At 47.4% G+C, this 143,805-nt stretch overlaps 7 protein-coding genes across 7 annotated transcripts in view; all 7 read left to right on the top strand.

Moving 5' to 3' along the window:
* The window catches only part of LOC119431675 (uncharacterized), a 49,416-nt gene extending 28,896 nt beyond the window's left edge, over positions 1 to 20,520 (top strand). Inside the window, exons 8-9 of the mRNA XM_049657749.1 lie at positions 17,987 to 18,147; positions 20,080 to 20,520. Of these exons, the coding sequence (XP_049513706.1) occupies positions 17,987 to 18,147; positions 20,080 to 20,505 (587 nt within the window). The 3' untranslated portion in view covers positions 20,506 to 20,520. The remainder of the gene's footprint in view (positions 1 to 17,986; positions 18,148 to 20,079) is intronic.
* A 2,627-nt stretch (positions 20,521 to 23,147) lies between these two features.
* On the top strand, positions 23,148 to 35,466 carry LOC119431330 (uncharacterized). The gene is made up of 2 exons (XM_037698816.2): positions 23,148 to 23,521; positions 34,335 to 35,466. Exons 1-2 carry the CDS (start codon positions 23,255 to 23,257, stop codon positions 34,656 to 34,658), a joined length of 591 nt encoding a protein of 196 aa, XP_037554744.1. The 5' UTR covers positions 23,148 to 23,254; the 3' UTR covers positions 34,659 to 35,466.
* A 10,701-nt stretch (positions 35,467 to 46,167) lies between these two features.
* Positions 46,168 to 64,587, top strand: LOC125940958 (uncharacterized). Its single transcript, XM_049657750.1, has 7 exons — positions 46,168 to 46,330; positions 49,109 to 49,336; positions 51,166 to 51,457; positions 53,000 to 53,135; positions 55,981 to 56,148; positions 61,614 to 61,766; positions 64,321 to 64,587. The coding sequence occupies exons 2-7, from the start codon at positions 49,111 to 49,113 to the stop codon at positions 64,531 to 64,533; spliced, it is 1,188 nt and encodes a 395-aa protein (XP_049513707.1). The 5' UTR covers positions 46,168 to 46,330; positions 49,109 to 49,110; the 3' UTR covers positions 64,534 to 64,587.
* A 2,484-nt stretch (positions 64,588 to 67,071) lies between these two features.
* LOC125941060 (uncharacterized) lies at positions 67,072 to 71,525 on the top strand. Its single transcript, XM_049657980.1, has 2 exons — positions 67,072 to 67,224; positions 71,067 to 71,525. Exons 1-2 carry the CDS (start codon positions 67,207 to 67,209, stop codon positions 71,523 to 71,525), a joined length of 477 nt encoding a protein of 158 aa, XP_049513937.1. The 5' UTR covers positions 67,072 to 67,206.
* Positions 71,526 to 74,513: 2,988 nt separating this feature from the next.
* LOC125940959 (uncharacterized) lies at positions 74,514 to 91,027 on the top strand. Its single transcript, XM_049657751.1, has 2 exons — positions 74,514 to 74,861; positions 90,006 to 91,027. Exons 1-2 carry the CDS (start codon positions 74,595 to 74,597, stop codon positions 90,327 to 90,329), a joined length of 591 nt encoding a protein of 196 aa, XP_049513708.1. The 5' UTR covers positions 74,514 to 74,594; the 3' UTR covers positions 90,330 to 91,027.
* An 8,248-nt stretch (positions 91,028 to 99,275) lies between these two features.
* On the top strand, positions 99,276 to 132,932 carry LOC125941059 (uncharacterized). The gene is made up of 8 exons (XM_049657979.1): positions 99,276 to 99,610; positions 101,360 to 101,615; positions 108,949 to 109,084; positions 112,598 to 112,765; positions 123,101 to 123,253; positions 124,759 to 125,038; positions 126,038 to 126,198; positions 132,525 to 132,932. Exons 1-8 carry the CDS (start codon positions 99,394 to 99,396, stop codon positions 132,930 to 132,932), a joined length of 1,779 nt encoding a protein of 592 aa, XP_049513936.1. The 5' UTR covers positions 99,276 to 99,393.
* Positions 132,933 to 135,710: 2,778 nt separating this feature from the next.
* Positions 135,711 to 139,484, top strand: LOC125940960 (uncharacterized). Its single transcript, XM_049657752.1, has 2 exons — positions 135,711 to 136,014; positions 139,152 to 139,484. Exons 1-2 carry the CDS (start codon positions 135,793 to 135,795, stop codon positions 139,473 to 139,475), a joined length of 546 nt encoding a protein of 181 aa, XP_049513709.1. The 5' UTR covers positions 135,711 to 135,792; the 3' UTR covers positions 139,476 to 139,484.
* Positions 139,485 to 143,805: the final 4,321 nt, after the last annotated feature.

The raw sequence follows: 143,805 nt of genomic DNA, 5'->3' as shown, positions 1-143,805 counted from the left end.
TTGGTTATAGCAATATTAGCTATTTCTTTGGCTGTTTAGGTTCTGCGCAACCAGGTGGCTGAACCATGCAGACCGATAAGGTCGCTCACGTACGTCTGCACTGAAGCTCCTTCATCACAGCAATAGTAGTATGAAGGAGCTTTAGTTTACACCTCCACCCATCCGACAAAATGCCCAGCTCGACTGCAGTTACCGGTATACTAGACACTCTCGGCGCTGGGACAGAATGCTCGCAACGCACGCTATTTCGAAGCTCTCGCTTGGAATCGACTGCCAGGCGGCTGGCGGAGAGGTTAGAGAGGCTTCGCGTGCTGGCTCCAAGACAACGGGAAGTAGACCGCACGATGTCACATCATGACGCAGTGCCAGCGAAGGCGGAGCTTAGTCCTGATCGCTCGGCGAACAATTTGAGGAGAAAAAGCATGGCTATGGAGGAAGGTAACTTGTAATCGTCCGTAGCTTTCTTAATGTGAGACGCTTCAAACAAATTTTGATGCGAATGTTTCACTGTGGCTGTAACCAACGCGTCTAAAAAATTTGTCCGGACTGTTTCAGGGACCCTTTAAAACAAAGTTTCTGTTTCAGCAAAAAAGCGAAGCACTCGTGTAGATGGGAAAGTATTAGGTTACACGATGTAAGGCTTGCAGTTCGATCGGCTGCTCAAATTAGCCTAAACCTACGCCTACTGATTAAACTAACAAGCATGGTGACATGTGCGCACAGGTCAAGCATAGTTACAACAAGCTCACTCGATAACATCGCATTGCCGATGTCACGACGTTACCGTGATGAGCAGCGCCGACATCCGGGAGTGAGTGGCGCGTCTGACACTTAAGATTACGCGACCTATAACACTATGATTAGTATGCAGAAGACAAAGATAATGTTAGTCTGGCAAGGGAACAAGAATTCAGGATCGCCAGTCATCTTTAAAGGAGTCTTTAAAGACTCCTTTAAAAGAGTCTTTAAAGGAGTACGTTTAACTATGCCAATTTCTCACAGGCGACCCAGATCATGAGAAGGAAATTTGCAGAAGAATAAAATTGGGTTGGAGTTCATACGGCAGGTACTACCAAATCCTGACTGAGAGCTTACCACTGTCGTTGAAAATAAAAGTGTACAATCATTGCATTCTACCGGTACTAACACAGGGCAGAAACTTGGAGGTTAACAAAGAAGCTCGAGAACAAGTTAAGGCCGGACCACACAAAGAACGATAGAACGAAAAATGTTAGACCTAACGTTAAGAGACGGGAAGAGAAGAGAGCAGTGTGCATCAGAGAGCAAGCGAGGATAGACGATATCCTAATTGGCATTAAGAGAAAAATGGAGCTGGGCAGGCCATGTAATGTGTAGGATGGATAACGGGTGGACCATTAGGGTTACGGGAGGGATACCAAGAGGAGGGAAGCGCAGTCGAGGACGACAGAAAACTAGGTGGGCTGAAAAGTTAGCAAATTTGCAGGGGCAAGTTGGAATCACCTACCGCAAGACAGGGGTAATTGGAGGTCGCAGGGAGAGGCCTTCGTCATGCAGTGGACATAAATATAGGCTGATGATGATGAACACTAGGCGAGCATGAAGACAGTGCACGTGAAGCTAGCAGCCACCGTTTTCTCCTTTGCACCTGTCGCAGATTACGACAAAGAAACGGTGCGCGGCTAGCCTGGGTAGAAGAGACGCGCGCTCACGTGCCGCCCCCCCCCCCCCGCCCTCTCGCCTTAGCGTCCGCTTGACCATGATACCTCCAACAATGGGTGATGATGATTTATTGGCAGCCCTTTTGAAATGGAGTTGTGACAAATAGACGTCTAGTTACTCAGGTATGCTATACATGCTTCTCGTTCTAGCCTTTTTGAATACATTTAATATTTTTATTGCGATAGCAATTGTATGGATACTCCAGGCGGATTTCTGCCGTCGTCGTGATGCTCTCGCCCAGGCGGATGTCGGCGCCGACTAGGCGGTGACTTCTATTCGGGCGCCGACTAGGCGGCGGGCGGGGGTGCTGTATGTGCGAATGAAAGCGTGCGAGGGTGAGCCAACGATCGCGGCTCAATCTCGCGCACGCGAGGGAGGGGAGCGGGAAGGAAGCGTGCCCGAGCGGCACGTGCGGCCGCGTACGCCTGCCCGTGCCGGTAGGCTCCGGGGGAAGGGTAGGGAGCGTGTTATACGCCACGCGCTCCCGCTTGGCCCGCTGTTTCTTAAGAGCCATTCGCCGTGTTTTGGCGGCTTAGTTCGCGTTGGTGCGAGCGGAAGCGCGAAGGTCAATTTTCTCGCTGCTGCTACCGCGATTACTCACTCCAGCGTTTTGACAGCGAGTTCCCGCGGTCATCGAGTGAAATGCGTTCATGTTTGCTTGTGCGCGCGTGACACCATGCTTGTTAATTTAGTTAGTATGCCTATGTTTACACGTTTATACGACCGATAAAATTACTATCCTTACTTGGTATAGCTGTCCACTAATTTGCTATCGCAATCGATGCTTCGCATTTCGGGCGAAACTGCGACGTTTTTCTCTTCTTGAAAACTTCTCTATCTGCCTTGGGCACGCATGATAACAGCGCGCATCGTGCCAACATCGGTGCCTGCTCACCCTCGCACGCTTTACATCGCACCCACAGCAAATGGCGCGCGGGGTGTGACCTTATTTTATACGGAACCTCATGGCGACGCCGACTGGGACACGAAACTTCGCCTTCAGTTTCTATATAAATTCAATATTGTCACGCCTCACTGGAGACAAGAGCGAAGAGCGGTATTTAATTGAAACAATTAGGACAAAGCGCTCAGTTCAAACTGATTCTTCTCTAGCACCTCGCTTTCACGCTCAAGGTCATCGTCTTCGTCGTCAGCGTGGTTGGGCACAGATAGCATCGCGGCATTTGCCCCCTCCATAAGGAGCATCGTCCCCATGCTCGGCGGGTAGCACCCCGTGATCAACAAACCAAAGAGTACCCATGTGATTCAGAAAAATAAGGTTTCATGCGCACCACGTGCACAGTCTCAGGCAGGTTCATACGGCGCCTTGAGCAGGATGGACTGTCAGGAACAACTTCATAGCTGACGTCGCTAAGACGTCGTAGAACCTTGTATGGTCCGAAGTATCGCCGTAGAAGTTTCTCCGCGAGGCCTCGGCGGCGTACTGGAGTCCAAACCCAGACTTGTTGGCCGGGATGGTAGACGACGTATCGATGGTGTTGATTGTAACGTCGGGCATCTCGGTCTTGCTGGCTAGTTATGCGAACGCGCGCGAGCTGTGTTGCTTCTTCGGCGCGCGCTGTAAAATCTGCGGCGTCAGTCTCGGAATCGCTGGAATCATGAGGCAGCATAGCATCCAGCATTGTAGTCACTTCTCTACCGTGGAGGAGACTGAATGGTGTCATTCTTGTTGTTTCTTGTCGAGCCGTATGGTAAGCAAACGTCACGTAGGGTAATATTTGGTCCCAGTTCTTGTGGTCCACATCGACATACATGCACAGCATGTCTGCGAGAGTCTTGTTGAGGCGCTCCGTAAGTACATTGCTTTGCGGGTGATAGGCTGTCGTCCTTCTGTGCGCCGTGCCACTGAGCGTTAGTACAGTTCGCAAAAGTTCAGCCGTGAACGTGGTTCCCCTGTCGGTTACGATGACCGCTGGAGCACCGTGCCTCAGGACGACGTTTTCAAATAAGAACTGTGCGGCCTCGGCTGCTGTGCTGCGCGGAGGTGCCTTGGCTTCTGCATATCGTGTGAGGTAGTCTGCCGCAACTATGATCCACTTATTTCCGGCGGCAGATATTGGGAATGGGCCCAAAAAGTCCATTCCAATTTGTGCAAACGGCGTTTCCGGCACTGGAACAGGATGAAATAGACCGGCAGGTTTCGCAGGTGGCGCTTTTCGTCGTTGGCAGTCAAGGCACGTTCGAACGTAGTGCTTCACCTGTGCTGCGAGTCGTGGCCAGTAGTACTTCTCTTTAATCCGCGCTAATGTTCTTGTGTACCGTAGGTGGCCTGAGGTAGCTTCATCGTGACAGGCCTGCAATATTTCATTGCGGAGAGTTTTAGGGACGACTAGTAGGGATCTCATGCCCGTTGAAGAGAAGTTCTTTCTAAAAGAACACCGTTGCGTATGCAGAATGACGACAGGTCCCTTGAGAACAATCCAGGCTTGTTTGTGGTGCCGCCTTCTAATAAATAAATTAGAGAAGCGAGCTCCTGGTCCTCTTGTTGTTGTTGAGAGATGGAGGCCGCCTCAAGAACTCCTAAAAAGCCTGTGGATTCGTCATCTCCGCCTGACGACTCGATCGGCGATCTGGAAAGGCAGTCAGCATCTAAGTGCTGCCTTCCCGATTTATAGACCACTGTCATGTCGTACTCTTGAAGCCGTAGGCTCCAGCGTGCCAAACGTGCAGATGGATCTTTCATGTTGGTCAACCAACAGAGAGAGTGGTGGTCACTTATGACTTGAAATGGGCGACCGTATGTGTACGGGCGGAACTTGGTAACTGCCCATACTACAGCCAAGCATTCCTTCTCTGTGGTGGAGTAGTTCGATCCGGCACGTGACAGTGTTCTACTCGCGTAAGCGAGGACTCGCTCAGCGCCGTCTTGCCGCTGAACAAGGATGGCGCCTAGACCCACGTTGCTGGCATTGGTGTGGATCAATGTGGGCGCATCCACGTCAAAGTGGGCAAGAGCAGGTGGAGTTTGTAGACGATGCTGCAACTCATTAAATGCCGCCTCCTGCTCCTCGCCCCACGCAAACGCGACATCTTCTCTGGTTGGGCAGGTGAGTGGTGAGGCGATGCGTGCAAAACCCGCAATAAATCGCCGGTAATATGCGCATAGGCCCAGGTAGCATCTGACTGCCTTCTTGTCCGCAGGCCTTTAAAACTTTGCGACAGCTGCGATTTTCTCAGGATCAGGTCTGACACCTGTGTGGCTTACAACGTGCCCCAAAATCTGTAGTTCTTCATAGCCAAAGTGACACTTTTCAGGTTTTAAAGTAAGCCCAGTGGACCGTATGGCTTGTAGAACTAACCGTAGCCGTCTGAGATGTTCATCAAATGTGGCAGAATAAACAATCACATCGTCTAGGTACACTAAGCAAGCCTTCCACTTAAGGTCTGAGAGAACGGTATCCATTAGCCTTTGAAACGTGGCTGGGGTGGAGCACAAACCAAAAGGGAGAACTCTGAATTCATAGTGCCCATCAGGCGTCACAAAAGCAGTCATTTCGCGATCCCGCTCATCGACCTCTATTTGCCAGTATTCACTTTGTAACTCCATCGACGAGAAGTGCCGTGCATGCAATAGCCTGTCGAGGGAATCGTCGATGCGTGGTAAGGGATACACATCTTTTTTTCGTAATCCAATGGAGCTTGCGACAATTGATACAAAACCGCAGGCTACCATCCTTCTTCTTAACGAGTACCACGGGTGACGCCCAAGGACTTTTTGACGGTTGGATGACATCATCTTCTAGCATTTTCTTGACTTGCTGCTGTATTGCTTCACGCTCTTTCTCAGCAACGCGATACGGATGCTGCCGGATGGGTATTGCTGTTTCCTCCGTAATAATGCGGTGTTTCGTCAGTGGTGTTTGACACACTCGGGACGTTTTAGAGAAGCAGTCCTTAAAATGGTCGAGCAGTTCCCTGTGACTTTGTTTCTGTTGCGGCGCTAAACCTGGGTCAACGTCGCCGACGGGTGCATGTGGCATTCTATCGGTGGTTGATTCCTCTTTTACAGCAAAGTATTGAACGTGGTCAATTTCGTCAAAGTATGCCACAGCGGTGCCTTTACTGATGTGCCGGCGTTGATTGGTATAATTTGTCAGTAGTACCTCTGTGCGACCACCAATTAGGCTGACGATACCCCGAGCGATGGCAACACCTTGATGGAACAGAAGTGCAGTTAATTGTTCGACTACACCGTCCTTGTCAAACTGTTCTCCGCAACTGACAGAGACAAGACTGCATGATAGTGGTGGTATGCAGACGTCGTCGTCGGCGACACGTAACGATGTCCGTTGGCGCTCTTCGTCGTGGCTCGTGTCTATACTGTTCGATAAGGTTATCTCGCCATCCCATATGTTAACCACGGCGCCGCACTCCCGCAAGAAGTCCATTCCAAGGATGAGTGATCTGCAGCACTCCTTTAAAATCATAAAAGAGGCGACAAAAGCTGTATTTCCTATCTGGAGTTGTGCAGTACATTTTCCTGTAGGTGTCATTATCTGGCCTCCAGCATTTCGAATATGAGGGCCCGTCCATTGCGTTTTGACTTTCTTAAGCCGGTCTACCAATTGCTCACTCATTATCGAAATGTCTGCGCCAGTATCAACTATAAAGCTGTCACGTCGTGACCATCAATCGTTAAGAGTAGCATCAACCGGATTGCTCTGCTCGTTTCTCAGTAATAATGGGGGATTTTCGGCGGTTCGACGACTTGCAACCTTCCCCCCGGAGGTCGCTGATTTCAGTTTCCACGCCGTGGGCTTGGAGAGCGGCCTCTTACCACGTCGGCGAAACTGCGACGGTTCGGCGAAGAATAGCGTAACGGAGACGGCGAGCGCGACCGGAGATTAGCTGAGCTGCCTTGTTCCCTTGTGATACTGTCGTCGAAGCGTGGATGTCTCTCTAGAAACTGTCGCGGAGTAGCAGGTGACATTTCCTAGATGCCACCCTGGCGATGAGGGCAAAAACGATAAATGTGCCCTGGTTCGCCACAGTGAAAACACAATGGTCGGCGATCAGCAGTGCGCCGTACGTCGGTCCTGCGAAGCTAGGGTCGCCTGAATTGCTCTCTCTGTATCCAGGCAGCAATAGGTGGCCGCTGGTGTACTGGCATGGTAGAAAGCGGGTGACGGACAGCGTCTGCGTAGCTATATGCGTGTGGCTCGAAGCGTGGCTTGAAGCGCGGCTCGGGACACGGTTCAGGGAGTGGCTCAGGAGATCCAGATGCTTGCCGGATTTCTTGGCGGACAACTTCAGTGACCGAAGCAACAGTAAACTCCTTCGGTATCGCAGTTTGCTTCGAAATCTCCTCGCGCACAATGTCTCTGATCAGTTGACGCAGCGATGTCTCGTCGGCCACTGCCAGGACTGCGGCTCCTGCAGGTGCATCGTTAGTCAGGCGTTCGTACTGCCGGCAACGCTGCTGGAGCGTCCGCTCAATTGCTGTGGCTTCCTTAATAAATTCTTCCACTGTAGTAGGCGGGTTGCGCACGAGTCCAGCGAATAGCTGTTCTTTGACGCCGCGCATGAGATGGCTCAGCTTCTTCGAATCAGGCATGTTGGGATCCGCGCAGCGAAACAAACGAGACATGTCCTCGGCAAACATAGAAACACTTTCGTTGGGTTTCTGAAGGCGCAACTCGAGAAGGCATTGTGCATTATCTCGGCGATCAGTGCTTCCGAAGGTTATTTATTAGCCGACGGCAAAATTCGTCCCACGTTGTGAAATGTGCGTCGCGGTTTTGAAACCACGTCCTTGCGCTACCTTCAAGAGCGAAGTACACATTGGAAAGCTTCTGGTCCGGACGCCACTGATTGAGCCTAGCTACGCGTTCGTACTGGTCCAGCCAGTCTTCGGCGTCTTCATACGTGTGACCGCGGAAGCTTGTGGGGACTAGATTGCTTTGAACAGTCACGTCTGTTGTACTTAAAAGCGCCATTTCCTGAGTTGGTGCGGTAGCTGACAAACTTCCTTGCAAGAGACCGAATTCCGGGCAGAGACCTTGCAGGCGGCGGCTTCTGCGGTGCACAGGTGTCTCGACGCGTGGATGATGTCTTGAAGGGCTGGATGCAGGGCTACTCGCAGGAGTCGTCCCAATCATTAGGCGAGGATGCGATACCCAGCACTTCCACCAGTGTCGCGGCTCACTGGAGACAAGAGCGAAGAGCGGTATTTAACTGAGACAATTAGGACAAAATTTTCAGTTCAAACTTCTTCTCTAGCACCTCGCTTGCACGCTCGAGGTCATCGTCTTCGTCGTCAGCGTGGTTGGGCACAGATAGAGTCGCGGCAATATGATTATTGGTAGCAGCCTAACAAACATGAATACTGTACGACGTATCGAACCAGCGTATTTGCTGAGGATACACATACACAGAATACGCGCCACCCTCGTTTAGTGGCTATGGCGTTGCACTGCCAAGCTCGACTTCACTAGTTCGATACGATCACGGCGGCCGTATTTATATGAGGGAAAATGCGAAAACACTTGTGCAGATAAATTCCGGTGCACGTAAAAAAAATCCCAGGTGATAAATGTGTTGTCACTTAGAGCCACAGAACCTCTATAAATCTCTAAAAAGTCGTTTCGCTAAAGGACCAAGAAGATTATCAAACACAGCTTACAAAAACATCAATTCGTCAGTAATATAGCGTGCCAGAGTGTTTTGTAATAAATCATACACTTGAAACCTAGTATGGAATAGATGCATCTTTCAACAAAAAGCAATTTCTGGTCCCCTTCAGTTTGCGTCCCCCGCAGGGGCGTCTGCGTGAGCAGGCGTTTGGTGAGTTGCGACACCACGTACCCGAGCACATGGGGGTTGGACCCTCCCGCGTGTAGCCGTGCGCGGCTTAGCCGTGTCTGGGGAAAGGGGGATCCTGGGGGTTGAGCCGATGCCGGGTGTTCGGACCTTTAAGGCCCCCCGGCTGAGGCAACATACCTCTTTGGCCTCTGCTTCACATAGACGGCACCCCCGGACTGACCCACCCGGGGGAAATCGGTGGTCGCCTTTTCCTGTCCCCCTCTCCGATCTTTCTCTGCTCTATTTTTCTGTCCTCACCGTCCTGTCACCTCTTCTCTTCTGTTACTTCCACACTTTTCATAGGCGGCTTGGGTTAACCTTGTGTAGGTGCCCTTCTCTTGGGTTTTTATATGAGGTTATAGCAGCAATGTACGGCTGGCGCCTGCAGCCTTACACGTGAAGTGCTGTAGCGTCCCCTTGTTGGACTCCGTGGTGGGTGGCTGCCATTGCTGCCGAACAACACAAAATTGTTATGGGAACGCCCGCTTTTCCTCGACTTCTTGATCGTCTCCCTCAGAAGAGGAGACGCACCGATGAGTTTCTGAATTTGTTCACCCGGCCTAAAGACATCTTCCCCCGATATCAAGTAGTACATAGTGAGAGAACGGAAAGTCTAGCAAGAACCATATCCCCATTTGTAGTTGCGAAAACCTTGACGAACACGCTAGGCCCTGGCTATAAAGTCACCAAAATGCCAAGCGGGGACCTTCTGCTTGAGCTACGTGATAAGGAACAACACAACAGACTCGGCAAGCTTGTGACTTTTGGTGATGTCCCAGTTACTGTTTCACCGCACCGCTCCATGAACACAGTACGCGGGGTAGTATCCGAAGCAGACCTCATCGACCTATCTGAAACCGAGTTGTTGGAAGGTTGGAAGGAGCAACACGTCATGAATGTGCAGCGCATCGTTATGAGACGGGACAACAAAGAAATTCCCACGAAACACCTGATACTTACCTTTTAATTAAGCGTCTTGCCACTAAGCATCGAAACAGGCTACACAAAAATAGCAGTAAGACCATATATCCCAAATCCTAGACAATGCTACCAATGCCAAAGATTCGGCCATGGCTCGCAGAGCTGCCGTGGTCGACTCACCTGTGCCAAGTGTGGAGTACAAGGCCATGCCTCAGACAATTGCGAGGCTACACCTCACTGCGTAAATTGCGAAGGTGACCATCCAGCGTACTCCCGGTCTTGTCCAAGCTGGAAAAAAGAGAAAGAAATTCTAACACTGAAAGTCCGTGAAAACATATCGTTCAGGGAAGCACGCAAAAGGTGCTCACCATTCCACACGACCACTTACGCTGATGCGGCGCGTCAAGGGGCAGCGTCGCAGCGGCTACTGCCACCAGCCCAGCCCGCGCGCAGCGAGCTGTCGCTTGTGGCTCCTGCCCCCAGGGTGGAAGTAGCTAAGTCTACTCCACCTAACCAGCAAACAGGCCCGGTTACCCTAGGGTTGCCGGCACCACAACAGTCCTCGGTGGCAGCCTGCGCTACGCGAAGCGAACCCGCAGGCCCACCAGCAGCTCCCACGGTGGGTGCAGTCAAGGCTGCCTCACCCTCTCCGGCCATTGCAGGCTGTGATAACACCCGGCGCAACTCAGGCCCAAAGGCAGCCCCATCGACCTCCGGGCTGGTGGTCAAAATGTCTCGTCCTTCGCGGCGAGACTCTCTCGCGAAACTTCTCGCTCGCAAGAGCGCGTGTCCGGCGCCTCTCAAGAGGCAATGGACACTATCCCCATCCCGACGGCGCACCAAGCGCCTAAGGAGCGGCGAGGCTCCCTCGACCGCTTCAGAAAGGACAAATCCCGCGTTACAGGGCCTGGAAAGGGCTCTGTAATCTAAGGCAATACTTCCGTTTTTAGTACACACAGCACCAATTTAATTTCATTATGGATACACAAATTATACAATGGAACGTCAGAGGCCTTCTTAGGAACCTCGACGATATCCAAGAACTTCTTTACCAACACAATCCAAAAGTGCTGTGTGTACAGGAAACGCACTTAAAATCAACACATACAAACCTTCTCCGACACTATGTTACGTTTCGTAAAGACCGTGACGATGCTATCGCATCATCAGCCGGTGTTGCCATTATAATTCACAAAAGCATAGCATGTCAACATTTGCAGCTACAAACGCCCCTCGAAGCAGTGGCAGTTCGACTTGTTCTTCTGAACAAACTCATCACCATTTGCTCGCTTTACATTCCCCCACATTACCACATACACAAACATGAATTTCAGTCCCTTATAGACGAATTGCCAGAACCTTATCTTGTTCTTGGCGATTTCAATGCGCACAGCAGTCTGTGGGGCGACTCTCGTATCGATGCGCGAGGTCGTCTTGTTGAAGAATTTCTTTTCTCGTCTGGTGCGTGCCTCCTGAATAAGAAGGAACCTACATTTTACTGTATTGCAAACGGAACCTTTTCTTCTATTGACCTTAGCATAGCTTCCCCGTGTCTATTTCCTGAACTTGAATGGGAAGTTACCAAAAATCCTTACAGGGAGCGATCACTTCCAAATATTACTGAGAACAACCACAGAAAATAAGTCTCCACCACAAGCCCCTCGATGGAAGGTTGATAGAGCAGATTGGGAGGAATTTCGAACTCTTACTAGCAATATCTCCTGGGCTGACATGTCTTCGTTAGGAATTGATGCTGCTGTAGAGTATTTCACTGCCTTCATAATTGATGCCGCTTCTAAATGCATATCCGAAATAAGTGGTGTGGCATGCAAACGCCGTGTCCCATGGTGGAACGACGAATGTAGGAACGCTCGTAGGAAACAGAACAAAGCGTGGGGGTTGCTACGTGATTCACCTACTGCGGAGAATCTTATCAACTTTAAGAAGATAAAGTCACAAGGCAGGAGAACGCGCCGACAGGCCAGAAGAGAGAGTTGGCAGAAGTTTTTATCAGGTATACACTCGTATACAGATGAGGCCAAAGTATGGAACAGGGTTAACAAGGTGAGAGGACGACAAACATATTCACTCCCTTTGGTAAATACACAGGGCGACAGCTTGGAAGACCAAGCGAACCACCTGGGTGCACATTTTGAACATGTGTCGAGTTCATCGCACTATTCTCCGGAATTCACAAAATACAAAGCAGCAATAGAAAAATAAAAACTAGACCGAAAGAGCACCGGGAACGAGCCATATAATTTACCTTTCTCTTTAGCAGAGCTTCATGCATCACTCGCCTGTTGCAACCAATCTGCCCCAGGCTCTGACCGCATATTATATGAAATGTTGAAGAACCTACCCTCTGAAACGAAGAAAACCCTTGTCTGTCTGTATAACTCTATATGGACCTCCGGCGAGATCCCCTCTGCCTGGAAAGAGGCCATAGTGATCCCTATCCTGAAGCAGGGGAAGGATCCATTCTCTGTATCGAGTTATCGGCCCATAGCGCTAACAAGCTGTCTCTGCAAAGTCTTCGAAAAAATGATAAACCGTCGCCTATTACATTTCCTAGAATCAAACAGACTGCTTGATCCATACCAGTGTGGTTTTCGCGAGCGTCGATCCACCACTGACCACTTGATACGTATTGAGGCGCAGATACGCGAAGATTTTGTTCACAAACAGTTCTCCTTGTCTGTATTTTTAGACATAGAAAAGGCCTACGACACCACATGGCGGTTTGGCATACTCAGAGACCTCTCCCACTTTGGTATACATGGTAATATGTTAAATGTGATTGAGAGTTATCTGCTGAATCGCACTTTCCGTGTTAGAGTTGGCAATGTTTTATCACGACCTTTTGTGCAGGAAACTGGTGTACCCCAAGGAGGCGCGCTCAGTTGCACACTCTTTATCGTTAAAATGAACACGCTTCGTGCTTCTTTACCACCGGCTATCTTTTATTCCATCTACGTGAACGACGTACAGATAGGCTTCAAGTCCTGTAACCTCGCAGTGTGCGAGAGACAGGTACAGCAGGGGCTCAACAAAGTGTCTGAGTGGGCAGAGGAAAACGGGTTCAAAGTAAACCCCCACAAAAGTTCTTGTGTTCTTTTCACTAGGAAGAAAGGTCTTGTTGCAGATCCAACTATCGAAATGTATGGACAACAAATACCTGTGAACAAAGAACACAAATTTTTAGGCATCATACTTGACTCTAAGCTTACTTTCATTAACCACATAAGACATCTAAAGGCGAAATGCCTAAAAACAATGAACTTACTGAAAATTTTATCTCACACATCCTGGGGCACCGACAGGAAGTGTTTAATGAACCTTCACAAGAGCCTCATTCGGTCACGATTGGACTATGGTGCCGTAGTATATCACTCTGCCGCCCCGAGCGCGCTAAAAATGCTAGACCCCGTCCACCATCTAGGTATCCGCCTGGCCACTGGCGCATTCAGAACAAGCCCCGTCGAAAGTTTATACGTAGAATCCAATGAGTGGTCACTCCATTTCCAGAGAACATACATCAGCTTCACCTATTTTCTCAAAGTACGCTCCGATCGTGAACATCCTTGTTCTGCAACCCTTAATGATTTGAAGTGTGCAACGCTTTTCTATAATCGACCCTCTATGAGGCGGCCTTTCTCATTGCGTGTAAGAGAACTTAGCGAAGAGATGGATATCCCACTTCTAGAACATCGCCTAATGCCTCCAGCTAAGCTTTCACCGCCCTGGGAGTGGCAGGTGATAGAATGTGATCTATCCTTTGTAGAGGTCACAAAGCACGCTCCCGAGCTCGAAATTGCAATGCATTTCCGCGAACTTCAATCGAAGTACTCGTGCTCGGAATTCTATACCGACGCATCCAAGTCCCATGCTGGCGTATCTTACACCGCTGTTGGCCCCTCCTTTTCTAAATCTGACGTATTGAACCCCCTAACAAGCATCTTCACCGCAGAAGCCTACGCAGTACTGTCTGCGGTGAAGCATATAGAGAAATTGAAACTACAAAAGGCAATAATATTCACAGACTCGTTGAGTCTTGTAAAAGCGCTAACATCTTTACAAAAGCATAAGAATCCTGTTGTTATCGAGCTTTACTCACTCTTGTGTAACATTTACCAATCTCGTAGACATGTAATAATATGCTGGGTGCCTGGCCATAGAGGCATCGAGGGCAATGTGCTAGCAGACCAGTTGGCCACATCAACTACATCGCAAGCTATTAATCCTGCCGCTGCTATTTCCTCCACAGATCTGAAGCCTTTTTTGCGAAGGAAACTGCGAGGCCACTGGCAGCGTCTGTGGGACGCTGAAACAACTAATAAGCTCCACTTGATTAAGCCACAGTTAGGTTTTTGGCCCTGTACAACTAAAACACGACGAACTGATGTCCTATTCTGTCGTCTCAGAATAGGACACACATATGGTACTCACAATTTTCTATTGAATGTAAATGATCCTCCAACATGTGGTAGATGTGGCGACAGGCTCACCGTCCTCCACGTCCTCTTGGAGTGTCGGGAAGCCGAAAGATAAAGAAAGAAACATTTTCCTCTCGCATATCGCTATTGTGTCCCTCTGCATCCCGCTATGTTTCTCGGTAAAGAACCACTTTTTAGCACCAACGCAGTCCTGGCTTTCTTGAAAGATGTTGTGCTACATGTTACTAGCCCAATAAGTTCGTAGTGCATCCTCTCTCTAGAGGATGTTGCTGCGATAGTTTTTTAACTGCACATGCCTCCAGGCCCTTGTGTTTCAAGGGCTCTGTTTAGGCACTTGTGCTTCTGGCCAATACTTGTATCTTTAATTTTTTGTAACTCGTATCATTCTTTCGCAATTCATTCTTCATGTCCATAGTACACATATTCACTCATTGCCATAATCTTATTACTTATAGATTTTACGCACTTTACAGCGACTGATTTTAGGCCCCTTTACAGCCATGCCACATCTAATGTTCATATAATTCCCTATTCATCTACCACTAACAAGCCATTACCATCGTCTTGGCGCGAACTAATACTGTCATGGCGCTCTTTGGCCATACCTGGCCCTTGCGCCACTAAACTCCAACAATCATCATCATTAGTTTGCGCTGATAGTATTTCAGATTTTCACTGCTGAAAACCGAGTCGCTCTTCATACAGACAATAACTAAACGAATTTAAGACAAAGCGCTGTCAATTTTTCCTGTCTTGTGCGTTGTAATTTCATTTAGCTTTAGGAAGTATCTGTCAGCCCAATTGAAAATTGCTTTGTTATCCCTGTGGGTTTCTCTAGTCTTATGGTTATCAGAGCTAGTTTCTGAGTTGCCTTAACAAAGAGGGCGAACGAAACCAGAATAAATGAAGAAATAATTTTCTCGGTGCCTCAAACTTTTGGGCATGCTTGAAAAAAAGATCAGATGAGCACAGGATTGAGCAGAAATATTCAAACCCTTCTACGCTTCTGCTGCCCTCGAGTCATTTGCGGTGTTGATATACTGCAGTGGAAGCTTTGTCGGCCTCTTCACGCAGAATGCTTATTCTAACCCATACAGCACGAAACAGCCCAGCACGTACTGTGCGCAGTATTGAGCAAACTATCGCGTCAATGTTTCACATTATATGCGAAACCGGAACTTTTGATAGCCCTCTGGATGTCACAAACGACTGTTTCTCGTGCGATCTCTTTTATAGCGCGAAAAACTACCGTCCTTTTTGTGACTGTAATTGTACAGTCGCGAGCAGAAGTATGAGAACCACAGGTTCCACGATTTATTTTTCCTCGCAGCCTAAGTATTCAGGCCGAAATCAAGTGCTACAGCCTACCTGCTCCCGTGCATCTTATGAAATACATTGACATGACTCCAAGATGCACGTCTGCGCTGCATACATTAGGTTTTGCCGATGCCGTAGTCTCCGGACTCTTGCTCGCAAAATCCCGGACCTAGGTTACGCCCTATACGCAGACGACATCACGCTCTGGGCCACCAAGGGCTCCCTCGCGGGACGTGAGGCGACCCTTCAGGAGGCCGCGACGGCCGTTGAGAGATTTGCGGCAGCGAGCGGGATGCGTTGCGCGCCCGAGAAGTCCGAGGTGATTCGGGTGCACGGAGGAGGAATCTACAAGTCCCCCGGCCCTATCGAACTCTATCTAGAGGGCCACAAGATCGCGGAAAGCACTAATACCAGGATTCTGGGTTTTTTGGATCCAGAGCAACCTGAAGGCTTCCCACACTATCCAAACCCTAAGGTTCGCCACCAACCACAACTCGCGGATTATCAAACGAATAAAAAGAATCCGCAAGGGCATGCGAGAAAAGGACACGCTCCGCCTCGTCCAGGCTCTGGTCATCAGCAGAGTAACGTATAGCATGCCGTATAACTACCACTCGCTAAACAAACGGGTCCAAGAACAAGTGGATGCCATCATCAGAGGCGCGTACAAAACAGCCCTGGGTCTCCCTGTTACCACCTCAAACGAGAAGTTAGTGGCTCTCGGGATACACAACACCTTCGCTGAGCTGTCGGACGTGGTTATGGCTTCGCAAAAAGCCAGACTAAAGAACACGGTGGCCGGCAGAGCCATCCTCTACCGGACCGGAACGGCAACGGAGCTTCGTGCCCTCGATGGGCAACGATCACTCCCGCCCGAGGTCAGAAGCAAGATCAAGGCGAACCCCATACCAAAGCACATGAGTCATGAACTCCACGAAGGACGACGCAACGCTCGCGTCGACAGGCAGCGCCGACAATTCAAGGGTGACTCGTATGTAACGTACGTGGACGTGGCGGCGTACCCTGCAGGGGGCCTCTTCGCGGTAGCCGCCGAGAACGGGAAAGACCACGGCGACTACCAGCCGTGGTTTCTCCCGTTCACCACGTGACTACGGCGGCTACCTTGATCCTCGCGGCCTTCGTCAGGGCAGAGACCCCAGCTGTGGCTGAGACCATAGCCGTGGCGCTAGTAATAAAGCAACATGACAGGGTGGGCAGGGAAGTTCATGTCGTTACCGACTCGCAACAGGCCTGCCGTAACTTTACCAACGGACAAACACCGCTGCTGGCGGCTCAGATTCTAGGCCCGAGGCTGCAATAATCCCATCAAATCACGTGGACGCCGGGCCACGCGGGACTGGAGGGGAACGAAAGGGCGAACGGGCCTTAGCTCAAGCGCTAATCAACCGAGCGGGGCAAAACCAATCGTCTCATCAATCCCCACCCTTTACCTTCGTGCCCCTGCCATCCAATTACTGCGACTGATTCGAGATCCAGCGACTCAACCGCAGGATTTATCCTCCCCCTCATAAAAATCTCAGCACTGAAGAGGCAGTAGCTCACAGACTTGTCCAAACAAACACATCCCCATGGGGGCGAAATGGGAAAACACCCGTGTACTTAGATTAAGGTGCACGTTAAAGAACCCCCGGTGGTCCAAATTTCCGGAGTCAACCACTACGGCGTGCATCATGATCAGATCGTGGTTTTGGCACGTAAAACCCCATAATTAAAAAAATTATTACGTTCCCAAACCTACGCAGACACAGCAAGATATACCCACACACATATTGCGCCATCGGCCCCTGGTGCGGCGACACACGCCCTACATTCTTTCACATCTCGTGGGGGTGCGTGGGCAAAAACCTCAACACTTAAAGACGCCTAGCACGTCATTTGAGCGGTGGGAGGTACAGCTGAACGGCGATACTCTGGCGGGACAAGAAGCTCTCGTCCAGCAAGTACGTCGAGCAGCTATGTATGGCCAGTGGAGTCCTGGAATTAGGACACCACCCACTTGTCCTCAAGATGAACGACATGGATGGTCCAAATAAATATTTTCTCTCTCTATCTCTCTCTCTCTTTTTTTTTTTTTGCTCGCCGCTGCACCGGAGTCTAAGGGCTCTGTCTTAATTAGAATCTTTGATCTAAGGAATCCTCGTTCAGGTACAGTATACTTCCGAAGTTCGTTGACAAACATGAAGCCTCTTAATAAGCGTGTACCTTTTCCATCTTTCTTTACTGATTGAATGCCAGAATTTTTCTAGTTGCATTTACACTTTGGTATCCTATGCGGGCGAATTAAATTTACGTGCGGAGTAAGTGGCTAAATTTATGTACAGACTTTAGGCTCCTAGGTTGAGTTTATTTTATTTTTAATTTGTATTTTTGCAATGTTGCAAGCCTTGACCTGCGGGCTATAGCATCTTTTAGTGTATCCAAAAGCCGGGTTCAAGACTAAGTGTCGTCACAAGCTCGCTTTCAATGAAAATTGAAACCAAAGGCGATTGCAATGTGCGTGCCTAACTAGCTCCTTTGTGCAAGCTCACGGCAGGCAAACAACGGGAACTTGTCAATTTCTATCTTTCATTTCAATAGCCATTGAAAGCAAGTGTGTGGTGGATGCATTATTTTGCGATCTCAGATGCACTACGAAAATTAGTCTTTGTTCACAAAGGACTGCCGTGCTCCTGTTCAACATGAACAGGAGCACGCGGAAGATATGTTTCTCATTACCATTTGCATCCTGTCGCCGTAAACTGGCGTAGGTGTTCTGGTTTATCTCAGATTGTCGCAATGCTGCCTGGGAGAGGGGTTTGCGGTGGCCGCTGCAGCGAATCTGCTCTGTGATAGGCGGCTGCAGGAGCTCCACGTGGGGGACAACGACTTCTCCGTCGGTGCTCTATACAACATGATAGGGGCCCTAGAGGTAAGTTGTAGTGATTAGGATTTCTTCGGCATACCAGCTTTGTCGAGTACATAATGTACCAAGGCGAAGCCTGGTAAAGGCCAGCAGCAACAAAATTTCACTCCGGCCAAATTATATTAAATGAGGAACGTGTAGGTTTTATGAAACACGCGGAATTTTAAATGCGTAAGTATTTCAATGCCTACCCAGCGAGAAACATGTCCGTTCGTCACGTAAGACGAATCCAATGGCTCATACCCCCGTAAGACTGAGTCTACAAGCGCTCAGCAAAGCGATGCGGACAGTGCATACATTCATTGAAACCACCATTACAAGACACAGAACAGCGTACGTTTCAATAAAAACAAGCTCAACGCAAGCATCCGAATCAATAAAGCATTGCATACCGCCCTCAATAGTTGTAGTGGTGTAACAGTTTTACTGGACATCCGCTTTCCCAGGCTAATAACGACCGACAAGCGTCGATAAGGGTCAGATCAAGTCCGATAAGCGCAATAATAACCGATAAGGGTTGATAAGATTCAGATGTAGTCTGATAAGGTTGATAACAACCAATAAAGGTTGATAAGTGTTGTTGCTGGTCTGATCAAGTTTCATAATTCCGATAATGACACCGCGCTGCGTGATGAGCAAGTGGCACAAAGTTTACGCATACTTAGGCGACTCCGGTGGAGTTCCTGCGTGAATTTATTTTGAAGTTCCTTGTGGCAGGTAATAGATGCAATGAGTCTTTAAGCTAGATTAATAAAATAAGCAGCCATTACCAGAAGTACATATAGAAATCAAAATGCATTACTTACAAAATAGCAAAATGTAATTCAGCATTTACCTAATCACACATTCCAAATTTCGAATAGTATTCAGCGAGTTATCAATGCGTGTCTACTTCGATCAAATTCGCGCGCTGACACCAGTTTGCCCAATCCCGCTGCCGCGGCTACGGCCCTGCTTGACATCCTGTGTTGCTATATTCAAACAGAGTGCGCTAAATTGTCATAGTAACGTCTGACAAGGTTCCGCATAGGAGCTGCTTAAAGGCATCGTCCGTGACATAGGGTTCACGGTTGAACAGAGCGTGACAAGTGGTCACCATCAGCGTTGCAACTCCCGCCTTCATGTCCTCGGTAGTAGGACGCTTTCCGAAGCAGCAATGCATGTACTATAGACAGGCTAAAACCATATAATGTGCAAATGCCACGTTGTACAATTTGACCTACTCCATTTAGTATCAGCAAAAGACTTCATCTTTCCAAGAAGTTCGAACAGATTTTTTTCCATGAATAAACAGCACAGCACGTTCTCCCGACTCGGTGTCACATGAAGGCCAGGAACCCTCCAAGCATAGGGATGAGGACATCCGATAGAAGGCGCGAAAAAGTTAAGGGGTATATTTACACCTTCAGCAACTAGCAGATTCTAATGATTGCTTTTTAGACAATTAGCGGAGCCAGACCTTGACAGATATTGCCTCTTGCACAAAAAGCGGCGGCTATTGACACCTTGAAGGAAGATTCTTTCTTTGTCCGTCAATAATTAGCGCGGGGGGTGCCAGGACTTGCCGCCATTTATGTGAGCGGGCGAAGGTAAATGTTGATCGGCTCAAGCGAGGCACACGAAGAAAGCCTTCGTCGTTTTGGGACTCCACAATATCGTGTCACATGTATCCGGATTTTACATGCAGTTTAACACTGGGCTACCGTTGACTGCAGCTGCCTGACCACTCGGATCATTTGCCGAGTTGGCTGTGTGATCGGTGTGCTATCCCGAGCCACAGTAAAAGAAATGTGTCGCATTCTTCTTGGGTGCGAATATTAGTATATATATAAATATTTGGACGCTTAATCGTGCCGTGTGTGACTTGTTTTATCGAGCATGCACAATTAATGGTCACAGTGCCGCATAGTAAAAGTTCGAGCATGAATGCGCTTGCAGGTCAACAAGACGCTAGAAGCGCTCGTCGTCAGCGTGACAGGCACGCAGCCCCAGGACGAGGTCCTTTGCCTGTTCGATCTGATCGGGAAAACCGACGTCTTCTCTCGCCTGAAACTGATCTGGACCCACCCTCGTGGATCAGACTTCGCGAGGGGCGTTCGTGCTTCTCAAGCGTCCACCATTTGGCGAAACCTGGACGAGAATGGAGCGGAAGACGCGGTGGAATTCCTGAACGCCCTCGTCTCCACTCGCAACGTTGGCGTGGCCTTGCTCGAGTGTACAACGCTTGCAGAACAATGTGTTGTTCAAAAGCTGACAGACACTCTCGCCCGGACCAAGTTCCTCAGGAAAGTATATAGCGCTCATTTATTCCATAACGGGAGCGCTCGGATCATGTTCCAATTTCCATGTTCAAATACTATGTGAAACGCAGGATAAGTAGCCAGTTAACAGATTTCAGAGGCGTTCATTGATCTGTGGAGACAGTGAAGTCCTAGCTGACTGACCAAGAAGTAGGGGGGAGGGGGCATACACGCTCCACGCTCATAAAACAAAATAAAACGTGCAGAAAATAAACCCAGTCAAAACATAGGGTAGATTAGTTGTCTCTCTATTTGAAAGGACGTAATTTGAACAAAAGAAAATAACAGTAGAAGAAACTGGAGCTTACCGATGGTGGAAGCGGAAGCCACAATTTCTGCATGACTCTTGCGATGTTCTTCTAGTTGATACTAAGTGGTAGACAGAACCCTGTAAATTGGGCCTAAGGGTTTCTTAGCGTCATTGTTTGTTGCCTTCGTTGGGTTAAAGACCGTTTACAGTGCCGCTTCATGGGTACTGGGCGCTGTCAGCTTTAAACACCTGACCTTGCGCCATCGAGCGCGGCCTTGCTTTTTCTCGTTGGCAGACGACTTGCTGAGTAAATGCAGAAAAGCACTGTTTCTGCTTTTTGGGTGAATTAGTAATCGCCAGTAACGCAATGCTTCCAACCGAAAGCGCAAACGGAACGATAGCGCTGCTGATAGTTTACACACGGCCTTAGTTTAGCCTGATGGCGGTGAGAGAATAGTTCAAGTCGACTCGTCTGCATTCTCCGATAAAGGAATACCTAATTGCACGCACTTCTTTCTTCTGTTTTCTTGTAACAGCAGGTAGCTTACCGTAAAGGTAAAACATTTTTTTTTACTTCAACGGTACTCTTTAATCCGCCGTTTATTCCCTCGTTAAAAAGCCCCTGCTTGTTAAAGTTAATCCGGAATCCCCCACTACGTGGGTTCTCATAATCATATCGTTGTTTTGCATGGAAAACCACAGAATTCATCTTCAATGTCTTTAACCCTTTAAAGGCTAGCGAAAAATGCTAACTCACGTTTAGAAAATGACAATTTTTATTCTAAATCTGAATAGCAATTTTTTTGCAGACTCGAGATATATATAACATGGGGGTTGTAAATACATAACTTATGTCTGATGATACGAAGTAACAAGAAGCATATGCATGTACGTCTACTAGAAACTTAAAAGTTGATAGGAGGTCAGTTCCGTCGCAAATGCGCGATGCTACAGGTGCATTTTCTAAGTAAACTTTTGTCAAGAAAGGCTTGCAAATGCAAAAAGTCAGAGTTATTGAAAAGTGGCAGTGGAGGATTACTACGTCGCTTTCGCACGATTCGCCTCAAAATACGCCTCGGGGCTGTGTCCAACACCACAATCCTTAGAGTAGAAGCATGTTTTCTTGCAAAGTTGTCAGTGTTGCTTAGACCTTTGCAATGGACAACGCTTCGCCTTCTTGGATGTTCTTTGTCTGCTGCAGACAGGATAATGTCCACAAAGTACCATGCCGTCAGGCGAGTAAGGCCTGCATCTGAAAAATGTACCGGCCATGAGGCGCCGGAAGCACGCAACATGTTTTTAACCAGTTCCGGATGAACTGATTTCGTAGGTCCCCTAGCGGGGAGGCCGATGATAACGCTCGCTAGAAGCTTGCCAGCGGCTTGCCGGTACATTTAGCGTTACAAGTACTTCTATGTCACGCAATACCAACAAGACCACACTGCTGCTTTAGTAGAAACACATGCCTTATACGGAAGGGTGGAGGTAACTCTCCAAGGAAGGCATTGTTTTCAAATACCACACATACGACTTGTCATCTGTTCTGATGAGATATACGCAAGATACCTTTTCTTTTATGATAAACCATTCTTACATTTAAAGTGAATTAGGGACTCCGACACGCATTTCGTGGCGTTTGCATCCCATATAAGCCATGACTTCGAACGGCTGCCTTCGCTACATGAAAACAGTTGCGAAACTTACTCTATTAGCTTCGCTGTAGAAGTTGAGTACCAGCCAGAGGCCGCAGCCGCGTTAGAAGTGACAGGACGTAATAGACGCAAGGGCTAGTCATAAGAAGACTGACACCGTGGCGTCGGCGACCAACAGTGCCGAGCAGCCATCGCGGCGAGTACCCGTCGTGTTGCCGAGACTTGCGAGCACGCTGAAGCACGCGTGAGCAAACCTCGATGAACGAATGGGCTAACATACCATTCAACCGATACCTAGCAGCACCGTGAGCGTTCTACCGTGCTGCAATTTTAGTTTGACTCATTCTTCTCCGAGCGCAGCCACGTTTTGACGGGTTGACAGGCGGGCAATGTATATCGCGCTTCGGGTTGGCTGATCCCGGTGATAAGGCAGCCTATCTCGCCGTGTTGCAGGGTCGATGTTGGTGACAGTTCAGTTACAAATTATGCAAATTACTCGGTGTGTGTCATACGGGCGACTGAGTATGTGCGCTGGGTATGTGCACAGTGCATCGAGATCACTGTGTAAATATAAATACGTATAAACACCAAAGCGTGTATTCTCTACAAAACCGCTCGCTACAGAACATTCATGCTCTACAAAGCATGAATGCTTTACATTTACGTCATTCACAGAGCCGTTCTCTACAAAGCATGAATGCTTTGCATTACGACATGTCAACTACAATTCAGTCTACCATAATTGTACGCTGGTGATGCTAGTAAGTTCGCATTAGGAGCTATAGCGGTAAAATGAAAAGCTTTGTTGGCCTTTTCTCTCATGCAGGCATTTGCTGCTGCGTATACGTTTGCCCGAAGCCGACGTCGTCAACCTGTTCCGCTCCCTTGAAGGAAACTGCAGTATCGCACTTATGGAAATCCATCGCGTCACCTTCAGGAGAAGGACCGCCAAGGCCCTGGGGCGATTGGTAGAAAGCAACCGAACGCTAGTCTCTCTCATCATCGACCTTGAAGAGAGTGACCCCGACGTCGACTACATGATCCAGCAGCGCAACGTCTGCCGCGAACTCAAGGAGGCCCTTCTCCGAAACCGCTTTGTCATCGGCATTACCGTGAACGTAGCGAGAAGGGACTGCTCCAGAGACCCCGTCATCTTGGGCGCTCTCAGGCGTAATTTGGTGCGTTCTCGATTTTGCTGTTGGTTGCGAGACACTTTTTTAAAAGCGGTCGACATATTTTTAAATCGAAAACCTTAAATCTATGTTTGAAGGTCGCTGTAAGATACAGAACCATTGAGCGACCTCGCCTCGCGCTTGCCTCGCGCTCGTGCCACTGTATCTGTATATTTTCGCGGTGATTAATAACTGGTTATTTCTTCTTTCAGCATACAAACATTCTTTACACAAATGGTGCAATTAACTGCAATACTTACGAGAAACGGCGCAGGTTGAATGAACGCATGGTCGCGAGATCGAACAGAATCGCCGCCTGGCGGGCACTGGCTGAATCACGGATATAGTGTGAATTGCAGCGCGCGTAGTCTGGTTGGTTGCAATACGTGTTTGTATATGTGCGTATGGTGGGGTCCATACCATTAAAAAACATTTGTACCGTGGTTGGCGCAGATTCTAAAATGTTCGTAGCAGTAGTACTGCCACTCAGTCGTTGTTTAATTGAACTTATGAGCCCGTTGCATTTCACAGCAAAAAAAAATAAAAAATGTCCCAGGCCTGCGCGGCACACGCAGCACAGTAACAGCGTAAGCTGCTGGAGCGGCTCAAGAGTAGCTCCAATTTGCGCACCACGCACACCAGGGTCTTCGCGTAAAAGTCTCTTCGCCTCGTTTTGACGAGAACGATCTGAACTGTCCGCACGGAGCCGAGGGCGAGCTGCGCACGATGCGTTTGCAGACACGCTAACTAGATGGCGCCACCATACTAGCGGAGACTGGGGATCGCGTTTTCTTTTTTGCGCGCCTTGTTTGAATGACATCTCGTCGTCTGCGCCTTAACTAGATGGTGCCACCATACTGGCGGAGGCTCGGATCGTCTGCGTCTGCGTTTATAGGTTTTTTTTCCCCGCTATTACAAGTGCTTGCGTGGCTCACTGGTAAAGTATCCAACTCGCGCGCAGCGGTTCTGGGTTCGGTCCCGGCGGACACCGGGTACTTTTTTTTCTCATTTCCAGCGATAGCGATTACGTGGCGGGGGCGGCGGCGGCATCATCGCGACCCCAAACGGATATTGGAATGCGCCCGTACCAGCTTACGCTGTAAAAGACATTGAGATGCGTGTACAACTGGTGATGTAGACAGCGAATCAACTTGTTACTTAACCTTTGTTGAATAGGTATACAGACTGTTTTATAATCAATGCGATATTCACAGAAAAAGAGGTATTCAGTTATGTAACAATACCTGAGTAGGTTGACCACAATCAAAACTTGCCAAAAAAAACCCACGAAGGGCCAGAACGGTGACTGAGTGGCTCAGTGCCAGTCCCCCGTGGTTTGACAATTTGTTTCTTTTAAGTACACAGAAGCATTCTGCGCCTTTTATGAAAAAAGTGTGTCCTTGGATTGCAGTATTCCGCCAGCTCACTCCTGTCAGCGCGTTTCATTACCAACAAATTGGACCGAATCGTTGACAGCGAAGCGCCGCCGCGTCCATTTCAGTGCGTGTCGCTGACCACCCATCATCACTAACGCGTGACGGTGACTGAAACCACCTGATCCGCGCGGCGATGCCTTAGATGGATGGCTAATTCGATTGCTAGAATATGGCGAACAGCTTATGTTGTATAACGAACAGCTCTAACGCCCATTTCCGTGGTGTCCGGTGGTTGGACTTTACAAGCCAATTCAGGGCAATGTTCTTTCGCGCAAAACCGTCGCGAGGCGCATTCGTCACCCAACGCGTTCTATTAGACACTTGTTATAATATACAACTAATGTAGCTGTGGAATCTTTGTAGATATTTGCCAAGATATTCACGTAGGCCTCCTGTACTCCTTGTTTACGCATTGCCTCTATAATTGCTAGTATCTCTACTGCATCTAATGTCTTTTCATAACCTATGAAAACCACATATACAGGTTTATTGTATTCCACAGATCTCTCGACTACCTGATTGATGACATGGATGTGATCCATTGTAGAATAGCCCTTCCTGAAGCCAGCCTGTTCTTTTGGTTGAAGTCAAGTGTTGCCCTGATTCTATTGGAAATTATCTTGGTGAATATTTTATACCGTAATGAACGCAGACTAATGGGCTCAGAATTTTTCAATTCTCTAACGTCTCCCTTCGTATGGATTAGCATAATGTTGGCATTATTCCAGCTCTCTGGTACACTTGAAGTCGTGAGGCGTTGCTTATAAAGGGCAGCAAGCTTTTCAAGCCGGTGGACCTAGAGTTACAGAAAGGGTAACAAGAGAAGGGAAGCGCAGTCGGGCACGGCAGAAAACTAGGCGGGGCCATTTACTGGCGCAGGTTGGAATCAGCTAGAGCAAGAAAGGGGTAATTGGAGATCGCAGGGAGAGGCTTTCGTCCAGCAGTGGACGTAGAGGCTGTTGGTAATGGTGAGAGTATACAACTATTTTCGATTAACGTGCTGTTGCGCGGGAGCTTTGGAGGGGGGGGGGGGGGGGGGTTCTGGAGGTTTAGATATTCTGGTGAAGCACTTGGGAAGGACACAGCCCTTCTGAACTCCCACCACCCCCTCCCCCTGTGACGGGAGAGGAGAATGGCGTTTGCCGTCTACACTGGCGCTCGCGCCACCGGAGACAGCACAAATATAAGGAATCGGTTTATATTTACAGCTACCTCGCTACAGACGTGCTGCTCTGCTCTGCTCTTAATTACGCACTGCAGCAAGAAACGATACAGATATATCCTCACTGCAGTAAATATTTACACGCCTTCAAGCGCGTAATTTCTTGTCTAAACAGAATAGCTTTCTAGAGGCGTTCGGCTATTCACCTGTATTAATCGGTGTCGAGTGTTTGTGTACAATATTTTGGAAAGCTTTGAAATCTGCTGGAAACCTGTGGTCACGGTTACTGGTACGACTAGTGTGATTTGTGGAATTGTCTTTATGGATGTATTCAGTGCGTTACGCTATACAGGGTGTTTCAGCGAACACTTTCAAAATTTATTTAAGGTTGTCTGTGGCAGATAGCCCAATTCTAGTTCATGAGCTGGTCTACTCGAAGAGGCGGACATTACTTCCACAAGAAATTGAAATGTATAATCAAATAATTACCAAAAAATCACTAATTAGGTTTCTAATTACCTGATGGCCCATATTGCAATTTAGAAATTTTAGCCGTGGAGTTCGCAAGGCGCATCCATTTGGAACGAATTCTCGGGATGACACCAGTTTTGAGATATTAATTCCCTAACACTGCGGAGAAATGCACTGGCGTTCCAGTTAGGTTCTTAACAAAACGTCGCTTTTTGCATTGAAGCACAAGATTAACTGGAACGCCAATGCATTTCTTCGCAAAGTTCGGGAATTAATATCTCGAAACTGGTGTCAGACTGAGAATTAATTCTAAGTGGATCCGCCTTGCGAACTCCACGGCTACAATTTGTAAATTGCAATATGGGCCATCAGGCAATTAGTTAAAAACTTAATTAGTGAATTTCTGTTAATTATTCGATTATGCATTTCAATTTCTTGTGGAAGTAATGTCCGCCTCTACGAGTAGACCAGCTCATGAACTAAAATTGTGCTATCTGCCACAGGCAACCTTTAAGAATTTTTGAAAGTGTTCGCTGAAACACCCTGTATATATAGTGCGCGTTTGGCGAGAACGCTCATCGTTGCGTAATGCGTACGGAGGAGTAATTTATGCTAAAGTACACGAGAATAAAAGGCGTAGGTTCCTCAATGTCTTGGTGAAACATAAAGAAATACAGTACACGAATATCGTGTACCATCAGAAGTAGTAATTCTTTCAACCCCCTAGCCCTACAATGTCCCATTACGTTTCAGTAAACTCCGATAAGGTTTCCTCTTTGCAGCAGCCACCTTTCAGAAGCATCGCACGTTGTCGGAGAGCAGGTCATACCATGTCTCTCCTGCTTGAAATGGCACCCGGTGTAAATCTTTATCAGTTCGCCGCATTCACTGCCAGGGTGTCGACCAGGATGTTGTGAAAAAATTTTTTTGTGAATCGAAATTGCGGTACAACGTGGAAAATAATCTTTATAGTGAAGCTGTATGGGGCTAGGTTCTGAACAAAAGTGTGCGAGTCGACAGGGTGTGTAGAAAAAAGTCGCGTCGACAGGGAAAACAGTGGACCAATCCCGACGTCTGTGCAGTACCGGGCCTGCCCGTGGCGGAGGTAGTATACTCACCAATCCGCCAATTAAGGTGGATGAAGGACTAAGCTGGGTTAGGGTGGATGAAGTCTCATTAAAATCGATTAAGGTGTATTAAGGAGGATTAGGGTTGATTAAGGTGGATGAAAGAGGATTAAGGTGGAATAAGGAGGTCTAGGGTGAATTAAGGTGGATTAAGGAGGATTTGGGTTGATTAAGGCGGATAAGGGTGCATTAAGGTTGATTTATGTCGAGTAGGGTGGATGAATGAGGATTAAAGAGTGCTAAGGTGCATTAAGGTCAACTGTATTAAGGATTAGGGTTGATTAAGGTCAATTAAGGTGGATTAGGGTGTCTTTGTCTTGATGCTTTAATGGCATATAGTATATAGTTATACATATATATAATTTCGTCATTTCAGAACACATGACAGCTTTGCTTGTAGTCATTCTTCAGAGTGGAAGGGCAAGGTTTTTTTTTTTTCACTTTGGAAAAAGGGAAAAAAGAATAGCAAAATTATTTGCATTCCCGGAATGTAGCAACAGACTGTATTAACGACAGCATGATGAGACTGTGATTACGATGCTGCAGTGACTATGATCAATACTATATTGTCACGAAGATAATTAATCGGGGCTCGCCGAAAGAGAACAGCCTTCTTTAATGATGGCCGACACTCAAGAGAACGCGCGCACACCTGCGCCCTTCGTCATCTTCTTTCTGGCGATCTTGTGCCTGTAGTGGGCAGCTTACTTCGCGTCATTACTCCCCACGTGAGAAGCGACCGTCCCGGTCGCCGGTCGGAGAGAGTAAAGGGCGACAGAGGGCGTGGGAGAGAGTGGATCAGAGGGGCACTTCTTCGCGGGCGTAGTACGGCTTCATCCGTACTACGCCTCGGCTCGTGCCCTCCCTCGGCTTGAGCTCATATTAGTACTCTGAGGGACGACCTCGTAGTTCACATCGCTGAGTCGCCTGACGATCTTGTACGGGCCAAAGTATCAGCTCAGTAATTTTTCCGACAGCCCCTGGTGACGGACGGGTGTCCACACCCAAACGTAGTCGCCGGGGTCGTACTGAATGTTCCTTCGGCCACTGTTGTAACGGCGGGCGTCGACACTCTGGTGGTTGCGGATGCGGTTGCGAGCAAGCTGTCGAGCTTCTTCGGCTTCCTGGACGATGTCGTCAGCATTGTCATTTCTTGTTGTTCCGTTGTCTACCGGGAGCATGGCGTCTAAAGGTTTTGTTACGGAGTGCCCATAAACCAGTTCAAATGGTATGAATCGGGTGGTTTCCTGCACAGCCGTATTGTATTCGAATGTCACGTATGGCAGAATTTGGTTCCAGGACTTGTGCTCTACGTCAACGTAGATCGAGATCATATCGGCCATACTTCTGTTGTGGCGCTCGGTTAGTCCATTAGTGTGTGGGTGATAGGCCGTGGTTTTCCTATGATTGGTGTGGGTCAGCGTGACGATCTCCTGCATTAAGTCAGCAGTAAACGCAGTTCCTTGATCGGTTATTAAGACGGAAGGGGCCCCGTGACGTAGCACGATTTCATGCACAAAAAACATCGCGACTTCTGTACCAGTTCCGCGGGGCGCAGCTTTGGTTTCTGCGTACCATGTTAGGTAGTCCGTTGCGACGACTATCCATTTGTTTCCTGCGGATGACGTAAGGAACGGACCGAGGAGATAAATGCCCACCTGTTGAAACGGTGCTGGAGGAAGTTCTAGCGGTTGTAGAAGACCAGCAGGTTTCAAAGGTGGAACGTTGCGCCGTTGGCAATCACGGCAGCTTCTCACGTAGCCCTGAACGGACGAGAACAGTTGTGGCCAGTAATACTTCTGGCGTATGCGCGCTAACGTCCTGGCGAAGCCTAAGTGTCCGGCCCACGGGTCGTCATAACACGCCTGCAGTACTTCTTCGCGCAGTGAAACTGGAACGACAAGAAGGAACGTTTCTTGCCTGTTTTCGAAGTTCTTTTTGTAGAGCACGTCGTTCCGGAGGCAGTAAGAAGTCATACCTCGTGACATCGGTCGTGGAACAAGAACGTCGGCTCCCTGAAGGTATCTGATGACGGGAAGTAATGGACTGTCTGCACATTGGAGGTCAGCCATCTCGACAGTGTCTACTACACCAAGAAACGGGAAATCTTGTTCTAAGTCACTGGGCTTGCAAGGTATCGGCGCACGTGAGAGGCAGTCAGCGTCGCCGTGCTTCTGTCCGGATCGATATACCACTGTGACGTCGTACTCCTGAAGGCGGAGGCTCCAAAGAGCGAGGCGGCCTGAAGGGTCCCTAAGACTCGCAAGCCCACACAGTGAGTGGTGGTCACTTACTACGCGAAAAGGACGACCGTAAAGGTAGGGTCGGAACTTGCCGATGGCCCAAATGACAACTAGACACTCCTTTTCAGTCGTCGAATAGTTGACCTCCGCCTTTGTGAGACTGCGGCTCGCGTAGGCTAGTACTCGTTCGGCGCCGTCTTGCCACTGAACGAGTATAGCACCGAGCCCCACGTTGCTGACGTCTGTGTGGATTTCTGTGTCAGCCTTGTCGTCGAAATGCGCGAGTACGGGGGCTGTTTGCAGTCGCTTCCGCAATTCTGTAAAGGCTTCCTGTTGCTCTTCCGTCCACTCGATGGGTACATCTTGGCGTGTTAGTCTCATTAATGGTTCGGTGATCCTTGAAAATCCTTCGACAAAACGACGGTAGTAGGCGCAGAGACCTAAGAATCGCTGAACTGCCTTCTTGTCTGTTGGACGCGGGAACTCAGCAACGGCAGCTAGCTTCTCGGGGTCTGGCGAGCTTCTCGGGGTCTGGCCGAACACCGTGGGGGTTGACTACGTGTCCGAGAAACTTTAGCTCCTGAAAGCCAAAATGACATTTCTCAGCCTTGATAGTCAGATTTGCTTTGCTGATTGCGAGGAGTACATTCCTGAGTCGTTCTAGATGTTCATCAAACGTTCTTGAAAACACCACAACGTCGTCTAAGTAGACTAAGCAAGTCTGTCATTTCAGTCCAGAGAGAACAGTGTCCATCATCCGCTGAAATGTGGCAGGTGCGGAACACAGGCCGAATGGGAAGACTTTGAATTAATATATATCCATCAGGAGTCACAAATGCCGTTTTTTCACGGTCACGCTCATCTACTTCGTTCTGCCAATACCCAGACTTAAGATCCAACGAGGGGAAAAATTGGGCGTGGCGTAGACGGTCCAGAGTGTCATCGATCCGTGGCAGAGGATAAACGTCGCGTTTGGTGACACTATTAAGCCGTCTGTAGTCTACGCAGAAGCGTAGTGTGTTGTCCTTCTTTTTAACTAAAACGACGGGTGATGCCCATGGACTTATGGACGGCTGAATCACGTCATCATCTAACACTTCTTGAACCTGGCGCTTTATCACCTCCCTTTCCGTAGGCGCAACGCGGTAAGGGTGCTGACGAACGGGGCGTGCTGACTCGTCCGGAATGCGATGCTTCGTAACGGAGGTGCGCCGTACTTTAGACTTTGTAGAGAAACAGCCAGAGAAGCTATTGACAAGGTCAAGTAGCTGCCGTTTCTGTCGATTCCGATAAGCCGGGGTTAATCTGAATGCGATCACTCAGTTTGACCTCTTTCGATGAATTAGGGGAAGCCGTTTCTAGCGAGGCGACATCAGTGAAAGCAGCAATTTCATGGAGGAAGGCGACAGCTGTGCCTTGCGGTAAGGGCTGATATTCGTTGCTGAAGTTTGTCAGCGGGACTAATGAGCGTCTGTGCTGAAGCTGAACGAGGCTCCGTGCAATGCAGATGTTCCGCTCCAGCATTAACGGAATGTTTGCCTCGGCGATGCCCTCAGAGCCGTCGAATGCGTCGCACGTTACCAGGGTCAGTAGGCTGCTTCTTGGCGGTACCGTTATACTGTCTTCGACGATGCCCAAGGCGTTTTTGGTGTGATTCTCGTCGCCAGCGTCGCTTGCTATGGCTTTTGCCGTAGAGAACGTCACGCTCGATTTTTCCAGGTTAATTATGGCTCCATTCGCCTGTAGAAAGTCCATGCCGAGTATCAAGTCCCTCGAGCAGCTGGGCAGAATACGAGCACATACCTACTCGCGACAACTTAGGCTGCAATGTTGGCGTAAGAGGATGGATGAGATGGATGGGAATGGATGAGATGAGATGGGATGGACGGATGGATGTACGGACGGACGGAAAGCTCCCGAAGTAGGCAAAGAATGCTCATCGCTATAAGAAAATAACGCTTTGACTCAGGTTAACCACCTTCACTAGAACGTTTTACCATCCATTGCCTACCCTTGTGGTTCAGAAATGCTACCCCCTTTGTAAAGGCAAATTAGCTTACTGTCGCGTTGCAAGTGTTAGAGCCATTTCGTGGTTCTCAACGTGACCCACCGGAAAGCAGTGCTGTTCCTTATGTGTGGTCGTGAGCGTTTTAAATTGGTGAACGTCAAATATATGGTGAAATCATTGTAGGATGCACAAATGTATGTACAATTAGCACAAACACTGAGGCAGGGGATTGGACGCCACGTGCGCTACACTCGCAACAAGTTCACTCGGTTACTCCATCCAAGCAAAAAAAACACGCCGAATAATACGCATGCGCATTATCTCGTTTTTTCCTGCTCGGCTAGGGAAACCCAATATGTCAGTTGTCAAAGTAGCGCCTGTGGTGTTCAGTTCTCTGTTCTTATTGCGCTTCAATGGCTTTAACAAATATCAGCCAACTCGCCCAAGAAAACGTTGCAGAAAACGTGAAATATTTTTTGGGAAGCTCGGAGAGCTAGCTTAGGCAAACGTTGAAATCATCCAATGCTTCCTGAAAAGAACTCGCTGCTGCACGCTGTTAAGATATAATGTTACGTGTAGCTGATGCCCAAGGCTACTCACACTTTATTTACACGGAAGCCCAACGGAGGCCAAGATGGACAAGATGGCGACGCTATAGCAAGCGGGAACACGTCGTCTTTCTTCTCCTCAGTGCAGCCACAATGTGGCGGTTGTTCCGTATCATCACCCCCGGCAGTAGAAGCACCGTCCTGGGGCTTAAGCTACACATCGGCAGTGAAAGGTGTGTGTGATATGGTTTTAGTCTTGTTACGTGAACGATGTCGCTTCCAGCTGACGACGACGCTGAGGGGTCGGCGGGCATGATTTCTGATGTGACATCGGTCACTTGTCGCGCCACAATATGTATATCAAAGTGCTTCCTATCTGGGCAGTTGTGCGTGATCGCATTGGTATATGTAAACTGAAGATAGAAATGTCGTATTCCTTCTTCCGTGTTGACCTATACGCTTGGCTTACCCGTTTTTTTTTTAATTGCAGTAAGTCTTGGCTACGCTAAGTAGCGAAAGGTATAGCTTTCTTTAACATAGAATTGGCAGCGGAGGCATCTACTGTTCATGGTTAGTTATATATATGCGCGTGTAAATTGGCCTTGCACTTCATGCTCTCCTAACTTTCAACAAGAGAATACAGTGGCATCCGAAACGCCTTTTAAATACATAGCCTCAAATCTTCCTTTCATATTTTAAAGAGCAGCATCTTTTAGCGTGGGCAAACCTGTAAAACGCTCTGTATTGCACATGAACTGATGAAGCCACACTAATTTCAATTCTTCGGAATCTTCTGTGAATGGTTAGAACTTCGCTTCCAAATCAATAACTTGATCACGCCGTTACGTTGGGGCCATATGAAGAATTTCGATATTTCACTACATAGCAATCGTGCATTTCGCTCGCAAGCAGCTTTTACGGTGGCAGTCCACGCGTGACATATTTCCGACATTTTCCGCATTGCCTTTCCACTGGGTGCCCGAATAGTATCTGTGCAGTAGAAACGGTGGTCATGCAATTCGAAGCCTTTCTACGGCAGCGCAGTGATCACTACGTATAGGAGATGCTCAAAATGTCCATCACAGGCTTGAAGCGTTCAACTCTGGCTGCTGCTGCTGCTGCTTCTTGCGCGGCGACCGTTTCTTGAAAGCGATCGTCTGCAACGTCGACAAACTGCTGGTAGGTTAGTACGCGCTGTGCTTTCGACGTTTAGCTGGCGTTGAAGCGAGAGGCAGCACGAAAGTCAATTCGCTCGCTGCTGCGGCCGCGCTTCCTGACTGCAGCGGCTTGACAGCGAGTTCCCGCTGTCGTCGGGCGAGATGTGTTCATGTTTACCTGTGCGCACGTCACACCGTGCTTGTTAATTTAGTTCGTAAGTCAATGCTTACAAGTTTATACGATCGATAAAACTAATATCCGCACTACGTATAGTTTTCTACTAATGTTCTATCGCAAGGGATGCTTCGCCTTTCGGGCAAAACTTCGACTTTGTTTTTCTATTCTGAAACGCACGTAGCATATCGAAACCAATGCGCGCATTTAAAAGCTTTAACTGGACGCGCCGTTTTAGACGCAGAAGTAAAAAGTACGTTAGGAATACAATCATGGCACTAGCCGTAATTAAGGCGAAAGTAGGAAGTATGTTCTTCGAAACTATCTTATCTTCAAACCATGCATGCTAAAGATTACTCCAGCGACTGTCGAAAACATTAGCTCCTCGAGCGCCATGTATGATGGCGTTTTCGATGGCAATAGCTGCACGATGGATCGTGCGATTTCTACGTACATGTTTCGCGTTTAATTGTTTCTTCTTCGAAAACGCAGATGCTCGTCAACAAAGCCGTCCACTTTGTCAACGGCTCCGTGGAAAAACAGGACGCCCTTGCCTTCGAGACCTTGCAGTACTGCTTCTCGGTGCAACTATCCCTTCGCGCTGTTTTTAACGCCCTCGACCAGTCCGTGATCGAGAAGATCGCCGAGGCGCGCAAACGGCTCGCTTCCGAATACTTCATCCTCGTGGGCGTGGTCAAAACCAGGATAGCCTGCCACCCGCATCGCAAGAGAAAGACTACATTCGATAAGCTCGGCAAAGACATGCAAGCGCGAATCTGCTCCTACCTCAGCTTGACTGATGTCGTGGACATCTGAAGTAGGGCAGTGTTTTTTTTTGGTTTTTTGTTTTTTTTTTTTCGCGCCGCACTTACAGCTTTTGACAATGGCGCTAGCAGACGCCAGCACGCACACAGTCGATGAATGGGAAAGTTTACTTTCGCACCCATATTTAGAAACTGCCACTTCACAAACGGGCGTACCTTCCCAACTTTTTTATTTGGTAGCAGTTAAGTCAAGTCAAAGCTTTTAAATTCTTAATTCGGAAAAATATTTCTCGCTCGTTCGTGCCATCGAATGGACTCTGCCGATTCGCCACGAGATTAATTTGCTGCACATTTGGCATTCACATGTACCAATTACTAATAGCACATATCCCACAAGCCATTGCAAGAAAGTATGTGTACTTTTCCTAACTCTTTTACTTGGAGAGACGCCTAAGTTACTTGCCCGCCTATGTAACTTATGTTTTTGTGCCAATTGTTGCAATGCTCGCAAGATCATGAAGATTCCCAAGTCTTCTCGAGTTGCTTTACTCACCTTATGCCTCAGATTTTAGTTTTTAGCACCCGCCTACGGCTACATAAATCTCAACTGCATCTTAGGAATCAGCTTACTTACCTTGTCATGTGCTTTCTGAGATGACACTACTCGCAACGATGATCTATTCTGTTGATTCTATGTTCCTCCTCTGTCGGAGTATTGTTTTCGTATCTGCTCTATCAGAATGTCAGAAGCAGACTTTTGGCATGCTTGTATATTACACAGTGTCCTACTTCGTTGAACCGAGCGTAGATGTGTTACTGACTTATGCAACTACTGCTTAGAATGGAAGTAAAACTGTTTTGCCTGACGCACTGTGTATGTGTGGCCTGTTTTTTTTTTCTGTTTTTTACACTGAGTAATTGGACGAGTTTTGATGCCATGGTTGGACGGGCCTACGGTGAAGTTTAAATTACAACAGCAGAACTCCCGGCTTTCGGCGGTGCACTTGGTATGTTCAATAGAAAGAGTCAAGGACAATCGGCAGTCTTCTGCGCTTCAAAACCGTCATTACAATGTATATAGTCGACATGGAAGTCATGACCAACTAATATGGCAAATCGCGGAACTTACCCATTACTTGATGGAAAAAAGGCCATGACATTTCTGTTCGATGTCATCGCGGTCACTGAAAATGACGCAGAAAAGGCTGCTCGGACATCACACGACGACTTCTGCGTCACGATTCCACGCTCTAGGACAGACGCCGTGAGACAGCTCGCCATCAGACACATTCACTTGCGTTCTGCACGACAAGTCGCGTGGCACCTTTTTGTATTTTGCGGGTTTTCTATCAGTCAGTGTCTACAATTTTCTCATTGACACGTTTTCTCTTAACATAATAATTGAGTAGTTCATTTAAAAACTAGTAACAATAAAAATAGGCGAAGTACAAAATAATTTTCCGACTGGCTCCAACCAAACACGAAACCAACCTTGGTTCTCTCCAGCTAGGTGGCACTCGCATATTTTTTTAATTTTCGCATAAGTCAATTGTGTGGCGGCACATGATATAAGGTGAGCCAGACTGCACAAGACTAACACTTTAGCTGCAACTCGGACCTCAGCGCGGACTACACCGACGCGCAGCGTCTTTTCTGTATCGGTGGTGGTTGGGAGTTGGCTCCACGAAAGCTTATCCAGCACCAACTGAAAGTTAAATGTTGACGCACCAATTTTGCCACTGTCCTCAACTTTAAATCCTCAACTAAATCCATCCTCCATTCCGCATTCCGCCTTGGTTCCCCGCTCCGCCTTGCGGATGGTTAGACGGATGTCCTGAAAAACGTTCGTGACTTTCCATCCGCATGCCTGCTCGTCAATAAATAACTAGTCCGAGGCGGATTTGTGCGACGTCATCACGACAACCATGGCGCTTGCTCGAAGCGAAGGGGGGGGGGGGGGGGGGGGGGGACGCGAGGACTAAGCTGCAGCTCCGTCAGAAACGGCTCATTTTTCTCGTTCTCGTGATTGTTACTAGCGCTATCCAGCACTCACGGAAATACTCATCGAAGGCAGCAAGCCGGTGCGCCCTGGCAGACCTCATCAGTACATGGGATCGCCGAGAGGAATAGACAGAATTCAGGAACTGTGTTGAGTTTACGTGAGCGTCTGAAAAAACATTTGAAGCCGTGGACTTTGTGATTTATTTGTACCGTAATTCGCGCATGCATTGCAAACGAGAAGTTCATCGCATACAGGTGCATTCCAAGCACGGTACATGTTCAGGGGGCGACAAAATGAAGTGTCCGATCAGCGTACCCAGCGTATGCGACTGCCTTGTGATCTGAGAACAACGGTTCTTCGCCACGAAGTGGTGGTGAACAGCAGTCCTTTGCAACATTCATAACTGATGATATGATCAGTAGCGATCAGCTTTATTGCCGCGTTGTAGCTTTCATTCATGTGCTACGGCGGGCGACTCGTGTGAGCCGCTTTGCCGGCTACGATCGAACGTGGTGGCAGTGACGTCTGAGTTCCCAGTTGCTGTTACGAAACCTGTTCGCAAGATACAAATACATGCGATGTGTCACAGCGGTGCTAGGCGCAAAAGTTCTTGTTTTCTGCGATGTGTGTGTGCTCAGAAGTGCACTGTACAGCTGTAAGCACGCTTGACACGAACGCTGCGCAGCGTGGCCTGGACCGGCTTAAGGCCGTTTCACATGATGCGGTTTTCATCGCACGCAATTTCCGTCGCATGCGACGAAAATCGCAGTAGCAGAGCCAACCCCGCGACTTTCGGCTGCGACCGAGCAGTTGGTCGCAGCGTCGCAACGCCGTAGCAACCACTGCGATTTTCCGTCGAAATTGCGCCGAGCGATTAGTTTTGGAAGTAGCCGTCGGTCACTCAACACAAGGTTTATAAATACTTTTTTGTCTATAAATGTTGGCTCAAGAAGCCGTGAACAGTGCTACTAATTGAGTGGAGCCGTGGATTGCGCAAGCGTTGCGTATACCATCAGTACCAACACGCGAACAAGGCAGATAAAAACTCGTACGTCAGATTCGGTTCTGTGATTTCTGTGCGTTTGTTGACACGCGACGTTGCCAATCTCGAGACGCTTTTTTTACGTTGGCTTCAGGAGCTGATAGTACATACTTTTGTGTGTTTTTTGCACGAAGTATTCCACGAACACACGGCGGATTCAAAAACGCCCGGACGTTATAAACTGATGCGGCACTGCCAGAACTTAAACATGGAAATGATGACCCGACGGCGTGCTTATTTTTCAGTCACCCCAAATCCCCTTCGCATTAGCAAGCAAAGTATGATTTCTCGCCAAGTAAGGGACATCCCAGGACAGGATCCCAGGACATCTCGCCAAGTAAAGGACAAGGCGTGGATGTCCTGCATGGGCTCGTTAACAGTGCATCGCTACTGGGCTAGTGCAGATCGTACCTCTAGATGCGCGTCCGACCCCACTTTTTGCACTTTGAATGCAATATTCATCCGAAAGCGAGCATAACAAATGTGTGGTACAGCACTAAACAAAAGCAGTATGGGTAGATATCGCCGCAAGCGCGCCCATTTGCTCTAGCGCCAAGCACAACAAGGCAATCGCGGCGCATAAACAGCCGACTATGCAAGCGTGTACAAAAATTTTAGGCTAACATTCATAGGCAGAAGGACCTTGGATAAAGCCTACGTGGTGACATGCTTGAGTGAGTTTTGGCATGGAGGAAAGAAAGAAAGATGGCTGCCTATCTGCGTGCGTTAAGGACGTATAAGCACGTAAGTGTGGTTGTGTTTTGTTTGAGCAGGACATGCAAGAAAATTTATGGCAGATCTTTTACACTGTTGCCGTAAACTGGCCCACTGCTTTGACACTGTTACGTTCCGTAACTTTGTTGTTGTCCAAAGTTGTTTTGCGTGTAGAACAAAGGACAAACTGCGGTCTTCTTCGGTGAATCTTGCTTCAAGCTGTGTTTTTAGCATAACTTGCACTGCGACGTTCCTTTAACCTGACTGCCGTGACTTCGAAATATAAGCATTTTAAGCGAATTTAGATTTTTAAAATTTACATCAAGATTTGCAGTTTAGTTGAATAACACACCGAAATATTTATATTTGTAATAAACGTATTAACGAATTGACCGTTAATAACCACATCTCGAAGAATAACGTCATGAATACACCGAAATATTTATATTTGTAATAAACGTATTAACGAATTGACCGTTAATAACCACATCTCGAAGAATAACGTCTATGAAAATCTTAGGAAATCTAGGAAAATTTTTATCCGCGTTGGCGAAAACATAGATTGGGAGGTTCCCAGCACAGAGGTCATGTTTGTTAGGGAGGACAATGCCGCAGAAAACGTGGTGCTGATGAAACTAAATTGCGAAAGCAATATACATCTTTTATTTCATTTATTAATGCTAATGACCGTGGTTTCTCAATTAGTAAATTTAATTACTGTTATATTTAGTAAATTTATTGCCTCCAGTTAAAAAAAGAACATTTAGGCAGTAAACACGAAAGACAAGATGACGAAGACGACGGGACAGGCTGGAACCTAAACTAAAATTTATGACAGAAAAAAAGCAACTATACCGTCCATGCTAAAAGGGTATATTTGCAAATCCTGGCCAGACTTGTACGTAATGGTTAAATGTAAATAATTCCTTGTAATTTATTACACTCTTGGTAATTTTACAATTTACCGATTACATTCGTTACTCGGTAACACCAGCTTTAATTCATTTACATGTTCAGTAACCAATCACACGTAATTACCCACTTTATTGGTCAGACAGGCTGTTATGGCTGACGCAATCTTCGGAACCTGAATTTGGCAGGACCTACAGTAGAACGCCGGAGATCCTACCACGTAACAAGCCTCATCTATGCGCATGTTGATAAGAGCAAACCCGAGATCTGAATATTTGTTTCCTTATGTTAACGCTCCACTAGAGGTTGGCCGACGAATAAAGCCGCTGCTGGTATATATCGATAGGCAACGCCACTTAGGAAGTTAATGCATGGATATATTTTTACGGACGACTTTTACGGTGTTTATTTGTCCCAGAAGAAGTGTCTTCTTTAAGCCCCAGCAAGAATGAAGCGTTACGTTTCACAGAGAACCCAGGTGCTGAGTAACGAGAATGTTGTGCTTAAGATGTCAGTAACAACAACGCCATGTTCCCCAAAACCCTAACCTGGAGGGAGTTTTCAGTGTGGCTGTTGATTACTTCACGACAAGAATGAGAGAAGATGACTGATGAGTTTTTTTAACAGCAGTCATTTATAAAGACAAGCAATGTATGAAGCGTTGCCGAGGTCGGATTGAATGTGCCAGGACAGCTCGTTCTGTTTACGGTATCTGTGGAATGTTATCAAAATTTCGGAGCAATTTTGCGTAATAGTAATAGATTACTTTTGATTATTCTTCAATTACTTTCACGGAGCAGTAATTGGTAACTGTAATGAATTGCGTTATTGAATAAAGTAGCTGTAATTGTGAAGGGTTAGATTTCTTTGTAACGTGCACAGGTCTGATCCTGGTACACCCGGCCACAATAGTTTACGGACCACAGGATCTCAGAAAACGTTCAATTCCCGAGCAGCCTGTAGCAGTAGCCAGTAAAACTGCATACAACAATGTTGTTAGCATATTCTAGTGGAGGCCCGAATTGCAAATACGAGGCTGCGTTATAAGGCTGCGACGATATTCAGATTTATATCAGATTTCATGGTCTGTAATATTTTGTGGCCAGATGTACATGCGCAAGGAACCTATCCAAGAAATCAGCATCGCCTCATTTACTGATTATCACAAAACACCGCTAAGAAAACTGATACATTTATCGGTGAGCCTTCGCGAAGTGTCAAAGACGCAGTTGTTCTTGTGGCTGACGGGAGATCTGACTTACTACTGATGTTCTTCTGATTGACGCAGAAGGCTTCCAGAATCTTCCTTTGTCCTCGTTTTTTCCGCGGCCTATAACACTCGTGTTACTCCACCCAACGATGCATCCGCACTGTCTACAGCGAATCTGCAGGTGAGTGTGTTAGTTTCGGAAAGGCACATCTTGTGCTATCTGAGGCGATCACTGATAGAATTTGTATCAAGAATGCATTTCAGAGGAGCTGTTTTCTTGAAATTCGGTCGAGTTTCCAACAGTAGGCAAGAAGACCATGGCGTGACGAGCCTCAGCTTATCAACTGGTGCCTGGTAGGCCATGCTTCTGAGAAATAAAGTCTGCTGTCATGACAACGGTTTTCTTGATGCTCAAAGGGGAGACGTCGTCGCGCTTGTCGTCTGATATGCGCACGACGAGCGCGCGATTTTCTCAGCAGACACAAGAGGAACCGAGCACAAGTTGTGTTTTCTGTTTTAGTCTGTTTTGGCCCTAACAGCTGTCATTTTCAGCCTCCTTTTTCTTGTAATGATCATTTCTTTTTGTGCGTGTGCTTTCACTCATTAATTAAGGGCCAGCAGCGCAACCGTGCTTCTCAATAATTTACCTCGTTCAAAATAAGAGAGCTAACACGCTATAGTGCGCGGCTACTGTGTTCCGGCAGGATATTAATAGGCAGGAAAATTTGCTTTATTTCTCACTTTTACTAGAAAGTTTTGCACAGCAAGAGATGAAATACAGAAAGCAATGTATACAGAGCTGGTTATCTTGTCTTTTCAGCCGAAACTGCACATTTTATAGGCGCATCAGTACATAACAAAGCTTGCAATTTCGGAACCGCAGAATAATTTTATCTAGCTTTGCATGGGACAATCCTACAAAAGCAAATCGTTTGTCGCAACAGTTGTTTGTGATTACTTATGCAAAAATCAATTGGATGACGCTTAAGCTACGCCTTAAAGACTGGAACGCGATAGCATTAAAAGATCCCTGACGGCTTCTCACGCTTCCCGGCCATTACAGCTTATGTGACCGTAATGTTCACCGAGAAACGCTGGCGGCGAACGCTATGCGCCAAGGCGAGCTTTCTGGTAGAAATGCGGCTTCTTGCGTAAAAAAATAAAACATTTACACCATTTTCAGGTTTCTGTTATTGGTTCGCACTTTTTATATTTCAGTCTGAGATGATTTAACATAAAAGGCATGCGCTGTCGGTGTTTTGTGTTATGGAATTTTTTTGTGGGCTGTCATTCTCGAAATTCCGAGAAATAACTTTGTCAAGAATGTAAGACAAGGTATGAGCAACTTCAGTGACAGAATGGTGTCGAAATATAACTGGCATATATACCCGCCGTGGTTGCTCAGTGGCTATGGTGTTGGGCTGCTTAGCACGAGGTCGTGGGATCCAATCCCGGCCACGGCGGCCGCATTTCGATGCGGGCGAAATGCGAAAAACACCCGTGTACTTAGACTTAAGTGCACGTTACAGAGCCCCAGGTGGTCCACATTTCCGGCGTCCCTCACTATGGCGTGCCTCATAATCAGTTCGTGATTTTGGCACGTAAAACCCGATAATTTAAATTTAATTTTTAACCGGCATATATACCGCATGTCATGTAGAAAGGCGTGGCATATACATATATCTAAATATAGTTTCTCCCTAATGAACAACGACGCTGCCGCTGACCCCGGATTTTCTGCGAGACGGTACCCTATTAAATGATTATGAAGCAAGACCGGCTGAAAGGCTGAAGATAGCACATTTCGCCTACCCACACACAGACAAGACATGTCGTGGTGTCCGTGCTGGGGCTGTGGTCTGAAAAAACAAGTATTAATTTATATGCTTACACAGAGCACAATTATTGAAACAAATTTCAGTAGTGTTGCCGCAAAGTAGTGTTTCAATTCGTGTAGGTCAATTCGTTATGTTGTCAATCGTGGGAATTTATGCTAGAAATATAGCTAAAGATGTGACAACCCAATTTCTTATTATAACAGTTACTATATTGAAGTAACAGGTTTGTTAATGGTGGTTTCTCAACAGCTGCCTGTATATACTAATTAGTTTCTAACAGCTAAATTGTCGTGATCCATGAATTTCATATTAACTTGTAAATATGGCACTGACGGATTAGTTTGAACTTTTATTTATTCGCTGTCTTCCTCATTCAGCCGAATTCCAATCACAGGAAGACTAGCTTCCAAAAGTTGCAAGGCATTGGTCAACTGTCTATGAACATTTGCGTTGCGCAGGGGGAACAAAACCTCGCGGGAACACCCGAGGGCGTGGCTCGCTAAGCACCAACGTAACACCTTCGCACGCATTGCGCGACTTGCCACGAAGGTAAATTCGCTCGTTCACAACAAAAAACTGCTCGGATGCTTAGTTATCAGTTAAAAACCGCGAACATCGCATATCACAGATGAACTTTCGATAAAGAACAGACAAGCAGGCTTTTCCTTTTTTTTGTTTTTTTTTTTTTTGCGCCACAAAATATTTCGCTTCGTAACGTAAATGCGCCCACCGCTGTAGCAGACAACGCGAAGAAAAGCACCCTCGCAGGGCTTTCTTGCGCCTGCGAAGGGCTCCTTCTCTTAGTTTCCGCACCTAGCCAAGCTTCAGGCGGCTTGAAATGTCTAAACAAGAACAACAAGCAAGCACACTGTTCACTACCTAATGGCCTGGTCCGTGCAGCCCGTATTCAAACACCTCCCGCAAAGATGCATTATCCGTTTTTTTTGTTCCTTAAGAAAACAAATAGTAGTCGCCGAGTTATAACGAAGCGGGATTTCCATTAGTGAGTTCTCTAGCGCTCACTTGACTCCGGGAACTGCTGTCGATAGGAAGATTTAACGTATCTGAACACCACAGACAAATATTCCGCGCACGGGTGACCCCTCCTTTCGTCTCATAGCCGTTTCAATAAGGCTAGCGGTTATTTACTGCACAACGAATGCATAAAAAGCGTGCTTATCTTTCAGTTTATTGAGATAGCATTTACATTCACACTGCAGGTCGATTCCTGCCGTCTGCGTCGCCGTGATGTTCTGTGTAAAGTCCAAAGGTGATAACATCCTCACCAGGCGCCGTATTTTGCATGTGCGAGTGAAAGCGCGCGAGGGGGAGCCGACGATGGCGGCTCAATCTCGCGCGCGCAAGGGAGGCAAGCGTGGAGGAAACGCGCTATATTCTGTCGTGCGCAAGGCACCGGGGCGAGGGAAAGGGGGGAGGGGGGGCTCTACTCCCTGCGGCTGCTGCTGCGTATGGCGCGGCCACGCGGCCTCTATCTTGAAAGCGATCTGCGATGGGAACAGAGTGCGAGTGCTGATAGCTTCGTGTGCGCTCTTTTCGTCCGCTTAGTTCGCTTTAAGGGAGACGCAGCATGAAGGTCAATGCGCTCGTTGCTGCAGCCACGCTTACTCACTCCAGCGTTTTGACAGTCACTTTCCGTGGTCATTGAGCGAGATTTGTTCACGCTTGCTTGTGTGCGCGTGACACCATGCTTGGTAATTTAGTTAGTAAGTGAATGTTTATGAGTTTATATAGCAGATAAAACTACTATCCCTACTTCGTATAGCGGTCTGATAATTTGCTATCGCAACTAATGCTTCACCTCCCGGGCGAAAGTGCAGCTTTTTCTTGGAAGCGGGAATAAGTGACTTTGCTCTCCCTCCCCGTGTTGGCCCAACGTAGAGCCGCGTAAAACGCCTTTGTGGCCTTCTGCTTTATTTACATTGCTGCATGAACTACTGGCCAATACAGACACAAAGTCTTGCAGCGTACAGTAGATGGCAAAGGCCTGCGCGTGGGCAGAGAGCGCCAGGAGCAGACGAACAGAACGAGAGCTGAAGCGATAACCGTGATAGTGCCACCCGTTAGGGCAGCGAATGAAGCGACCAAATACAAAAAAGAACGCAAAAAAAAGAAAATACAAAGAAACACATTTTCTTCTACACATACTTACACAACTTTACTTGAATTATTCGTAGGTTCCGAAGATAGAGCGCAATATACAAAATTCATTTAATTTTCCGTTGGCCACCAGAAACATGGCGACGCTATTGTCCAGGTACCGAAACTAGCCCAGCTGTCCAACCAGGGTTAAAAAGCCGTCTGATCTTTATAAGCACATAACAAATGCGGTCGCCGCGACGATGCTGAAACAGCTGGTGTTTTCGCGGAGGGAAACAGGAATTAAGTTTTACCATGTGTACAAGTTGTCGCACAGCATTAAGAAAGTGGCGAGAAGATGTGATGTGCGCATGGTGTTGTCGGGTCCGCAAGAACTGAGTGGGTTGTAGAGTCGCATCAGCAAGCAAGCGCAAAGAAGGGACACGTGTGGTACGAATCACATTCCTCAAGTTTGCGCCTTGAGCAACAGAAACAATCTGGTGCATTCCAGTATGCTGTGGGAAAGAAGGCATTGGGCAAACCTGGTCGGTGTATCAATGATATTCTCAGGGAACACAAGGGACTGACAGCGCTCACCTGCCAAGTCGCTCTACAAAGTGCGGGTGTCCCTCCGTGTTTTATAACACAAGCGTCATAGGCCGCAGAAAAACGAAGACGGTAAATGAGATTGTGAGAGGTCTTCCACATAATTAGGCAAAAGAACACTTGCGTCACTGACAGATCTCTGACCGTGACCTGATCGACATATTAATTTTCTTAGCGGTGCATTATTACAGTAAGTAGATTAAGCGATGTTGTTTTTTGTGATGGTTGTTTGAGCACGTGTCAGGAAGGTTGCCACAGGCTATATTTCTTTCTAATCTTATAAATTGTAGTTGTAAGTTCCGGCCTGTCCCATCGTCCTCTCCGTCTTCTTTTTCCTGTTTACCGTGGGCCTTTTCTTTTGCTAACATGTATATTACCAAGTCGCCTAGCTCACCACTTCTTCACTTCGGCTCGAGTCGTTTGCTTAATTGAATAAATATTGAGGTTTTCTGTGCAATAACCATGACGTGATCGAGAGGCCCGTCGTAGTGGGGGACTCCATATTACTTTCACCATGCAACTCAAACCTATTTACCTGCCGTGCCTGCTTAGTGGCTATGGTACTGGGCTGCTAAACATGAGGTCACGGGATCACATCGCCATGGCAGCCGCATTTCAATGGGGGCGAAATCGAAATCACCCGTGTACTTACATTTATGTGCACGTTAAAGAACCCCAGGGAGTCCAAGTTATTCCGCAGTCCCCCACTACGGCGTGCCTCATAATCAGATCGTGGTTTTGGGACGTAAAGCCCCGTAATCATTTTTTTACCATATGTCCATTTCGCCCCTATCAGAACATGACCGGGATCAAAACCCAGACCTCAAGCTCGTCAGCACAACGCCACAGCGACTAAACTACCGAATCCGGCGTCGTTCGCTTGGGTGTCTGGCTTCATAACATCACACAAACGAAATGATGACATCATGTCCTATCGCCAAAAGCTGATCAACAGCCCCTGAAGAAGCGATACGTACCGAGTCCTTACGTAGGGGTTGTGACAACGTCCACAATGATAATGCATGCCAATAGTCCGCTGCGCATGCGCACATAGGTATCACCTAGAGAAGTGATGTCATGGGTGGTCATGTGGGCACCGAGGCTAAATAAACGAAAAGCAATAGAAGTGGTAACGTCCGAAGTGACGCCTGCAACCCTCAACTCTGCTTTTTTTGAACGGCCGACAAGCCGGGTTTGTGACTACGGCCTTCTGCTCTCACTGTGTATTGACAGCGTGAACCTACGCAACGTCAGTCTACAAGATCCACGCTGAAACGAGGCTAGGCAAAGTTAACCAGCAACGGTAAGCCTCCATGCCCGTCAGGCTACGTGAAGTTAGTTTCTTGCCATGTAGTTATATATGGTTCAAAGTGGCCTTGCTAAGGGTAGTTTTATACTAGCGGGGAAAACGCACACGGCAACACAGGATGTCATGAGCCGCAAACTTTACGAAAAAAGCAAAAGGAACGTGCGGCAACCGATCGAACGCACTCGAGACATATTTGCTGCGGCATTCGCAGAACCATAACCAAGTCGAAGGCAAGTGATGTGGTCACGTAACAAGCAACATGTCAGCTTTTGTTAACTGCTCTCGAGACGCGCCGAGAAATGTTAAGAGAGTAAACCGGTGGCGTTTTTCGAGAAGTATCAAATGGAACTTGGGACGTCAGATGACGTAACATGGCTGTCACTTCTTTCACGTCACAGTTGGCGCGTATGCATTCCCCGAGTGCAGCATATCGCACGTGTTAAGAGAGCGGCAGTTACTGCGATTAAAATCACTCGAAATCGCAATCTGTGAGTTTTCGCACTGTAGTGAAAAACTAAATCGTTTATGGCGTAAATTTACTCATAACGTGGGCTTCGTAAGCATGATCTGCAGGCAGATTTTGAAGTGTGTATTAATGGGGGGCTATATGAAGATTGCTAAATTTCTGATTTCTGCCTGCTTAGAGGCGTTATGCGAAGCACTTGCAAAATTTTTATGCCAGCAAGGGAGTACCAGCGATGGCAGCAAATTGATACTTGGATAACGTACAGGCCTTGTTATTTTCGACTAACACAGAAAATATTTAGCTTATATAGAGCCTTTACAGACAAATTACAAACGTGAGCCTTTCGGAGATTAGCAAACATATTTACGAATCACGCAGGAAGTTAGGCCAGCTCAACACGCCACAAAGTTAACATCTTAAGGAAACAGGAGGAACTAATTAGGAGTTGTGGAAGTCAAGTTTCAGAAGTATCAGGTAAATACGTACATTGCGAAATTATGTGAACCAAATGCTCTTAAGCGTGATTAGGCAGTTATCCGCTACGTTTGTCTGTTTCAATAGAAACCTGTCCCACAATTTTGTTTCCTGAAATTGGGGTGCATGTTAGAGTTAATGTATTTCCTAACTTTAGCCTTCCTGGCTTAATTATGACCTTTGCAAATATATACCGAGCCCTCGTTTCATTTTCTACGTATTTTAGTGCATCGCATGAGGTGCGTGGATTTCCAGGTATGATTAGTGAAGTTAGTGAGTCACCTTGTTTATATTTCGTGAAAAGACAGAAAATGTTACAGGCGATGTTTAAGGGCACGCCAAAACATGTACATTACAGTCCATGCAGTAAATTACGCATTCAAGCACTCCGCGGCGTACGTAGCATGGTATACGAACGGTGCAAGCTTTAGCGCGCTGTCCTGGGAGAACAAGCTGCCACCTATTAGACGTTTATTGAAGACAATGTCGACTTGTACGACCACGTGTGGGTCAACCGGAAATGGCTATCTGTATATACGAGCCGCGCGCTTGAACAATGGGAAGAAGGTTTTAGGTATAGTTGGGTGAATGAAGGATTGGTTAGGTATCGTACCACGTGTCACGTAGTAGTGATGGTGAAGAACACAGCCGTAAAACTGTGAATGACGAAACTGATTCTTTATTGGGCGAACCTGTGCCCACAAAAGCAAGCTACACTCGAAGCACAATGATAGCGGCGAACACAGTCGGCGATCGTCAAAATCTGATCAGCGGTGAAACGCGTCGGCTTTTATACCTGAGTCATCGAAGGTTCCAGATTAATCCTTGGGGCCCGCGTGTCTCCCAAAAAGTACTAGACAATTCGCGTCGCTATTACAATCAGATTTCATAAACGTCGGTGACAACAGACGACGGATATATAAGCACCGATAACGTCCGAGAAGCTTCCGATACATGCAGGCGCGTCCTGCGCCGAGCGATAAAGTTTAACATTTGTTAGCCGGTGAAAAGTGGTCACCGGTGAAAGATAAACAAACGCCGGAACGTGCCCATCGATCGAAACAAGAGCCTAAATCGCAACAGCCACTTTGTGACTGAGTTTAGCTTTCTCTGCGAACGCAACTGTTCGCCCCTGCTCCAGAGCTCGCACCGCTGTCGTTTTGCTAAAATATTCATTTGCGGTTGACCCGCATGGCTTCGTACAAATAGACACCGTCCTTGAAGAAATAGGGGAACATTATGAACGCACACATGCAAATTTAAACGTGTGTGGAGGGGCTATAGCTCTTGTAAACTATTCCATAATTAAGCAGTCAAAAGCGGGATATGACCATTGGTTGGTAGCGTGCGAAGTTAAGAGTGTGCCTAAGGCACGTGCCCTTGCTAAAATTTTTGAATTGCTTGAAATTGCTATGTGTGGGTAACGTTTCAAACTGGTGAGTCATTAGCAGGCAACGTTTTAAATGTATCTGAAGTTGTTAATACAATTGTTTGAAAGAAACAGCATTCTTGGAAAATGCGTTGCTTTTCTGTAAGGTCGCACACGTCTGCCCTCTCTTTTTGTACCACCAGGAGAGGGCCGCAACACGCTTCATACTATAGAAGATAATTCGTACCCCTTTCGTCATTCTTGCCTGATTGAGCTATCAACTTTTATCACCGAAACAACATCAGCACGCTTTTGTACCTTCGTTTTGTGACTGGGTTCATATGTTTCGAATGTCTAAAGAAAATTATAACGTTTCCTTAGTGGACTGTCGTCTTTTGTAGCACGGGAAGACTTTCCGCCTGCTGACCGGGTCCCGATGCTGTTCTTTTCATTAACACCACAGGCATGGCACCACAATCAAAGGACGCAGGCGTCAGTATTCTTACTCCGGACTACGTGGCCTTGCTTCAGAGGTTGTGCAAAACCACCCAGCCAAGCATCAGCGATGTGAGCACTACCTTGAAGTTATTTTGCGCTTTTTTGGGTGGCAGAAACCCTAAGCGTTCTCCCGTGTCATCATCGTCGTTGTCGACTTCATCCTGCCGTGCCAAAAAACGCGGCGGCAAGTCCGGTAAGCAACGTCTCTCTCTGTCTTTGACTTAACTTTCAGCTATATAAGAGACGTGAAAGCATCAAAGTGTATAACTCAAGAAATCAGATAGAATTCGCTGAACTTTCAAAGGTGATAGACAAGAAGAAAGTAAGTGATACTAAAAAGTATAACGACGGCAAGATTGAGGAAGCAATATAAAATGGCCGAGCATAAAATCAGTGAAAAGAACTTGGCTTAGGACCACACAATATGCATGCAGTGAAAGATAAGCCGGGCGATGCCACCAGCAATTTAGATGATGTAGTAAAAGCAACAGAATTCCATACTAACCTGTACAATACCGAGAGAAGCCACGGAACATTTATTAGCAGTAGAAGTAGTGATGAACAGGATACCGGAGGCTCCTTCTATAACTATCGACGGTTAGAAGGGCCTTGCAAGACATCTCCTGGGGAAAAGCGGCAGAGATTGATCGAATAACAGTCGATTTAATCAAGGCTGGAGCATATATGCTTCAAAGGCTTCTGGTCCTTTATAAACAATGCCTCACAACTTCAAGGGTACAAGAGAGCTGGAAGTGTGCCAGCAATATACTAATTCATAACAAGAGAGATGATAAAGAACTGAAGAATTCTAGGCCCATTTGCTTGCTTTATGCATTGTATGAAATGTTCACTAAGATAATTTCCAAGAGACTTAGGGCGACACTTGACTTCAGTCAACCAAGCGAACAGGCTGGTTTAAGGAAGGGATATTCTACAATGGATCATATCCATGTCATCAATCCGGCAGTCGAGAAATCGGCGGAGTGCAATCAACCTCTCCATATGACTTTCATAGACTATGAAAAGGCATTTATTTCAATAGAGTTACCAGAAGTCATGAAGACATTGCGAAATCAAGGAGTACCGGAGGCATACGTCAATATCTTGGAAAATATCCACAAATATTCCACAGCTACCTTAGCTTTCCACAAGAAAAGTACAAAATTACCTACCAAGAAAGGGGTCAGGCAAGGAGACACAATCTCCCCAATGCTATTCATTGCATGCTTAGAAATTCTTAAGCTCTTAGTCTGGGAATGCTTAGGAGTGAGGATCAACGGCGAGTATCTCAACTTTCGGTTTGTATATGACACAGCAACACTGCGGATAAATTGCAACAAATCATCCAGGACGTTAACAGGGAAAGTTTAAGATTGCGGTTGAACATAAATATGTATAACACAAAAATAATGTTCAACAGCCTGGCAAGGGAACAAGAATTCAAGGTCGCCCGTCAGCCTATAGTCTGTAAAGGCGTACATTTATCTAGGTAAATTACTCACAGGAGAGCCTGATCATGAGTGAAATTTACTGAACAATAAACATAGGTTGGACTGCATACAGCAGCCATTTGGAAAGCCTGACTAGGAGTTTACCACTGTCGTTGAAAAGAAAAGTGTACAATCATTGCATTCTACTGGTGCTAACATATGGAGCAGAAACTTGGAGGTTCGCAAAGCTGCAGGTTATGGCTATGTTGGCGGTGGCCGGGTTATCGTCTTGGAGCATTCTTGCACATGTTAGTCAGATTTGCACCTCAGAGAAGTACTTGCTGTAGATGAGGCCGCGTGTCGGTGCGATAGAAAACATTGCATTGCACAGATTGTCGTCCACAAGCTTGATTGCTTGCAGTCTTTTCGCGCTTGTTCCCGTAGTTACTTTGATTTTCACGGAATTATTAAAGAAAGCCACTGCTTCACGCCCTTTGTGGTCTTTCTTCGTCCATTTGTCCTTCCGTCTGCAATAGTTAAGCTACCAACTGCTGTGTCCCAGTCTTAATGATGGCTGGCCCGGCATTTGCAGCTGCCCGTGCGAGTGCTGTGACAGACAATGCTTCAGGTGGTGGCTGTGGAGGCGCCGGCAGCGACATCGGCTTCGAGCGTTCTTGCACGTGGGTGCCAGACAAGAAGGCCTGTTGGATTATGTCCAACCTAGACATGTGGAACCACGTTCTCTGCGAGGTCTGCATCGAACTCCGTGAGGACAAGTGGGACGAGCTCACGCTACAAGCGTACGAGTGGCCCGAGAACAAGTCGGTAGTCCACGGCGCTCTTTGCGCCTCGCTGCTCATCCACGTGCTGCTGCGGCAACACAGGTGAACTGGATTTCTGGGCTCCTTAGGCTCTTTACTTCACCGAGGGACATGGGAAAGCACATACGTCACGCTTAGTGTCACTGTTGCTGTTTTACTAGTGTTCGTCCTGATCATTTTCTGGCTTGCGCTTTGTCATTATGGCTCATTCCTACACGTGGTTGTCGTCTATTGTTTCCTCGAGCTACGGGCAAGCGTGCGCCAACCGCGGTGCTCGGTGTGCCGAGGCATAGCGCCGTTGGCATCCCCCTTATCCCGGCAAGGTTCATTGGAGAGTGGCATATACCTAGGGCATTCATTACGTACGTCGCTAAGAAGTTGGCCTGAAAGATGTTCATTGAAAAGCAGCACATACCTCGTGCATTCGTAACGCAGCTTGCTAAAGCGTCGGGCTGCCGTCTGTGTGACGTGGGTTCGATACCGCCCAGTACGGGAGTTTCAAAGGCTAGTCTTATGAAAATAGCCCATGCTAAAATCGGCTGGTCGAAGCACAGCTTTGCTCTCCTCCCGCGTTTCCCACTGTACAAGGTGCACCATCTAGTGGCATCACATGGCGTGGGTTCGATTTCGGCGAGCGTCGGGGAAATATAAAGGATGTTTTTTGTCATTGTAGAGGGGGACATTCCCAGAAGCATATATCAAGCTACCTGAGCTGTAATCAACGGTGGTCATTGAAGAGCGGCGCATACCTAGTGACCCCAGTTTGATGTCAGAAAGGTTCACTGAAGAGCAGCTCAGACCGACTGGTGGGGTACTTAGGTATAGCCATTGGAGTGTATGTGAAGTACCCTAAGAATGCTTATCACACCAGAAAAGTGTATGAAGCAAACATGAACCTTCTGGGGGGTCCTAGTTGGTTCTTCTTTGACACGGCAAACGCAACCACACACGCGACAAAAGAAAAGCGCATACGGCGGGGACACCGAGGTCAAAGCATTCGCCGCAAAACATTCGTGTCTTTTTCAAGCGAAGCTTGTATTGGCTCGCAAGTTTCGGTGGCGTTTTAGTCATGTAATAACTCACGTGTGGCGCATACCTGCATTGTATATGCGGCTATGAGCCAGGGACACGAAAGAAAGAGCAGGTGCGAGGAAAGCTCCGCCGACGCCGGATCAGGTGACGCACGCCGAAGAGCAAGCTGCGTTTCAGCAACAGGGCCGCGAACTCGCTCGGGAAACGGCTCGTCGTCGACGTGCCGATTCTAGCCGGAGGGCTTCCGAAGCCTAGGTGAAACGTCAGCGTCGTTTTGCCCTCCAGGAACCCGACAACAATGGTGCACGCCTCGGCAACGCTAGCGCCAACTTCTCCGGTGCGACGGCAAGGTTTCCACGCAAGTTTCTCAACTGGAACTTCAGAACCAGCTGCAGTGCGTCTGACCGGTTTTGATTCGAGCACAACGTGGTACTCGTCAGTGAAATTGGTTCGGAGGATCACCGAAGCTTCGAAACGACAAGCTTCGCTTACCGCCATTTCCTAGACAGGGGAGGGGCTGCTGATTTTTGTTTCTCACAATTTCTTGGTTTTGATCATCATTTTTTCGTGCAGGTGTGTCACTTGCGTCTTCTTGGACATGTCTGTAACCACAGTTGAAAGCCACGTCATATGGCACGCCCTGAGGACTGGCGCTGGGGGTGTCAAGTGGCTCGAGTGCAGGCCGTACTTCCTTGGTCTACGAAGCCCGGTGAGTGCTACGAGATCGCACCAAGTGCTTTTCTTTACTGATGTCTGACTGAGTGCCAGAGCCGCTGTTACACCGCCTGAGCACCGGTGTCGAGAACACGAGGTTACGTCTACACAGACTGCGACAAAAGGGACAGCTTGCGCTGTTGTATCAGGGACTGCGTGTGTTTCAATACGGAGATACAACTTTATAAATTCGTGAGAAGAGCCTTGCTGCATGAATGTGCGCAACTTCTAGGTAGATGAAAACGTTTGGATAATTTACACCATGTTTATTTATGCAAGCCAACACTGCAACGAAAGAACATACGAATGAACGTTTTTCTTGCCGACCGCTCTTCTCCCGGAAGGTAAAATTTCAGACCAGGAAGTTAGAATTCAGCGAAGAACACTCCCCCAAACTGGGTTGCGTGAAAGTGCACGACCTTTGCGCCAGCACCTTATCGCAAATTCGGCCACCAACCATTGACCACTGACCAACCGCAAAAACAAGCGAAATAGACCACGAAAGTGATTTTCTTCTGCTTGCTATTACCGCAAAAACACAAAGCTTAAAATTCGTCAGGGTACTACTAGTACAAGCCATTAAAGAAATTATTTTTCACTTCTGACTTATTACCTCATAGCATTAGACGATTCATCCTAAGGCCAATCCTTCGCCGCCAAGTCCGAGAAAATCATATCCTTTTGCGGACATGCCAAAAGCTCATGCTGCAAATTCGCGCGAAGTAAAAATTCTGGCCAGTTTCAGCTAGTGAACATAAAATGAACGGCGAAATATTCCGAATTTATTTTTCGCCTTTAGCATGCGCTAATCAGTAATGTGGCGCTTTACGCATCCCGGTCGGGCACGCTCGAAGCGAGCGAGATTGTTGCTGGATAAGGGCGGTGGCTTCGTGCTTCCAGGAGTGCGAAGACAACAAAACAACTGCAATCACATTGGCGCGGCGACGCCGGGACGACGAAGATGCGGCTGAACGAGGACGATAAAACGACGCCCGTAGCTTGATGACGAAGACAACGGGTCATTACGATGAGCCCGCAAATCATTTTGGATTTGATGTACCCGTCCGTCGTGAGTGGCTTGTCGTCATTTCAGGAGACGCAATCATCCCAGCCCCCGACGTAGCGTACTTCCAGGCCAACTTCCTCGCTGCCACTAGAAAACCGGTGCGCCACAAATCCCTTCAAAGTTGGGGAGCTAAAAAACCCGCAGAACTCGTCTCACGATGACTGTAGCATTGACTCAATAAAGCCACATAATGTTTTGCCACTGTCGAGACCAGTTATGTATGAGGCGTGTGCTGTAGCCGGACTGCTATCAACACGCTCGCATTCTTAGGGTATTATCACGCAGTTTCCAGGCGCTAGGTACGTCCTTTTGCATCTGTTTTCCCCACCTACCTGGGTCAGTAGGTAGGCCGTGCTCAAATGGGTAGCGCATCGGCCTTCGGTGCTGAGGTAACAGGGTTCGAAACAAACCATTGGACAAACTCGTGTAACTGAGTATGTGACAACGTGTACAGACGTGCCCCTCTTCAACGAACCTCTTTCAAACCGACATGGGTCACTTGTACGATGCGGGACAATGTAGTTACCGTTGTTCGAAGAAAGTCTTTGATGCCAACTTGGAGCATGGGTGTGCGCCCCCTAGGTCTGTGCTGGTCTTCAATGAACCTCCTTGATGCCAGCTTGGGTCACTGAAAAGGAACCAGTAGGTGAGAGCCGTTCCTCAATGAGCGTCCTTGACGGCAACATGGATAACTATGTACGTGGGACACTGCAATGACGAAAGAAAACCCACTAAGTTTCTTCGATAGTGAACGGAATCAAACCTATGTCTCCAGTGTTCCTCAAGGACAGCAACTCGCAGCATTAGCCGGCTGTGCCACAAATGGACTGGGTGTGTGACACTTTTCAATGGACGCATTTTACGCCATCGTCTACAGACCTAGTTTTACTCCACAAGCCTAGTGGCCTAAGCGTGCACAGACTGAAGACCAGCATAGACCGAGTGGCACATACCTTGCGCTCCGAGTCACCATGAAAGAGTTTCATTAAACTGTGGTATGTACTTAGTCCCGCATCTACCGTGACCCATGTCGACGAGAAATAGGTTAGTTGAAGAGCGGCAGATATGTATATATTGATACTTACTCAACCAACTCAGTGGCTCCGACCGTAAGTTTCAAGCCCTATTTTCCTCAACACAGCAGCCCTATGCGCTACGCATTCGCCCATGGACTACCCGTCGACCCAAGTTGGCAGGAAAAACGATTAGAGACGGACGAACGAACGGACGGACAGGCAGGCCGACCCCGCAAAGTCAGACCGACCCCGGAAAGTCCGGGAAGTATTGCCTAAGAATGTTGACGTATTAACGAAAGTATCTCTGCAATCGTCAGTCCATTTCTCGAGTTTTCGCACACAATTATCGCTGTGCTATTCACGCAAACGATACAAGTGTGTTCGGCCTCTTAAACATCAGTGTTTGCAGGTATGAATAGGTGGAGTAAGACTGCTAGTTACCATCATCATCAGCCTCTATTAATACCAGTGCAGGACGAATGCCTCTCCCTAGCTGCGATCTCCGATCACCCATGTCTTGCGCTAGCTGATTCCTTAAATTAAGCGAATTGCTTAATTTCATCACTTCCGGTAATTTGCTGTTGCCCTCGACTGCGCTTCCCTTCGCTTGGCACCCATTTTGTACCTCTCATGGTCCACCGGTTATCCGCTCTTACTAAGTGGCACGGTACGGATTTCAAAATGTCACTGTGCAGAATGTGCAGAAAACGCTAGAGCTGATTGTATCGGCTTCCACTTCTTACTCTTTGTCACCTCAGGTTACATCGGTCGATACGACCACCTGGTCCCAGGCGGTGGCGGCTCTGACGAACCTCAACATCCTGCATCTTCACTGCATTCACTTCTCCAAGGAAATCGCGCGTACGCTTGGCGGTTACGTGATGCGATCCACTGCACTCAGTACACTCCAGTTAATTAACATCAAGGTGAGTACTGCACAGAGTACTAAACAGTGCTTATCGTGGACTTGCATAAGGTCGTAAAACAATGTAACTGCCGTTTTAGGCGTCAAAGGCAGCCTATAACTTTTGTCTAATATTTACCCACTTGACAACACACGCGATCAACGGGACGCTTTCCTAATATGCATCTTCTCAATATATGTAGTCTGAACTGTACGCAACTTAACCATTAAATTCTTTTGCTGTGAACCGCCATGGTGGAAAAACAGTGTCGCAGTTTTACCCGAAAGGTGAGGCATTGTTAGCGGTAGCAATGTGTTACTACACAAAACTACACAAAATCTACGAACGAAGTGATGGACGAAGTCGCGCATCGCTACTTCCTCATCGGGCAGTCCAAGCCGGAAGATTATCCAGCCTACGGTGGCAACGCGGACGAGGAGCTCGATGCCCCCTTCTCCATCTCGGAAGTCAGAGCGTCCCTTAAAGGCCTCAACGGAAGATCGGCGCCCGGGCCAGACGGAATCTCGAACAGACACCTCCGAAATTTGGGCGATGGCTCGATCGAACTGCTCACCAAAAAATCAATGGGGCCTCTACCGGATGCATGGAAGGAAGCCACGGTGATCCTAATTCCGAAGCCGGGCAGGACACCGATCATAGACAGTCTGTGACCCATTTGGCTCAGGTCCTGAGTGGGCAAGGTGGTGGAGCATGTCATCCAAAGCAGAATATCGAGGCATGTCGAGGAACGACAACTCCTCCTGCCGAACATGGTCGGTTTCAGACCCTCGCTGTCCACGCAAGAGGTCATGCTACTGATCAAGAGGCAGATAGTCGACATGGTCACAAGAGACGTCCGAGGCATCTTAGCGCTGGACCTCGCCAAGGCCTTCGACACGGTCAAACACAAGCACGTCCTCGACTGTGTGTCAAGATTGAACCTCGGCGAACGCTTTCACTTGTACGTCAGCTCTTTCCTAAAGGATCGCAAGGCCATGGTGAAGTTGGGCCAGATCAAGTCGAACGGATATGCGACATCACCGTCTGGTGCGGCACGCCTCAGGGTGCAGTGCTATCCCAACTCCTCTTCAACATTACCATGAGAGACCCATCGGTCCGACTCGACCGAATCGAGGGAGTAAATCTCAATCACGCTCTCTACGCGGACGACATCACTGTCTGGCGCGGCGGCGGGTCGAATGCAGCGGTGGAGCGGGCCCTGCAAGAGGCCCTGGGCGTCACTGAAGAATTCCTCGAGAGCACGGGACTGGTCCTCTCTTCGACAAAATCGGAGCTCTTGCTGTACCGGCCCAACAGCAAGGACCGCAAGTTCGACACGCCGCTGGATGAAGTACGGATCGAGGTCAGAACGACGACGGGTCAGCGCGTCCCGAGGGTGGATTCTCTCAGGGTGCTCGGACTGGTCATCAACGCAAAGGGCAGCAAGGTGCAAACGATCTCCCGCCTGAGCGCGAAGACGGAGAACATGCTCAGACTCGTTTCGCGAGTGACGAGCCGGAGGGGTGGCATCAGCGAAGCAAATCTCCTAAGGATCTAATACACCTTCCTCATGAGCCATATAAACTACATGGCTTCCGCACTAAACTGGTCGTGGTCGGAGAACAAGATCATCGCGTTCGTCAGGAAGAGCATTAAACGAGTGCTCGGCATCCCCGTGACGACCAGCACGGAGAAGCTGATGTAGCTCGGGGTCCACAAAACCCTGAGCAAAATCGTAGAAGCAGAACCCAGAGCTCGCGTCCTTTGTCGACGCGGCGCAATATGCCAGCTCAAACTCGTACGCGGCCGCGGTGGTTCACCCCCAGGGCAAGATCCTAAATGTAGCGTCTCTCCAACTTTCGAAGGCGTCCGTCGCAAAGCAAGTCGCAGTGGCGCTGGCTCTGTGCGATCCCAGACGCACCCAGATCTTCACCAACTCGAGGTTGGTGGCGATGGCCTTTCTCGCCGGCTTGGTCTCGGCGGAAGCTGCGGCAGTGCTGAGGACCCGCAAGCCAGGCTCGGCTCGTCACGTCATCACGTGGTTCCCGGCTCACATGGGCCGGAACGTCTCTCCCGGCTCGATCAACCCCAATGAGCTGGCCCATGACCCGGCGCGAGGTCTCGTCAACCACGCCGGTCCGAGGGGCCCGGCTTCGCAGGGGATCGACCGGACCATGCACCTGCTGCTCACTTTCCACGACATCACTGCTCAATACCAGCTGGGACACAGGCAGATCCCGGCTCCTCACCCGAAGCTCGGCAGACCCAAGGCCTCGATGCTAAGAATGCTTCAGACGGGCTCCTTTCCGTCTCGATCCAGGCTGAGCCACTACGCTCCGTGTGTGGATCCCCGCTGCCCCAACCGCAGTCGTCTACCTTGAACCAGATGCTGTGGCAATGTTCCGGGTTGCACCACTCGCCTTTCAACAGGCAAGAAGAATGACAAGAAGCCGTCAAGAGCGACGACCTTCAAGTCCAGCTTCGGGTTATCCAAAGGGCGTGGTGCGGCTATCCCCGGCGTGGGTGCGGCCCGCGACTGCGACAAAGTCGTCCTTTAGAACCAAATAAAGTCTCCTGTCTGTCTGTCTGTGCTTAAATTGACCGTACTAATTGCAGCAAACATTCGCCCGCTAATTAAATTAGGAAGCATGATGTAACGCGCGCACAGGCAAAATGAACAGATCTCGTACGATAACCACGACCACATCGTGTCACAACGCTGGCGCGATGAAGAGCGCAAATAGACGGTAATGAACGCTTCTACTGCATCGCCCATCAATGCATTTCCAAAATTTTCAGACTATGTGACCTCCAGCACTAGGGGCGTGCGAAGTTATCGCACATGCGGCCACCAGCCATCTCCGCTCGCGCACTATTTGCCACCGGTGAAGATTATCTTCAAGAAAGGGTGTAGGAGCGGCTGACTAGACGAAGACACGCGCGCTTACCTGCCAGACCCCCCCCCCCCCTCATCCGCCCTGCCTAGTATGCAATTGATGACGTTACCACCGCTCTCACCTTCCCCCTTCCATCCACTTTGCGCGCGCTTTATTACATGGCCTCCAACATTGGGCACGCATAGAGCCGCGATGTTTCTCGGCCCAGCCTCGACGCTTGCACTTGCACTCACAGCATACGGCATGCGGAGCGTCATTGAATGTTAATCGCACTTGGACTTTATGTGGAACCACATGGCGACGCCGACGTCGATCACGAGGAAGAACGATCGGCTGGAGTTTCCATATAATTGTTATCGCAAGCAAAACGACAAGTGTAACGGGAACCACGTTACCAGCAAAGCCAAATTTATGTCGATACTTTGATTTTGTGACAGATGCTGTTTGTGACAGCTAATCATTAGACCAGGACCCATATTCACAAAATGATCTTATGATTAAAATGTTCCTAATAGCAAATTCCCAGCCAATAGTGATGCTATACGTATTAGCGCTGGCTGCTGGCTAATAGTAAGGAACACTTACCACACTCGCCAGTGAAACTCCTCATGAATTCGGCGCCGCATTTGCTATTCTGTGCCCTGTCACCTTCCGCCGCATCGGCAAATTCCACTACGCTTGGGGTATTGAACCAATGAAAAAGGCCTGACCAATCCGGTTGGCCAGTCAGAGTGCCGAACATCACCAGTTCAGCAATAGGCGGCAACCTGGTGCTGTATAGAATAGAGCTTCAAATCGGTTCCACGGCGCTTCTTGCACTCCGCAGTTTGACATCCGGTCAGTAATTCTTTTACAGCGAAGTAGTTTGCCTAAATCATAGACCCCTGTTATATATATAAGAAAGTGTACTTAGTGTAGCAAGTTGGCCTTCATGCGCTTTATTTGTTTTAAGTCCTGTTAGCCGAACAAGTAGAGGGGGAAAGAGTATGGCTGACGCCGCCTGTGTGCGCGGCCTACGCTTTTGTGGTTACGTCACGCACGTCGAGATGCCATCGCGGCTACAGCAGCGGCTGCGGCAGATGAAAGGGTAGTACGGTGACCTGCAGCGGCGTCTTGTGTCGGCGTAGTGCGGTGCCGTATGAAAACAATGTATAATTTCATAATGTATTTAGCCCGCGTACGTAGCACATGTATGTAGCCCATGTATGCTGCCATATGAATGTTGCGTCCCCACGCAGTTTTTATTGCGACAGCAATTATACGGGACACTCCAAGCGTATTCCTGCCGTCGTCGTCGCAGTCGTCGTCGTCGCCGTGAGGTTCCGTATAAAGTCCTAGAGCGATGAAATTGGCGCCGCGCGCCGCATGCTCTATGTGCGAGTGAACGCGCGCAGAGGAGGCGACATTTAACTGCGGCACCAAATGCGTATCTTACAACCGGGCGCAAGCGGGAAACTGGCAACTCAATCTCCTACACGAAAAGAGGAAAGCGGGAAGGCAGCGCGGAAGAGAGGGGGTGCGGTTTCTACTGTGCCAGCAACTGCGTACATGTACTTTGCGTGACTGCGGGCTGTCGCGTGCACCGTATCTTGAAAGCGATCTCCACACGGCTCTTACCTTTGTATGCAGTGTGCTTTCGCCACTCAGTTTCCGCAAAAGCGATAGACCACACGAACGTTCGCTCGCTCCTGCCGCCGCGCTTGCTCCCGCCAGCGTTTTGGCAGTGGTTTTCTGCGGTCATCGAGTGTGATCTATTCATGTTTGCTTGTGTGCTCTGACACTATGCTTGTTAATTCAGTTAGTAAGCGAATGTGTCCGAGTTTATGCAGCCGATAAAACTACTATCCGTATAGCTCTACTAATTTGCTATCGCAATTGATGCTTAATTCGCCTTTAGGGCGAAAGTACTTTTTTATCCCACCTTAGTACTTTTGGCAATGTTGTTGGCTTGGAACAAGATTAGAAGGCGGCTGTTTGAGTGGACATAATGCGTGTTAGCTTGATTTTAGCTAATCTCGAGCTCTTGTTACGTCGCGTTTGGTAGCGCGCACTCTGTAGGACAGCAGTACAGGCCACGCAATATAAGTCAAAAGCGTGAATCGCACCATAGTTCAAGATTGAGGTATTCATGCAAGGCACTGATAGTTCTAGCCAGTAAATTCTGCTTAAACAGAACTCGAAGGGACATGGAGAATAGGGGTCGGGGCTCTGAAGATTCATTTTTCCTGCGCAACAAAGAATCGCCGCTAAGATAGGCGAATTTGCAGCACTCCGTGTTAGACAGGGTCTGGCATAATCCTAAATGCTTCAGGAGTTCGTCTTCACAGTCTCAGCAACTGGAAATGTCTATTTACAGCCTAATGGGGCAGGCAGGAGTGATCGGTCGTATTTTGGTATGCGACTTTGGCTTCATCACGAATCAGCACAGCGGGAAGCCCTGGCGATGCACCTGGCTGACCGGTGCTTCACCTTTGGCAAATACGTTTCGAATGTAAAACAGTTTTCTAGGAGATGCATGTTTCAAAAGTCAATTTCATGTACGAAAGACAGTCTGAATCTCGGCTGGTACGCTTTCAACTCGACGTGCAGGCTGATGACAGGGACGCAGGCGTGTTCCTGGACTGCCTCGCCTGCAACCGCACTGTGAAGGTCCTGTGTGTGCAAGAATCCTTCCTGATCGCACGGCAGGGCCAGGCTCTGGCAGAAGTCGTCCGAGACCACGTGACCCTTGAGAAACTTGAAGTAAGGCACATCACACGATTATTTTGCAAATCGTGACGTTCAATTTGGTTCTACCACTTCAATGCACTAGTACTCGCCGCGGTGGCTTAGTGCCTATGGTGTTGCGCTGCCAAGCATAAGGTCGCGGGATTCAATCGCGGACCACGGCGGCAGCATTTCAGTGGGGGCTAAACACAAAAATGGCCATGTTCTGTGCATTGGGGACACGTTAAAGATCGTAATCATATCGCGGTTTTGGCACGTAAGACCCCAGAATTTAATTAACTTAAAGATACCTGGTGGTCAAAGCTAATCTGGAGTCCCCCAATATGGTTTGCCTTATAATCAGTTAATGTGAACAGTCTTAGTTGCCTCTTTCGCCCGTTCGCACATACATCCAAGGAAATACACTTCAGAAGTAACCTTTCGACAAGTTGTAGTCCTTTTCATGCTTGAAACTCTTTTCATCTGTCAGCCTCCGCTCTAGAACACGAAAAATTATTCCTCAGCCGCTGAAGAATTTATACCATTCTCAATTTAATCTTCTAGTCACATTTCGAGTACTTTCACAACGAATAGCTTTCTTTCCTCTTTTGCTTGTTCACCTGGTTGGCGGCGGTCGGAGAATAACGCAGACACGGAGGCATGAAAGAGAACGACACTATCCGCCTCGTTCAACCACTCCTGCAAATCAAGCCATCCTGGTGGTCATTAAAGATGTTTTTTTTCTCTCTCTCTCTCCCTCTCTCTCGGTGGTCGCACTACAGATAAATGGCGAGGATGCAGAGGATATCTGCTCTCGCGCAACACAGTAGTGCGAAGGGGTGTGGGGGGGGGGGGGGGGGGGTGGCACTCACGCAAAACAGTTGCGAGGAGGGCTGGCAGAGAAGGGGAGGGGGGCTATCGCCTGTTCGTTCGTTTGTTTGTTCTTGCATTCAGCTTACATTCACAAGAATTGTCGACTTTATCCTGCATAATGTAGTTTTTTTATTATTCCATGGATTATACCCAAAAGATATACCAGTTGTTTTTAAAGAGTACTAAACTCCTTCTAATTACCTCCGCATCTTGGCCACTCCCTCATAGTGGGTATGAGCCATGAAATGACGGTAAACAAACAAACACATTTTTTAGTAAATCTCAAAGAAAGCTTTGCCTACCACCAATTACTAGATGGCGTGAGATCTAACGGTTCTTTTTTAATTCATGTAGCCAGTGGTGTATTAATGAGTTTTCCTTCTCAGAATAGCCTAAAGAGGATTTCAGTGAGGAAGCAGCGCAGACATGATCTAGGTGGATGACACCTTTTTGTCATCACATTTCCTTTGGAGCACTTTATTTAAATATGTGTTATATTTAGGCGTTTTGCATTCAAACTGTGTTGCCCTGCCCGCTGTACGTGTGCTTCTGGAATCGTTGAGAGTTGGCGCCTGTGGCCTCCACTACCTTTCGTCTTATGATCTGCGCCGTTTGTAGTCGAATCGGAACTAACTATCCAAAAATCGTACTGGCTGAATGTCGTAGCACGCGAAATTTGGACACAGACACAGGGAACAGACGAGGACGAACACTTTTTAGCGTAAAGTTCTCCGCTCAACATGACAGATGTTCTAGCCCAACAGTTAGTCCTTCTGAAATATGTGCACTCGTGATGACTACATCAGCCTCACCCAGTGTCGACAAGATGTTCAAAAGACGCTAATCGAATGGATGCGTGAATTCATCGATGCATTGATAAATTGATTGATCATGAATGACTCGTCTGTTAGTTCGTTGGGCGAATGTGTACATTGATGAACGTGTGGCCAAGCAAGCTATAATATCTTTCCCCGATCAGTGACTGCGCTCTAACTCACCACAGTAGGCCTCTATTGCACCAGTTACGCATTGGGTGTGTTAACGTCGTACATCGGCTTCACCAACAAGGAACTGCGCTGAGCTCTTCCTGACTTGCTTGCGGACTTCTAACAGCACATTCTAACAGCACTTGCTGTTAGAATGTGCAACTTTCCGCAGATGTCGCTGTGTGCTGCTGAGGAAGTTTCAACAAAACAACCTTGTACGAACTGCGCTTAGTAATATCCTAATTCTGAAGGGTCGTCCGTAAACTCGATATGAGGCTCGCGAAGCGCGCTACTGGAATACTTGTCAACCACGGAACTACTCATGTCTGTAACGTTAGTACTCTCAGCGTGGCTGTGTGATGTGTTGTTTATTCCTCACACTTTCTTCCTTTATCTCCTTCTTCTTTCTCATATTTTTTGTCTCCTCTGGAATCGGGTGAGCGTGGTTGCAATTTAGGGATACGCTTGTCCGCTCTTCTTTATCTTAGAGATATTTGCACATGTGTGCGTGATTATTGTTAATAATATGCGTTGAGGGATTCATGGACGGATGCATCAATGGAGTGAAAAGTATATTGAGTGGTGAATGAATGCTTTGTTCAATCGATGGATGCATCGACTTTGGAAGCAAACTATTTCAAAAGTGGTTCGTAATTTTAACGCAGTATTGCGGGTCTGCCACCTCTGCTGAGAAGAGCTGACATGGCGTGCCCTCTCGCACCCTGCTGCAGGTGACGGGCTCCTCGGCCTGCATTCCATCTGCTCTGCTGGCAGCCGTGGTTCAGAGCAAAACTTTGACGGCGCTTGCGGTGCACGCATGCTCGATTCGCACCGAGGATATCGAAGCTATGGCCTCTGCCCTGACGCTGCCAGCGCCGTCTCCCGCGTGTGACGGCGAGAACGCTGAAAGCTGTGGCGCCTGCCCCGACAGGAGAGCGTTTTGAGGGAGCTCAACTTTATAAACTGCGCACCTTGTGACTCGCGCCTGCAACAAGCGTATGCGAAACTCATTGGAGGCAAGTAGACACCTTCCAGTGGTGCTACCCTTCTTGACGAATATCTTAGCAGATTAAACGGGGTAACAACGCATTGAACAAGACATTTAGGCAAATTTTTAGAGTCGCATATACTGCATTTGTTGCATAATTGTTCGGCCATTAGCAGAAGCTACAGTGGAGGTTTGGGGAGGAGGTGTGATTATCGGCCGAACCACTGCAAAATAACGCACGCATTTACTGTACAACGCACTTTACCGACGTATCTGCACAGAATACACAAAATACCCGCCGTGCTGCCTTTAGTGGCTACGGCACTGCGTTGCTGAGCTCGAGACCACGGATTCCATACCGGCTGCGGCAACTGCATTTAGATGAACTAAAGTGCGAAAATGACCATGTATTTATATTTTTACTTAGGTGCACGTCAATGAACAACACGTGGTGAAATTTGCACCCGAATCTCCCACTACGGCGTACCAAATAACGTCGATCTGGTTCGTACCCTCAAAACTGCTGCTTGTAACAAATAACAGAACTCATCACACTAGAGTGCCAGAAAAGGTTATCAAGCACAACCTACATAAACATAAATTCATCAGTAACATAGCATATAAGTGTTATTATACCTAACAAAGCATGCGTATTCAAGCTAGTGTAGAAAACCAGCATCCCTTAACGGAAAATAGTTTCTGGCTGCCTTCATTTCGCGCAATAAATTTTGAAAATTTTTGCTCTAGAAATCTGAGTCACTCGCCATAATCATCGCCAGAAATGAATGGACGAATGGCGGCCCGGTTGCCCTGTTTTATGCGCTGTTATTCCATTTAGATTTAATAAGTATCGACCAGCCCAAATTAGCATTATTGTTTTCTGCAACCTCTGCGGGTATCTCGAGAAGTAATTTCATCTGGGCGAGTGTTCGAAGTGCCTTAGCAGAAATAGCGTAAGCGGGACTCGAACAAAGGAAGGTCTAATAGCCGTTTATCGACACCTAGCAAAATCTCGAGATTTGTGAAGTAAACCATAAAAGCAAAGTTTTGGGTCGTAACATTCGCTTTCGCTGCCTTATGTCATTTGCGTTACCCGCCGGGGTGACTCAGTCAGCTAAGGCGTTGCGCTGCTGAGCACGAGGTCGCGGGATCGAATCCCGGCCCCGGCGGCCAGCATTTCGATGGAGGCGAAATGGAAAAACGCCCGTGTGCTTGCGTTATAGTGCACGTTAAAGAACCCCAAGTGGTCAAAATTAATCCGAAGCCCTCCACTACTGCGTGCCGCATAATCAGAACTGGTTTTGGCACGTCAAACCCCAGAAAGAAGTATGTCATTGGCGTTGTTTCTACGGCGCTCGTAACCGTGTCGCATCGTTGACGAATAATGTTTACTTCAACCCATAAAGCACTAAAAAGTCCAGGACTTATTGCGCGCAATGTAGCGCCAACTATTACATCAATGCTTCGTATTAGGCTCGAAACAAAACTTTTACACGTAGTGCTGCTCTAGATGTTGTAATCGAAGCTGTCCACACGTGCCATCCTTAAGGTGCGAGTGGAAATTAGTCTTAATTGTGAAACGATAACTTCTCGACATATCTACGACGGTGCATGAAGAACCCACTTTGCACTAGATTATACACATCTGCGCCTGAGGAGCGCAGGTGTCACGCAAAAGCTTTTTCGTCGCAGCCTAGGTATGCAGGCTGAGGTCAAGTCATACAGTCTACCCCTGCTACATCGACAAATGCAGTTCATTGAAGCAACATCCACTTTCACGGCTGTGCCAAAAAAGTGCCAATTTTTGCTGATGCTCTTGCTTTCGGACTCACGACTGTCCTGAGCTATATATATTTGAGCCTGAGGAGGACATGCTCCTGCCCATTTTCGTCACACAAAATCATCTTATGTCTTTTTTTATCTTTCGTTACGAAAATACCAGATGCTTTTTCATCTCATTTGCTCCTTGAAATCTAATGTACCATAGATATTCGAACGTAGGTTCACCAATTTTTGAGTAAATACCTTATGTGTGGACTGGGAGGGGGGGGGGGGGAGACTAAATTGATATACCAACTTTCTGATCATAGGCTAAATTGAGCAGGTGTTCTTTCCGTTTTGTCATCTTGCAAGCTTGGAGTGGCAGGCTTTAGCAGTTTCTTGTCTCGACTCTCCGGTTTTATGACTGATAGTGCAATCACATGCTCGCTCTCATCGACCATTCAAAACCAAGGTCATTCAAATGCGCCTGCCTAATTGGCTTTCTTGTGCAAGCGCACGGTATAGAAGCAGTGGTGTTGGCGGTTTTGGATTATCTGATTTCAATGGTCATTTAAAGCGAGCCTGTGAATGCGGCATCACTTTAGAACTCAGATATACTGCGAAAATGCACCTTAGTTAAGAGAACTCCCTTCAACGGGAACGTGAGCATGTGCAACAGATGTTTCTCATTACTATTCTCATCCTGTCTCCGTATACCGGCGTAGGTGTTCTGGTTCATCTCAGGCTGTCCAAATGCCGGCTCGGAGAGGCGTTTGCGGTGGCCGCCGCAGCCAATCTGCTATTTGATTGGCGGCTCCGGGATCTCAACGTAGCGGATAACGATTTCTCCATCGGTGCAGTGTACAACATGATGCAGGCACTGGAGGTAAGTTGCAGTGATTATGATTCAGCGAACCAGCTTTGGCGAGTACATCATGTACCAAGGCTGAGCCTGATAAAGGCTAGCTGCAACGAAAGTTCACTCCGGCTAAATTGGTTATAAGAGTAGTATATAGGATTTATGGTGACAGCAATTATTGGACACCCCAGGCGAATTTTCGACGTCGACGTCGCCGTAAGGTTCCGTGTCAAATTCATGTACGATGAGATGCGGCCGCGCGCCGTTTGCTGTGGGTGCGAGGGTGAGCCGAAAAGAACGGTGGCTTGTGCGCGTGGTCCTCCTGCATTTCCAATGTTCGAGGGCACTTGAATAGTTTCCTTCAGGCTTCCACTTATTTCACGCCAAATATTGCAATTTTCGAATAGTAGCCAGTGAGTTTGCAAGGCGTATTCACATAGACCGAATTCGCAGGAAGATATCAGGTTCGATATATGCGCCCTCAAGCCCGCGGTAAACGTAGACTCTTCTTCCACTTACTAAAACACTGTGGTTACTTTTGTTACTATCACTGTTTTTACAGTCACTAGTGTTACTACTACAGCTGTTACTAGCTGTTACGGTTGTTACTCTTATTCTCCTTATTGAAGCATAAAAATGAAGGGCGCTTAAGCTTCGCCTTTAAGAGTGGAACGTGATATCATTCTTACTTATCAGGCTTCCCAGCAACTGCAGCTTTTGTTTCTCCGCCTTCGCTCCCGAGGCGAGCGCCATCTGGAAGGTGTTTTTTGCAAGAAACCGACCCGGGCGCGCCGCTTTATGACTGGTACAAAGGCTGGAAAAGGGGTTTGTGTTTGAGTTACCGCCTTAACAGAATTATGTTTTCCCGTATATTCAAATTATAATACGACGCTATCATGCTGTAGGTTGTGGTTAAAGGGCCCCTAAACCACCCAGAGGTCTAAATTTAGTTGTGGTGTTGCAGTTGTGCACGAGTCTACAACGAACACGCAGCCGCTACAATTTTTCGAAATGGTGCCGTAATAGCGGAGTTACACGCGTTTGATGATCGAAAAACGGCCCTCGCTTGTTTCGCTCTTTCCTTCGCTATTCTCCTCATCGGCTGGTCTCTCCTCCTCGCCGAGTGCTGCTCCAAATGTCACGTGATATAGGTTATCGCCAACGCGCTTCTCAAAACACCTCTGTGATGACAGGTTCTTTTATTTTAATGTTTCAGATGGTTCTCTTAGGCGGAGCCTCCGAGAAACCAATTGAGGACAAAGCCGTTTGTTGGAAAACGCACACAAACTTTTAATACAACTAGAAAGAGAAAAAAACATAGAATAAACACTCAGGAACTCATAATACAACATAAGAATGGATAGTTGGGCGAGTTGGTACGGTAACATATTCTTGATATAAGCGCGAAGAACACACGGACGGTGGCGGAAGAAGACAGGACGAGCGCTATAAGAAGACGGGACAAGCGCTCGTCCTGTCTTCTTTCGCCACCGTCCGTGTCATCTTCGCGCTTATATCAAGAACTCATAATACAAAACAGATGTAGCTAAAACGTTAACGACAACAGGCAAGTTCGGGCATGCCGCGACTGTGTGGCGCACAAATGTCTCGACGCGGAATAGCAGATGTTAAACGACGAGAGAAGCAGCATCAATCGCACCAGTGGTCAAGGTGTCGGATTGTTAACCGGGCGACCTGCCTTGGAGGGAGAAGGCAGGCGGCTTGGTGACACGGGCAGACGGCGGCGGCGTTCTGGCCAGGCAGCTGGTCGTGGAACTCGTGCGCGTAGCCCGACAGCTCACGTTCTGCCCACGGGCACAGAAGCTCGCCGGCCTCGGGCAGCAGTTGACGATCGGGAAGAGTGGCAATGCCCAGGAATGGGTTAGCAGGAGGCCCCGGTTGGGTGAAGTCCTGGTGGTTCGGGTCCGGAACCCGACGGCCATACTTCAATCCCATGTCCGGTGGCCGACCTTCTCCTCGTGCCGCTTCTGGAACTCTCCCTCTCTTCTGCCAGCGCGGCTCACTTTTCTGCCACTCTGGCTGATTCATTGTTTGCCCATTGACTAATCGAAGCTCCGTGTTTTTTGCGATTATATGCTTTTCCTTTTATTTTCGCTTCTTGCGCCGCGCGTTCACGTGCCGGCCGCTCTTCGATGTTGTCGTCTTTCAGCCAGCACGTAATTCGCCTCGGCGCGCGCACTCTTTGTCGTCTGCTTCTTGTCTCCAACCACCGCACCGTGTCGCGCACTTCACACACCACAACCTCCCACTTCCGGTTAAGGCCCGTCCACGCTAGTGGCAAATGTACCGACGGCAAACCGGCCTCCTTTGCCCTAGAACGTCAGCCCCGCGAGAGGTGTCCAAAATAGACGGTAGTTCGACCAGCGCACCGCCCGCAGCACGATGAACGGGCCAATCGACGACTGCGAAGCTGCGCGCCTCCGCCACCATGGAATCGTCCCCGACGCTGACACCGTGAAGACCGCTGGGAATACCGGAAAGGCCAGGAGAGAAGGACAGCATTATTTTATTTTTTATTTTTATTTTTTGGCGCGCCCGCGGCGCGTAGTGTTGCAGCGTTTGGCATCGTTGATCGTGACAGCATGCTGAACTCGATGCGCGTTAACTTGAAATGTTCAAAAATATATGAGATGGTTTAGGGGCCCTTTAAGTGGTACTATACGATTTTTCTGGTATATTTACTTTGATAAATTCAATTAGTTCACTAAGGCCTCTGCGCCACGCGAAGGGCCTGCGTGGTCGGGGTGATTCGAGGTTATTTTCTCGGCCAGTGTGAAGTCACAGGTTGTTTGCTTTTATCCACGAGTAATTATCAATATGAAACTCTGCAGGCTTTGTGAAGTTTGCTAGTGGTGATGCTGAGATATGCAGAGATTGTATTGCCAATTTAATGTCGTCAAAACTCTTATGCTAGCAATATATTGTAATGGCAATGGGTGGCAATACCATTAACCTTACAATATTTGATCAGTAACATTCTTCAACTGCCTTTTCACTAAATTTTATGCTTTAGCTATGGCTTCAGTACCAGGGAAAAACAACAGGTGGCACGCGTGATGTGTGAGTGAAGATTAAAGTGTGGTTTTTGTGAGATATGTCAATGTAATGTTGATTTTATCTGAACAACGAAGTAACATATGTGTGTTGGTACTAAGGATACCTGTATTAGTACTTAGTTCAAAATCTTGTTGAACCCATTTCACTGCATTCTTGAAAAAATCTCAAGGCTCACCAGTGTACTGCATATCGTTATAGAATGAGGGCTATAAATGCAGATGGGTGTATTCACGTTAGATTATGACATGATGTCTTGGCGAATATTTGCACTTACAATTCATTTGCACTGTTGTGTGCTTTTTATATGTGATGTGAGCTGGCGCAGTAGACGCCTTGGCCCAACAAGCCTCGAACGCAAACGTTGATATTTTTCTACCGAGAAGTTGGCCCCGCGACATGTATATGGCGCTGCCGTGCCTCCACAATTAAGCCACCATTGCAGTACGTGTGGGCTTCTATGGCAGCTTGGCACCATGCGTACATAATACCTTGCCAACGTTTTTACAGCGAGTGTCCGAGGCCATCGAGTGAAATGTGTTTCTGTTTGCCTGCGCGCGCTTGACACTATGCTCATAGACTTTCTAGGAGCCATGCTTCTTTAGTTAGTAAGCAAATGTTTGAAAGTTTATACGGCTACTATCCTAGACTTTGTATAGCTCTGTAATAGTTTTCTACTGCAATAGGTGCTTCGCCTTTCGGGCGGACCTGCGACTTTTTGTGTGACAAGTGTTGTCATACCTTAAGGGCCATTGGGCGGCTTAGTAAAAGTTCAAACGTCAATGCGCTTGCAGGTGAACAAGACGCTGGAGGCACTAGTCGTCAATGTGACGGGCACGCAGCCCCAGTTCGAGGTCTCCTGCCTCTTCAACTTGATCCGGAAAATCGACGTGTTCTCCCGCTTGAAATTAAACTGGGTCCACCCTCGTGGATCAGACTTCGCGAAAGGCGTCCGTGCTTCCCAAGTGCCCACAATTTGGCGAAGCCTGGATGAGAGTGGAGTGGAGGACGCGGAGAAGTTCCTGGAGGCTCTCGTCTCCATTCGAAACGTTGGTCTGGCCTTGCTCGAATGCACAACTCTAGCAAAGCAACGCGTAGTTCAAAAGCTGACCGACACTCTTACGAGGATCAAGTGCCTGAGGAAAGTACCGCTTCTTTATCACATACGGAAGAGCCCTCGGAACACTCCTGTTTCACCACTGAAATCTGAGACGCAGATTCGGCAACCACCTAACTTGATTCAGGGGCGTTGATTGATCTGTGAAATTAAAATTTTAGCTTGCTGATCGAGAAGTAGGGGAACTGGAACGCTCGATGCTCATAAAAAAGGAAATTAAAGCAATAGAAAATTACCCGTTTTCTATTTGGTATAACATAACACAATGAAAGTGCAGTTGGTGGGGGCCGAACTCGCAATCTGCATGACGGCTGAGACGATCTAATAATTAATACTCATTGGTAGAGCATAGAAGATTGTTAGTGTAACGCTTTTCTTCGGTTTATTGGCGGTTGGCTTCGCTTGGTTATAGTCTTTTACAGCATCACTGCATGAGCACTGCCATATTTAAACACGTGACCACGCCACCATTGAATGCCTCCCAAGTTCCCCTTAACGGTTGAACATGATGTGCTGACTAAATGCAGAAAAAAAATTTTTTTGCTCTCTCGCTGAGTTATTATTCGCCGTTAATGCAACTCTTGCAACCGGAAGCCAAACGGAACGATTGCACACGTGATAGTTTACACACGGCCTTAGTTTATCCTGATGGCGGTGAGCGAATACTCCAAGTCCACTCATGTGCGCTATCCGATACAGGAATATACCTTATCGCGTTCACTTCTTTGCCTCGCAATCATTTCGTTCTTTCGGCCAGGAAAACCCCAGAATCAGTTTTTATGTTGATTGCCCTCCCTGCAGGCGGCGCTGCCGCACCAACCAATGCCTAATTGCAGGCACTTCCTTTTCTTTTGTTATCTCGTAATAGCTTATCGCTCCTATCACCTCAGTGCTGTGTGATCCGTCATGGCGGTGCTTCTGTGCGAGCAGCCTGTCGGTAATATTGTTTTCAGTGGCAATAATTTCTTTCTTGATATTCACGGCCTCTCACAACCATCCATCGGTTCTTCTTAGCTTGCAAGGCACTGATAATTCACGAATATCCGAAGCAGAAGTAGCAATCAGAGCTACCTAGTAAACTCGGCTTAAACGGAACTCGAAGGAACAGGAAACTGTGCTTCGTTCATCAGAAGTTTCATTTAGGCGAAAGACACAAACATCAGACAATCAAGTTGGAAAAGCGTCGGGTGTTGTGACCTGCTTGGGGTTAAAAAAACAAGACTTTACTGCGCTCTGCCTCTCATAATTTAACTTCTTTCGCACTAGGTTTTGTTCATGTGCCAAAGAACCCACAATAATTTGGAGCCGTTGTTGTGTTTTAAATAGCGCTGCAAAATTTCAATTGCATCTTTTGCTGTCTGGTCCAGAACAGAAACGCCGCACCCTGTAGCAGTCATATTTATATCTTTGCAACGAACTTAACGGATAATTTATCCAACTGTCTCCTCAGAGCAGGTAACAATTTAAGGTATCATCCGAAGTCTCTTATATCTAGTGGTGCAACGGAAGCAGTAGTGGCTGCCTCACGGGAAAAAATCTTACCTACTCCGTGGCCTTCTCTTCCTCCACATAGATAAATATTACTGCTTGTCCAATTTCGATGCATTTCTTATAACTTTCTCGCAACAGCCTCGGGGATATTTATAGTATCCGCAATGAACATGTGTGTTGGGATTTTCGGGTTCCATACGTCGATGGTGGTAGTATCGGTTCAAGTTCCGTTTAAGTAGAGTTCGCAAAAAGATGGCTTCACTTTAATAGCATTTTCTAAACATTATGCCTAATGGCGGCCAACTAAAGTAGATACCATTCTTCCGCTTATTCGGCCCACCTAAGAGAGTTTGGTTTATATATACAGGATGTCTAACTATCATGCACCAAGATTTAAAAATATGCAAATGCCACGAAGCCGGACAGAACCAATGTAATGTGGTTTGCCGTCGCTTGGAGATATTCAGATTATTTTTTGCTTACTGCCTAGTTACATAATTAGTCTTAATCATTCATTCAACTTTTCAAATATTTTAATAAGATGAAAAGTGGCAATGAGAAAATTTTAGAGTAACATTAAGACTGCCAATTCAGATTTCTGATGCTCCATACGTGCTACATAATATTTTTCCAGCATGAAAGAAGCCCGCGAATACATGCAAAGTTGCTCGAGTGGCCAGTCGCGCGGCAATTTCGCATGCATTCCCAGGCTTCTTTCACGCTCCGAAACACACTGTTATGTGCACGTTGTGAGCAACAAAAAGCTGTATCGGGAGTATTTCATGTTGCTCTAGAATTTTCTGATTTACACTTTTTATCTAATTATAATATTTGAGAAGTTGATTAGTTGTGACTAATTATGTAATTAGGTGGAATGCAGAAAATGATCTGAGTATATCCAAGCAACGCCAAACGTTACCTGGGTTCTGACCATCTACGTGGCTCTTGCATATTTTTAAATCCTGGTGCATTATAGTTGGGACACATGTATATAGTAGTAACTGGATTTTTCAATGGGCCAAGCGTATGTAGAAAAATCAGCACAACTTCGCGGTTATCTTAGGTTTATTTACCCAACAGTTTCGGTCGCTGGTATATATATATATATATATATATATATATATATATATTTGCAGGCTCAAAGGGGCTTAAGTAAGCATACAGTGCTATCCGCATTCAAAATATGCAGTGCTCCTCTAACCGCTTCACTGTAGAAGTTCGCTCCGAGCCAGATAAGCTGCAGTAGCCTTGGAAGCAGCGCAACATAACAGCCCTGATGGCTCGTCGTAAGAAGACACCGACACGCATGTCGGTGACCAACGCTGTCGTACGGCCGATTCTACGAGTGTTGGCCATGTGGCCGAAAGACTCGGGCAGTGCATTTGACTGCGCTTCGCGAGCACGCAGTGTGATGATTGAGACGCCTCGATGAACGAGCAGCTAAGGTACCAATTGATCGATCCCGAATCGCGTCGTGCGCGTGCTTCAGTGGTACAATTCTGCCGCATACGCCTTACACACAGTGCAACGTGGTGAGCCCAGAAAGTTTTTCCTTGTAACGCCATGAACTTCATATTGGAAGCTGTAGCGGCACGATGGAACGCTGCGTTGACCTTTTCTCCCATGCAGGCACCTGATACTGCGCATAAATCTGCCCGACTCCGCAGTCATCAACCTGTTTCGCTCCCTCGAAGGCAACCGCAGCATAGCACTTATGGAGTTCCGTGGGGTCACCTTCAGGAGCAGGATCGCCAAAGCACTGCGACAACTATTGGAGCGCAACCGAACGTTAACTTCTCTCAACGTTGACCTCCAAGAGAGTGACCTCAAAGTCGACCGCACGGTCCAGTTTCAGCGCATATGCAGCCAACTCACGAAGGCCCTGCTCCGAAACTTCATTGTCACCAGCATCACCGTGAATGTGGAGAAAAGGAACCACTCCAACCAGCCCGTCCTCAAGGAGGCTCTCAGGCGTAACTTGGTGAGCGTAACTTCGATACCCCCGTTGCTGCAAGAAATATTTCTGAAATTTGGTTAACATTTAGGTGTCTTCTAACCGCAGTGTAACGTTTATAACGCTGTCATTCAGTAGTGGTGATTTCTGTATATGTTACGGTATAGACATTGGTATAGACATATTGCTGCACGCAAATGGTGCAAGTTACGGCACAACTTACGAGAGACTGTGCACTTTGAAGAAACGCCAATTTATGCGGGCAATGCACGTCAAAACCTCATACGCCGAGCGACGTCTGGGATGGACGGCTGGCTCGGTAGCTCAAACCTGGTAGATATTATAGTGAATATCTCTGTCGCTCTTATGCCCGTTTCTTGGTGTTTCCTTACTCATTTAAAGATTGCGTCTAGCGCACTCCTTTTATCACGTACGTGCGCACTTTATTAACCATGGTTAGGTTTAGGCGCAGTCCACAAGCAGAAGCAGCAAAGTTGGAACAGCCAAGACTGCCAAGCAGCACATTGTTCTTTAATATCAGTAAGTCTTTCAGCGACCTTGCCATGGCAAGTTTCGCCTCCTTCAGGAAACTACCTTTATCAATTAGTACGAAGCAAGCACCCCTATTGCATCCTGACACCGCAGAAAACCTTCCCATGGAGACTTTGGAGAACAAACTGCGAGACTTCTTTGCGAACAGCATTTTCTCTAATGTTTTACGCAGCATTCGTGAAATTGTAAAACTATCCAAAATTATTAAAGCATACAAAAAAACTTCGAAGATTTGGCAGGTGTGCATATGATGAACCGGATTCTAAGGATATCCCTTACGCACGTGCTGGTTAACATCTCTGCTCTCTAAGGAATTACACGGTGAAACAATCAGGGCTACCTTGAATATCACCAGTGTTACAAATGTATGCTTTCAAGCACATCTTTACTTTTACACAGTGAAGAGATTTCTAGATGTGTTCAACTATTCACTTACATTGACGATCATATTCTACGATTTCTGCACAAATTTCTTGAAAACATGTTGGAACCTGCTGGAAACCTTTCGACGCAGTTGTTCCTACGACTAGTATGATTGGTCGGAGAGTCTTTATGGACACGTGCCACTCTTTACGCCCTTTTGGCACGGTTTCGGCAAGCTGTCCATTGTGTTCGGCAAGAACGCCCGCCCTTACGAGACCCGCACTGAGGAGACATTCCTTCTAAAGCTCACGAGAGCAAGACACGGTTTCCTTACTACCATATGGGAGGATAAATGCACACTTTGCACATATTCCGTAGGCGATCTGACGTCTTAGTCCTACAAACAACTGCAACCGACCAGTTTCCATCACCTATTATTGAACTCGGTGAAGGTTTCCCCTGCTGCAGCAGCCATCCTTCAGGAGGATGGCTGCTGTGCGTCGTACGACACGTTGTCGGACACCGTGTCGTACGACGTGTCCCATGCTTAATTTCAGACACCGTATAAATGTATATTGATCAGCGCGCTGCATACCCTGCCAAGATATCGAACCAGAAGTCAATAAAACAAAAATATTTTTGCGTAATTCGAAATTTAGCCAGACTGTGATGATTCTGTTTGCACTCAGAAAAATAAGCCGGGAAAAGTAGGTAGAAAACACTGACGATCACTTTCGATGTAAGCGAACCGCTCGAAAGAACGAGTGCGCAAACGAACGAATGTTTTCTCTGTCGTGTCCGACCATCGACCACCGTCCTACGACCACTGAGCAACCAGGAAAACGTGCGGAAGCGACAAAGAAAGCTTTTCCCTTTTCTAACAATTTACGGTTCAGCTTTTCCACCTTCCCTAGAACTGTTCTTCTGTGTGCTGACCTCACAAGTGGCTTAAACATGCTACCACGTTTGTAAATGCCCATGCGCTTGCTGTCATTTAAGAAGTTACGACACCGTTAGGTGTTTTTGAACATTGTTTGTCCGGTATACGTATAGAACAGGAGTGCTCCAGTTCAATATGTATACTCGGGAACGTTTGAAATAGGCGTCTTTGAAATAAGTTTGGCAAACTGGGCGAGCTAACTTATATAAGCGCTGAAGTGAACAAGTGCTTCCTAGCTAGGCGGCCGCTTTTGATCCCACTGGTACGAGGGGCGTTCAATAAAGATTTGCCCTAACCCACTTCCTGCGGACAGAGAGCATCGAAACTGCGGATTTATTGGTCCTTCTCTACATAGGTGCCACCCAGCAACACGCTCTTCTCCCATCTTTTTAGGCAACTGTAAACACTTCGCTTGTTGAAGTCGACAGAATGCTCCAAAAGCCATGTTGTGACTTCAGAAATCAGTCTCATCATCTTAAAAATGCCTGCCCTTCAAATATGACTTCATTGTTTGAAAGAGGTGGAAGTCAGATGGTGCGAGGTCGGGTGAATAAGGGGGATGCGGCAGAATTTCAAAGCCGCAGCAGCGTGCTTCCATCTGGGCAACAAAGTTGTGAACTGGGGCGTTGTCTTGCAGAAGACGGACACCTTTGGTGAGCATGCCACGTCTCTTGCTTTTGATGGCCTCCCGCAATTTCCACAGCAGTGAAGCATAGCATGCCCCAGTAATCATGGCACCCTTTGCTAGGAAATCCATCAGGACTACTTCGTGCTGGTCACAAGACTGTGAGCATGACCTTGCCCGCCGAGGGCTGGGCGCGTGCCTTCTTTGGAGGCGGGGAGTCCAAGCGCTTCCATTGCATCGACTGTACTTTAGTCTCTGGATCATAGTGATGGACCCAGCTTTCATCCTGTGTAATCATTCTGTTGAAAACGTCCTCCTAGTTTCCATGGCACATGGTGAAAAGAGCCTGGGAGCATTCGACTCGTTCATGCTTTTGGAAAGGTGTGAGCATGCAGCCGGGGAACCCAGCGAGCGCATACCTTACGCATATGAATATGGTCCTGAATGATTTTTTCCACGGACCCCACACTAATCTTGACATTTTGTGCTAGGTCTCCAATGGTTACGCGGCGATTTTTTAAAATGGCGGCCTCCACTTGCTGGACGGTGTGTTCATCGATAGCGGAGTGGGCTCGCCCTGCAATCGGAGCCGTTTCCACCGAAGTCCGACCGCATTTGAATTCACCATGCCAGTTCTTCATTACATCATATGATGGGGAATCCTCCCCATAAAGCTATTTTATCTCATTGAATGTCTCCCTTGGAGTGCGGCCATTCAAGTACAGGAACTTGATGACTGCTCTGTATTCCACTGCATCCACTATCACACCTCACACGACTTCAGCACCTGTAAAAGAAAGACCGTTATTAGTTCAGAGTTGCACATTGGCACGTGACCTATAGTGGCTTATGTGAATATTACACATGCATGTGTAATTTTCATTACACATGCGCAGTTTCAGCATCCTGCAATGAATAGAAGTGAGTCAGGGGAAATCTTTTTTGAACGCCCCTCGTACATACACTGAAGTGTATGTACGCTTGAAATGGCGTATTCCTTCGGACGCATTCACCTATACGCGTTGTTCACCTACGCGTTGGTGAATAAAGTTAGGTCTTGGCTACTTTAAGAGAAGTTCCGCAAGGTTAGCTTTGCTCACCTGAGCTGGGCACCGGTGGCATTTGTTGTCATGATTATGTTTTACATACATGTATAAATTCGATGTTGTGCTTTAACCTCCTTTGAAATTCTCCAAGAAAACAGTGCGGCGTTCGAAACGCCTATTCTTTCCATTGCCTCTCATTGCGTTTCTTTTAGCTTTTAAATCCCAGCTTCTTCTAGTTCAAGCGAGCCTTTATGATGCTTTGTGTTGCGCATGAACTGATCAAGCCGCTCTAGTTTAAATTTTCTTTACTATTTCATAAGTTCATAGCACGCATCTTACTAAACTACAGATGTTGTCACGCCGTTAAGTTATAGCCAGGCGAAGACTATCGAAATTCTACTTCATCGCAATCGAGCATTCCATCCGCATGCAGGTATTTTAGCGGCAGTTCACGTGGGACCTAATTGCGACATATTTGCGCTTAATGACTGCCGGTCAAGCCGGCCTCGTGCATGAACTGTATTAATGCAATGAGCATTATTTGCCTACTTTAGCCGTTTTGAGCCTGTCTGTCCTCTTACGCCTCCCGAGTGGCCCAAGTTTTATACCAGCTTGAGTTAAGCTACTTGGTGTGTGCCCGTGGTCATGATGTCATTGTGGTCATTCCGTCCTCACCATTCGAGCTTCGTCACACTGTCATCACTAGGCCAAGTTATCCAATATCTTGGGCCACTATGTATGTGATGGTCGTGGTCCCTGCATCGTTGTCATGCTAGCTTTTAATGCGCTAGCACTCTTAAGGTACTTCACGAACTTTTCGCGGGTTATCTATTTATCTTCGCCTCTATCTTTGTCTGTAACCGTCTTTTCAGCTATCTTCTTTGCGCACGGTCGAACGGGTAGCGCATTGAGCTGCTGTGCTGAGGGAACAGGGATCAAAAACAATCGTTGAACAAACTTGGTTCCCTGAGTATGTGGCAATGTATACATTTGCGCCGCTCTTCAGCGAAGCTCTTTCACGCCGACACGAGTCACTGCAGAGGCCGGACTGGGTAGGCGCCGCGGTTCAATGAAACATTTTGACGCCGACTTGTAACACTGGATATGTACCACTCGGTCTGTGCTGGTCATCAATGAACCTCTTTGATGCATCCTTGAGTCAATGGGTATGTGCCAGTAGGTGCGTTCCGCTCTTAAACGAACATGTTTGACGCCAATTTGGGTAACTAGGTGTGCCACAGCAAAATTGGATGCTCCACATTGACGTAGAGCATGGGTTCTCAAAGTGGGTTCCGCGGAACCTACGGGTTCCGCAGGCCCCTGCTCGGGGTTCCGCGAGCCACTGATAAATTTTCCCTGGTCCCGCTCTCGACAAGTGTCTAAAACGGCGAACACGAGGTGCGCTTGATCCAAAGAACCTCCATTACCCATGCCCGAGTGTCAAAAAGCACGTCACAGTGCGTCGCGTGAACTGCGCAATAAATACGCAAGCAGCTTGTAGCCACCCAACCTCTGAGAACGGGCAGCGCGCCTAAGCTTTCGCACTTGAATCTCGGAGGCCGTAAGTTACCACCATGCGCCTATCTCCTATTAGGAGATAGGGTAGGTGCCGATAGCGTGCGCACTGACCTATACGTTGGAGGAAAAATTAAAAAAAAAAAAAAAACGCGGAGCACCGCAAATGCGCGCCGCAGGAGAGCAAGAACAGCGTAGCGTCCAACCGAAACGAAGCGGCGCAGTCCGCATCGCGTGTGGTCCTCAGCGGCAATCGTACGCGGCACGTGACTGACAGCAACGCCGAAGCGCTTCGTGCCTAATTGTGCCTTTAAAGCCTTTATTCTTGAGTTTATCGCCGCGCGTAACACCGCGCTGGCGGCTAGCCGCGTGCCTCCGTAAGTGCGTAGTCGCTATCTCTGATCGCGTCGATAACCTCCGCAGTTTCGTCCGCAGCGGTTGCGGCAAATAGTAGTTTCGTTTTCACTCGATGCGCGCGTCGGCTACGTGCCTTCACAACTGCGTAGTCGCCTCCCATGGCAGCGTCGATAGCGACCGCAGTTTCGTCCGCACGTCTTGCAGCGAAAGGTAGTTTCGTTTTGACTTGGTGCGTGTGTCAGCCGCCTGCCTTCTGAACCGCAAGGTCGCCGTCCATGATCACGTCGATAGCGGCCGCGGTTTCGTCCGCAGTAGTTTCGCTTTTACTCAGTGCAAAGCTGTCGAAGATAAAAAGCACCGGCTACAACGCGCGCCGCGAAGGATGTCGCGAGGCCTTCGCCGCTGCTAGCGCTAATCAGTCATGAGAGGAAGAGAATTTCAGCTTCCGCACTGGTCTTGTGCTAAATAGAAACAAGATTTGACGATTCATAGAGTAAATAAAAGCGTGTTGACGTAGTGAAGCATTGTTTGTTTTTTTGATGCCCTCGACAATTCGACATTCGGTTAATTCGGGGGGGGGGGGGGGGGGGGGGGGTTCCTTGGCACTTTATGGAGCTTAGTAGGGTTCCCTGGGATGAACGTACTTGAGAACCCCTGACGTAGAGCATCGAACAAATTTATCTTTTACTAAGCGAAATCGAACCCACGTCCCAAAGACTCCTCAAGGACAGCAACCCGACGCTTTAGCAGCCTGCGCGGCAAATGCAGTGGGTGTGTGTCGCGTTTCAATGAACGTCTTTCGTGTCAACGCTTAATTTAGCTAGCTGCGCCATGAATGCACTGTATATGTGCCGCTCTTCAAAGCCCGTCTCGCCAACTTTGATCACTGAATACATGCCGCTGGATGTGCGGCAAGTAAGGGAACAAGTCCCAGCGTGCGCAGACACCGGCGCGTCATGCTTGTTGTCTCGGAGGACACGCGCGGACTTCTCGGCAGCGCCACAAGATGGCGCAGCAGGTGCAGAAAGAAGCGCGCAAGGAGCATGGTTGCCGCATTACGCATTTCTCAGTGTTCACACGCACGGGCGTGCCATGCACTTCGGAAGCCACGTGCAAGCTTTGTGGCGGCTCCGAAAGATGGCGCCGAATGTGCTCAGGGAAGCGCGAAAGAGGAGGCCCTCTGCACTATAGGCCTGATACGTGACTCGTTTCGATGGTGGCAATACATTGTACCGCTATATTGATTTTATGCTAAACGCATTACCGTCGGCAGTCATTGTGAGATGGGTTCTGCCGATCTCTTTTCAACCGACTCTCGCCATGCCATCAGCGTGAAATCACCGTCATCAGTATTAAAAAAAATGTCACAGTTTCGCCCTAAGGGCGAAGCAATGAATGCGATAGCAACACAGCAATGTCATACGAAGTAAGGTGAGCGGCCTTGGTAGCAATATGAATTGTAGTAAACATGAGCTGATTAAGTAAGCAGGTGTGCTGCGGCGTAAGTAGACCGACATGAAGAGAGACTCGATGACCACGAGAAGGCGCGTGTGAAACGGTGGTGTTGATGAGAAGCGCTTCCCGTGGGCAGCGCGTGCGAAGGGACACACCTGTAGTGCTGCACTGCCGATCTGGGCAGCATTGCATGTGTAGCGTGCGTTGGAAAATGTGGCCCGACTATTACTAACTGAATGAACAAGCGTGGTGTGAGCGCGCACAAACAAACATGAATAGATCACACTGAATGACTGCAGCCAACGACTGTCAAAACGCTGGCAGCGCAACGTACCTTCGCCCGCTGCGCGGGCGAAGGTACGTGCGCTCTATCAACGGAAACTGAGCGGCATAAAGGTCGGAGCCGTGTGGAGATAAGAGACGGTGCGGTCGAACGAACTACGAGCGCGGTTGTTGGAAGCGTAGAACTGCGCCCCCCCCCCCCCCATGCTCCCTCCGGCGCTGGTTTCCCGCTTCCTGGCTTGCGCGTGGGAGAGATAAGAGACTGTGCGGAGCGACGAGCGCGGTTGTTGGCAGAGAAGTGCCCCCCCCCCCCCCCCCCCCTGCTCCCTCCGGCGCTGGCTTTCCGCTTCCTTGCTTGCGCGTGGGAGATTGAGTGTGTTCGCTCTCCGTGATAGCGCGCGTCCCCCCACGCTTCCGCTGGGGCATACGGCGCGCGGCGAAGATTTTATCTATACGGAACGTCACGGCGACGGCGACGGCGACGGCGACGCCGACGGCAGAAATCCGGTTGAAGTGTCCATATAATTGCTATCGCAATAAAAAAATTATGCGGTTTCACGTGCCAAAAACCACGATCTGAATATGAGGCACACCGTAGTGGGGGACTCCGGGAATTTGGACCACCTGGTGTTCTTTACCGTGCACCTAAATCTAAGTACACGGTGTTTTCGCATTTCCCCCCATCAAAATGCGGCCTCCGTGGCCGGCATTCGATCCCGCGACCTCGTGCTCAGTAGCCCAACACCAAAGCCACTAATACCCCAGTCACACGGGCACTTTCAAAGTCCTTTGAATCAAAGATCCTTTACTTCAAAGGCAGACGCGCGCTGTCACATGGGCGCATCAAAGGAGGCCTAGTTGAAGGGAGCTTTGAGTCAAGGGAGTCCGCGTTTCTCCTTTGAAATCTCAAAGGAATGCTTTTGAGCCTAGAAGGCGTCCGACAGAGGAAAACAAAATTCTGTATAAATACGAAGGTTCAATTTTTACCTGTTAAAAACAAGTTTAACTATATAGAAGTTTATAAGCACTAAAAACTTTTGTGACACCCGCAGTCTCAATGATGAATGCGCCGGTACAACAGCGCCGGCACGGCCTGTCACAATCGGCAACACCGACGCAAAATGGGTCTTGGAGGGTTTACCGTAGCGCTATTAAAAGACAGAACAAAAGAAGACACACAGGGACACACACGACGCTAACTTCCAAGAGTGTTTGTTATCGAAGTCCAGTTCGTACTTTTAATCGCGCTACCGTTAACCCTCCAAGATGCGTTACCAACAAGCACACATTGCAACCCTCGTGAGCAAAATGGGTGCCATGTGCGATTTGGTCATCGGCTGCTACGCATCAAAGTGTCCTCGTCCTTTTTTTTCTCGTCACTTTTGTGTTTTAGAATACCTTGCGGTTTCTGTCAAAAGCTTCATCGGAGACCACCTGGCGACCGTGTAGCACTGATACATATCCCTTGAACTAATGTTCCTTTGAAAGCTCTATGCTCCTTAACTTCAAAGGACCTTCCGTATGCCCGTGTGACTGGGGTATAAGACCGTCATCATATAGTCGTCATGCATTCGTTGTCCTAACTTCGTCGTGAGCCCTTTATGATCGTTCCGTAGTCGTCACTCCAGCTTCCTCATTTGACTCACCCGCCGTGGTGGCGCAGTGGCTTTGGCGTCGCGGCTGCCAAGTCCCGAAGGCGCGGGATCAAATCCCAGCCGTAAACGGGTGCATTCCGATTCAAGCAAAATGCGAAAATGCCGGTGTTCTATCGTGGTTCTGACACAAAATCCAGGAATTTATTTAAATCGTTGACTCTTGTCATGTCGGTCTTCGTCCGGGCATCTTCACGTTATTGTGACGAAACGTCATCTTTGTCGAAGGGTGATGACGAAGAGTGTATACGAAGAGTGTATACTCTTCGTCATCCCATTGTCCCCATACCTTTCCTGCCATGGTCATACTTGCCCCATCATCAGAAGCCTGTTTCACATGTAGGCGACTGCGTAGCGGTGGTCGCGGGCGCTGACCAGCACCGTGAGACGCAGACGTGACTTCGTTTCACATGCGCCGCCCTCTTCACACGACGCCCACCTAGCGATTAGTGACGTTTGTGGAGAGCGCCCGTGAGCCATGAGTTTCCGTGTCCCCCAGACTCAGTGTTCGAGCTACACATATCCATTGTTTGCTTGCTTGCTTTGCTTAAATTTGTTTGGCTTGGCTTGGCTTTTTTCGTACCCACTATGTGGGATTGGCCAAGAATCGGGTGAATAAAGAAAAAAAATTATCGGAGTCTAATAAGGATCACTTTTGAAAACTAAAAGAATTAGGTATATAAAATTTAAGGATTTAGCAAGTAAATCTACCTGATTCAATTCCATACACCACAACAGCTGCACCAACATCCGTATGACAATGTCCGAGAAAAGAGGCACCAAAAGATAGAATATCGGGTATCGTAATATTCAATCCAGCACTGAAATTTTTCTTCTAAAGCGTGTTTTCTTAGTAAGGTGAGGTGCAGATTTCGTTGTTCTCCAAGAGTGAGCTAGCTTAGATCTTAACTTTCTTTTGCAAAAATTCACTGTGATTATTCCCCTGGGTAACTTCGATTTCAGTTGCTGTTCCAAGGCCTCTCCTTACCACAGCGTTCTAGAAGTGCAGCCAGGTAGGATAGTATGGAAATTTGGAGTGAAACCGGTATAAAACGGGTCTGTCAGTGGCTCTCGTTCTCGAATGCCGCTAGGCATTTCAGCTGCCGTCTGGGGCATAAAGGTGCAGACAGCATTGTGACTAGGTTTTGTTAGCTTTTTAGCCAATCTCTCGTACCTTTTGACCTCAAGGCATGAGAGCAGAGGGGCAGCGGCTTCTTGATTCTAGATATGGGGTGAGTTCTGACCGAAACAGCACGAAACTAAACTACTAGCCAGCACGCCCACAGTGAAAGAAGAAAAACGGCTGCTTGCGCCTCAAACGAGAATCGTGGACTGCGGTTTTTCGCCTATATCCACGTCCATATGGGCCCCACCACGCAAAAAAAAAAAGAAAATAATAAAACCACTACCATGCGCAGGCTATTTAGTGCAATGCGAATGAAAGCTTTCATCAGTCCGTTCGTCAAAGGTTGCCGTCGGCTTGAAAAGCGCCGCCAGCTCGAGCACGGAAGCTTCTCTGTGCGCCGATACCCCTCAGTCACATGCTCCACACCTCACTGCACGACGGTCCACCATTGGTCGCCGTTTGCGAATTTTACAGCGAAGTTGTCTATGCCGAGAATCCGGGCATTTCTTTGTGGTGTCACGTTGACAAAAAGTCTAGTGATCAATGGCTCATGCCCCAAATGCAGTGGCTCATACCCCCGTAAGACAGAGGCTACAAGCACTCAGCAAAGTAAAGCGAACAGTGCACACATCCTTTGGAATCACGTATACAACATACAAAACTGCATACGTTGCAATAAATAACAAGCTTAAAACAAGCATCCGAACCACATAATTGACAAGGCACTCTTGCGCCTACATTCAATGCAAAGCACGCAGCACTACCGACACATGTTTCCCGATAAAGATTACTGTGGCGCAAGCTGCCGCAGCGACGGCAGCTTAATTGTAGCATATAAAGCAGGGAGTGTCGTAACTACACTTTCGTGCCCGCGTAGCAACTGCTTTGTGTTGTGACAGGGCTATGGGAAGGCCACGTATAGTGGACTCCTGCATATCAGCGTGCATGCATACGAGGCGCGACGAGTTTCTATTCTAACTTGTCCACTCTTTGTAGGTTCACGAAGAAGCGGGGCAAGCCAAGTCGCAGGCCGTCGAAATATCTTAGGATAATAATTACGTAAAACGCATGTGAATGTCACCACGTCAGAAATTTCAACCTACGTCGCAATGGGTAATCGTTCTAGTTGTCGTTTACAACTTCGCTGTCCAACCACCTTCACAGCGTGGATTGGAGACCATTTGTTTTTTGTCCAACCATTCCAATCTCGATCGCAGCGGCGCGCGCCGCTCGAAAGACAGGTTCTGGGCAAGGAGGTTGGCTTAGAGCACTGCACGGCTCGGGCTTACCCGAAAGCCTGGGCCCGGCCCGGCCCGTGGGCCCGGCCGGGCCAGGTAGAGCAGTTTTTTGACGGGCTCGGGCCGGGCTCGGGCACGGCATGTGCTTTTCAATCTGGGTCCGGGCCGGGCTCGGGTTTTTTGACGCGGGCCCGGGCCGGGCTCGGACTTTCTAGTGGTGTGCATGCAACGTGCAGCGAGTTATCCTCGCGCGTCGCGATTCTGAAAAACATGTTTCTTTCGGTCTCGGGCCGGGTTCGGGCCAGTTTAGAGCCGGGCTCGGGCCGGGCTCGGGCCTAAGATAAAGGGGTGGCAGGCCGGTCCGGGCGGGTAACGTAGATTATTTCCGGGCTCGGGCCGGTTCCGGGTCTCGCCATAAATCTTTTGGTCGGGCTCAGGCGGTCAGCCCAACGTAAAAACGGGCCCGGCCCGGGCCGGGCCCGGGCTGAAAAAATCGGCCCGTGCAGTGCTCTAGGTTGGCTCTCACGACGCCAGCCGCACCGCTTCTGGCCCCAAATCGCTTGCATGGTAAACAGTCTATAGAGTCGTCATCATGAACTCCTTGTCATACCGTCGTGGTCCTTCGATCGTCATCATTCTAACTACATCCTCCGACTCTCTCGATGTCATTCGTCATCCCGTTGTCGTCACACTATCATCGTCGCACAGCCGTCGTCACGCAACTGCCGTCATACCGTCGTCGTCAACTGTGGTTTTACGACCATCACCTCAGAAACGTCATCCTCTTATAATCATGCCGTCATTCCTTCGTCAATCTATCGTAATCATGCTGTCTTCATTCAATCATATATGTATACCGCCATTACCGTCGCTGTAATGCTTACGTTACCATACCATCGTTGTTATCCCGTCGTGGTCGTGTTATATTCCAGCTTCATCATCCGGTTTCATCATATTGACGTCATCGTCGTCATACACTCGTCGTTGTACCATTGTCCACCGTGCCATCGTCATCATGCGGTCATTATCATACGATCACTATAGTTTCGCAATCGTAATCTCCTTGCCGTCGCCGTCATACAGCCCTTGTCGCTCCATCGACATGATTCCTTCTTCGTCATTCCATCGTACTTACAGCGGCGGCGTCATGACATTCATGCTCATGGGGCGACCTTTTCAAGCGAGTGCGAGACACGTAGCAAAGTGGGCCAATAGCAAAGACAGTGCATGTCGCATGTAGCCGAAGCAACGGTAGCCTCAGGATGACCACTGCTCATTTAAATAAGCGTCACCTTTATGGTGCGTGGGTCGGTATACACTGCTTGAATGCTAATCGCATTACGGCTGACAGTCATCGTGCGATGGGCTCTGCCGTAATTTTTTGAAATGCGAAGCATTTCTTGGCGAACATTTGCTACATTGACAGTATCTATCTATCCATCTATCTAGCCGTCTACCGCTTTGTGCTCTCATATGGTCATTTCGTTAACTTCGTATGTACCAAAATTGGCATACTATGACAGGAGTATATGGCGAACATAAATGGTATGTCATGACATGAGTGTCGTGACATGCGTTTCATGTAGGTCATGAAACAGCCGCCTACGTCTTGGTGCTCTCATGGTCGTTTCGTTACCTTTGTAGGTACCAAAATTGGTATAGAATAACAGGAGTGCATGATAAACATGATAGGTCATGACATAAATATCATGACATGCGTGTCATGTAGGTCATGACAATGACCCAGCGAAAATATTAACACTCAAACACTACTGAAATGGGTTCTGACGTGGGTACTAAGTGAAGGAAACACTCAAGGATCCTGGTAGAAGTCATAGTCATGAGCCTGACTCAGCAAAAATGACAATGACTCAGCGAAAAAATATTAATACTCAAAAGCCTCTGGAATGGGTTCGGACATGGGCACTAAGTGAAGGAAACACCCAATGAGGATGGTAGAAATCATAGTCATGATCATTACTCAGCAAAAATGACAATGACTCAGCGAAAAAAGAGTAACACTCAAAAGCCCCTGCATTGGGTTCTGACGCGGGTACTAAGTGAACGAAACACTACAGTATACTTGTCGAATTCATAGTCATGAGCATGACTCAGCGAAAAAAGATTAACGCTCAAAAACCACTGGAATGCGTTCGGACGTCGGTACTAAGTGAAGAAACACTAAAAGATGCTGGTAGAAGTCATATTCATGAGCATAACTAAGGCTTTCGTCCTAAGGTCTCTTAGGTGTAGCTCCTGAGGACTCCTGAGAACTCATGACATGAATGCCGTGACATATGCGTGTCATGTAGGTCATGAAAGAGCCACCTACGTCTTGGTGCTCTCAGGGTCGATAACATGGTAGGCTCCCCGCACACTGCTTCGCAAAAATCGATTCCCACAGGGCGTGGGATGTGCAGTTTTTTTTATTTAACTATACCATTAGCATCGTTACCGAACAATTCACACACTCCCCGGTATCTGTCTATCTTCTATGTCCGGATCTAACTGTGTTTCTTGCCTGTCAACTTGGGTCACTGGTACGCTAGTCAGTGGTACGCGCCTCATACGTACGCCCGTCAGCAAAAGTATACGGACCAGTGATCGCGCGATGAAACCAATTTTATCCTCTGCCTGTGAATACACCATGAAATCGAGGACTGCCCTCCAAACTTGGCATTGCGAAATTTGTGGTACTTTCGTTATTTCAATTTGTACATGGTAATTAGGAAGAGTTCCAGATTTTTCGGTGGCCCTGTGGTCTTCATACTTTGCTTCACATGTGTACATGAAGCGTTTCGGCAATTGCAATAGCATGTGTCACTATATTGCTCAAATGTTTATCGCATCAACGTTGACTCCCGAGATTTTTTCTGCAGCAACGTTTTTTTTTTCTTTAACTGTATTTATTCATTTTCCCCACTCAGTGTGCAGAGTCATCCTTGTAATCAAAGCTCATTCGGTCTATCTCTATTTGCGTTATACGAAGTAAAGCCGCGTTGTAGCTATGGCTGAAATGCGTTCCGTTCTATACTTTTATTCTTGATCGCATGGAGCGCACTGAAATCAGTATTTGAGTCTGCACATCGAAGGAACCCAATCGGGTTGCTGGTTAGACCCCAAAGGAAGGATGTCAGACGTATGTGTGGTGCTGGCCCAAGTGACAAGGAAGTGGGAAGCATATGCTTAAAAAGTTGTCGCAGTTTCACCTGAAAGGCGAAGCATCAATTGCGATAGCAAACTTGAAGAGAGCTATACGGAGTAATGATAGCAGCTTTATCAGCTGTATAAACTTGGACATGCAGCAGCACCGGCAACACGCAGAACTGTTGACGACGCCGTCGGCGTTTTGCCCGCGTTCGCTCAAAATGCGTGCGGCGTTGGTGACTGTTGCCAGAGCCTCTCATATAAATAGGCACTTGGTGCCGCAGATAAACGTCACTTCCCTTCCCTCCCCCTCCCCCCTCCCCACGTCCTTTCGCCAGTCGGAAGAAGGCACGTTTGCTCTACATATATGGTGATTGTAGAGGAGGAAAGAGATGCCTACTTCTGCAGCCCTTAAGGGAGCACAGCGCAGAACAGCGCGTTTGTTCTCCGCCGTGCGTTCACTCCCCGTGAAAGCGCGCGTCCCTCGCGCCCTTTCACTCGCACATACAGCGTTCGGCGCGCGGCGACGATTTCATCTCCATTGACGTCATACGGAACCTCACGGCGACGGCGACGCCGACGGCAGAAATCTGCTTTTGAGTGTCCATATAATTGCTATCGCAATAAAACTATGTTGCCTTCAAATCACACGTCCTAAAAATAGCTGCACTGGCTGTCGAACAACTTAGCGCTGAACACTTCTGGGTCCCTGTAAAGAGAGAGCGATATATATATATATATATATATATATATATATATATATATATACCCTGCACTGGGGTAAGGGGACGGTGTCGATAGGGACAGTGGCACGAGATATATGTGCTTTCTGTACATGTCTCGCGATTAATTCTGCCTTCTTCAAAAACGCAGGTGTTCGTCAACCGAGCCGTCCACTTCGTCAACGGCTCCATGGAAAAAATGGACGCCATTGCATTCGAGACCTTGCAGCGCTGCTACTCCGTGAAGTTATCCCTGTGCAACGCTTTCAACAACTCCGACCAATCCGCGATCGAGAAGATCGCCGAGGCACGAAAGCGGCTCGCTTTCGACTACTTCATCCTCGTGGGCGTCGTCAAAACCAGGATAGCCTGCCACCCACGTCGCAAGCGAAAGACTACATTCGATAAGCTCGGCAGAGACATGCAGGCACTCATCTGCTCCTACCTCAGCTTGACTGATGTCCTGAGCATCTGAAGCGGCACAATTTTTTTTTTCTTTGAGTTCGCTCCACCACCTTCTGACAATGGCGCTATCGCGCCAGCACGCAAAGTCGGGGCACCTGAATATTTTATTTGAAACCCGCTGTAAACTTCCACATCGCCAGTGGCATTCCATACTATTTCTTAATTAGCAGGTAAATCAAGTGATACCTTTAGAATTCTTATGCCGTGCACATTTTATTTCCTGCACATTTTATACTCTCACGTTCCACTCGCTAATTTCACGTATCACACAAGCCCTTGCAGAAAATGTATTTTTTTTAAACTGTTCCACTTGGAGACGCACCTAAGTGTCTTTCCCGTATATGTATATGCCTTGTAGCTTGTGCCAACCATTTCAATATGCGCAATATCTTCCATCTTTCTAAGACATCTCGAATCACTTCACTCAAGCTGTGACTCATAGATTTTAGTTTTTAACACACGTTCACTGCTACATAAATGTCATGCGCATCTTAAGGCTCACCTTATTTACTTTTTCATGTGTTTTACGAAGTTACACTGCCCTCAACGACATCTCGTGTATTGCTCCTACGTTCCTGCACCGTCCCTGCATTTTTTTGGGTGTCTGCTCTACTAGAATAGCAGAAGCCCAATTTTGAACACTTGTATCTTACGCAATCGCGTACTTAGATGAACGCGAGCTATAGATGTGTTACTCAGTGATGCCACTATCGAATAGAAGGAAAGTAAACGTGTTTTACGTGAAGTATTGTATATCTATTGTCTGTTTTTTTTTTACATTGCGAAGTCGAACGCGTTATCACTTTTCTGCGTTACCATGGGTACCGCGAAGGTTACCTACTCATCGAAGCTTTCTATTTGGCGTTTGTCGAGTTTGGATGTTGTAGCCAGTAGTTGGTTGTGTTGGTTGGACTATAGCGATGAATGTAAGGGTAGTGAGTATTGGCGGGGTCGAGATGTGGAAATGTGATCGAGATGGTTAGTTGGCGCCAGTGATCACGACATCGGCTAAGGGGAAGCGCTTGGCGCAAGTAATGACTTTCGTTATCAGGCAGCGGGCGCCGAGTGTTGACAGCACGCGGCCGAGGCTGGCGTGGTGAACTCGAGCTCGGTACCCTCGACGGTCGACTGGACACGAAAGTATTCGCTTTCAACGACTCCCACAGTGTGTGGGACATCGAGCTCTTTACAGCAAAGCTTTCTTTGTCTCTTGCCCATTGTGTAGCGTTCGTATTCGCTTGCTTGCTGGGTATACTTCTGGATTTAAATAGGACAACGCGGGGACATGGGGTGTGTGCTGGTTGCGATGAGTGGACAACTTAGGCCACTGAATATGGGCAAGGGAGTGTGTGCACTTGGGTATGTGCCCGCTCTTAGCCAATCCCCCAGAATGGATGTGCCACAGTTATACAAGGTTAATGAAGCCTTAGCTGCATTTAGATGTGTCGTACTCGTCTGTGCATGCAAGTTCGAACATACTTCTCTTCACAAGCGTCATACGCAGACAGCTCACAACTACCGGCGACGAGGATCTGCTTGTGTCATCACAACTACTGCTTCCTGGCTAAACATAAGTTTCGCATCCTTAGAGTCCTACACTGGGTTGAATCTGCGGGGTTTTTTTTTCTTGTTCTGTTTTGTTATGCTTAGCCTGTGCATTTTCTGCCTACGGCCCAGCGCACCGCATCTCTGAGCCTTGCTGTATATACAGGAACTCTCTGAACTGGGAAGACCATCCCCTATCGCTATAGAGGTGGATTTCAGAACCCGTTCTGCTGCTGACGGCGAGGTTGTGAGTACGAACCCCGACTGTGACGGCATTGTTAAATTGAGTACCAATTGCAAATGATTGTGTACTTGAGTGTCAGCGTTAACCAACCCAGCTGGATGAAATTAATCATGAGCCCGGCGTCAGTCATAGCCTATGTTCTGCCTGGGGGCGTTCAACCCGTCCCGCATTCACACAAGTCTTCCGAGTGTAGAATTGTTCGTAAGGCTATGCTAACAAAAGACAACGTGGTTACGTGTCCGGTCACGTGGCCGGCCGCGTGACCAGCCAACGTGCTTACGAACGTATAATTAGCAAAGGCGCATAAGTAATGTCAAGCCGTACTAAAACAAACCGATTTCGTCACTCCATTGCTCCGAACACATTTCAGCTCCACCGGTTCAGCGCCACCATGGTTGTCCGTATGAGTTGTAAAAAGCTATGCTGCGCTTCTTAAGTGCTTCTTTCCGTAGAATATCCCGACATCAGATGGGAACTATCTGATGGAAGGATCAGACATCAGTTAGGAACTATCAGGAAGGAGAGCATGCGCGTGCCGCGCGGATGCTCTCCTTCCCTCTCCTAAGCGTCCCATGACAAGGCGACATTTGCATGGCACGGAGAGGAGGTGAAAAACACGCCACTACGCGAGGTGGTTGCTAGGTAACGCGCGATGGCGTCGTCTCCAGGAGCAGTTCTTGTTCGCAGTACGCGGCGCAACCAATAGCTTAAACAGCTCCGCTGTTAAAATGGCGTTAAAAATTATTTCAACAAAAGCGGACGATATAATGTCATCCGCATTTCATAAGAACACAAGAGACAATAACTCTTCACGAGCTAAGGTCACTAAAATCCCATAAGGCGTCAAAGGAACAGGGTATGTTAGAACGGGGGTTCGGCATTTCGTATCATCATTCCATTCTTTGATTATGGGCTTTGCGAAATCAAACATCGCTTGCAAGAGAGCATACCTCAGCCCTATTCCTTAGAGGGTGTTTCTAATGACAAGTTCCAACAAAGGCACGAGCAGTAAACGCCCAGCCACCGCATTTTAACACGAAAGTGTTTGATGCCGGGTTTCATGACTGATTTCCGGCAACGAATGTAACCTCCGCGATCTAGGAGCGGTGAAGCGAAGTACAGCATCGTGACACTAACGAGCGCCGACAGGGAGCGCTTCGGTAGTCAGAGCGCAGCGGGGACTGCAGCGCTGTGTAGCCGTGGAAAAAGAATCAAGTGTAAACGGCTTCGTGACTTTGTAAACACGTCATTTTGAACCAAGCACCGCGTAATATATTTTAAAATAGTCATTATCAAAAGTGTCCGATGGCAGGATTCGAACCCAGGACCTCTAATACAGAAGCCCGACATTGAAACCATTACGCCATGGACGCATTTTTTTTATTATTATTGTACGCCACCGACCATAGCCTCCTATATACATTCTACACGGGGCTTAGAACGCCCTTATCAATTTCTCAGCGGGCAAGTCAGCGCGTAGAGAAGCCTGGTGCGTTTTAACTCCGTTCACCAACTCGACGCCGCGCTAGAAGCAAACGTGCAACACGGTCGCCGTCCCGCAAATCGTTCGCCATTCGCTGCAGCGAACCGTGAGATCATGACGCAAACATGCAACAGCTTCTGTGAAGGCATGCTTCACTTCCACCAATTCTACCAATTCTTATGACAGAGAGATCAACCATAATTTTTTTCATGCGATCGCGGGAGCGCCACTTAAAACTTCTTTTATGAAACCGGCCGGGCCGCTGACAAATGTGGAGAAAGCGAAGCCGGATACGCGTGCTGAGTACAGGCAGCAAAAAATGCAGACCAATCATATGTGCTTGTATGCAACCACATTTTACATCGATAGCTCTAGTACTTCAGGTACGAACCCAGAAAATTCCCGGTTCCGTAAATCCGACCTTCAAGCTCAGCCAAGGTCGAACTGGGACATAGCCGGCCACTATACAGGCGGCTGTTGCGTACGCCACGTGGGTGCCTATATCTTGAAAGCGATCTGCGACATGGACAAAGTGCGCCGAGTGCTGGTAGCTTCGTATGCGTTGTGCTTTCGACGCTTAGTTAGCGTTGAAGTGAGATGCAGCACGAAGGTCAATTAGCTCACTGCTGCTGCCGCGCCAAGCAGCGCCTGTGTTTTGTGGTGCAATCAGGCCTCGGAAACTCCGCTGGTTTTTTGTCCACGCGAATTGCAGCGCCATCCATGAGGTGGATGCGAAACCAAAATCGTTTTTCCTTTTTTTTTTCTTGTCAAACCTCTCTCAACTTTGTCGCTTCTCTCTCGCCGTCAACTATCGGCGGCACGGCTGGCGCGGCCCGCGCTCGTCGTCGGCCGGGCTGATAATGGCCAAAACAGCAGCAATATTTTTTCTGGCATTATGCGGTCAGTTTTGCGGTTTTCGCCTTCCGCGCTAGCAGTGTGTTCCATGTGGTACCCTACAGTTGCACGTTTGTCGGCTCTTTTCCGCAATGTCTCGCAGCTTTCGCTGTTCGTGTGTGGTTCGATGGTGTACGAATACATCAAGACGAAGTGAACCATGCGACGTGAAATTCTACCGCATCCTTAAAGACAACAGGTGAGCACTGTGCAGTTTACTTCCCGGTTTTTATTTGTGATAGTAATTGTGCGCAGTCGTACATGGCTGGCCGGTGGTGAGGCAGCAGCTAGCTGATTTGAAAACACCACTACGATGCAGTAAATCGTTATGTCAACAAGCAGCGAACATAAAGCTCCTTATAAATGTAGTACCACCTGTTCGTATCGCAAGGAACACGTGTGTAGGTGTGCGCTTTGCACTTATTTCTAGCTAACTGGTCGCCATCATTTAAAAAGGCGTTTCTGAGAATTGATATAGGTTGACATATCACAACTAGTACTCTGCCGTGACACGAAACGAGCTCAGTTTTGTATGTTCCAACTGCGATGTTATAATTTATGATCTTCACTGTTCTTCAGGATGGAAGCGTTTTTAACCTACGCTGGAAGGATGGACCTGATGGGTTTGCCCAGAAACAAAGTCAACAACCGCAGAACATGCTGGGCGCACTTCACGGACGTGGATTTTACGGACCGAGCGAAAAGCAGGCCATGACAAGCTATTCTGCGCATTGACCATTAGAGCAATTACAATAATGCTTTTTACATGTGGATACATGAAACACCATCCGCGTTTTCTTGCATTCTATAGCGTGTTGCACTGTCTGCTCCAATTCTGGTTTTCGCAAACGAACACAATAAAGTGAGTGCAAAGAACTGTTGTCTTGTAAGTGGAATAATTTTTTTACACAATTTGGGCACATGCTTGCTTGATTGTAATAATAAACGCGACTGCGTGCATGAAAACGCAAAAAGAATCCGCTGCGCACAAGCGGAGCGCGCGCTTCGGTCCGGCGCAGGGGCGTAGCCAGGGAGGGGGGAGGGGGGGGGCTGACGGGGCTTCAGCCCCCCCCCCCCCCCCCCCCCCCCCCCCCCCGAAATTTTTTCGTGCCGGCATGCACCGCCGACCAAAACTACGACCGACGCCGGGAATCATTCTGGATTCTGTCTACAACGTCTTTTTTACACTCGAAAAGACATTTCGGCACGGACATTCCGAACTCGGGCTCGATTTCGTGGCAACGCCCTTGCACCTGGAGTCACGTAACGCTCGGAGCCCCATCCGAGCACAAACTTTCAAGGGCTTTTTGATAGCGAGCGGGCGCGTTGCGGCATCTCACAGCGGCCGCGGAATCTACGGAGCGCATGGATCTCAATTACGAAACTTTATGGGTATAAAGTTCTCATAAACTTTTGACGCGATAGGTGCACTGACATTGCCAAAGGCGTGCTTTAAAAGATTTTCAATTTTGGAAGTTTATGAAGTTAATGCTCTTATAAACTTGGGCCAAAATGCGTGCACTGGAGCCCTCGTGTCGAAGCCGTTCCAGAAATGAAAGCACGTGCTCGCAATCTTCCCACACACAAAAATACGAAATATCACCGTGACTGTGAGCTAGCAGCTGATAATTTTCTCCAAACATTTTCAGGAAGCGCGCCCAATGTGATTGATCAGCTGGACCAGGGCAGGCAAAGTAAAATATGAGAAAACATAAGAAAGTAAATAGCCTATTATTCAGGATATTCTTTTTGCAGGCGACAAGGTCTGGCTCTCCGTGGCCACAGGGACAGTGGCCCTATGGATTTAAGCATTGCCCCCCCTTAAAATACAGGTATTTTCAGAGCGCTTCTTCGCATGCGAGCTTATTGTTGTGATACATATCGGAGGAACCATTTGGAAATTTGCCCCAGTAATGCCTCGTATTTAAGCCCAGATGCACAAAACCAAATTATAGAAATTTGTGGTGAAATTATCAAAGAAAGCCTGGTTGCAAAAGCAGGCTGCTTCTCCATACTTCCTGACGAAACGACGGACATGCTGGAATTGAACAGCCCACTGTTTGTGCAGGGTACCTAAGCAAGGATACCAACGACATCGAGGGAGGGGTTTAGGTTTTAGATCCGGAATTGATGCCCTCTCTCTTTGCTACTGCAGTTTCTATGTAAAGGTGTACAAACTGCTGCAGATTCTAGTCACACTTCCAGTGACCACTGCCAGTGCAGAAAGGATATTTTTATTTTTTAACAAGAGTTTACTAAAAAACTACTTGCGCTCTACAATGTCTGTGGAGCGCATGGTTAGGCTGGCGCTTCACAGAGACGTCGGCATCAACGTGTCCGAAGTCATTGACCGCTTCGCTCAACTTCCCCGCCGAGAGAAGTTCGTCCTTTAGTTAGCGAAACAGCAAAAATCAATGCAAGTAAAAAGCTCTGTTCCTTCAGGTCCATAAGCTCGTAATTACGAAAACGTATGACTGTTTGTTAGCTTCTAAAACCGCAGTAATTTTAGCCGTTTATTCTAGCAGTTAGCATCATGATAAAAATTATCATGCGAATACGAAAATTACGAGGACATAAATAACCAATTTTTACCGACCTTGCTCATTGAAAGCTCGGCCCACACGGCGTTTGCCAAAAACAATCTCGGATATTGGGTAGTTCAACTTGCCGCATCATCTGCGGCTTTCGTTTGTCCTTTTCTTTCCTTTTTAGCTACCTGCTTTTATTTCTTTTTTGAAACGAAGCAATACCCTCCTTTAATTTTGGTTGCAGAATAATTGTTGCCGCTGTGCAGGCAGTTAAATTGCACATTTTTGAACTGATTTCTGCATTATTCCTCTATTATTCTACCCATATGGCACTGTCGCGACCGCCACATGGCCCGAGTACATGTCACGATTTCTGCGATCATAGTTTTGTTCTTGCCTAGATCAACTGTCTTTCTGTGAGCAAAGTTTACTATCTGTGACTGCACAACATGTTTATTTGTCTTTTTGACGCATTATATACAGTGATGTTTGCTTAAATACGTAGATTTATTGGAGATTTAGACGTATATTTAAATATCTTGTTGCGAGGTTTTGTGTATACAAGCAGTGAACTTTGTTTCCAGCGACTCTTTTTTTTTGCATTTTGGCGAGTTGTATCTTCGCATTTGTATATTCCATTCTATCTTCGCATTTCTAATGTATATTTTGCAGAACTCCTACTTTTTATTTGTACTCACTGTTGCGAGTATATTCTCGGTGTAATTACAATACACGACCGGTAACAGCTGCTCCTGTGCAATCTATTGCAACGAGGGACAGCGTCATTGAGGTTTTTTCCTGGCCGTTGCATATGTGCAAAAATGTAAACAAGGTTCTTCAATGACAAATATTCACCAAAATATTTGTCCTCAACTTATTCATTTCATGGCCTTTACGTTTTTCATATCAGCTGCATGCACTGCTTTGCTGGTTTCGAACTGATGTAGTTCGAAAGTTCGTGTGATATTTTCTTTACTTATTAAATAGACAAAAAAAACGCGACAGCATTTCTATCAGTTATTTCTGCCACAATTTTTGGGACATACGAATATATTCTTTTTGAAAAGATACATATTTTACTTGACAGTGCATAGCGTTCAATAATTCGTTTGCAGCATCTAATATACAATGGCATTAGCAAAGCAGTTATTCTTCATGTATTTGATCCCTCGACAAATTCTATAAGGAGGAGGCCGTGCTGCAACCTGACCCCCCACCCCGAAGAAAATTTCTGGCTACGCCACTGGTCCGACGGTGCGTCTGATAACGCCCACGACAAAAAAAAAGAGCGTGCCGTGGAGAGCTAACGAAATTATTAAAAAAAGAGCTTTGCGCGAGGCATGAGGGGAGGGTGAGGCGAGGCATGGGAGAGGGATAGGAAAGTCAATGGGGAAAGGAGCACCGAGCGGAACAACGTTATCATAAAAAAGGAAGAAAAAAAAATCTATAGCGAAAGGGGGAGGGTTAAAAAAATCGCGCCGCTTTTCTTTCTTTTTTTTCGCCACCATAGTACCGTCATCCATCCGCTAGGGCCTAACTGAAGTGCGCCTTGGCGCTAGCGTCGACTGAGCGTCTGCTATAGGAGAACCAATGGGAGGTATAGGAAGATTCACCCTCCCCTGGTGCAATTGTAGATGCTGTAGTTGCTGAGGGCGCCGAGGAGCGCCTGTGTTCTTTCCCAAAGCAAGCAAAACCGTGCTATCTGTCGACAAACTTGCTTTAACAGCGTTCAATTATTGCAATTTTGTTTTTATTTCAGATTATAAACTCTACTTTACAGCCTGGTGAATAGCATTAGTAGCCGGTAGCACAAGGCAGCTCACATGAGTTGCACATCAATTATCTTTTTTTGAAAAAAACAGCAACAACAAAGGGGTTGATATTTTCGGGGAGTGATGACGGCGTAAGGGGATAACCCAAAAGGAAAAGGACTGGTTACAAGGAATCAAAGCACAAAACCAACAAAACTGAGTTCTGCTGCATGGTGACGCCCGGCTGCTATGTCTCACCATGTCCTTCTCACCCCTCGCCCTTATGGCGCCTATTAGTCTTTTTTCTACCCTTTCATCTGACACAGTGCTTGTTGGATGCGCGTGGCGCTATTACGTCACCAGCAAAGGCCGCTACAAATTTCAGAGGAGAAGAAACTTCCCCTCCCCCTACCCTTCGTCACCCCTGACAGCGATATCAAGCTTACCTTCAAAGCGATAGGAGCTGGCTTTCGTACAATGTCACATCGTCCTGTCATTCAAGGAGGGGGAACAAGGCTTTGCTAGAAAATACCATTTGCTGCGTTTGACGTGTGCCTCTGTAGAGCACGGGCACACACTCCGTCTCCTGCGCTGGGCCGGACACTGCTCTTTTCACTGACGCCGCAGGCATGCCATCATCGAAGGTAGCAGGCGTCAGCGTCCTTACTCCGGGCTACTTTTCCTTGCTTCAGAGCCTCTGCTCAGGAAGCGGGCCAAACTTTAACGATGTCACCGCTATATTCAATGAATTCCGCCATTGCCTGGGTGGCGGAACGGCCATTCAATCTTCGACGTCATCGTCACCATCCTCTTCTCGTGCTTCCAGCAAACGTGGCGAAAAGTCCGGTAAGAACTTTGCTTATTTCTTTCCGTGTACGAGAAGAGTTCTTTAGCCTAAGACCCATATTTACGAAATTTAAAGTTGGCCAAGCTGACGCGACTGCATCAAGCGATTTGATGAAGAATACGCAGGGCGCTTACGTTTGCCCCCCCCCCCCCCTTTTTTTCTGTTTTTTTTTTTTTTTTGTCTTGTGCTTTCTGGGACAAGTCGCTTCATGTAGGCGTGCAGTGTGAATTGTATTTGTCTAGAGCTGTCAAGTGGGTGGCGGGGGCTGGGTCAACGTTTCCTATTGGTAGGTTCCGGGTTCGATACCTGTCAGCTACGAGTGGCAGGAGCGTGCATGTGAACCGACAAATTGCTGTTTCTTCGCGTGGTTTGCGTGCTTGCTTTCTGTCAAACGAGGGCAACCAGATTTACATTTTCGTTTTACGGTGCCACGGGTGCACCGATCGTCGCTGGTGATATGCAAGTTTGACTGCATGCAGCAACCGCATCCACTAGACCAACACGTATTCTGCGTAACTTTATTATCCGGTTACGCTCTACTATAGGTTGCCTAATTTCCTTCTATCACCGCCCTCATGGTACCCATTCCCCGCACGAGATTATATCGTGAGCTTTGCCGGCCTGATCTCCCGTGGCAGGCAGACTAAGCAAAATCTTTCTAGATACACCCCTAGCGAACTGCTGTAAACAAGAGATCGGCCTGATTCTCTGTGTGGACAATCAGATCTCCCAGCAATATCGTTGGTCCTGAAAACCGCGGCATATTACTAAACCACGGTGTTGGTGGCGACACCTTGAGGCATTTTCATAAACATAACGCATGCTTATATATCGCATGAAGGAAAATCTGCGAGAATACGTTGAACTGATCGCGTCGACTCAAAGCTTTGGCACACTGTGCATGACTATCCTCTAAGCACTAAATTTCACGTTCAATTAGCGTAAACTATAAACCTAATTACTTTAGAATAAAAAAAGCAACTGATGGGTACTAGCAACACAGCGCGTGTCTTGTGCTTACGATTTGGGTCTGTCGTTTAATATCAAAAAAGAGGGCTGACAGAAGGAGTGGAACAAGTGATATAAAAGTTACAAACGGGGATAAGGTTCCTCAGAAAGGCTGGTCAACGTTTCAATAGGAGAACCTATCTTTGACCTCCTATCGAAACGTTGGCCAGTCTATCTGAGGCACCTCATCCCTGTTTATAACATTTATTTCTCGTGTCTGTCGTTTAGTGTTTCGCAAGCGCTGCGTAAATCACAAGATCAAGGATATCTTACCCACATGTAGTAAGGTTTCGTAAGTAAGGTTTTAGAAGGTTTCGCATTTCGGCGTCGCCGTGAGGGTTTACCGCGGCAAGCTTGACAATTTTTGTTGTGTGCAATGTAGATAGAACCATGACACTTGGTTTTTGAGACAGCGGAAGTGGCCCGCTTGGTTGACTTTTCTGTAAGCAGGGCATCATTGCACATCTCAGAGAAATGAGTTTTTCGATGCGTCGGCACTTAGGCGCGGTAGTATAATTTTTGCACTGTACAGAAAGTAGTACACATGGGTGGTTGCTTGAAAATTAAAGTAAAGAATACGTGAAAAAAGAAACTGCTATTTCGTGTCCTTTGCTATTTCGGCCTATCTGTCCGCTTTGTTTGTAACAGTACAGTCACACACAGCTGTGTCCCAGTCAGGATCACCGCTGGCGCGTCGCTTACAGCTGCCCGTGCTAGTACTGTGGTCGACGATGCCGCAGGTAGTGGCAGTCCAGGCGGTAGCGGTGACGTCGGATTCGACCGTTCCTGTACATGGGAGCCAGACGAAAAGCCCTGCTGGATCATGTCGGACTTGGACCGGTGGAACCACATTCTCTCCCGTGACTGCCTCGAACTCCGTGAGCACAAGTGGGGCGAGCTTACGCTGCAGGGGTACCGGTGGCCTGAAAGCCCGCCGAAACGTCGGGACATGCTCTGCGCCTCGTTTCTCATCCACGTGCTACTGCGGCAACACAGGTGAAAAAAAAATATTTCCGGTAGGGACCAATGACAATGACTCTTGAAGAACTTACTTTTTTTGAAGTCCGTTGGAATGCCGTGCAGTCTTCATGGCATTTGGGATGAAGCAAGGAGACGCTCGCGATGTGTCCCGTAAGAAAGTCGCGCGATAAGTGGCACATGCGCTGGCTTAAGGTGAATTGAGCTGGCGCTGCAGATCCCAGCCGAGCGCGTGCCTCTTCACATTCCCTTTCACACTCCTTCCCAAGTCACTCACTGCTACGGTTGCGAACTGTCCCGAATTTAGCGGTATACAGTCATGACATTTAAGTAAACGTACCGAGTCCCGACTTGATCTGGTCGAGACGACCAGGTGTCCCTACTTTTTTTTGTAATGGCGGACAGCTACGCCGGTTGCACAATTTTTTGTCCTACGGTTGCACTGTCATAACATAAAAGTGGTGCCGTTTTCTTGTCCTTGTGGTAGGCTTTATAAGCATTCGCACTTCCTCTAGTTGTATTGGTAGCCGTGTTAGCCAGGCAGATAATACACCATTCCTGCTGCAAGTCATGACAAAATTGGTCGTCGCTTGTCCCCCCACTCCTTTCTGCAAAAGCCTGTTTCGACTTCATTCGCTGGAGAGCTGGCAACTTTCCATGCCTTCTTACCTAGAAATTGATATGATCAGGATCACGCATTGATGCGTCAATGGTTTGCATCGTCGTAAGCAAGCTAACGCTTAAAGAAGCAGAAGTGGCCTGTCACGTATGCACTCGAGCATTTTGCAGCAATAGGTAATCAGCAAGCCGTTTTTCTCATAACTTTACTTACTGAAACAATGCAGACACTAGGAAAGGCAGAACAGTAAATGATCTCAAACACACATACACGTATTTCGTAAGCTCCAGGAACTCTATCATCCACTTCAGTCACGTACAAATATAGCATTGAGCAAGTACAACTGTTGAAAACCCGTTGTGTTTAATTTGACGGCAACAACTACATGGCCTCAAAATGCCAGACTTGGCGTCGCAAATTTATATTTACGTTATGACACAAACCAAAATTTGCTGACGTCTTCTAGCAATAACGTTAGTCATGACTACGGTGAGCGCAACGCTTGCTTCTGCTGCGGCAACCTCAGTGACAGCAGGATCGAAACAAGGCAGTGTATCAGGACCTCATGACGCCACCACATCCAACGCGCATGATGTAACAGCTCAGATGGAAGATACAGTGACGTGCCGTTGCATTTAAGCTTTTATATCGCGCCGTTTCACCAACTCGTCCACCATTTCATCTTATTTCACCTCCTGGGTAACAAAACAAACTGCTTCGTCGAAGTGTCGTAATAAATAGTTTAGGGGACTCTAGCACTTGTATCGCTATATTTTCTTGAGTTTTGAGAGCTGAGCCTTCATCTAGCGCCAAATAAATCGCCAAATAAAAATTTAGGTCAGATGTCAAGTCAAAACTCCTGGTCAAACGCAGTTCAATAACCTATATACACCTGGAGAACTAACACTACGTATCCTACAGCAGACAACGCGCACACAAAAATGACAAGCGGCCGTACCGTCCAGTCGCCTCACGGAGTGCCTTGCGCATGCACGACTACTTTGACCAAGGCTTCAAGACATTTCTTTCGTGAAGGTCTGAAGCCTGAGCGGCTTGTACAGTTCCGCAGAGCATATAGCTGGCCGTCGAATAAACCAGCGTCGCACATAACGTGCTCAATGGTTTTGTCACAAATTAACGAAGTTTAGGGACACGCATGCCACAACGCCTAGGATCGTGGCACTCACGTGGTCCTTCAACTTTTCCAGCAGTTCTCTGTAGAGCGCCTTCACTGCATCGCATCTAGTTACTCACTGAAGTCAGAAGCGCAGTGGCATACCAAATTTACTTGTGCGGCACGCGTATCTGCAAAATTGTCACTTCGCAACAGTCCTCATTTGTCTAGCCCTTTGGAGGCTCGTTTTATCACAAGTTGCCCGCTCTGGGCCGGTGGGATTCCGTGGGTTGGTTGTAGTAGTAGGAATCGCTGTAGCCGAAAGCAAAAAACAAAAAAAAGACGCTTCTGGTCACGGTAGCTGTGACGTATAGCAAGAAGCATCGCGGATACGTCTGCATGCTCTCCGAAAATGGCCGTCAGATGAAGCATTCGCCTAAGCACAATAATAAGCGACACTTATAGGAGAAGACGTGGGCAAACCACTCCCTTTCGGAATGCATTCTGATGGTTTGGGGAGGTCCCGCAACATAGGCGCTGAGGGAAGCATAATTACGTACAGGTTATTATGGTCATATGCTTAATGGGCGTAGCTGCTTTAAGCTGCTGTTTTTCAGTAAGTGAGCTGTGATATTGCTACCTGCGTTTCTTTCCTGCAAATTGTTGCAGTTCAACAAAACGAGCAATCTAGGCACACAAACAAGCAGGTAAGAGCATGTCCGTGCGACTACGAGCTCAATAACTATTGCATTATAGTGGCATCTTTTTAGGCCTACTCACGAAATCTGGCACTACTTGCAGCTTAACCTTTGATCAATCAAAGGCTCTTGTGAAATCGCATAGAGAACTGGCCGTGTTTGTTCCACAGAAACCACCACCAACTACCCCTTTTTATATATAAAAAAATCTCGTTATTAAAAAGCAAAATTTTGGCAAGCTCTAGTGACTTTAGTTGACCAAATTACTGCGAGGAGTAGCTGTGATGCATTTTCTGGCAGCACTTCTTGCTTCCGTGGTCCTATTGTTGCTGAGCTTCTGCACCGTCTTCTGCAGGGCGTTTTCGAAGCTAATGCATCCAATACTGCGGCAGCTTCTTTTCGGGATTCGAGAGCAGCTAAGGAAAAAAACATAACATATAGCACTTTAAATAGCTCTGCAACGTAAGTTTCTGCAAGACAAAAGGTGTTCACAGTTGTCATGACTCCTCCTGACATCGACAAAAGTTTTATGGCCTGGCTCATGTCTTGTGTGTTCGAGTAGGACGTTATCCGCATTGGCGTCAATTGCTGCACTTCTGTACGGACTTCTAAAGGCTTACGGTTGTCACGGAACAAACGATTAGCGATCCCCTCGTCCGTTAGAAAGGAGATAATGACCTGTATGGGCACCACCGCGAGATAATGACCCCCCATCCACCGGGATTTTCCGCCCCGGGCGAAGGGATGACTCTTGTGATTCCCGAGGGAAATAAGACAGCAAGGAAAGGATCCCCTTACGCACCAGATAAGAGATAGTGGCAGTCGTCGTGCAAATAAAATATCAGTTTCAGTAAATATATTTCGAGATGGAATGAGTAGAGCCAACAGCCCCCGCACGGCATAGTCTACGCTCTGTAGAGATCCTCATGAAGAATTGTATTTAAGCAAAACACTTATTGGCGGATGTGCCAGAGGGAGAGAGAGAAACCAAGAGGGAAAGGGATCACGCCGTCGAAAACTGCCTCACTGTGCTACACCTGCAGCTCATTCAATTCCGTCATTTTCAGTTATCTACACTAACATACGAAGCATCTTTACAAAACGTTATACTATATCAAATCTTGTCTCATCGTACGAAAGCAATCTGCTCATACTAACCGAATCATGGCTCACAAATGACGTTCCTGATACTGAAAGACTAGAAGACCTGCCAAACTTTGAACTAATCCGCAAATATCGGCAAGGACGCAGAGGTGGTGGCGTCCTTATAGCCATGAAAAAGAACTATCGTGTTCCACCGTTCAAATGAGCTCAGAGTTCGAAATTTTATGTATCCTCTGTCGTGTCGAACCAGAACTACTACTTGTAGGTCTATGCCTACTGCCCCCCCCCCCCCCCGCAGTTCTGCCCATTTTACCAGAAAACTGAATAACATCCTAAGCCAACTAGTTAAAAAAACACCCTAACGCGCACATTCTGCTTTTCGGGGACTTCAATTATCCAAACATTGATTGGTCTAACCCTCAAATAACTACCGGTAGCACTGAATCCAAATAGTTCTTTAATATCTGTATGAATTATAACCTTTCACAATTGGTAACTGAACCAACGCGTGTCACACAAGATAATGCCAACATTCTAGACGTAGTATTGTCTTCAAATTAATCCTGAAGCACTATCGTCTTTTACTTACTGTAACGAAATAAGTGACCACAAAGTAATTCATGCTACATTCACCTTATACCCGTCCCCACGACATACTCGTAAAAAACCATCCGCCTTTACGATAAAGGCAATTACACGGCAATAAATAATGAATTAGAACAATTTTAGGAGGAATTTGAAGCGGCCTTTCAACACCGATCTGTTCAAGAAAACTGGCCTCCTTTCCAGGAAAAAGTGCCACTCTTAACTGAAAAATAGATACAAACATTATCGATTCATGCTAACCGCCATAAACCATGGTTGACCCGCCGTGGTCGCTCAGTGGCTATGGTGTTGGGCTGATTAGCAGGAGATCGCGGGATCAAATCCCGGCCATGGCGGCCGCATTTCGATGGGGGCGAAATGCGAAAACACCCGTGTACTTAGATTTTAGGTGCACGTTAAAGAACCCCAGGTGGTCCAAATTTCCGGAGTCCCCCACTACAGCGTGCCTCATAATCAGATAGTGCTTTTGGCACGTAAAACCCCATAATTTTAATTCTTTAAACCATGGTTCACAAAAATTCTTAAAACACTCGAGAATAGGAAAAATCGCCTTTTTCGACAAGCTAAGCAAAACGCGAACGATCACTCGTGAAACAAGTACTACGAAGCAGAAGGCGTTTATCTATCAGCAATCCGCTCACGAAAATACTTTCTTTCATTTTGACCTCGCTAACATGATGAGTGAAAATCCAAAAATATTTTGGCAAATAATTAACGCGCTGTCATCACGCACTATCTCCTTGCCGAATGAGCATGGTGAAATCTTAGCAGACTCGGACATTGCTAACACATTTAATACAACCTTTTCTTCAGAGTTCACTAAAGAACCCGACACTCCCTTACCTACGTTTCTTGCGCCTTCTCTACCTACAATGCCAGCTATCACTTTCTCGATACATGGAATTTCACCTATAATAGATGATATTAACCTATTGGCATCCGCAGGTCTCGACGAAATCATATCGAAGTTTTTAAAAAACACTAAGTTCATCTCTGCGGCATGCCTAACATTGTTTTCACAGTCACTGTCTTCTCTAAACCATCCGAAAGAGTGGAACATGGGCAAAGTCGTTCCAGTCTACAAATCGGGCAATAAAAGTTTGCCTTTCAACTACCGCCTCACTTCCATCACGTCGGTGTCCTGTAAGATCATGGAACATGTCATATACGCCCATATAATTAACTTCCTTGATACTAACAATTTTTTTGACCAATCCCAGCACGGATTCCGCAAGGGACTAACTTTCGAAACACAATTGGCTATTTTTCTTCACGATCTACATTCTAAACTCGATAATAGCATATAAACTGGTGCAATATTCTGACTTAGCAAAAGCATCAGACAAAGTAGCTCACCAACGACTGCTCCTAAAACTTTCACGCTTAAATCTACATCCTGCAGTTTTAACATGGATCGAAAAATTCCTTAGCAATCGCATACAGTCGGTGTACGTCAATAACAATACTTCTGAGCCCCTACCCGTAACGTCAGGCGTTCCTCAGGGCTCTGTATTAGGCCCCCTCTTATTTTTCATACGCATTGATGATCTACCATTACGCATGTCGTGCAAAATCTGTATGTACGCTGATCATTGTGTCATTTACCACTCAGTTACTAATAATAATGATCAAATCGCCCTTCATGAAGACTTGAACAATATTCAAAATTGGTTCCAACATTGGTTAATGGTCCTAAACCCTACGAAATGTAAAGCAATATCGTTCTCTCGCCGTTCTAACCCCTTGGTATTTCAATACGAAATCACTAACGAACACATTGAGTTTGTAAACAATTATGAGTACGTGGGTGTTACCATCTCAAACGATCGGGACTGGTGTGTGCATGTGACTAACGTTATCTCTTCAGCTAACAAATCACTTGGGTTCCTACGACGTCACCTAAAAACGCACCGCAGCATGTGAAACTATTAGCTTATAAGACACTCATACGACCCAAACTAGAATACGCATCAGCCATTTGGAGCCCTCGCCAGACTTTCCCCATTACCGCCCTTGAGGCACTTCATAATCGAGCCATCTGGTTCACTCAGTCCGCTTTTTCATACGATGTCAGCGTAACTTCGTTAAAAGCGGAATCTGACCGCCGTTTAATTGCCAGCTTATGATTATTTCACAACTTCTACCACAGCTTACTCAATCGTGCACCATATATCTCGCTACCATCACGCATATCCCATCGCATAGGACATTCCTTAAACGCAGTTCGTTCACACGTGCGTCCTATCACCTTTGCATCTTCTTTTTTTTCCTCGAACAGCCAAAGACTGGAACGGCATTGCGCACATCGTTTCTATACCCAGCTCGTCTGCCTTCATAGAAGAAATTTCCTCGCATTATGCCTTGTCACATTTGATATTTCTTTGTATCTCATATTCTCTGTAACCCACCCCTTATGTAATACCCCTAAGAGGTGTCTTTAAGGAAATAAAGTGAAAGTGAAAGATTGTGAGTTTATAACCAAGGACGGGCCCAGTTTTCTAGCCTACACATGGGAAAAGGAAAAAGTAAAAAAATAAGTCGGAAGAGAATACAAATAAGTGAGTCATTCACACAGTCACTCGCTGAGGAATCTCCGCTGTCACAAGCGTTCGTACAATCCAGTATCCTTCACGAAGTGAAGAAAGGCTTTTGTGGCCTTTTGCATGCGAGAACGCGTAGGCCATGGCCCAAGGTTCCCATTAACACTCGTCGTGCTCAGTGGCTATGAAGTCCCATGGCTGAGCTCGAGTAGGCGGGTGCCATTCCTAGTCGTGGCCATTTCATGTACTATAGAGGCAAATTACGAAAACAATCGTGTAGCAATCTGTTGGCGACACTGAACAAACCGACTTGGTCAAATTTTACCATCACCCCTCAATACGCCAGCCTTTCGCTCTTCCTGTGCTCTTTTTCTAAGTGAAACTCGCTCATTCCGTCCAAGAAATGGAAATTAAGCGTTCGTTGAAAATGAGCTCTCACGGGAAAGAACAAGTCGCTAATGAAGGAAGCCGCAATGCATACATTGGCTCTTCACTGCTGACGAAATAAGCTTACTTTTATACCTCTATAGGGTCGGATTAGATGCATTATTCTTTTCCTGCACAGAGCTGAGAGTCCACTTATTCTGCTCAGCAATGCCACAGCACTTCCGCCACTGTTTATTGCAGCAAGTAGGTTGGGTCAATTCCCAGATTTCTTTTTACGATGCAGGTGCGTGACGTACATCATTTTGGACATGGCTGTAATCATGCTCGAAAGGCGCGTCCTCTGGCATGCCCTGAGGACTGGCGCCGCGGGTGTCAAGTTAATCGAATTCAAGCCCTCTGTTATTGATATACTCTGCCAGGTGAGTGACCCGAGTAGCCACAATGTTTCGCTGTTCCTAGCAAATGTTCTTAGCCTCGTTGTTCATGTGGCCAGTGCACTTACTCAGCGCACCTCTCTTAAACAGCACACGACATCCTCCTCATTGAACGGATTACAACTGAGTTGTCTAATTGAGAATTGCATCTTCTTAGTCATGCTTAGTCATGTAAGCTTAGTCATGCTTACAAGAAGGGAGAGTATTTGTCAATGTTTAGAGAAGTTTATTTCTTCATTCATGCGGGAACTATCTAGTGTTTAAGATTGCGAAATGTGATGCGGCCCCTTGTCAAACGTGCATGGGGCTCACGGATGGATGGTCGAACAAGAAATGTGTCGGGCTCGGTTCAGTGTTCCGGCAATTAGAATTGTTGGTGATAGATCGTGTCATGTCTTTCTCTATTTTTTCATTCCAGCCTAAGACTTATCTTGTTAGATCATTTGTTGACCCCTTAATGTTCCCATATTCTAGTGATCCTCTGCCTATTTCGGATCTTTACGAGGCTGTGAAAATAAGCCGCCAGATAAACCATCGAATCGTTCGCAGGAATGTGAGAGTAGTCATTCAAGCGTTTGATCCTGTAAGACTAGTACCTGGTGGAGCGCTACGGTTTCGTGAATTAGCTTTATATGTGCTTAGAGTAATCTGATTAAGGCTTTCACCTAGTACCTGGTGGAGCGCTACGGTTTCGTGCATTAGCTTTATATGTGCTTAGAGTAATCTTATTAAGGCTTTGCAATTAAAGCTTCGAAATTCAGCTATAAGTCTGATTGAGGTAAGTCTGAAGCCGCAGTATGCCAGCAATTAAACTTGGGGTTGTGTCGTTTTTTTATCTGTTATAACCAATTTAGTTTTAAATGTGGCTTTCGCGAGACAGACAATTCAATATTGGGATGCCATTCTCTGAAAGACTCGGATATCCCCTCTTCACCTTCTAATGCTAACATCAGAGTTTTCCTTCATTTGCCTTGTGCCCTGGCCGCTTTGCACCCAAAGACTGGTCAATATAAGATGAACGAGGGTGCTATTCCCGGTAAGACACCCATATTATTGGCTTCCTGGACAGGAGAGTTGGCCTCTATACAGGAGTGCCCGATTTAGCACGGAATGCTAACTTGGGCTGGTTGGTACAGGTTGAAAATAAATCGAGTAACACTGCAAGACGCAGGATTTACTGAAGCGCGTAGACGAAGCGCTATCAACCAATTTTCATTGCGCACACATGAATATATTCTACCTTCATAAAGTCTTCATGACGTCAATATTGAAACGGGCTGAGATATAAGGTTAATGGGACCATGTTTGCTTTGCAGACGATATGGACGGTACGACCAGTATGGCAGAACGTTAGGTTAGCCCCACAAGATCGTCACTTTAGTCTTGTTGGTGATCATCTTCGTTAGCCCTCCCTCACGAAGCGCTATCAACCAATTTTCATTGCGCACACATGAATATATTCTACCTTCATAAAGTCTTCATGACGTCAATATTGAAACGGGCTGAGATATAAGGTTAATGGGACCATGTTTGCTTTGCAGACGATATGGACGGTACGACCAGTATGGCAGAACGTTAGGTTAGCCCCACAAGATCGTCACTTTCGTCTTGTTGGTGATCATCTTCGTTATCCCTCTCGTCGGCGGCCGCATGGTACGGCTTGAGATGACCCACGTGGGCGATATCAGATGACGTTCACGACGGGGAAGCATCGGCTGGAGCTAATTTATAAGCGACATCACTGAGCTGTTGGACGACGTAGTAAAAGCCAGAATACCGGGAGGACGGTTTTTTCGATAGGCCCACACGCCGTGAAGGAGCACAAAGGAGGACGAGGTCGCCGGCAAAGAACTGGACATCACGATGAAGGTTGTCATAAAGAGACTTCTGTCTTGCCTGCGACTCAAAAAGGCGATGGTGAGCAATCTGGCGGGCCTTGGCGGCTGTAGCTATGCCGTCACGAGCGTATGCAGACGGAGACTCGAGAGCAGTTGGCAGGAGCGTGTCCAAAGGCAATGTCGGGTCACGACCAAAGCGGAGATAGAAGGGGGAGTAGAGAGCGGTGTCGTGACGGGACGAGTTGTAGGCGAACTTCACAAATGGTAGCGCGGCGTCCCAGTCATAGTGATATGAGGAGAGATACATCGAGAACATATCTGCAAGTGTTTGCTTCAGGCGTTCAATGAGGCCGTTCGTTTGAGGGTGGTATGCTGTCGTGAACTTGTGTTTTGTGGCACAAGAGGGAAGTAGATCTTCGATAACCATTGATAAAAAGTAGCGGCCCCTGTCTGCGAGAAGCTCACGAGGAGCTCCGTGGCGTAAGATGACGTCTTGGAGCAGGAATTCTGTGACGTCGGTAGCACAACTGGTCTGGATGGCTCGTGAAACGGTGTAGTGGGTTGAATAAGCCGTCGCAACGGCGATATGTTTACTTCCACCTCTTGAGGTAGCGAAAGGGCCCAACAGGTCCAGGCCAGCATGATAAAACGGTTCGGTTGGTAAAAGCAGGCTTCTTACGACGTTGGCATAGTTCGCGAGCAGCGACATAACGTCGCACGGTACGGTAGAGGCCAGGCCAGAAAAATCTTCACTAGACACGATCTTACGCCCTGCAAACACCCAGGTGGCCAGCAGTGGGAACATCAGGGAGTTGCGCGAGTACATTTGCCCGGAGATAAGAAGGAATGACTATCAGCAGACCTTGTCTTGTAAGCTTCGCAGTCGCCCACCTCTGTGATTCCATATTTGAACCAAGTATTACACAGCATACAGAAGGCAAGCATCAGCAAAGGACAAATTTTCCACTGTGTCCAAAAGTGAGTACAGAGGACTGTGGACTGCCCAAGTGTGATAAAAATACACAAAAGTGTCTGTTGACTGCTGCCACAGTGTTTTATATGAAATTCCCCTTTCATGTGGTCGTAGTGACATAGACCAAACTGAGCGGTATGTCAGCGACCGCCTTTGACAACACGTATACATTTAAGGGATGTGTTTAGCCACCTAGCACCGCATTACCCCCGATGTACTGTGAGGCCTTCTTTAATCGGTGCATAAGGCGTTAGTGGCACGAGTATGTACGTGGAATCTGGGTCCTTCTGCGTCGACGGAAAATGTGCCACCCGCGTCAGTGCGCCGTCGGTGTTGCCTTTATCTAAGAAAATTGCATTATTTTCCCGTGGATGATAGCGCCCATTTGCCTATTTCGGTATTGATTACCTTGTGGTTCGCTAGATTATCTGCTCCTCTCATTTTATCTTTCCCGCGTCTTTATATGTTGGTATGCGCGATAAACATTGATTGATATTGACAGTGCTTCTTGCGTTTTCTTCTGTTTGCCCTGTGTCTTGCTCTGTTGCGCGATCTACCTTGAATTGTACGGAGCATTAGTGCATGGTTTAAATACACTGGTACAGTTCTAAAGGTGCCACACTAGAAACTATGCAAGAGCAGCTAGAGCTGATTCCATCGTTTCAACGTGCTCCCTTCCCATCTCAGCTGTCTTTGCCGAAGAAGAGCGCTTGGTCCCGGGCGGTAGTCGGCCTGACAAATCTCAACCACCTATGCCTCTCCAGCGTCTACTTCTGCGCTGGAGTCGCCCGTACGGTCGGTGGCTACGTAGAGCAGGCCACAGCTCTCCACACAATCATTTTCATTGATGTTAGGGTGAGTATTGCGCAGCCACAGGAGCGTGTTCAACAACATTTAAAAATGCGCGCTAAAGGCGCATTTTCTAGCGTCTTCGCTTGATTGTGCAACGTTGGTTTGAGAAGGAATCATTGAAATGAGTCAACGTTGCGGTCAGCTGAAGTATGCAGTATTGTAAGCTTCTCCAAAGGAAACGCGCAGTGGGCTGTCATATAGTCGAACGTGGCTTCTGGCAACCCGATTGGTAACCTCTACTCGGTCATTTTACACCGCTGCATTGCGGAGGCACGGTAAGCAGCGCGTTTTGCAGCTCTCGCTGGTCCACATCTGATTTTGAATGAAGCAGTTTATTCTTTCTTTTCAATCAAATGAAATCCTATCCTCAATCTTAAACATATTGGTGAGACATCTAATCAATAAAGCATAACCGAAATCTGTCATCCAGTACACGAAATGCGGGGGTTTTGCCCGAACGACAAAGCACTTTTGACGACGATAGCAACGCTTAGCCTAGCGCTCGAGCTGCTTAGATTATTTGAGACGCCACAGACCCGAGCACATGGGGGTTGGACCCTGCCTCTCCTAGCCTTGCGTGGCTTAGCCATGTCCGGGGAAAAGAGGAGCTTCGAGATTGAGCCGATACAAGGTCTTTGGCCCTTAGAAGCCCCGCGGAGGAGGGGCCACACCTCTTTGGCCTCCGCTTCACGTGCACGGCCCCTCCGGGTTGACCCACCTGGGAGAGATAGGTTGCTGCCTTTTTCTGTTCTCTTCAATCTCCGTGTCTCCCTCTCAGTTTATCCTTTCCCTGTATTCTACTCACCTCTGTATCACTTCCAATTTTCCAGGCCGCGAGGGCTGACCTTGTGGGGCATAAGAACCTAAGGTATTCATATTGTGTGATAGTGGGCATGTACCACTGGCGGGATCAGAACTGAATAGGATGTCCTGTTGCGTCCCCTATTTGGGCTCCGTGGTGGGCGGCTGGCATGCCTGCCGAATACTGTAGCATCATTATGGCTTCCGATTTTCCTGCACTCCCTCATCACTCGATCAAGAGGGAGCGCGCCACTGAAACCTTCAAGCTGGTTATTCGGCAGAAATAAGCATTTCCCAGGGGTCAAGGGGTATATAGTGCGCACGGGACAAAGACTGTCCGAGTGATACCACCACTCTTAGTATCGAAATTATTGGAAGTCACCATAGGTACTGGATATAAAGAAACGAAGATGGCAAGCTGCGACCTCCTGCGTGAGATTCGTGCCAAGCCCCAGCAGACCAAACTTGCAAACCTTATTACATCCGGCGACATTCCCATTTGTGTACGTCTACATAGATCCCCTTTCAATAATGGACCTAGATAAACCTACTCCTTACAGACTCTAGAGGCTGACTGGCCACCCTGAATTCTTGTTCCCTTGCCAGGCTATTGAACATTATCTTTGTCTACTGCATATTAATCTTCAACTCCAGTCTTACCCTTTCTCGGTTATAGTCCTGAATAATTTGTTGCGATTAGTCCCCGTTGTTGCTGAATAGGACAATGTGATCTGCAAACGGAAGGTTGCTGAAGTATTCACCGTTGATCCCAGCCTTATTCCCAGTCTAAGAGCTTGAATACTTCTAAACATGCAGTGAATAGCATTGGAGAGATTGTTTCCTTGCCTGACCCCTTTCTTGATAGGTAACTTTGTACTTTTCTTGTTGAGAACCATTGTAGCTGTGGAATCATTGTAGATATTTCCCAAGATATTCACGTATGCCTCCTGTACTCCTTGATTACGCAATGCCTCTATGACGGCTTGTATATTTACTGAATCAAATGCTTTTTTCATAATCTATGAAAGCCTGATCATGAGAAGTGACGAAAGAAAGGGAACCGAGGGGCCCGATTTTTTTAGTCATAACCACGTAAAGCCAACAGACAATGAAGCCAAGGAAAGCAATGGGGAAATTAAGTATGGTTGAAATTGGAATGTACAAAATAATGAAGAAAAAGGAAAATGAATGTGGACGAAAAGATAACTTGTCACCGGCGGGAGCCAAACCCGCAACCTCCGCATTACGCGTGCGTTGCACTACCAATTGTGCTATGGCGACGGCCATCAATTCGTCCACTAACTTGGGTATTTATGTTTACTATATCTAGTCCTAGGTGTGTCAGCCAGCGCCACTCAGAACCATAGGAAGGAAATTTACAGAAGAAAATTGGGTTGTAGTGCATACGGCAGGCATTGCCAAATCCTGACGGGGACCTTACCACTGACATTGAAAAGTGTACAATCATTGCATTCTACCGGTGCTAACATATGGGGCTGAAACTTAGAGTTTGACAAAGAAGCTCGAGAACCAGTTCAGGACCGCACAAAGAGGGATGGAACGAAAAATGCTAGACCTAATGTCAACAGACAGGAAGAGAGCGGTGTGGACCAGAGAGCAAATGGGGATAGCCGATTACTATCAATATATATGCACAAATACTCGTATTATACTGGAATTTGAGGGGTCTTCTCCACAATCTCAATGACGTTAGAGAACTCTTACTTAAAAATAATTCAAAGTTGTTGTGTGTCAAAGAGACTCTGACACCCACACAACCGAACTTTCCTCGTGAATACGCCAACTTTCGAAAACGCAGTCCAACAGTAGTTAGTTGCAGACAAGTCTGTAGCTTTTCAACATGCCGCCCTTCAGCCGCCCTTGACTCCATGTCAGTTCGGGACATTCAGGATATTCATTTTAATAAATATAAGACAGTATGTTCAATATATAATATCCCCAAATTATCATCACGTTACAACAGATTTTATAACCTCATTAATCAGCGTCCAGAACCTTACCTACTTGTGGGAGCTGACCTACTCGCGATTCAACGCGAGAGGTCAACTAATAGAAATCTTTGTTCTGAACTCGGATGTGTGCCTCTTCAATAGGAAGATAACCTATTACAATTATCATAATTTATATTCATCAATAGATATGTAGATTGGCTGTGCTTCTTTTTCCTGACTTGGAATACCATGTAATCAATAAACCATTTGGAAGTGCCCACTTCCCAGTAACTCTGAACTTAATAACGCAACATGACTTGCCCCCTTGCTCGAAACTAGCGTCGGCTGACTGGAAATGTTTCAAGTAATCCACCTACTAACCACGAGACTTTGTAAATACTGTTAGTATAGATCATTCTGTATCATACTTTAGCGCTTTTACTGACGCAGCTGATATGTTTATTCCTCAAACAAACGGTGCTTCGTGCAAAAGGGAAGTCCCCTGGTGGAATGATGATTGCAGCGAGGCACAACAGAGACAAAATAAAGCCTGGAGCAAACTACGTGAATTTCCTCCAGCTGAAAATCTTCCCGAAGTTAACCTTGTTGGGACAGGTTTCTTTCAAGTATAAGTTCATTGACTCAGGAGACGAAAGTATGGAACGGGTTAAAAACGCTAAGTGGACAAGAAATCCAATCCTAGTTAATGACGAAGCGAATAGTTCGAAAGACCACGCTAAAGCTCTTGGAGAACAATTCAAGTGCATATCCAGTTCTAGTCATTACTCCGAGGCATTCCTAAAACTCAAAGAAATAGCAGAACGCATGACAATCGACAGCAAATTCAGACAGAATTTTCCTTATAATATTCTTTTCAACGCTGAGCTGAGAGCTTTCTTGACTACATGTCAGAGCTCAGCAGTGAGTCCTGACAAAATCATCTACGACATGATTACACCTCCACAGTGACACTCACAAGGCACTATTCGTAATTTTCAATACTGTAAGGGCTGCTGGGTAACTCCCATCTGAATGGAAAAAAGCGATCTGTCGGCTTTTACACTTCGTTTTGTTAAACAAAATTTTCGATCCATGTCAATGCGGTTTTAGAGAAGCGCGGCTTGCCACCAACAACCTCGCGCGCATCAAAGCAAACATTCGTGATGCGTTTGTACGTAAACAACTCTTCTTATTTGTATTCCTCGATATGAAAAAGGCGTACGATACAACTTGCTGTTATGGAATCCTGCGAGACCTGTCGGAAATGGCCATCCGCGGGGACATGCGAAACGTTATAGAAAACTACCCCCAGCCATTTTCTTTTATTCTGTGTACGTGAAGGATGTGCAGATTCGTTACACATCCTGTAGCTCAGTGTGTGTGAGCGACAAGTGCAGCTTAGTCTCGACAAAGCGTCAAAATGGGCAGAACAGATGGATTTATGCTGAATCCCAACAAAGGTACTTGTGTTATTTTTTCAAGAAGTAGAAGGCTCGTCCCAGGGCAACTTATTGCTCTACACGGACAACACATACTAGTCAATAATGAACATAAATATTTTGGCATTATACCTTGCTCGAAACTATCCTTCATTGCCCATATCAAATACCTTAAGGGCAAATACCTTAAGGGCAAATGCCTAAAAACGATGAACCTTCTTAAGATCTTGTCGCACACAACATAGGGTAGTGACAGCAAGTGCCTCATGAACCTCGTCCTGCCTTATACGTACACTTTTAGACTACGGTGCCATATTGCATCAGTCTACTACACTCAGTTCCCTGAAGATGCTGGACCCTGTTCACCATTTAAACACCCACCTCGCACCTCGCTTCCGAACAAGTCCAATACCAATATCCTATGTGGAATCTAATGAGTGGTTTCTACATCAGGAGATGACATATTCCAGCTTTACATATTTTCTCGGTGTACATTCCAAACTTAAGCATTCTTTTTACGCAGTGGTAAATGACACAACTTGTGCCACATTGTTTCATTATCGACCCACAGTGCGAGACACCTTCTTATTTCGAGTTAGGAAGCTCAGTAAAGAAATGGGTATGCCTCTTCTAACGGATGTGACTCGTCTAATGCCTCCAGTAAGGCGCTTACCGCAGTGACAGTGGCAGTTGGTTGATTGTGACACATCGTTTTCTCCGGTCACTAAGCACGCTCCAGAGACACTTATCAGGAAGCACTTTCTAGAACCTCAGGCGAAACAATCAAGCCCAGAGTATTACACTGACTCATCAAGGTCAAATTCTGGTGTGTCTTATGCAGTACTCGGACCCTCTTTTTCTGAATCCGATTGTCCGCACACTAAAACCAGTATCGTCACGGCGGAGACCTCCACATACTGTCTGCAGTTAAGCATAGTCAGAAAACAAAAATACCAAAAGCCAATAAATAGACAGACTTCTTGATGGTCGTAATATCCCAAGGTTCATTCCATAAAGTAAAAATCGAGTACTAAATGAGCTTTACTCACTCCTGTGTACCACATGCATGTCTAACCAGCATCCCACGATATGCTGGGTTCCTGGGCACAGAGGTATCGAGGGCAACGTGCTTGCTGATGAAACCGCTGCATAAATACCAACAAAAGCCAATAATTCATCTATAGCTCTTCCTGCTATAGACTTGAAGCCTTTCCTGTGGAAAATTCTTTAAAAATATTGGCAATGCTTATGGCACAGTGAAACATCTAATAAGCTTTATGTTAATAAACCGCAGTTAGCAAATTGACCCCGCATGGCAAAAATAGGACAAACTGAGGTAATCACCCGTGGTCGTAGAATAGACCGCACGTACAACACACACTCGCACCCGTCGACTGGTAGTGAGACGCCTATGTGTGATAAATGAGGCGACACGTTCACTGTCCTTCACGTGTTGCTGGAATGTCATGAATTGAAAACTCACAAGAAAACAAACTTTCTTCTGTCATGCCGGCAACGAATAACACTCCACCCAGTGACATGACCCACTTTTTGACAGCAAATCACGTTTAGCTTTCTGAAATGATGCTCATTTATTGCATGTTATACATCCAAGCAATCTGTAACACTGCCTCTTCTCGGAGGCTGGTACTGCGATTGTGGTAATCGGAGCACGTGCCTCCCTGCCCTTGCGTACAAGGGCCCGGTTAAGACATTGGTGCTATAATTTTTCAACCACGGTTTCATTTATGTTTACGGGCACTCTTAGACTGCATTACATTTGTGATCGGCCCACGGAAACGACCAGATACATGACGAAAACTGAGTGTACTGGCAGAATAAAGCTTCCCAATAAAACTAGCCTGGCTCGTACAACGGTTCGAATTTTGAAATAATACCAGTAAACAGAGAAATGAGATCATTGAAATCTATCTTGAGCGCTGTGAAATTCGGTTTATGCGAAGCTTTCATTCGTACTAAAGTACAAGATCGGCTGTCAGCGATGTTGGAGAGCCGATATTACACACACCACCCGAGGAGCCCTCGGCGAGCCCCCAACGTACTATCCGGTCAGATTTCCTGGTTTTGGGGTCGCCGTTCCTTTATTGGTGTCATGAAGGCGCAGCCAAAGTATACTAAATAGTGACGCGTTGTTTCCACTTCGTGCTTGCTCAAATTTTCCCTTTTCTCGCGGCCCGGCAGAGAAGACAGTTTTAGTTTAACATTAGCCTAAAAGCCGGGTCACAGTTTCGCCCTAAGGGCGAAGCAATGAATGCGATAGCAACACAGCAATGTCATACGAAATAAGGTGAGCGGCTTTGGTAGCAATGTGAATTGTAGTAAACATGAGCTGATTAAGTAAGCAGGTGTGCTGCGCCGTAAGTAGACCGACATGAAGAGAGACTCGATGACCGCGAGAAGGCGCTTGTGAAACGGTGGTGTTGATGAGAAGCGCTTCCCGTGGGCAGCGCGTGCGAAGGGACACACCTGTAGCGCTGCACTGCCGATCCGGGCAGCATTGCATGTGTAGCGTGCGTTGGAAAATGTGGCCCGACTATTACTAACTGAATGAACAAGCGTGGTGCGAGCGCGCACGAACAAACACTAATAGATCACACTGAATGACTGCAGACAACGACTGTCAAAACGCTGGCAGCAAGCATACGCCGCCGCGAGCGAAGGTACGTGCGGTCTATCGCTTCAACGGAAACTGAGCGGCGAATGCACGGCGCATAAAGGTCAGAGCCGTGTGGAGATAAGAGACGGTGCGGACGAGCGACTAGCGCAGTTGTTGGCAGAGTTCCCCCCCCCCCCGCTCCCTCCGGCGCTGGCTTCCCGCTTCCTTGCTTGCGCGTGGGAGATGAGTGCGTTCGCTCTCCGTGATAGCGCGCGTCCCCGCACGCTTCCGCTCGGGCATACGGCAAGTGGTGAAGATTTTATCTATAGGGAACCTGACGGCGACGGCGACGCCGACGGTAGAAATCCGGTTGAAGTGTCCATATAATTGCTATCGCAATAAAAGGCTTTATAATTCCGCAAACCACCTAAAGCAAGGTTTAGTATAGCGTGATACCCTACTTTAAGTGCCGGAGTACGCTTTAAATTTTGCATGCGTAAGGGATTTGATCTATTCGCCAACCTTTGCGTGTGCGTCAGAAAAGTGGGTGAGGCAGCCCAATGAGAGCCGGCAGCTCGTTGCATTCGTACTTTCCATGTCTGCCGACCCACGACATCAGTACAACGCTACCAACCATGGCCTCCGAGATCACCCGATCTCAGTGGCCATATGTCATCGCACCCAGCTCTAGACTTCGCCGTTAGGTGGCACCCCCATCCAGAAAATTTCAGTTTCCCACAATTACTCGAGGGAACTATGGCGCTGCAGCCGTCCAGCCACCATGGGAATCATGGGTAATACATGGATTTGTCTGATCTTCTTGCTTGGGACTTCAGACGTTCTTGTGGCTTCGTTTATAACGCTTTATTTGAGTCTAAATTGAACTAAAATACAAAGAAATTTTACTTTTTTTAAAGCAGAAGGTAATATGACTCTTCAAGCACGCATATTCGCTGCTAATTAGTGTTTCCGCTTGTCCATGCATCCGTGAGGTAATGGTTTCATTATCAGGCTTCTGTTCTAGAGGACCTGTGTTTGAGTCCTGCCGTCGGACAATTTTATTAATGTTTATTGAACTACTTATAACGCAGTACTTGCTTTAAAAGGACCACTTCGCAAGTCACGAAGCCATTTCAAGACAGAAGCACGAAGTTTAGCCAAATCCATGTACTATACTCATCATTCCCGTGCTGGCTAAAGTGCCGTGCTTGCAGCTCTCGTAGACACTATAGCGCCACGGTTCCCTCTAGTAATTGTATGAAACTCTATGGGAAATTTCTCCCCATTAGGCCTTGACGCGTCCGAAATGAGAAGTGATCTGGAAAACTGCAAGGTTATTCATAATACTCTGTCCACGAAGCGGCCTGAAGCTAAGCGAAGGCCATTTACGCAGTCATTTGCTACAAACGAAGTTAGTTCCGCTAAAGCAGCGCCAAATTCAATTCAAAGCGGGCGGACGGGACTGCCACCATGCCTTACGCGCGGACACAGCTAAAAAGCTTCCTGAAGTCCGTCGCCGAACATTTCAACCAATCAGGTCATAACTTTGATGAACTTAAACTCTACATACTACAATGAAATTTTCGTACTGCACGAGACAGAAAATATAGAGAATCGTACCTCATTCATAAGTTCAATACATTGCAACCAATAGGCATGAACGTTTCAAAGGGAGCTTTAGAATCTATTCGCTATGCTAAATTGAAAAGCTAAGGCAACAGCTCTTAGCGATTGTTCATTGAGTTGCTTAGGTGATTTTTTTTGAATTTTTTTTTATTTTCTTTTATGCGATTGTCAACAATATGCCAACCTCCCATTACTTTCACTCAATGCTTTCGTCCTTTTATCTATATATCAACACCCCCCGCTTTACCACCTTTTTTTTTTTGTGCGCCTGAACACCTTTTTTCCGACGCTACTTTTATTCTCCCTGGCAGGCACGATAGTTCACTGACCCCCAGCCGAGCAGACCCCCCCCCCCCCTTCTCCAGACCCCTTGCATGAAAAGAGGAACCTGCCATGACACGTCAATTTGCTAACACAGGGCGCTGCCTCAAACTCCTCCACAAACTATCAGCAGTGCATTATACTTCTTTTCAATTCTACACCCTCGCCGCTAACACACTCTCACTCGCTACCTCACCCACCCGCCTCATTTTCTATCCCCTTTAGAAGAAGCCTACCTATATATACTGTGCCGAGGAGAGCATATGTTGCCTTGAAGAAGACAAGTCCACTTGTCGAAACGTTGGCTCCTCCTCTCACCTTGTTCTCGTGTTACTCATCACCTTGAATCGCCATCTCCCGCATTCCCCTTGTTTTCCCTGGATTCCCACAGAAAGAAGCATGAAAGAAAGCGAAAAGAAAAAGAAGAGATGGACTTCACTGTAATGTAGAAGCAAAGCGCCGCTCCCACTCAACTTTGAGTGGACGTGCGAAAACGACACCACTTCCGCTTTTCAGGACACCACATTGAAATATGGACAGCCTTCTAAGAATTTTGCCGTTTCAACTCTTTCCCTTTGACTTAGCGGGGGCATGTATTGTATCTTCGTTTGGACGCTGCGCTGACCTTGCCAACGTCATTGCATTGCTTTTGATAAAACACAACACAAGTCAGCAGGTTTTAAATAAGGCTTCATAAACAGCACTGAAGTTTTGCGTGATGTAACTCCAAAAAAGGCTGTAGATATGCATTTCAATTTGGATGGCTCCGCGTCGCGATTGGTTCAAGGAAATTATGTGCGTGCTTTTTAAGCACTGGCAGAACACCGCGCTTTCGATTTAAGAAATCACTGTGTAAGTCAGAAAGGCTATAGTACGCGCTGAAACTTCAAATAATAGCTGGGTGCCACGGGTTCGTGTGAGCCCAACTTTTTTCGCAAATACAGTGTCCCATTAGCTTTCATTACCAATTGTGCATTTCGTCGCTGCTTTAGCAGGCTTTGTCGCTACCGCTTATTCTTCACGTTCAATTGCGGTGCATCACAGATTCCGAGGGGATGCAAGTGTTAGTCGCCCTGTTTTTGAATGCAAGCATAGTTTACTGCTAAAAATACCAGAGGCAATTGTGATACTGGCATTATTTCTCTACCGTGGAAATCATTGCTTAGCATATGAATTTGTCTGGTCGTCATGTTGTGGCTTCAGAAGTTCTTCCGACTTTGTTTACTACGCTTTATCTACCTTCATTGTCCCAAATTGTGAACCACTACAATTTTTTAAATGCAGGAGCAAACAAGACTCTGCACAAATGCATACTTATTGCAAATAACTTTCATTTCCAAAGAAAAGTTTTGCAAGGTCTAGTTTGCAGTGTCTCAGATGTCTGAAACCATAAAGATGAAGTTTAGACAAAACCACGCATTGGCACTGCTATCACTATCATGCTAGCTGAACCGCCGCGTACTTGCAGGTGCTGCAGATATTATCACAAGGCAGAATACTTTTCTTTATTTTTAGGAAACTTTACGATTGCGAAGTTCTAAAACACATATATGTGCTATAATACTGTAAACTGGACGCGCAGGCGGCTGACACGGATGCTGCAGTGTTCCTGGACTGCCTGTCTCGCAACCGGAGCGTGAAGTCCCTGTGCGTGCAAGAAGCCTTCCTGACAGCGCGGGAGGGCCGGGCTCTCGCAGACGTCGTCCGAAACCACGTGTCCCTTCGTGATCTAAAGGTAAAACTGATCGGACGATTATTTTACACATCTCATCGTAGCGCATGCACCAACTGCCCCGTTGTTCGCCGTAAATGTTCACTAAAAAAACAAAGTTAACGAAAAAGCTAAAAGTAGCCAAAAAGCCACCCGGCAGCCAACCAAGTTTTAAGCGCCAACACTCCCGAGAAGTAGCCAATTCGACGTGAAGTAGCCAGAAACGGCAACACTGTTTCAGCCACAGGCAGTCCGTCTCTGTGGAGACCCTCCATCCAATGCACCGCGCGCACGCACCGTCGTTCGAGCGAGAACGTACAACACCGGCGGCAGCGTGGTGCTCCTCGAGCGACCGCATAATTTCTATTGCAATAAAATTTTCCAATTTTGCCCTTGTTTCGCAGCTTTGATGCAACAGCTATCGCAATTATTTGGTCAATAGTGCTTGCCCTCCGTCAGGTAGTATCACTTCGAATAACATTCCGAGATGCGCCCGAGCAATCTTCATTCGAGAAGAAAACTTTGTAAGTGATGCTTCTGGCAGGAGGCATCTTCTTCTGTGTAGGTCTCCTATTTCGGTAAGGGACCAGCAGACACACACGCCTCTTTTTTTCTTCCTCCTTCTTATGCAGCCTTTTCGCTCATAGCCACTCATATTCGATGCTGGTTTGTGAATAAAAAGCAGGACGTGGCTTCAGTAACTTGTAAATGAGTGCACGAGAAGGCTAGTCACAGTATACTGAGGCGCAGTACGCATGGCTGCGATGTAGACTCGGTGGCATGTTTTTTTTTTTTTTTCATGATTCAACTACAGAGTTTATCGAAGACACGAATTTTCCACCGCAATGAAAAGCTCATTCCTTATTCGACAGTACGCTTTAGTCGAAATCAGTGCTCACCTAACGCACACGTTTTATCAAATAGTTTCAGTCAGGACTCGTACACTGTTAGTCTCTACCGTTGCTTCTCCTCTAGGGGAAATTATGTTTCCTTTTATGTATTGGTAGCCATACATATTGAATTCCTTTAGTATTCCCGAGGTCGTTCCAGTGTGATGTACTGCCATACGCCTATGTATTGCCTCATTTACAATTTTACAATCCCTTAAATTCTATGCATGAAAATAAGTGGCTTTGACGGCCAATATGTGGGTTTGTAGGTCAACGTATGGCGGGGCACTGTAGCCCTCTTGCTTAGTTTGTTTTTAGAAAGTTCTGGCATTGTATCATGGGATTTGACAGAGAGACACCGGCTACATTAAAACGATTAGGGAAGTGATCCTAAAAGAGCTACTGCTGTGTAAAACGATTTATCATGACATCATTCAAGTTCAAAGTAATAACGGTGACCGATTCAAGGTCATATACACTCTGGATGATAAATGAGAAATGGATTAATGCATTCGGTAAGCATCCCTTTGAAACGGTGCGGTGGCCAATGTACCCAATCATGTTTCTTCGCGGCAGTTATGTGCGCGCCCCAATGTGCCAACAAGAGTTCATAGTGCGCATTTTCGCACAATTCTTCAGGTGACGGGCACCCTGGCTTGCACTCCTTCGGCCCTGCTGGAAGCGGTGGTGCAGAGTCCAAGTCTGACTTCGCTGTCGGTGCGCACTTGCTTAGTTCGGGCCCAGGACATTGAAGCTATGGCCGCAGCGCTGATGCTGCGCCCGTCCTGTTCCAAGTGTGGCGGCGACGTGACGCTGGTGGCGCCATCTTTGCCAACAAGCCGCCTGGAGAGCGTCGCCTTCTACGAATGCGCGGGCACCGAGCCCCGTCTAGAACAAGCATACGCAGAGCTCATTGGAGGCAAGTAGTGTCCTCCGGTATTTGCGGCACATTTTCACGTATATCCCTGCGTATCTCTACAACTTCCAGTTTTGCCCTACATGAGTCTTACAGGAATATCCTACGTTACTGTAGTGGTCAATCGGAATATTATTGCTTCAATTGAGACGCTCGAGACGGAATTTCACGATCGCCGTCGGCGGGTACTGTGATGTTCACGGGTGCTACGGTGCGTGCGCTGCCAGCTCGCAGTGTGTTAGAGGTATGATTTACAGGGGGTGCAATGGTGGGCCGAAGATGGAAGCTTAAAGACCAACCTCCATGCAGCAAACTTTCGCGACGAATTTCACGTGACGTATGCCTTCCGGCATGCCCATTCTGTTATGTCAAGGGATCCAGCTCACGCTGCCGGTGCCGTGTGTATTAAAGTACACGTGAGCTGCGGTGGGTCGAAGAGCCAAGAGCCGGGAAGGCTGGTAACGTAATGCCCACTGTCTTCCTATGCGCCCAGCGTTGGAGATCACATGACCTGCTGCTTTCGTGGCGTGGCACAGTGAATATGGCGGATATTTGTGCTATGTTAAAGTGGATGAAGTATGGGTGCCCCTAAAAATTCCTTAATCAACGGCTCGAAAACGCCATATGCGGGAAAAGTCGCAGACGCCTAAGTCATAGGCGGCTAGTGCGTTAAAGCGTTTGGTTCAATTACAGGCAACTCGATATCCTGATGCAACTACTACAAAAAATAAAACAAATGTTTAAACAAAATTTGGCCGCCATATTGCTAGCTCTCACAAATAGGATCATTCTGTTATTGTTTTTATTCCTCTCTCTCCGGGTTGGAGATCATGCGACTGCGTCTTTCAGTACTCTCTCTTTAGGTTAGACTGGCGGGTTTAATGGCTTAGTTGGCCAGGTCGCCCGCATTAAGAAAGTCCTTCTTTCTTCAGAAAGGGCTCAGCATTGCTTGCCAACTTAGGCAAGCAATGCTTCTAACTTTCCTTCTCATCGTCCCCGTAGGTATCCTGGTAAAGCTAACATTGTTCAAATGCTGGCTTGGAGAAGCGTTCGCGGTGGCAGCCGCAGCCAATCTGCTCTCTGACACCCGGCTGCAAGAGCTCAACCTGGAAGACAACGAGTTCTCCATCGGCGCCGTCTACAACATGATAGCGACGCTGGAGGTAAGTGATGGTGACTAGAATTCTTGTGACAAGGCAGCCCGGGCGAGTACGCAGTCACAGCGTGTCAGTGACTACGAAGGCTTAAAATGGGCGAGCGTCACTTATATGACTGTTGAAAGAACACCAGATGAGACGTCCTTCTTTGTCAAAACCGCTCGCATGTTCGTCCTAAAATTGTGTGTAGATGTGGCGTTGTACGTTTCATACTGTTCATAGAGCTGTGCGAATATTAGACATTTCGAATGCGAATGCAATAGTTTTGCTATTCGATTCGTATCCAATGCAGTATGTTTATATTTGAGGTTGTCGAAGATTCATTCAGTTCGAGTGCTATAGGGACAACTACAGTTATTGCAGTCTACATGGGGACAAATCAATGTCAGTTTAGACACGTCCAAATGATTCTGCTGCTGGAGAATCGTGGTTGTTCTGCAAACTAACAAATTCTCTAGCGAACGCAATAGGATCATTTCTGCAAATTAGTTTCCGGCCATTATACAAACGTGCCTCGCTTAAAGATGCCTATGAATTGTCTCTATTTTCGCTAAGCTATTATTTGGCCATCTCACCAAATTTTATTTCCTTTCAAGCTACGTACGTTGCTGTTTTATTACTGTGCTTACCTATTTCAACAAGCACTGCACTCTGCTACGTTCGTCTGGTTTCGCACTGTTCCTGTTTCATTGCAGGCATTGTCATGATGCACCATGTACAATCACTTTCTTATGTTCCTGATTTACACGCTCCTCAGTTGAACTGTCTTTCAGTTGTTTACGGCATTGTTGTTGTCGTTCTTTTTTTTTTCAACTGCAACTGCAGCCTTTTGTTGCAAACGGTGTCTACGCAACCTTTATATTTCCCTCTGTTACGAAATTTCAAATGTTCAATATTCAATCCGATATTCGGCGTGAGTATTTCTTTTTTTTCGATTCGATAAAAAAAATTTTGCTGTTCACACACCCTTGGATGTTTATCTGCGTCATCCTTTTTTGTCCCATGAAGGCCTCGTGCGGAGTAAATTAAGGTATTACATAATGAAGGAGCATGAACATGACTTATCACAGTATTAATGGAAACAATAAAAAACGGAAATAAAATTAATAATGTCAAAGGCGCAAAGAGCAAAGGGTATGGGCAATAAATCCATTGTGAAGGTAGAGCATGGCAGAAGTGTGAACAAATAATTGCTTCTGGAAATATGCTTTCAGTAACTGCATAAGTTTTTGCGTATCGCACTGCTTAACTTATGATTCTGGTAGCTCATTGCGCTGCTTAATACTAGTGGGCCTTAACATGGTTGTAGTACCATGTAAGGGTTCCGACTTTTGAGCAAATGTACCGTGTCTCCACATCATCCAGTCAGGAGGGCCAATTGCCCTGATTGTTTCTTTTATTATGTAGAACCGAATGCCTGGCAGATCTTTTGCATAGTCTGTTTTTTTTTTGTTCGTTTGTACTGTCATAAAAAAAAGAAAGTCGCAGTTTCGCCCGAAAGGTGAAGCACCAATTACGATAGCAAATTAGTGGACAGCTATACGAAGTAAGAATAGCAGTTTTATCGGCCGTATAAATTTGTAAACATCGGCACACTAAGTAAATCAACAAGCTTGGCGTCACGCGCGCACAAGAAAACGTGAACGCATCTGACTCGATGACCGCGGAAACTCGCTATCAAAAACACTGGAGTGAGTCAGCGCGGCTGCAGCAGCGACCGTGAATTGAGCGTGCCGGGGCTCGCATCAACGCGATCTTAGCCGCGAAAACATGGGGAGGGCGGACTCTGTCTCCACCGCAGATGGCTTTTCAAATACAGCCGTGCGGGTGGGCGCTCGCGGCGCAGAACGCACGAAATGTGCGTAGCATGCACATTATTGCGATAGCAATTATATGGACGCTCCAAGCGAATTTCTGCCGTCGTCGCCGTCATCGTCGCCGTGAGTGTCCGTATAAAATCCAACGTCGATAAAATCGTCGCCTCACGCCCTATGCTGTATGTGCGAGTGAAAGTGCGCGAGGGACGGGCGCTTTCACGGCGAGCGAACGCACGGCGGAGAGCAAACACGACGTCTTCCGTCGTGCGAAAGGCCGTAGGAGAAGGGAGGGAGAGAGGGAAGGCGACGTCTAGCTGCGTCACCAAATGCGTGTCTTGTGATCGGGCGCAATGGTAACTGGTGACTCAATCTCATAAGCGAAAGGGGGAAAGCGGGAAGGCAGGGCTAAAGTCACTGGAACCTGGAAAGCACCGCAGCCCTTTTCTATTCGCCGCCGTGCCGCCGACTAGTCAGTTGCCGTCACGTGATCACTTTCTGCCATAGATGGTCCACGCCGCACAGGAGAGGAGGCGCAGACAAAGGCATCGCTCGCACACGCCGCACGTATGAGCCATCGACGAAGTCAGATTTTGTATTTTGTGGAATTTAGGCCATATATTTGTCACAAAGTTAGCAATCGAGGCCTTGACAAAACAGGGTTCTTTTAATCAAGCCTGACACTCGGAGAGCTCGCGTTCCATTACGGATTTCGTCGTTCTGGTTCCAGCAGCCGGCGGCCTCAGGTGCCAGCCTATCTCGCCTCAATATAACTTTCGTATACTTAAAGCAAAGCACAATTAAATGCCCAGGTGCTGCGCTTTTGGGTGTAGCAACCGCGGGTAGTCCGGGAAAGCGCTTTTCGCGATACCAAGCGGAACGAGCGACAGCAAGCGCCGTGCTGTCTGGCTGCACCGGATAAAGCGGCAAAATCCCACCAACTCCCACCAGATGAATTTGAGGATATCGCAAAGCTGAGAATCCTTGCGGAATCATCGAACTTCCTTAATGCCATGATGTGATCATGAAGTTTCTTCGCAGAGAGAGAGAGAGAGAGATACAAATTTAATGGTGCCAGGAGGGCGGACGCAGCCTCCCTCCGCCTAGCAGACGGCCGAGATCCCCTGGGTCTCAGCGGCTGCCTCGGCTAACTGGACGGCCCAGACCTGGTCTTTCTGGTCTGAGCTGAGCAGCAGGGTCTCCCACTGCTGCCGGTTTTGAATTTTGCGGCCCTCGAAAGGAGCCGCCTTCGAGCATGCCCATAGCATATGTGGCAGATCCGCCCTACATTTACATAATTTGCATTGATCGTTGTATTGCCCTGGATAGAACCTGCTGCAGGCCACCGGGTTTGGATACATGTTTGTTTGCAGGAGGCGCCAGGCCACCGCCTGTTTCCTGGTTAGCGCGGGATGAGCTGGTGGGTACCGGGCCCTTCCCAGCCGATAGTAGTCGGTTATTTCTTTGTAGCTGACCATGCGGTCTCCTCTCGTTCCCGGCTGGGCGGGCTCACTTGCTCGGCGAGTAAGTCCTCGAGCTACGTTGTGAGCCGCCTCGTTGCCGGGGAGAGAGGAGTGCGCGGGTGCCCAAATAATTTGGATAGTCCCGCGATGACGGTCGCTGTTACTATTTAGAATTTTGAGCGCCTCTGGCGAGATGCGTCCTTTCGCGAAATTGTGAACTGCAATTTTGGAGTCGCTTATGATCACTCTCGCTTTCGTGGAGGCCACCGCTAATGCTATGGCGGCTTCCTCCGCAACTTCGGCGTTGTCCGTTCTCACGGTGCCGCTCGCGAAGGGTTCTCCGTCCGCGTTTACCGCTACTACGGACATCCCTTTGCGTTCTCTGTATTCCGCGGCGTCTACGTAGGCCACGCCCTCTACGTCATGGTACTTGCGCTCAATGTGGCGTGCCCTTGCCTCTCGTCGCTCCTTGTGGTGCTCCGGGTGCATGTTCTTGGGCAGTGGAGGAATTTTAAATTCTCTCCTCGTCTCTAGTGGAATGCTTAGTTTGGTGCCGTGTTGCGCTTCATATCGAATTTGGAGTTTCTGTAGAATGTGTCGCCCCGTTGGGGTTTGTGTGAGTCTTTCGTATTGGGCGGTAGTGTGCGCCTCGATTAGTTCGTCAAGCGTGTTGTGTAGCCCCAACTCTAAGAGTTTGTCATTGGGTGTTGTGACTGGGACACCAATTGCCTGTTTGAATGATCGTCTGATGATGCATTCCATCTTGTTTTTTTCTGCTACACCAAATCGTAGGTACGGTGCCACATAGACGACGCGGCTTATGACGAAGGCCTGCACTAAACGAATTAGGCTGACCTCCATCATGCCGTAGCGTCTATTGGCAATCCGTTTGATTAGCCTTAGTGTTTGCTGTGCGCTGTTTTCTAGCGCCTTGATGGTACCGAGGTTTCTGCCTTCCGCATGCAACCGGAGTCCTAGGACTTTGATTTGGTCTACGATAGGTATCGGGCCCCCGTTCACTTTGATGATAATATTCGGTGTTCCTCCGTATTGTTTCCTGGTCGTAGGGTACACCAGCAGGAGTTCGGACTTTTGAGAGGAGCAACTGAGCCCCTTCTCTGCCGCGTAGCGTTCGACGGCCTCCGTGGCCTGTTGGAGGGTTTCCTCGATTTGGCGTTCGCTGCCGCCTGTCACCCACAACGTTATGTCGTCGGCGTACAGGCTGTGGTTGAGGCCGCGGATCTTACTGAGGATTTTCGGCAGGCCGATCATGGCCACGTTGAAGAGAAAGGGGGACAATACCGAGCCTTGCGGCGTTCCCCTACTACCCAGTTTTATGTCATCTTGGCAAGTTTTTTTTTCTGAGCGAAGAGATGCTCAAAATTACGCAGATCCGAGCAAAATGTGGCTTGTAGAGCGTGAGAATGCGGGCGACTATCACCAATAACATAATGTGATGAGAAAACCACTGCAACACCGATCTATTGACCTGTCAATATTTAATAATAAAATGTACATTTTTTCATGTGCTGTTGTTTATTACTCATTAAAACGCGATAGTGGCCCGGATAACTGTTTTAGCATCCCTTTCCTTATACTGCCCTCGGGGACCGTTTATCTTCGTCGAAGTCAATCTGTATCAATCGTTTCAAGCTCAGGTAAATCTGTAGCAACGTTATAAAGCGATTAGACCCGCCCTTATAAACGATGCACTTTATACCTAGTAAGCCTGAAAAAAATCTGTGTCACACACGAGCATCGGGTTCGTTTGCCATTTAGAATGGGTGGTGCACAGTTTAATGCTTCGATCACTTTCCGAGTACATGTAATTTATACCGTATCTAGCTAAGCAAAATACGGTTTTGCTTGTGGATTTCCCAGGGCCCACTGCGTCAACCATTGAGTCGTTCTTTACTGTTAGCAAGCCTAGAAAACCCGAGGAATAGCTACTCGGGTTTTTCGCAACGCGCGAATATAGCTATGAGTTAGCTACGAGGGTAAAACAGCCAATGTAAACAAACCCGAGATTCATGTAGGCCTGCGACGTATCAAATGCCTCAAACACGAGTAGCGTTGCTTAATTATGCACGTTGTTAAGCAAATTAGTGTACTCCTTGGATAGCTTCCCAACGAGCACAAAACTTATCGGGAAGCAGAACAAACGAAAGGACCCCCGCTCGAGTGCCCTTCCTGTCGCTGGTCTAGCTTCATGCAAGTTGGCGCAACTAAAAAGCTTCCGATCTTACTTCACTGTACTGCTTCGCACACATTAGATGCACCAGCACATCTTTTGTCTAAAGAACGATGAAATGTGTTCATTTGCGATAATATAAACCGCTGAAAGCGAAGCTACACAGCTGAGCTGCTGCCGCCAAAGAGACCCCGTTGGACCAAATCTCGCAACAGCACATTGTTGCCTGCACGCGCTCCGGCGGTTGCGGTACTTTCCGGGTTCCAGTGACTTTAGCCAGAGTGGGAGGGAGGGGGCGGGGCCTCTACTCTGCCAGCAACTGCGTGCTTGTACGTTGCGCGGCTGAGGGCTGTCGCCCGCACCGTATCTTGAAAGCGATCTCCACACTGCTCTTACCTTTGTATGCGCTGTGCTTTCGCCGGTCAGCTTTCGTTGAAGCGATAGACCGCACGAACCTTCGGTCGCTGCTGCCACCGGGCTTGCTCACGCCAGCGTTTTGACAGTGGTCTGCGGTCATCGAGTGTGATCTATTCATCTTTGCTTGTGCGCGCTGACACCATGCTTGTAATTCAGTTAGTAAGCGAATATGTCCAAGTTTATGCCGCCGATAAAATTACTATCCTTACTCCGTTTAACACCTTACTAGTAAATTTGTTATCGCAATTGATGCTTCGCCTTCCGGGCGAAACTGCGACTTTTTGTCAGGCTTTCTCTCCATAACAATGTGCATTGTGCTATTTTCAAATAAACTTTGTCTTAGTTATCTCTGGGGTGGCAGCACCTCTGCCTCTTTCCCTGCTTCCGTGTACGCGCTGTTCTTCGTTCGTCAAAAGTATACGAGTACGAGATTGAACGCGCCTGCAGGTGAACAAAACGCTGGACACGCTGGTCGTCAACATGACAGGCAGGCCACCCCAGAGCGAGGTCTCCTTCTTGTTCCACCTGATGCGGACAATCGATGCCTTCTCCCGACTAAAATTCGACTGGGTCAACCCTCGCGGATCGGACTTCGCCGAGGGCGTCCTTTCTTCCCAAACGAGCTCCGTTACCCGGAGCTTGGACGAGCGCGGAGCCGAAGACGCCACGGAGTTCCTGGACGCCCTCGCCACAACTCGAAACATTGGCGTCGCATGGCTGGAATGTACAATAAGTGCGGAACAAACGGTGATTCAAAAGCTGATCGACACTGTCGCCAGGACCAAGTACCTGAGGAAAGTACTGCTCATGTATCGCGCACGGAAGAACTCGCGAATACTCAGAATTTTCTATTGAGATAACTAAAGCGCATACGTATTTTCATCGCGTAACCAGTTAACCGATTTCGGGGATGGTTATTGCACTGTGAATAAATCGAAATTCTAGGCTACTGCTGTAGTAAAATTAGACGAAGCGAATGGCTCGAACTTCTTTTTAACATAAAAGTGAAACCAAGATAAAAACGAGTAAGTTAACAATAAACTGTTTCCTAATTTTTTGTGGACATGTAGACATGAAATTGGGTAGTTTGCATTGCAGGCGTAAGTTGGAAGCTAATGCAATAGAGGGTTAATTCGAGATCGCTGCGAGAGGCCTTCGTCCTACAGTGGACATAAATACAGGCTGATGACGATGTACGAAATGATATGAAAAATAGAAAAAAAAGTCTGTTTTGCCCAAATTACAAAAGCCTGTCTCACATGCAAGAGGCTGCGCGGTGGCAGTCGCGGCCGCTAAGCGTCGTCATGGCACGCAGCCTCCGCTTCCTTTGCATCCTTTCACATGCGCCCTCTTCTCGCGATGCCCGCCGCTAAAAGGTGAGTGTCGCCCTTGAGCAGTGGGTTTCCGTGGTCCTAAGAAGCGGCACTGAAGCTTCACTTCTCTGTTTCAGGGAATGCGAGATGTAGATTTCGATATTCTCCAGGAGCGACCTCGGTTTCTGTTCATCACTTGTTTGTTTAAAGATAGGCTGTCATTATACTGTCAGCACTCCTCTTTTGGGTTGAAATCACTTGCATGTGAAACAGGTTAAAGCATTGATAGCGAGAGCAATGTATTAGAGAAGTGCACGAAGTAAGTATTGTCGACCGCATTATCGACCGCATGATTTACTGTAAACATTCAATTACTGATACTCAAGCACTAATATTCAAGCAAGGCAAACAACAGATGTCACTCGATGACCTCGAAAACTCGCTCTCACAACGCCGGCTTTATGAAGTGCGGCAGAAGCGGCGAGCAAACGCTTCGTGCTGCCTGCAACTTCGACGCGTCTCCAAAATTTGAGATTACGGGACTTCCACCAGCAATCTCGACTCCTTTGCACTTTGCAGCTGCCGCAGATTATCCCCCAAGATAGGACGCAACATGGGCAGTCATAACTGGGCTAGAGGAGGCTGCGAGCACTCACCGCCCCCCCCCCCCCGCGCCCACCTTAAGGCGATATATATGTATATATTGTACAGCAAGAAAGAGCAAACACACGCAAAACTCATGTTTAGTTGCTTATGTTTCCCATTGGCAGCGACGCCACGTCATCAGCGCGCCTCGATGGAACAGACTATAGGCTAAAGGGAACATCCTCTGCAACGTTAGCGCACCAGGTGTTGCGTGAAGGGGAGAGCGCATCGCGGTCACGCCTTGTCAACCTTGTTCTCGGAAGCCTCTGTTAATCGGGCCTCGTTAAGGACAAATCAAGTGTCATCGCACTCGCTTGCCCGCGAGGAGTTCATAACTCGAAGGACCGCTCAGCGGCGTTCACTTGTACATTAATGCTTTCGCATTCACAACTCATAAGAATTGAATTGAATTTATTCCGCAACAAGAAAAAGTTACGAGAATGACAGGTAAAAGCTGTAAGAACAGCTTGAGGAGCCCTGACCCCCTAGCACACGGGGAAGCATAAAAACGTAAGGCTTTTATGCAGTGCTTAGGTGTCCTTGGATATTTAGACTTGTTTACATGTTCCAATGAAAAACATGTAAGTTGGTAATATAACCCACGTTCGCAGAACGGCCTTGTTCCTTATGATTCCGAACTATAGACAAAAAAGGAATCGTCACCATCTGCATAAAACCGGCACTCGTAAAAAGCTGCGCTAATACGGTGCATGCGACATACGATTGGCGATGGTGTTGGCATCCAGTAATCCACACTCGGTCATGGAAGCGGTTTTAGTTCCTTTCGCAAAACTTTTGCCCGACATTTGCAAAGAGCGCCATGTGTAACGAGACAGTATCAGCTCAAAAAGAGACCAGGCCTAAAGTTGTGCCCGACGGCCCTAAGGTGTCCCGCAGCATCAAAAGGTTGCCGGTAGGGCGTATCTGGGATCTGTAAGCTCCATGCTAGCTTGCTGGCGTGTGCCAACACATCTTTAATGAAATCAGAAAGCGCGGATGCCAGAAGCACGCCTGGACGTACATGGAATGGCGAGCTGGCGTTTTTGACTTCATAACGCTGTCTTGCGGGCAGGCCTATATAGGTCGAAGGCACATGCTATTTAATGACTGAGCCTAGAGGCACAAACCTCCTATCAAGAATAAATCTTGTGCACTTCTAATTGCCCACTGCATGACTTGCAAGCATTAACCTCAATTTTGCGATGTTATTCTTGGCAGAGGCAAACAAACTACTGCACAGGATCTTGTTGGAGTACTTTCATATAAGAAAAAGAGGAACTGATCGCGTCAGCTACACTTACGGTCGCATAATTGTAAGCTTGCCAGTATTTTATGCTAGGGTTTCGAGGTTCAAAGCTTCCATTTCAGTAAGTACTGACATGACATGTCATCTCAGTACTCGTTTACTTACAAGCCCAAGTGGAACTTCCTCTCGCCATTTTCATAATTTTCTGCAAAGCTGCTCCCCACCGCCATCTATCGTTTAATGCCTGAGAAAGAAATGAGTGTGCACAAATGCGTTGAATTTATTATACTCTTATATAATCCACCTATGGTGGGAGTCGTTAACTTGGCATGTATATAGGTTCAGCGGCTTGCTGAAGCTCTCTGTTGGTTCTTTTCGGTCGTGCAGGCATTTGGTGCTGCGCACATATTTGACCGACCCTGACGTCGCCAACCTGTTTCGCTCCCTCGAAGGCAACCGCAGCATCGCAGTCTTCGAGGTCCGTTGCGTGACCTTCAGGAAAAGGATTGCCATGGCGCTGGGGCGATTGGTCGAGCGGAACCGATCGATAGCTATGTACACGATTGACCTCCGTGAGAGCGACGTCGACCGTGTGACCCAGGTTCGCAACATCTGCCGCGAGCTCAAGGAGGCTATTCCCCGAAACCGCTTTGCCATTGCCTTCAGCGTGCTGACAGAGGAACGTGAATGTTCAAGCGATCCCGCCATCAGAGACGCTCTCAGGCATAACGTGGTGAGTGTTCGTTTCTCCGGTTGGTTGAAAATGAAGTTCAATAGATGCGATGAACCATTACGTGTGCTCTAAACTAGGCCTTCCAGAAAAACTCAGTTTACAACAGTCTTCCTTTCTTTCCTTTTTTTTATCTGACTAATCAGGAATTAGTTTCTAATCCGGCTATATCGGCAACATTACGCGTGAACAGGGCCACTAAAATAAATTGTCATCATTGGTTTATTTCTAATCAAGAACCCACATACCAGCTGTAATGCGCAAGCTCAACCGCTCCTCTCTAAGCATATTAACCAGAAGAACGTAAACTTTATTTTCAAATCAATCAAATTGAAGTCCGACGTCTTTTTAGTGGGTCTTGGCACCCGCCGCGGACGCGGTTCCGAGACCTTGTCTCGAAGCGGCTTCCTCGGCTCGCTGGACGGCCTAGAGCTCTGCTGTCAGGTTCGAGTTTCGCAGTGTGGTCTTCCAGCGCGAGCGGAGGCTGGCGGTGGAAGAGAGAGGGGTTGGCACTGCTCGAATTGTTTAAGTCCTGACACTCCCATAACATGTGATTAAGTGTGGCAACCTCGCCACACGATGTGCATCTGTTTGTAGTGTACATGTCTCGATACATGGCGTGCATGAGTCTGGGGTTTCTGTAAGAATCAGTTTGTAATTGTCTGTAGTGTACTGCTTGCGTCCTGTCTAACCTAGCGTGCGGCAATGGGTATACACGTCTCTGTAACTGGTAGCGTGTCGTGATGTCGTGGAACCTGGTCAAACGATCCTCCCACGCCCAGACGTTCGCAGTACCCAGCGGGGGCTCTTCCTCCGATGATGCTCGGTGAGTGAGGCGTCGAGCAGCGTTGTGAGCCGATTCGTTAGGGGTGCTCAGTCCAGTGTGTGCCTGGATCCATAGCAAGTGCCTTTGGTTATCGAAGTCGGCCTCTCCCTGGTGTAGGGGATGAAGCAGGAGTATGTGACACGACTCTTGCGAGATGCGCCCATTTGCAAAATTGCGAATTGCCGTTTGCGAATCGCAGATCACGTATGCAGCCTTGGTTTTTGCGAGGGCCAGTGCTATGACCGCTTCCTCTGCCGCTTCCGCATTTGCCGCGTTCACGGCGACGCTCGTGAGGTGGTTACCTCGGTGGCTAGTAACTGCCACCACGAAACTCTTCCTGCCTCGATAACGGGCTGCGTCGGTGAAGACCGACGTTGTCGTTGGACCTTGTCGTTGGAGTAACTTTGGTTCATGTGTTGTGTCCTGGCTTTACGTCTCCCCGTGTGGTGTTGGGGGTGCACGCATGCTGCGAGACAATGAGGGTACTCATAGTTGCGTATGGTTCGTGGAATTTCCAGTTCGATGCCATGCTGCGTGTGGTATGTGATGCCGAGCTTTTCGAGCACGTGTCTGCCCGGACGGGTGTTGGATTGGCGCTCGAGTTGGGACACTTGTTACGCCTAGTTCCTCGAGCGTATTGTGTACGTATTAACCAACCAGCCAACTTTATTCTGCCTGCTCAAGCGCTAACCCGACTCGGGCTGTCTTGGCCCACTTCGTCGTCGCCGACAACGCGGCACCGCCACATTTAGTTTTAGTTAGCGAGGTAACCGCCGTAGCGGGTTACACGTCCACAGCCTCGTCGCGTGTTACTGTTAGCTTTGTGTATGATAGTCGTCGCCGGATGAATGTTGGTGAGAGGCGTAGGGCACCATTAAGAGAGAGAGATAAACAGGATGGGGGAAAGGCAGGAGGTTAACCGGGGAAGATTCTGGTTTGCTACCCTGCACTGTGGAATGGGTAAGGGGCGATTAAAGGCGGAAACAATAGGGGAGAAAAATCAAAGGCATGAAAAATAGAGGAGGTTGGTGGCCATTAAGTGTTACTTATAAATACAATTACGGTTTCTGTACTGCTCTTATAACCGTGGCACATACCCATTCAAAGTGATTGGGAAAGAATATCCGCATATACCCATTGCCGCATACCTGGTTGCACATACCCAGTGGTCCAAGTTGTCTGTTCGGGCGTATAACAAGCGCCGCCTAGGGAGTGACCCCAGCTACTGTCTATCCGGCACGACAGCAGGCAGCAGCCAGTAGCCATCACCCGCAAAGTGTGGGCAGATGAAAGGAAAGTCTTGTTTCAAAAGGCGCTGTCATTAAACTATAGGCAGGTAGATCGAAAAAAGCGGAGTAATGCTTGCGTTCCCCCTGTGTGCTGATGAGTCCCGTCGGTATTGTAAAATCCTCTTTGGACAGAGGCTGGTCGTCCAACCAGTTGAACTGTACATCGAGTAAGCGTCTCTGTCAAGGTCAAATACGCTCCATGGTACTCTACAAGTTTGAATAGTTAGTTGCGCAGAACTTACTGCAACCGGAAATAAAGTGCGCTCATAACGTAACTTTAAGTACACGCCATATGACACGCCAAGCGAAAATTTTATGCTTGAGGCCACAGGAACATCCTGAGGTTTCTTCCGCAGGTTGCTGTTCACTGCAGCTGGCGGATCTCGGTCGCCGCCAAAGATCGCGCGGCACTTTTGTGTACAAAGAATATATTCGCAATATTCACATACTACGCGTATATACAGGAAGGCAAATGGAGCGAAATTTCAGGCGTTATCTAGGGGCCAGTTTGCGTCGGCGACACTTCACCTGGCGGCTGCTGCGGCCCTCAGTCTACAACTCTCCACGAAAAAAAACTGGCACTCACACAAGTTTTGCACGCTAACCTTTGAGTCCTACTTCCCTCAGTCAAACCCACCCTCTACCTGACAAACGAGTTTGGCGGCCGCTCCCGGGGTCAACCGCTCAAACCGGGCGCACCAAGGGCGTTGACCTTTCGAGGCACATGCGTACCTTTCTGCAGTTCGCTTGTGTGCCCAAACTGTGCAGGTATGCAGCGAACCTTAGAGCCACTCGGTAGTACTGTTCAGTGACCAGTATGAAAGGGAACCCCGCGGGTTTCAAAACTATGCCTGCTTCGAACGACGAGTCGTAAAGATGGCTACGAGGACTGTCGAGAACCCTGTACAACAACGTTATCTTGGAACTCGTAGGGTGTAGGACTGCTGGTAGGAATATTCACACAGATAGTGTGTTTTATAAGTGAATTTCTCCCGGTTAACAGCATACATTCTCCGAAAACGCAGATGCTCGTCAACCAAGCCGTCCGGTTCGTCAACGGCTCCATGGAAAAAACAGACGCCCTGGCCTTCGAGACTTTGCACAGCTGCATGTCGGTGCAATCATCACTGCGCGTTAACTTCAATATATCCGAAGAGTCTGCGCACGAGAAGGTCGTCGAGGCACGCAAGCGGCTCGCTTTCAACTACTTCATCATCGCGGGTGTCGTCAAAGACAAGATAGTGTGCCGTCCACATCGCAAGAGAAACACTACGTTCGACAAGCTCGGTAAGGACATGCAGGCGCGCATCTGCTCCTACCTCAGCTTGACTGATGTCATGGACATCTGAAAGGACAATTTTTTTTTTTTTGGGGGGGGGGGGGGAGGAGGGTGCGTGCTCCTGACAATGACGTCATCGTGCGTCAGCACAAAAATGGTTATTCATGTGAACGCCACATTACCAACGCAGTTGTGCAACCTAACTACAACCGCCCATAACTTCTTCACGTTTGTTAAGTACCAGTGACATCATGTAGCTTTAGCTTTTAGTTATTCCGAAAAATATTTTCTTCCCGTTTATTTCGGTGCATCTTCTCTGCAATATCTCCGCGTGGTGCATTTCCTGCACAGCATTTAACTTTCTTGAGTCCCACTTGTGAATTCTACAGGCAACATCTGTTATTGCACGAGGACACGTTTGTTTTCCATCGCAATTCGGCACAAGTCATACGCTCAGTACGGAGTATGCATTTTTAAATTTATGCACACTATCGAAATAATATGGAACTTCTTTCTATTCGCGATTCTCCTGGTACTTTTTTCACGTGTCACAGATTTTATTTTTTTAGCCCCACACTGACAGCTGCATAACATCTATGTGCATGTTAGGACTCGGCTTATTAACCTAGTGGTAATGTTTTTAAAGTTATGCAGCAAGCACGCGACTGAGATGTTTGATGTGTCACTCAATTGCTTATAAATCCATTTCTGTGCTCCACTATCTACTCTGGAATGGAATGATGATGGCATGTATTTCAACGCTTGTTTCTTGGAGTGCCTTCTGTTTCATACAACGTAGGTGGATGTGCGGTTCGCTGGATTTTTAGGAAAGCAAAATCAAAGTACTCCACTTTTCTCTTGTGAACGAGGTAGAAGATCATGTTTTAGAGAACGCATTGAGAATACAGATTATTTCGAATACTTGGGAACTTCTATAAAGCACACGATGCAATAAAACTCATACATTGATACTGTGTCGTATTTACAAGAAAATGGGTCGAGCACGAATATAGGTCGACCCCTATATGTTGTGCTTTCCGAGAAATAAAAAAAATAATCGAAAATCATCATCAGCCTATATGTCCACTGCAGGACGAAGGCCTGCAGTGATATCTAATTACCCCTTTCTTGCGCTAGCTCATTCCAAATTGCGCCTGCAAATTTCCCAACTTCACCACCCCACCTAGTTTTCTGTCATCCTCGACCGCGCTTCCCTTCTCTTGGTATCCATTGTGTAACTCTAATGGTCCACCAGTTATCCATCCTACGCATTACATGGCCTGCCCAGCTTCATTTCTTCCGCTTAATGTCAACTAAAATATCGGCTATCCCCGTTTGTTTTCTGATCCACACCACTCTCTTCGTGTCTCTTAACGTTAGGCCTACCATCACTCTTTGTGCGGTCCTTAACTTGTTCTCGAGTTTCTTTGTTAACATACCAGTTTCTGCCCCGTATGTTAGCGCCAGTAGAATGCAATGATTGAACACTTTTCTTTTCAGCGACAGTGGTAAGCTCCTAGTCAGGATTTGTCAATGCCTGCCGTATGCACTCCCACTCAATTTTATTCTTCTGTAAATTTCTTTCTCATCATCACGGTCAACTGTGAGTAATTGACCTAGATAAACGTACTCCTTTACAGACTCTAGAGGTTGACTGGCGATCCTGAAATATTGTTCCTTTACCAGGGTATTCAACGTTATGTTTGTCTTCTGCATATTAATCTTCAACCCCACTCTTACACTTTCTCTGTTAAGGTCCTCAATCATTCGCTGTAATTCGTCTCCATTGTTGCTGAATAGGACAATGTCATCTGCAAACCGAAGGTTGGTGAGATACTCGCCGCTGATACTCGCCGCTGAGCCCAGCCTTCCCAGTCTAAGAGCTTGAATACTTCTTCTAAGCATGCAGTGAATAGCATTGGAGAGATTGTGTCTGCTTGATGACCCCTTTCATGATAGGTATCTTTCTACATTTCTTGTGGAGAACGAAGGTTGCTGTGCAGTCTTTGTAGATATTTGCTAAGATATTCCAGTATGCCTCCTTCCTTGATTACGCAATGCCTACCACTGCTAGTGTCTCTGCTGAATCAAATGCTTTTTCATAATCTATGAAAGCCGTATATTGAGGTTGATTGTACTCCACAGATTTATCTATTACCTGATTTATGCCATGGATATGATACATCGTAGAATATCCCTTCCTGAAGCCAGCCTGTTCTCTTGGCTGGCTGAACTCAAGTGTTGTCCTGATTCTATTCGAAATTATATTGGTGAATATTTGATGCAATATTGAAAGCAAGCTAATGGGTCTATAATCCTTCAATTCTTTAACGTGTCCCTTCTTATGGATGAGTGTAATGTTGGCGTTCTTCCAGCTTTCTGGTACACTTGAAGTCGTGAGGCATGGTGTGTAAAGGGCCACAAGCTTTTCAAGCATGATATCTCCCCCATCTTTGATTAAATCGACTGTTATTGCATGTTCTCCAGCAGCTTTTCTCCTGGTCAGGTCTTTCAAGGCCCTTCTAACTTCTTCGCTCGTTATAGAAGGAGCCTCTGTATCCAGTTCATCACAACTTCGAACGAAAGTAGCTTGGCTGCTCTGGGCACTGTACAGGTCAGTATAGAAATCTTCCGCTGCTTTTACTATGTCATCGAAATTGCTGATATTACCCTGCTTATCTTTCAGTGCATACATCTTGCCTTGTCCTATGCCAAGTTTTCTTCTCTGATTTCATGCTGCGTCCATATTTCACTGCTTCCTCAATCTTTTCCAGGTTATAATTTCGGATATCCCTTACTTTCTTCTTGTTGATCAGTTTCGTCAGTTCAGCATATATTAGCTGATCTCTGGAGTTTGACACTTTCACGTTTTGCCGTTTCTTTATTATGTCCTTTGTTACTTGGGAGAGCTTACCTACTGGTTGCCTTGGTGTCTTACCTCCCACTTCAATTGCTGCTTCTGAGATCAGTCTAGTTACGGTTTCATTCATTACCTCTATGTTGTCTTCATCGTCCTGTTCTAGAGCTGCATATTTGTTTGCGAGCACCAGCCTGAATTGGCCTGATTTTACCCTTACTCCGTCTAGGTTAGCCTGTGTCTTCTTGTCTAATTTCGTTATTTCTCTCTTCAAATTGAGATAAATCCTAGACCAAACTAACCTATGGTCACTGCACTTTACCCTACCTAACACTTTTACATCCTGCACTATGTTGTGATCGGCAGAAAGTATGATTCAAATATAGGTCGACCCATATCTTTTGAGAAACGGAAAAATTGGAACATGACACACCTTTACTTATAATAAGCACAGCTCGGCCACTCGCAATTCGCTACCACAAGCCATATCCTCGTCAGAACAGTCAGAGAAGTCGTCTTCCACATGAAGCCTCAGTTCCTTCTCGAGAGCATCATGCCTCCCGGTTGCTGTGCCGCGAAAAGCACGACGTTGCCCGCTGCACGGTAAAAAATTGTTACCGCTGCTTCATCCAATCCCTGATCAGTTTTTCATTCACTAAGAACTTGCGCTGAGCGGCGCAGTTGGAGTTCTCGGCAAAAAGTGCCACTTGGTACTTTAAGTCAGTGGTGTACGGCTCTGCCCACGTGACATCGCCGCACAGCCGCGCAATAGCAAATGCAAACCGTCCGATAGAAATAATAGCAAAATGGCGACGCAGAAGGAAAAACAACCAAACAGCCTAGAAACAAATGTGTTTCTTTAACAAGAAACATTGTTGTGACTAAATTGCGCTACCGCTTTTGCTGGATATTTAAATGCCGCAAATTTCGTTTTTTTTTTTTGTTATTATTTGTGCTTTGCGCGACTGCGGCTTCGACCTATGGTATCGACATGCATGCCAGGGCGTTTTTGGTTTGCGGCTTTGGCTGTCACGGCTCCGGCGGCGGCTCTGTTCGACAGTGGAACTCCATTAGCTCGGTACTTTTGCTAGCTTTGATCGCGAATGTAGGTCGAGATTCTTTGGTCACGAATATAGGTCGATAGCAAATTATTGGTAACATTTTCAGAAAAAAAAAGGTCCAGCTATATTCGAATAAATACGGTATGTTCAATCGCCAGCCATACGCTACATTTTATAGAAAGAGAGAGAGAGGTTTATTTGAAGAAAGGCAGAGACGTCGGTTTGAGCGTTAGTTTGCTCTGGCCTGCTACTCTACACTGGGGAAGGGGGGAGGGGATAAAAAGAGCGATGAATGATGATGATAAGATTAGGAGGTGCGTAATCTTATCATCATCATTCATCGCTCTAGAAAAATCTTCAATATGCGACAAGGGGCCTGAAATCGACAGCCTGTAAAAAGTTTGGATGTCCGGTCTTGGACAATGCCTGTATGTTGCGGACTTTTCGGGAGAACGTTTCGCAAATTAAAATAGAAAAAAAAA

This window comes from Dermacentor silvarum, chromosome 10 (assembly GCF_013339745.2).
Source record: "Dermacentor silvarum isolate Dsil-2018 chromosome 10, BIME_Dsil_1.4, whole genome shotgun sequence".
NCBI classification, from domain to species: Eukaryota; Metazoa; Arthropoda; class Arachnida; order Ixodida; family Ixodidae; genus Dermacentor; species Dermacentor silvarum.
The sequence above is the reverse complement of the archived record's forward strand: the minus strand, read 5'-3'. Positions and strand labels throughout refer to the sequence as shown.

Bases quoted from the DNA above. Each gene is read 5' to 3' on its own strand.
- LOC125940959 (XM_049657751.1), top strand. From the start codon at position 74,595: ATGGAGTTCCGTGGGGTCACCTTCAGGAGCAGGATCGCCAAAGCACTG. The intron at 74,862-90,005 runs GTGAGCGTAACT...TCAAAAACGCAG, and splicing joins AGGCTCTCAGGCGTAACTTG to GTGTTCGTCAACCGAGCCGT.
- LOC125940960 (XM_049657752.1), top strand. From the start codon at position 135,793: ATGGCGCTGGGGCGATTGGTCGAGCGGAACCGATCGATAGCTATGTAC. The intron at 136,015-139,151 runs GTGAGTGTTCGT...CCGAAAACGCAG, and splicing joins ACGCTCTCAGGCATAACGTG to ATGCTCGTCAACCAAGCCGT.
- LOC125940958 (XM_049657750.1), top strand. From the start codon at position 49,111: ATGGCACCACAATCAAAGGACGCAGGCGTCAGTATTCTTACTCCGGAC. The intron at 49,337-51,165 runs GTAAGCAACGTC...CGGCATTTGCAG, and splicing joins AAAACGCGGCGGCAAGTCCG to CTGCCCGTGCGAGTGCTGTG. The intron at 61,767-64,320 runs GTAAGGCACATC...ACCCTGCTGCAG, and splicing joins TGACCCTTGAGAAACTTGAA to GTGACGGGCTCCTCGGCCTG.
- LOC125941059 (XM_049657979.1), top strand. From the start codon at position 99,394: ATGCCATCATCGAAGGTAGCAGGCGTCAGCGTCCTTACTCCGGGCTAC. The intron at 109,085-112,597 runs GTGAGTGACCCG...TTCCCATCTCAG, and splicing joins TTATTGATATACTCTGCCAG to CTGTCTTTGCCGAAGAAGAG. The intron at 125,039-126,037 runs GCAAGTAGTGTC...TCGTCCCCGTAG, and splicing joins ATACGCAGAGCTCATTGGAG to GTATCCTGGTAAAGCTAACA.
- LOC119431330 (XM_037698816.2), top strand. From the start codon at position 23,255: ATGGAAATCCATCGCGTCACCTTCAGGAGAAGGACCGCCAAGGCCCTG. The intron at 23,522-34,334 runs GTGCGTTCTCGA...TCGAAAACGCAG, and splicing joins GCGCTCTCAGGCGTAATTTG to ATGCTCGTCAACAAAGCCGT.